Genomic DNA, 144,179 nt, shown 5'->3' with positions numbered 1-144,179 from the left:
GTGTTTGGTTTTTTGTGGTTTGTTTGTTTCTGTGCTGAAATTCTTCAGGGGACCTTGTCATTTTTGAGGGAGACTCCTGGAAGGTGTAACTTTGGGCTTGGAGTAAAGGGGGGGAGGGGTGTGCAAAAAATAAACTTGTTCACCCACATATGCCTTTATCTGGAGCAACTGAGACTCTGAATCAGTAGGTGTTTTGGTCAAGATCATGTAACAATTCATTGGCTATAATTATATGAAAATACAGACTCTGAAATGTAGGGGTATACTGGAGTAGCTGCTTTATTCAAGTACTCTTGTTTCCGTCAACATGATACCTATTTTGAGTGCAAATGGAAACAAACAGCCTATGTTCTTCTACTATTTGTATATTCAGGCTGCCTGCTGCGTACTACTAAATGTGAAGGCTGTGATTTGGGGCTGAGAGGGGCAGAAGTATGTGTTTAATACTTAAAGAGTGGATCCTTAGTACTCAACTGCTAAAGTTAGTGATATCATGCTAGTATCTAAGGTGGAATTCTTATTGGAGTACTTGAGGTACTGTTTCATTGGGAGATAGGAGAGTTATTTGGTTTGATATACACAGAATACTAAAAAGCCAGTATAGAAAGATTTCTTTTAATATTTTAGGTATTTTGAATTGCAATTTAAGAGGTATGCGATCAAAACCCCTAAAGAGTGATGTGATAGTGTATTTAAGACATTTTAAAGGCATGCACTTGTATGTATTTTTGGTGAAGTGTTCATTTTGAAGGCAAGCTAGTGTATTTAGAAGGGGATCAAACAGCATCTATTATTTATTTTATATATATTCTTTGTATTGTTCCCAGAAGGGAAAGGATTTTTCTTTCAGATTTTCATTCCCCCAACTTGCTCAATGTGATCTGTGAAAAATTAACCAACTTGGAACAGTGCAATGTAGCTTGTTTCCTTAACTCTCTGTCAATTTGGGAACATCACAATTAATTGACAAGAGATTGTTGCTCTGGCCTAGAGAAGACCTTACTAATACTTTTTTTTCCTTTTTATAACAAGGATAGACCCATAGCATACAGCTCTGTCGTTTTCGTTTGTCTATCAGTTGAGATGCCAAACTTGCCTAAGGCAACTATGTTTTTTCATTTGCATTAAACAAAGAAGCTTTTGAGGCACACTTGTGAGTCTGAGCCCTCACTTGCCTGACTGAGTAAACAATGTCATATGTGCACTTTGCCCCCCTGACAAAGGAGGGGAATATCCCATTGCTGTGTTACAACCTCTTTAGCTCCTTCCTGTGGGATGTAAGACTACACAATTTTTCCTCTTATGAAGGTCTCTTGTACCATATGGTCAGAGGTGCACTCTTCCCCACTCGCTTCATGCAGTAACCTTGGACATATCTTCCTGACCGAGCTTCAGCATTTACATGTTTGACCCCCAAGCTTTCACATTTGCTGTGTGTTTAATTTATTTCATTGAAATGAAAACTTTCATATTGTCTTCTCAAGTTGTAAACTTTTTAAAGGAGTGCCTTCTGTTTCTGCACAGGATGTCGCAGAACAGGATCTTAGTTCAAGATTGAAGATATTTTTGCTATTTTATTTCAATATAAACAGCTAAGCACCTCAGGAGAGGAAGGGCATAAAGACAAGATAATTGTGCTTACAATACTTTGAGACATGTGATTTGCATAGTTCAAATCCCATAGCCTGAAACCAGAGATTTCTATGCAGAGGAATGGCTAAATTGCAGTAAAAAAAAAAAAAGTAACTGTAGGTCTTTATGTAAAAAGGCAGCATTTCAGTTTAAACTGAGGAAAATCCTTTCCATTTGGCTCAGATTTCCAAGTGTGTATATTCTACGTCTCCCCTTCACATTTATTGTAGTGTCTAAATGTTTCTAGATAAAACCCATTTTCCACACTGTAGTGCATAGTTCAGATATGAATGCAGGCCTACCTGTGCAGTTCATCTCCATACAGTCTCTTCCTGACGACTGAAAATCAACAAACAATAAATACTTGCTATCTATAAAAAGAAAAATCGCTCTCAGGTTAGAGCCTGAACTGGTTAAAAAGGTGATTAGAAATCATCCAGAGAATTCTGGTTCACAGTAAATGCAAATTTGGCTGACTTCTTAATCTCTTCAGAAAACATTTTTGATTCAGTAATAACATCACTGGATTTCTTATATAATAAGTCCCGTGACCCCTCCTTATGAAAGTTATTTGAAGTCTTGCATTCAGGGCTATATGCTTAATGTCTATTCTTTTTTTCCTCTCTTTATTCTCCTTTTTTTCACTGCTAGAAGGTAGCTATTGATAATTCTGTATCCACATACATCCTGGAGCTTGCAGAAGTATAATGTATGACAGCTGCCTTTGTAAAGAAGTTGCAAAGTACCTTTTACAGTAGAATGCATTTCACCTGAAAAGTCTCCTGCAATGTGGTTACCCACGTAACTGCTTAATTTCTCCGTGGTTATAGCTCTTCCAGTTTTTCAATCTCTTCTATGAAAAGAGATGTGGTTGCTGTAGGAAGGCAACTACTACTTCAGGTTATTTCAAGATATGACATAATATTCAGGTGGTGGATATTGTTTAGTGACTGCACCTGTAGCAAAACTGAATTATTTCAGGGCTTGGGAGTCTCAGGTCAGCCCATGCAGTGTAATACAGAACTTGCAGTGTAGAAAGAAACAGATTTCCATTCCTCAACAAGCTTTAATGATTAATTATGCAATAAGTTTCCTTCGAAAAACCTTCCAGAATGGAAATGCTATGGTAAAAGAAAACTGTAAATGAGTGGAGTGTGTGTTTTTTGGGGGGGGGGTGGTTTTGTTTGCGCTTTTTTTTGTTTGTGTTTGGTGGATGATGTGGTATGTTTTTGTGGGGGGGTGTGTGGGGTTTGTGTGTTGTGGTTTTTGTTGTTGTTTCCCAGATACGGGCTAGCAGCTCAGTGCGCAGGTGTTTTTCTCACCTCAGGAATGGTACAGCAGCTAGAATGTGGTACTGTAGGGTGTTACCTCTAAAGTAAAGAAATAATCCTGAGGAAGACTCAACTCTTCAGTTTCCGTAGGCAGCACCTGCTGTTAGACTGGTTTAGCCCTAGTGAAAAAATCCATAGGATTTGATGTTTAAGCGGTATTAGATGGCCAACTTATCTAAACTGCTCATTTGTAGACACAATTAGTTTGGATCAATGCAAACTACTTTCTTGGGATAGAGAGGAAGAATGTCTTAAGCTAAATCTGCTGAACTGGGCATGGCAGGTGGCAGCCTTCCTGTGTAGGGGAAGGAAAGTTAAGGTCAGTCTTTGTTATTTTATCCCTTAGCATAGTTCATGTGGTAGCTCAGCATCAAACTGTGAAGCATCACAGAATAAAGGTGTGCGGGGTGTGCCCTAGTTCAGCTGGAGGATTTTGAGCTCAGGGTACAAACAGTTGAGTAGCTGCCAGGGGAATCTGGTTGTAATGGTCACTTACGACTTGTATTTCTGTTCACCCTGGCTTCGTCAGCTTTTCCTGACAGTGAGCCCCAGTGCAAAGGGAATCTGAGTCACATGCAAGCACCCTATCACATCTATATCAAATTACTCAGGGAGCAGAACATGGAGTTTATGCTGCCTTTTGCTTTTGAGCCAGCTTAGTGCCAGCTGCAGGAGGACAGAAGATACCTGACCCAGTGTAATGTTAGAGTAGCATGTAGAAGTAATTGATCCGGCAACTAATGCTGAGTTATGTCAACATTTTTAGAACAAATTTGAGCTGGCAAAGCATGCATAACAGACAAATGCATTGTGTGATGCAGGCTGTGGCTCTTTTTCTTTTTTTTTTTTTTTTTTTAAGTCTGAGATGAAGATTCCTAAAGACACAATTGCTTTATTGTCAGATATTGGTCTGAGGGCTGTGGGTAGATAGATGGACCATGCCTTGATTACATAGTTACCACCTGGAAAACTCCCGTGAATTCTCATCTACCAGGCTTTTCCTGGTCACCAGTGTTCACGTCCCAGCCCAAATTCCTTGTATCTTATTCTTGACCTATTTACTCATGTTTCAGGAAGCACAAGTTCTACCATGCTTGGGTCTTGGTGGTTCACAACTGAGATTTACACTGGAGTAGATACAGATATCTGAGCATCCCCCAGTGTGTGTGCAAATCCATAGATCTGTCTCTTCTGGCAGATTCTACTGGCAAGACCAGAAATGGAAAATCGCCTTTCCCCTTTAAAGAAGGTGGCTTCACAGGGAATTTAGACTCAATTTGTTTTTTTTCTCTAGGATCTTTTGAGTTTTGCTAGTGAAGAACCTCATAGACTATATTGGGTAATAATTCCTTCCTCAACATTTATCCAGAGCTATTGTAAGTTGAATTATATTCTTATGCAAGACTTATCACAGCAATTTTTTTCAAGGTTTGTTTTCAGGAGGTTAGTTTCCAGTTGATAAAGTAAGAACTATAAGTTTGCAAATCAAAATTAATCTGGTGTTGGTACTATTGTAGAAGTCTTTTCCCATAATTTCAAACACAAGTATATTGAACTGGCATATCAATGGTGGGTCTTTGGTCCACAGTTTACAAACAGCAAATGAAGCAAAGTCCTTCACCTTCCTCTTTAGTATGATAGTAGAAGCATTATTTGGTGGAAATGACAGACACATCTTAATCATCCTGGCACTGGGAAGTGTTTTAATAGGAAACAAATACGTTTTCTTTTTAATAAATAGTTCTCCCTTGCCACCCACTAGGTTTCCAGTACTGCATGTGCAGCACACGTAAACAGTCCTCAAGGAAACAGGAAGGGTTTTTTTATGGACGAGAATTCAGGTTTTCAAGGACTTGGACCCATGTACTTTTCAGATGTGCTCAGCAATTCTTGCAACGCTCCAAATTCTGTTTTTTAAATGGCACTTGAAACTGAATTTGTTGTTAGTAGCCACAGAGTTATTAGATTTTTTTTTCAGATTTTTGACAAACAAGTGCCCATTTTTCTGGTAAGAAGCTTTCTGAAACTGAGTCCTTTAAACTCCACAGTATGCAGGGTTTTTATGATAACTCTTCCTCATTAGAATATTCTAAAATAAAAAGGAACGAAGAACATTTCTTCTAGTCATAAGAGTAATGACTGGGCTTTAAAAATCAAAGCTAGAAGTTGGCACCAACAACTCATAGTATTTTGGGATTATTTCCTGAATACATTCTAATAAATTTATTTAGTTTTGCTTTTCTCTCAAACTTTGTCCTCTTTTTTGCTTATTGTTGGAGGAAAAACCACTAAAAGTTAAAGGAAAAGGAGCATGCCAAATAGTAAAAACAACTCTGAGCAGAACCTCTATGACTCCTTTTGTGCCAAAAAGTCCATTACAGCTCTGGAGCTGGTGGTGAAATAACTCTTTATGTTGCACTATTCTCGTGCAGCTGCTAAAATTCTGGTTCATTTTAAGAGCTTAACACCTGCTCCACCTTCTGTGAGCTTCCAAGATGGTTTGGCAGGCACATATGCTCAAGCATAGGCAAGGATATACTGAACTGACTGGAGAGCCATACATTGGCTGCATAACAATAGCAGTCAGATCAATGTGAAGTTCAAAGTCCTCATGAAATACCTTATTTTCTGTCTTTCTCCCCTGTAAAAATTGCTTGTCAAACAACTTAATGTTTGTGGTAACTTTTGCGTTGTTTGTACGGCTGGATGTATCATGACATGAAAGAGGGGTTTTCTTTTGGAGATAGGAAGGACTGAAGGAGATTCAAAGATAATAAAGATCAATAATTTTGAACTTGGATATCTCAATTTTGGTTACTATGCTTTACATCAGATTTGGTGAACACCTGCTGAATTTATCAAGTGGTGTCATTATTTAGTATATCTGAAAAATATACTTTGCATATGCTTTGGTTTTGATATCTTGCTACCATGACCTTGCTTTATATGCTAGGCCTTTTCTATGAGGTGTCAGCATTGAAAACAAAAACTCAAGCTGCTAGGACTGAAACAAGCTCTAAAGCTCATTGGGAACAGTGCTGTTTTTGAACACAGGAATATATGTACACAGGGTGGATAAGAGCCATAGGAATTATCCTAAGTAGCAATGTTGTAGCATGGAGGGTGTTTGTTTCTTCTCCTGAGTAGCAAGTGCCAGGACAAGAGGAAATCGCCTCAAGTTGCACCAGCGGAGGTTTAGATTGGATATCAGGAAAAAATTCTTCATGGAAAGAAAGGGTTGTCAGGCCTTGGAACAGGCTGCCCAGAGAAGTGGTGGAGTCACCATCCCTGGAGGGGTTTAAAAGGTGTTTAGATGAGGTTCGTAGGGACATGGTTTAGTGCCAGAGTTAGGTTAGGTTATGGCTGGACTCAATGGTCTTGACTGTCTCTTCCAACCAAAATGATTCTATGATTCTATGTTGCTGAACTTCTGCAAGCATCTGAATGTCCTTACTCTCATCTGCAGTTGGGATGTCACTTGCTTAGAAAGACAACTTGTCAGGTGCACTGCTGACACCTGTAGCAAACACCCCCTTTACTCTATTGGTAAAGGCAGAGTGGAGGCAAATAACAGCCTTGCCTTCTGCAGGGCATTGGAATAGCCCCTCTGTAAACTACTTGTGAGGCAGGGAAGAAGTGAGCAAGGTGAGTAGGAGCTGTGTAGCTGGTCTTTGCTCCTTACCCTGCCACCACCACCAGGAGCCATGATCTGATGTCCGTTCCAGGTTTTGGACAACATGTTGTGGGAAGATAATACCTCCTGTAGTGCTAAGGAAGACACATTCCTTATCTTTACTAGAGGAAGATGTTGATACTGCAGAGGACCTGTCCATCCCAGGAGCCAGGCAAGTCCTATTCTTAAGAGTGACAGGAAGCTCCTTGCTCCAAAGGCCTTGCTTCAGCTGAGGATGCAGAGGACATCTGGTAGGCATAGACCCATAAAGATACACCCATGAAGGTGTTAAGGAGATTCAAGGGCTTAATAGATGGCAGTATGGATAACAATGGGAAACCAAATTATGGGCACATTATGAAGATAGGGTAGATAGAGAACTGGACAGTAGACATTAATAGGAGTCTCCTGTTCGATCGTGTGTGTATCTGAGGTGAATGATTGTGAAGGGGTGTCTTAAACGTCAATAGCAGAACATTGCTGTCACTGGCTGCGTTTGATATCCTGTCTGGAGCTATGTGAAACAAAATGGCAGTGGAACTTTTTGCAGCTGACAGCAAAGAGGTGACATGCCACAGAAGCAGTTCTGTGACAGTGGATGTGGATAGCTTGGTGTATGGCGTTGACATTTGATGCTAGTATGAGCTCACATTTTGCTTGACAACTGTCAACCAGCTTCATAACTTGTCTTGACATTGATTTCTTGAAGAAAAAAAGAATGTAAATATAGATGACTGAAAGTAGAGGAACTTCACCGGCTAAAACACAGAATAAGCTAATGAGTCATACCAGTGATTTCAACAATGTGCCAGCACTCCTGGAAAAAGTACAGAAGGCCTTAAATAGTCATTGGAAAAGCTGAGGTTGAAAAATACCCAGTAGTATAAACAGGCTGCCCCTATGAATCTGAAGATATGCAACTTTTCAAACCTGGTAGCTCAAGGTGGACGATGAACTAAGCCTTGGATTACTTGGTTTAAGAATCAGAACCGCTGATAAATGCAAGAGGGTAAAAAGGCTGCTATTAAAAAAATTCAGTGTCACTGTTTAAGGCTAGGCTGGCAATTAAACAGATGACAGATGCTCTCTACTAACCCCTTCCCTCCCCAGAAGGGAAAGGAGAAAAGGGAGACATAACTATGGGTTAGAAAACTAAAACAGCTTTAATAAAACAATAACAATGAAAAAGAGTAAAATATTAGAAATAATGAAAAAATATATACAACCAATATTGAGCTCCACCAATGATCATGGAATTGCGTGCTGTGGTAATTGAGTGCCACGGATGCTGCAGGGCAGGCACTGGGAAGTCCTGGACTGAACTCAGCAGCAGATGGGAACCAGATTTGGGAATGCACAGATTGGTATCAGAGGCAGGAGAACAGGCAGAGTCCTTCATGGATGCTCGCCATAAAAGAAGAGGGCAACCCCTGTAATCCTTCAGCTTTAAGCTGAGTATGATGTGGTTGGGTTGGAATACTTCACTAGTCAACTGTTTGGTCACCTGTCCTGTTTGCTCCTCCCTGAAGGTGTGACCCTTCTACTCCCCTTCACTTGTGGAACACAAGAGATTGAGCAGTGACTTTGGTTTCTATAGGTATAAGTACAAGCATGGGCCTTCTTGCATAACATTCCTACTGTTACCTTGGTAATAACTGTAAACATCAAGCACTATCAATTCTAGGAGCAGATATAGACTGAAAAATGCAGTTAGCTTCAGAAAGTGTAGTTACATAGAAGAAACTTAACTGAGAGGAAAAACTACTGAAAGTAGAATTGGTTCTGTCCTAGCCAAAACCAAGACAGTTCATGATTATTATATTTTTTTTATAAGCAGATGTTGGTAGAAGGGGATGTACAAAAGTTCTGTTAACTGTTTCTGATGGGTATTCCTTGAAATAGATTGTAGGTGGCAACCAGGTAATGCAAGCTAAGGGCTGGTGGCATAGTGACTTGTTTGGGATACTGTGAAGTGCCAGTGAATTGAGCTTAAAGATTGGGATCTCCAGTTTGTTAAAAGAATAAATGAATCCATATCTAGATGATGCAACTCCGTTCAGAATCTTCTGAAGAAACCTTAAACAAGGATAGGTGATCGCATTTGTTCAGGTATCTTCTCACTCTGCTCAAAGAACAAAACTCTGCTGATGCTGAAGTTGAAAATGGACACCACAAATTATGCACATGACCTACTTCATGGTGAAGTATTTATTACAAGGGGCTAAAATAAGCGACCCTCCATTCACATTTTGTGAAGTGGATGGTGTCTTGGCCAGGTAAGAGAAGACTCTTGGGGTTGAGCTGTCATGAAGTGAGTATGAACAGTTTGAGAACTGTACAGAGTTCACTAGGTATTTGAATAATTATAGAAATGATCTAGCAGAATTATGGAGTCTTTTTTTTTTCTATGCTGACACTCATTTCAGAACAGTCCCATCTTAAAGATTCCCAGTAAAATGGACAGTTAAAAGCTTTTATTCATGATATTGAATTAATAATTGCTGTACTTCACCATGTGTGCTGTAATTCTTTTTAATAGCTTCATTCCATTATCAACTATTTATTAAAAAAGATTTCATCACAGATACAGGCTTTATGGAGATTACTCTGCACTATACTTAATTACCAGATGTTCAGTATGTTTACAGTATATCTGGTATTCAAGTAAACTTTTCTGTGTGAAAACCACCTAAAATGAACAGTTAAAATACCACTGTAAAGACTTTTATAATAACCTCAAACGGAAATTCCAGCTGGGTAGTGTTACAAAACTAAAACTAAAGGAATTTCAGCCTTACTCCAAAACAACACTATTAAACTCCAGTGAAAATGTTTTGCTGTCTGAATGTACCTTGTATGTTCAGTCCATCAGATAAACAATCATCCATGTGCTTTTCATATTCTTTTAGTTAGTTTATTGCCATTTTTGCAAAACTATATAAACTCAATCATATGCCTAAATTTGTACCCAAACTCAGAGTTTTATGGCTAGGGGGTTTCAAACTGAGAGGTGCCAAAGCCAAGGGCAAGTGCATTATGCTATGTCAGTTCCATTATGTATTATCATTAAAATACTGTTTTCAATGCATTTTTTTAAATACTTGTTAACTCGGATCTTTTTAAGTTTACACCTGTTGAAAATATGTGACTAGCAATGATCTCCAAGCCTAAGGACAGTCTGTAAGACCACCTCACTACCTTAAAAGTAAAGAGATTTTGGTCTCCATGTCTCAAGAAGCTGGCTGATCCAGAATCTTTCTTTTTCTAATTTTGAGCCTAGTTTTATTTCCATTTTATATCACTTTGTACTGGGCTGACATTGTTTTTCATTTAAATTATCCTACTCCTTTCCTATTATTGATCTCGAGCAATTGTAGTCTTGTAGACTCCCATTTGAGTCTTATTTAATCCTAGGCTAAGCAAGTCAAGCTGTTTTCCAGTTTACTTTCCATTCCTCTGCTAACACGTTTTTCTGTTTTTCATCTTCGTATGACCAGAACAGCACATAGATATTCTGCATGAAGTCTCATGAGTGCTCTTGTAATAAATTTCATAATTCTTTTTTTGGGAAACATTAATGAATTCCAATATATCTTTCCATAGCTGCATCATATCAGCAATTCATAGTCAACTCGTGGTCAATTAAAATAACCGGATGACTGTTCTCTGTATTTCTACCTTAAGAGCACCTAGCTTGAATCCAAAATACTTGTCCCTACAGTCTCTCTATATGATATCGCACTCTGTATTTCACCTCCTTTCTCCAACGCCACCAAATGTTACCTTGGAGTGTGCTCTGATTTCTCCCCTCCCAAATGTGCAGCTATGTGTCAAACTGCCATTAACGTTAAATTTATCTTTCTGCAATTATATCTTTTGCACTTGCGCTATCTGCCAAAGTCGGATCTGAAGTTTCGATGATTCCTTGGCAAATATATTCGTTATTCATGTGCTGGAAAAACTGAATCCTACATGCAGTACTGGGATTTTCCACTTAGTTTTATCTGCTGCAAAAGGGGCAAAAATGGCCCAATTATTATTAGAACCCAATTCTGTAATAACGCAGCATGTATTTCTGCCTGTACTCAGCTCCATGTTTGTCTATGCTTGATTCTGGCAGCAGCAGATCCAACCCACTGCTTCAGCAAAACTTTTACAGATCTCTTCCAGCCTGAACCTCGGCTGGTTCATGTTAATGTTGCCACTTCTCACTTGTTTCAAGCCCAACAAATAAGAGTAACAAACAGTCCTATCTAGCCTTTTTTTACCTTCATTTCTCTTTTCTGTGAACTTAAGGGGCCTGGATCTGCTGTCAGTGGCACCCAGGTAAGTTTTACTGTTGACTTCAAAGAGAACTGAACCAAGGTGCAGGTGAGCAGTGCCCCATGGCTGATACCCACACGGCAGTACCTTCAGCCCAGGTGGGATTATTCCTTCACGACTTCCATAATAAGGACATGAGGGAGAAAGTTGGGGCAGTGCATTTCATCATTTTCCTGTAGGCTTCTCATTCACATAATGGGTTTCTTCCCTTGTCAAGGCTTTATTAAAAAGCATATAACCATAGATATAGCAACTAAAGAGATTATCCCATAGTAAATGGAATTACATATTTCTCAGCATGTTGCCAGTATTTGGCAGTGAAACATAATAGATTTGATCCTTGTTGTGAGTATCTTCCAATGTGACTACTACAAGTCTCACAAGTATCAAATTACCTGCAATAAAATTATAAAGAAATCAATGTATAGAAGTACAGCTAAATTCTTACTAGCTTGTGTTTCAAACAATTTAGCTTAAGGCCTTGTATTTGCTTTGCAATGGATGTGGAAGCAGTGTAAACACACTTCGGAGGCATGATTTGTCTGTATCCCAGTAGGATAACTCTTGCTTGCATAGGATTTGTGCCAGAATAATTTTTTTAGTAGTGTAGCAATAAAGATGACCGACAATACTATGCATCCCCATCTAAGCTGTTTTCTCCAGTTCTTGCCACTAATTAGTTCTTCAGATTAATTTACTACTTTTGGTCTTTTGAAGTAGCATAATCAAAAATGTTCTCTGCTTTTTCTTATCATGAAAATAGCTGAAGCTATAGTCACAGCATTGTTACTCTGAACTTCGAGACACAATTTAACGCACACTGCAAGCAATTAAAGTCAAGTGACAGTGTTGTGGCTGCTAGCATTTGTTGGTAGGACTCAGGTGCTATCCCAACAGAACAAAAAGGCAATTTCTATTCCTGAAAGGTCGAGGAGTTGTAACATTTTTGATTATTTTTCGTATTAATATTGGGAAACTCCAATTATGGCACTCTCTGAACAAAATAATTACATTTTTAATTAAAAAGTAAAAGCATTTTAACGTTTATGTGTTTTGGAGGAAGTCTGAAAAAACCCAAAGGCTCAAAAAACCCAGAAAAAAAAATAGAATTATTCTACAGTGGCTTTTTGTTTGTTTTCTGGAAAATCTCTGCAGTCCAAGCTACTATAAGCATTGCTTAACGTCTCGGATTGGCAAGTCTATGTTGTTTCTAACAGGATGCAGGTGAGCTGCTGCTGAGAAATGAGGTAGCATGCTATTTGTGACAGGAAGCCGGGCAGGGTGGTGGGGACACAGAGTTATTAGGGTACTGGCAGGAGCAGTAAGGAGAAGTAGGGTTTCGAGAAGTTAGCCAGATTATTATAAGAAACTTGGAAATGCAGTTGGAGGGGAGGAATGTGTATACCCACATACATGCTGGAGGATGTGAAGAGGAAGCGAGCTGAAGAATGTGACAAGGGACAAAAGGAAAATGTGATGTGTAGGTACCTGAAGAGAGAAAAATGTGAAAGGGGGGCTGTCAGGGGACAAATGATTAGGGGAGAGCATGAGAGGGAAGTAAACTGGGCAGATCTAGGCTTGATTAGAAGATTAGACTATCTAGACTTGCCAGGGCAGGGGACAGCAAACATGGTGATACCCAACTCTGTACTCTGCGAGGGTGAAGTTCAGGAGAGTTATACTAACCCGAGTTACGGCAGCCAGCTGTGTGAAGTGATATGTATCGCGGAAATGACCCTCTCAAAGCTTTGTGAAGCCCCTCTTTGCAGCACTCTCGGTCGCACACTGTGTCAAGTCTGGCACACATTTGGGGTGAGGTGGGAGAAAGTAAGCTTTTCAGAGCAAGAATGGCTGTAATTAGTCCATTTGGAAAAAAGACCCCTCTGGGAGGCAACGTCCCCCCTGCCTCACTAAGAAGGAGCATGAGACTTGCTCATTTCTGCATAAACTGGGAGTGACGCAGCGACTCATGCTGTATGTGACGCCCAGGCCAAGCAGCCTGTGTCATAAATGACAAGCAGAACAGCACTCATAGCGCTTCAGGTTTCACGGGCTGCGAGAGCCTGACAGCGCTCTGAGGCTAATTCAGCCGTCTGCTTCCAAACTGTCAAGTCTAGGTTTGTACCTAGAACTCTCCGTTACCAAGGCCGTGAAGGGGTATTTTAGGTGTCTGTAGGAAGCTGCATGGAATAGAAATTATTTTGCATTAGTGGTTCCTAGTGGCTAGATTTTTTTCCCCCTACCTTTCTCTTTTTCTTTCACGTTTAGAGTGCTCTAGTCACCACTATTCAGACCCAAGACTTCAGCTGTAATGCCGCCTCTAACTGGAATCATGAAGCTTTTGATTTAGATTTGTCAGCATGTGTTTAACTAAATTGATGTGCTGGACATGTACTAGACTGCTACCATTTCATAATTTACTATCCTCAACCCCTCACTCAAAACTGGAGTGTCTTGAAACAAGGCTACCTGCTTCCACACTGCTCTATTTCAGTCTTTTTGGTGTGACATCAGGACAAACAAGCCTGGGAGATATTTATCTCATCTTGTTTGTCTTTTGCAATGGGAGAAGAATGCAATCAGTGCTGCTGGAGATGAAGAGGTAGGATACCAGCCTTCTCCTAGCCTTTTTTCCATTGGCTTTCCACAACAGAAAGATTATTTTTTCATAACTTCTTTACTACTTCAGGAAAAAAAAAAAAAAAAACAACAAACCCGACATTTAGAATAGGGGCCACTCTGGATTTTACCGACTGATAGTTTGGTGCGTTTTTTTGTGGACCTTTTGTCATCTTCATGTGTTTCAATGCACTAGCTTTCCAGGATTTAGGAATATTGTATTCAAAGCCTTACCTCTTTAATGCAACTTCTGCTTGCCTGTTAGTCAGGGTGACAGGGGTATTTCTGTTCTGTGTTCAGTGTAATGGGTCTCAGCTGAGTAAAGCTACCTTTGCAAAGTTAGAGAATTGGGTGTTTTGTGCAAAGTTTCCCTGGAAATGTCTACAGTTGAAGCCCTGCCTTACATTTGCACACTACAAAGGACCACTGAAAAAGTCATGTCTTGCTTCTATTTGCTACCACTTGTTTATATTTCTTGTCAAACACCTCACATAGTAACTATTAAAAAAAAACCCTCAAGCATTTGAGAGTACAGGTGACAAGCATGAAGCCCTGATCTCATCGAAATCAATGTGAAAACTTCCCTTGACTTTTGCAGTTAGGATCTTGCATCAAAAATGTGGTAGCAATTAGAAAAAACTGTGTCCCCTCTACCACCTTACAGTTCTTCTTATATTACATCTCAACTCAGTGTCTAATGCAATTGAATTTGATGCTAACCTGAATTAAACTATCATATCAAATTATATCAGATTAAAAAAAAAATCTAGATCCAATACTTGGAATTACAACAAACTGTTCACTTTTTTGTGTGTGTAGCCTGGAAAGAAGAAAGCTTCTGGTTACCCTGATATGCCTGCATATTGAATAGTTCAGTTTTTTACATAAAGAAGTTTCTCCAAAAGGAAATTGCATGAGTGCTCTGGAGCTACTTTTCCACATGGTGTTGCAATAAATCTTTCAACTATTCAGTAACTTCAAGGTGTCACTCCTATAGGAATATAAAATGTGTATGTTCTAAGAAAAAGTCTAGCAAAATAAATCTGATTAATCCAGTGACACTGTAGTTCTCTAAATATTTTCCATCTTGCTTTATAATATAGAGCCATATGAAGTTTATACAGCAAGATGAAAGAAAACTATTCCACAAGGTGCTCCCTAGACATAATTGTTCATGAACATAGTTTAAATGCCTCAAATCCATGCACACATTCAACACATCAGTCAAATGTCAAAACAGATTAATTGGTTTTTTCCACACCTTTGATCATACTTGTGTTTTAGTGGACTGTTCCCATTTTTCTATTATAATGACTTGTTATCTTTCCATACAGTTCTAACAAGTACCATCTTCATCAAGATTTTTATCATTCAACTTCCCTGTTTCATTTTTAATCTACTACATGAACATTTCCTTCCTTTAGAAAAACAAATAAATCAAAAGGGTCAACTTGCTTTTGTGTCCTGAAACAAAGCCCTTTTTGTTTTATTACTGTCCTGTCATTCGTTATCCACAGAATGTTCGATATTTGTGATAACGATTTTTACATGGAATAAATTACATGCGCATCCTGATGAATAAAGGCCCTATTATTGTGCAGTTAATGATGTTGGTTGCAAACTTTGTTAATGTCTTGCGAATATTTTTCAGTAATAACACATCATGCTTTATTTATATTTCCTCAGGGGCTAGAGAGAAAGCTGTCCTTTAAGGACTCAGCAGTATATAAGGGCACACGATTGGTGTTATCCAAAGAAATTTTAAGCTTACATCTTCCTGCTCTCAATTAAAAGGTATGACATAATTCTTTGTTCAGCTTGCCTCCTATTTGTGGTATTTACATGAAACATAGCACATTGTTTAAAGCAAACACTGTAATTATGTATGCTTCATTAAGTCAGAGCACAATAATGTATGTGCAGCACTCAAGACACAATTTGCTCTTTAGATGCAGTATAACCTATTTGACATGTTTTTGGTTTTGGTTGGTTTTTTTTCCCCCCAGTCTATATATTAATGGCCAATAATGGCCCTGACCCAGGAAAGCTTTTAGACACACACCTAACTTTAAGCAGGTGATCAGATCCCTGAAACTGGCTGGTTTTTGCTGGTTTGTGCTTTAAACAAACACTTGACTGTTCACTGCCCCAAACCTTCTCTTTCCTGACCTGGTCATCCTTGTTTGCAAGGATCGGGTCTAGCGGAGCACTTCTCTGTGTTGGGTCCTCAGTCCCCTGTGCCGGGGAGCTGTTGTTGATGCACTCCAGAAACCTCTTGGATTGCTGTGTCCTGCTGAAGACAACAGCCTTTCAGCAGATACTGGGGTGGTTCAAGCCTCTCATAAGGACCAGGACATGTGAATGTGAGGTTCCTTCTTCTAGCAGTCTGATAATGGTGGCTTCCTGACCAGGCAGACCGTAGCAGTTACCCACCACCACATCCATATTCATCTGCCCTCCAATCTTGACCGTCAGGTTCTCAGCTGGCTCATAGTCTGTCCCAGGCAAAGCTCCACATCCTCCTGCTGCTTTCTCATATACTGAACAACACCCCCTCCTCATCTTCCTGGCCTGTTCTTCCTAAAAAGCCTGTACCCAGCCATTGCCACACTCCTGTTTGAGCTACCCCATCACATCTTTGTGATGCCAATGAGACCGTAGCCCTGAAATGGCACGCAGTCCTTCGATTCCTCCTGTTCCTTCCTAGTGCCACGTGTGTTAGTACACAGGCAGTAGCCATGGACTATCAACAGAACTTGCTCTTAACACGCTTGCAGATGTAAATATACACATATGTAAAGATATGTATTTATACATATAAAAAGATCAATGGGTTGATTTAATAGGTGACTTTTCTGTTACATTCCTGTATCAGCTACCTTACTGCTAGCTGAAAATGACACCTGATAGGGTCTAGAGCCTAAACTAGAAATTTAAACTAGAGATTTGAGTGTCATTTGAGAATAACCAGTTAATAGCAGGGTTCCAAGATGGGAGGTGGATCACTTAGTAAAATTAATCTGAGACACAATGTCTCAGTTAAGGTGATACCAGAGTTGCTTGCATTTGCAGTATTTTCTTATATTCTAGTTAAGCAAAGAAAACTGTCAATTAAAAAAAGGGTCCTCAGCAAGTACTGGTATCATGCTCCTTTCATATGAATGTACTCTGATTTCGCTCTTTTACAAATACGATATACTCAATTCTGAAAACCTTTTTTAGGCCTGAGGTTATATTTTCAGGATGTCAAAATCAATGACCCTTGTGTGTTCCTTCCCATTTGAGAAATTCTGAGATACCCCTCAGTGTTTTGTGTGTACTGTATAGTCTATCTGTTCAGTGCTTTACAATTTTCTAAATCCTAACAGGCCTGATGATTTTTGCCGTCCTTATTTACTTTTTCTTCTCAACTGAGTGGAAAATGGAGGTTTAATACTTGCATCGTATGATGGTCATGACCTGCTGCTTGCCCCTGGCTATAGCTGACAAGGACCACTGATTAGGTGCTTAGTTGACTCTTCCCACTCTTTTTCTATTTGCTCAAAGTTCAGAGGCCACAGCATTTTTAGGGGAAGCTTTTCTCTTATTTGTAATTGTCTCTGTGTTTCTCTGTGACTGAAATGCCCTGCGGATGAATGAGAGTATGAGTCTGTTTTGTGCTGTATATTACTTGGCTAGGTAGTGAGCCGGATAAGCTGTTCAATGCGAGAGAAATTATAGAAGGAGAAGACAAAAGAGAATAGCTGAAGTCGGGAAAGCTCAGATGCAAAGTCCTCATTTCGCAGGTGTATCTTTGCTTCATCAGATAATTTTGCGTTGAAACTTAAGTTGTTCAGGTACTCAGTGCAGGAATTCAGCTGGTTAGATACGAGAGATTTGTAACCTTGGTGTGATCTCAGGCTCAGTTCACTGTCAATCAAATGAGTTATGAAATAAAATAATGAAATATTCCATGCTTTTAAGCCCATGATAAATACAGTTTTAAACATGATGCTTTAACATGATCAAATCCTACAGTTGGATGTTCATAGCGGTACTGAAGACCATCTTTTGATTTTAATAAAACTAAATGCCCATTTCAAGACCCAGATGTGGGATATAAACATGCACCTAAGGCCTTACACTTGAAAACTGTCCATGTGATGAGTGAGGGTAGTCCATTGTTTGCTGGGGTGGTAGTTTGTTTGTTTGTTTGTTTTTCTGTGAGTTCCCAGCAGAAAGAAAAGTTAGTTTTATAGGATATTTTTCTTTTACATTTGCTTGTTTTCATAATGGCAGGATGCCTCAATCCCCACCAAATATTAGAAATCTACTACTTGGATTCCTTCAGCTCCTGGGTCTACAGGAAACAAGATGGCTATTCTCTTTCAGATCCTCTTTGTTAGTATTCCGCATCTGTCTGGAAGTTGTGCGTGTGTTTACGCAGTACAAACCTAGGGTACTTGTGGTCTAAAAGTCTGAATTACTGCAAATAACAACTTCTATCCTGAGAAACACCATTATAAACAAAATGTTCCTTAGTGCAATGGCTGCTTTATTTATTTATTTATTTTTAATCAATCCTCTCTGAAAACACCTACAGCACTGTGTAATTTGACAAGTTAGAGAAGTGGAAGAGTGAAGAATGGCTACAGGGCATTTACCTGGGAGTTGCATGAAGTATATGGGATTTCACAGAATGGGAACTACACATTACTTTTGGCTCTCTTGCCACAGTATGAAACAAACAGGCCAGCTAAAACAAATGTGGAGATTTTGTCTGGTTTGGGGTTTTTTTTGTTTGCTTTTTTGTTTTAGGATTGAAGTGCATATAGTGGTATCCACGTCACAATGATATAAATGATAGTATAAGGATATGACTGAGGCAAGCTTAATGAATCCAAATAATCTCTTCTATTAAATCTCAATTAATGCAGTTGAAAAAAAAAACCCCACCCAGATACACTTTCAGACATACAAGTGGTTTTCCAGGTCTGAGGATGTATAACAGCTGATATACCTTAAGTAAATAAAAGCATCAAATCTGTGACATTGGAAAGAAGTTACTGTGCTCTGGTTCAAAAGAAAAAAAAAAAAAAGCTGTACTCTAGTTAACCATACTGCAGCTATCCTAGGAATTCCTGTATTCAGAGGTGTGCAGTCTGTGCGATGCACAGAGCAGGGTCCCTACACAAGGGCATTTTTCCCAGTGGGACAAAGCATGGAGTAAGATGCTTGATCCTGGAAATAGAGGCCCTGAGATAAGGAATAATTTCTGAAATGCAAACTGCACATTTGTAACTGTTGTAGAGTGGATTTTTGGAAAGGCTGTCTTAATATTGCTAAATTTCTTTGACTTGCAGGCTTGGAAGTGGAGGCCTCTACATCCAGTCTATATGGGAAAGCAGTACCAGTGCAGTTACTATTGCAGTATTGTACTTTTCACAATACTGCTAATGCTAATTCAGCTTGCAAGGTTACACAACCTCTTTGCAGATGAAGACAAGCCCCTACTTTGGAAAAAAACCTCCCTTTCTCTTTCTGCTTAGGCAGCCACTTGGAGGCATCAGTGAAAATTGCTGCTGACATGTAAATACCCAGCTATAAAAGCAAGTGTTAGGAGCAGTGTGCCTTTAGGTACAGCCCTCGCTGAGGTCCTGGCAGCTCCTCTGAAGCAAAGGCAGTGGCAACAGAATTATCCAGTGTATGAGATGTTGAAGTCAGTGCAACTAACCTATTGCAGTCTAATTATTATTTTTAGCTGTCCATATGGCAAAATCATCTAGTATCAAAAACATGGATAAAGGCAGAACAATAATTAGTTGAACTTTACCTGCTTTTAAATACTTCCTTTAAATAAGTAACACTGTTTCTTTTTATAGTCAGCAATTGAGCAAATTAAGCATAAGTCGATACATAGACCATATAAAATATTAGGATGCAGAAGCAAGAAGTCAGAGCACAGACTAAATCTGGGTTCACAACAGTCTTTGTTCCAGACATGCTGGGGAAAAAAAAATCTACATCATGAGAATATTTGTAATACCTAAAACAAAGGCAAAGAGCTAAAAATAGACTTGTAGTTTTAATTTTGCCCTCCTTGGCTTTTGCCTGTTGCAGGCATATCATTTATATTGGCATAAAATTGTTTTGTTCTGTTTTTTAAAAATTGAACATAGTTAAAGTGACTAGAAGTGATTTATAGTGTCAGTCCAGAAGATTTGTTGGTTGTTTTTTGTTTATCCACCTGTTTTCTGACTCCTTGAATAATTTCTCTTTCTTTTCTTAAAAAAAAAAAAAAAAAAAAAAAAGCAGCCTGCTGTTACTGAAACAAATAGGTACTGTAGAGCACTTGAGTCCCAGTCTTTGTTTTGCTGCCTGCATTAGGTGGGTTTAGGGGCCAGATGCACTGAACTTTGCAACAGACAGTCCTGGGACCATCTGTGCAGAGTTGGGGGGTGTCAAAGAAAGGCTGTTTGTGTAAGTCGTGGGAAACGTAGTGGCCTGCCTGCCAGTGTGCTACATGAATTGAACTAATTGAAGATTATACTCTAGAGCTTGCCGTAGCTGAGTGAGAGGATAATCCTTCATCAGCTGCAGTCGCAGCCAGTAATTGGAGTTTATTACAGGGAGGAGTTCCCCTGCAGTGCTGCAGAAACTGAGAGGCTTTAGTGTTTAATTAGTATCTTTCAATAGAGATGGGAGGAAGGGGGGGAAATATTAAAAAAAAAAAAAAAAAAAGGAAGGCCAGGGTAAGAAAGTCCGGGAATAAGGGGAGGGGCAGCAAGTGTAATGCAATTTCTGATAGTCTAGGCTAGACATTTAACAAGTGCGAGTGCCTTTTGTGTGAGAGGACAACATTCTGGAATGTATAATGAGCCTCTGTTGTTTGTAATTAACCTCCGAGTCACCACAAAGTCTTTGTTTGGGATATTGTCTTAAATGGATTGTTTTCCACACCTCTAGTGCAGCTGAAAAGACTACAAAGGTCTGATGACTTGCCACATTCATGCCAATCTCACTTTCAAAAAGTTGTGGTGGTGGGTTTTTTTGTGTGTGTTTGGGTTTGTTTTTTGATTTTATTTTTTTTTTAGTTTATTACAGCCCTGACTGGAGGTCACACCCCCATTTTTTCTCCAACTTCATATTCACATTGAAACTGATGAAGAGGAGTCCGAGCCCACACTCATATACATCTTTGTAAAGTCAGTTGAGTGATTCTGGACTTTTAGAAGAGAAAATGTTGTTTATTTAGTTAAACAGAGATGCTACTAGAGTTCTGTTATTGGGGTTTGGACTTTCAGACTTTTATATCAGACTTTCCTGATATAAAAGTCTCCTTTAGGTTAAAATCAGTGTGATGTGATACACCTGAAGTTCTCACATTTGCAACTTCTTCCATTCCACACATGGTTTTCCCTTACCCAAACTCCTTCGATATTGATGTTAAATGAGTCTTGTTCAGGGAACTAAGATTAGCCACTTTGTTCTGTAATCATCTGGATTACGGTTTGTGTAATAGTTTCCCAATGTTATTGATATTGAAAAACAAGTTAAAGAAGCAACTTCGGCAAAGCAATCTGGATCTCTTTCATCAGTTTGAGAGCTGGGGACCTAATGGTCAGATCTGTCCGTCTCACTGGCTTGTGCGTGTTGATGTGTCTCATTTCTTGTCACTGTACTTTTTTTTGAGAAAAAGTTTTCCTGCTTAATATATAAATAGAACTGTCTGACATCATTCCTGAAAACCACTAGCTCTAGGAATGATACCGTCTCTGCCTGGCTGTATTTGCAAAGCAGATTATACAAGCACTGTTATGTGAATTAACTGGTAGGTCATGCTGTTCACACCACTTATGGTGCTGAATGAATAAATGATGTACAACAGACATCTATCAGGGATTTACAGCATAGCTGATCTTTAATTAACACAGATTCTTACTGGTCATTTTGGTTTGTAGGATATTTCTGAGATCCTACCCTTCCCTTCCTCCCCCAACAACATGGACACTTGAGTCCATACCTATGATGCTGGTCTGCCTGGTGGTGCTGGAAAGCCCACACTGCATCACAGATAGGGCACAAACTCATCATGATAATGGCCCAGAGATGTAAATCCTCACCAAAGAAGGGTGGCAACTCTGTTTGGTCCTTCTAGGTCAGCCTTCCACCAAGGTTGAGGGCTATCTGCCCATACAGGTAGCATAAAAAGACACATGCTAGCAGCTTTGGGCAGCTTGCCTTCTAAGGAGGGCAAGCAGGACCCAAGCAGGCATGTAGGAACACTGAACTTTGGACATGGAAGGCATTACTGAGGAGAAACCAAGGCCATCTTATCTATGGTATGAAATGTTTCTGATATAGTTATAGCTCTGAATACCCGATGCAGGAGCAAAACAGCTTTCTGAGGGTCATATAGGGCTGTGCTTTACCTTGCCCCTCAGCTACAAGCCACAGAAAGGCAAGGTGGGGCAAACCCAACAACAGGTTGAAGCAGAGAAGTGGGTTAGAGTCCAGACTGCACTGCATATCAAAGAAGATTGCTTGTTTTCAGGTTTTTTCAACCATATTTTTCTGCATGTTGACCACCTAAAGGCAGATCCCTTGGCTGGCTGGTGACAGAAAGCAAAGGGGAGCACGTCCCAGTAGACACAGCTGTGTACTGCACTGTACTGCTATATTCGCTGTAACACCCCTGGAATAGGAGTAGTACTGCTTATTTGTTTTAACACCAGTGCAAGATTTTAGAACTAGTTCTATTTGCCTTTTGTTTTGTGCAAATCGTATAAATGGAAGTTTGTTTCTTTAACATGTCTGCTAGAAAAAATATAATAGACCAGTATTGCTGTGTTACAGAAGCTACAAAGAATGCCTGCTGCTAGAAGAGTATTGCAAACCTTATTATATCTGTTTCTGTCAAAAGCTTACTCCCTTTCCACACATACATAGAAAGGGGTGGCGAAGAAGGCATGTTGGTGGTTCTCTAATAACTATTAAGCAAGGACAACATCCCTGGAAAAATATATACATCTTTCCAGAGATTACTTCTGAAAACAAGTATTGTAAATATATTTCAGTTTTAAGCCTGCCTTTTGTGTGTGTGTGTATTTTCCTTAACTTAGACACACAGTCAAGCACTCAACTCTCTGCTTAAGACCTATTGACTTCATTAGAATGTAGGTACACATTCAAATTCGTTAGATTTCTAGACTATACATTAATTATTTTCCTTGTGGCAACAGATAACTAGCAAATAGCTGGCAGAAATCACTATCCCATGAAACACCCCTCCACCACCTTTTTTTTATAAATAGCTGTCGGGAGGTATGAAAGCTGTCAAAATAATGAAACAGATTAAGAATTCACAGTACGAATTTTGTATCAGAAGTAGAAATGCTATTAGTGACCTTTCTGAAAAGAAAGAGGCTCTTTATTTGTCTCTTGTTACTGAGCACAGGCAATGATAATGACTGAAATGAGACCTACTGAGTGCAAAAAGAAAACAAATGCATGGCGGGTTTCTAGCAACTGCCACTCTCTGCTTAATTGGAAATAGTTAAATGCAGAAAGTTACCAATTGATCTTAACAAAATAGCATTCACAGATTCTTACTCATTTCAACCTTGGCACCTGTTGAGTAGCTCTTACCGTGAAACTAATTTGGCATCAACACTGACAGAGTAAACATCAGGCAACAACTTTTTTATTAACTGCAAATATCCAAATACATCAGTGTTTGGTATGCATATAGACTATCTGGTGTATCTGGGAGATACTTTTCCTTTGGTATAATGAGGTGGAAGGAAGGGAAAAGAATCCAGTCTACCAGGATCTGTTCACCTCAGGTACCTTCTACCCAAAGCCATAAGACAAACATTGTAATAGCTGCAATTGCTAGCTGTCCAAAAGACTGACGGCCCTAGCCTCTGTAGTGGTAATAAGCATATGGAAAGAAAGGTAATCAGAAATGTGACTTAAAATTGATGCCCTAAGTAGCACAAAAAAGTCCCTGAGTGGTCTGGATTAATCCAGTCTTGGAAAAGCAATCATGCAGCAAAACCATAACATGGCAAAATTGGCTAGAAAGAATTAGTCAAAAGGAATCTGAGCCATGCTCAAACCAAACAGGCTGGAATAAGGCTGAGCAGAAACTTTCCTGGGTTTGCTAGGGGGGCTGGCTGAGTAGCTGATGGCTCAGGTAACTTCTCACTACAGGTAATCATTTTGCCAGTCCATCCTTTTTCCCATGCCAGCCAAGAGAATCTTGAAATATGTATAGATATATGCCTGTGTGTGTATGTGATGTTTACATCTATAATACATATAATTTGAATAACTTAAATTTAATCTGATTATAGCAATAATAAAGGATGGAAAAATTATTCTCATATCTAAAACGCATAAAAGGTCCTTCAAAAGTATATACAGATAGATAAAATAAGTGCCTCTACAAGCTATTAAGAAAGAATTAGCTTTTCCGCAAATAACTTTTTTTTCAAATGTATTTATCCCATTTAACATATCATTTGCTTTGCAATTTTTAAATATGTAAATGTTTTTGTTAAAAATCCAGGAAACTTGTAATAAGTAGGTATTTTATAACTTGCAATGCTTTATTAGATTTCAATAGCTTTTAGGAATTACAAGTTGCTAGGTGAAAAGAAGTAATATTCTAGCTATGAATTATAAGTATAATAAAAAGTAGATTCTTCTCTTGCCTCTGGTAGACCTGGGACTGGTCTTGTTCAAGCAGTAGCGATTTCTTAGATATATGGCAATTGCACTATTAAGCTGAGTTACACTCCGGCAACAGCAACCATTAAATGAAGGGCACAATTACAGTTTGTTCCAGTAAAACTAACTGATACAGGAAGAAGTTAGGCAGATTAGCTCATAGGCATGGAAGCGGCACATTTGTTCCAGCCCTTACACTTATGTGATGGAAGACAGAAATGTCTTTTTTCTAATGTATATTTTTAATTATGATTTCTAGTTTTTATGGTTGTGGAGAAAGAAGTTGAACCCAATTTTGACTTGTTTCTGAACATACAGATAGGAATCAAAGAACATAAGATATTTATTTTTACCAGTCTTCTTACTTTTAGGTCATCATGTTTTAAAGACTGACTGGCACTTTTGAGTACTTATAGTTGGTAACACCAGAAAACTGAGGCCACGTGGAGCCACTTCAGTAAGTCTAAAACATGTGTACTATTATAAAATAATGTCTCATCCAGGATGCTGCATCTTATGTTAGTGGCCTCCTTGTCTTCCTCCCTCATTGCCGGCCTTCCATGTGGCTCCAGTACCAGATTCTCTTCTCTGGACACTATTTTGTTTGTTCGTTCATTTTCTTCAGAGCTCTCTGGCTGAGAATTGCCTTAAACAGGGCAAATATTACAAGGCTTTCACTCATCTCTTTTTTTTTTTTTTTCCCCTCTCTCCTTTTAAGGCCTCAAAATGTTCTACTGCACCTTCTTTCAGTACCACAGAAACTGTGTGGTACCTCCTGTTTTTTCATCCATTGTCTGTTTCCCTGCATTATGTCACATCAAACATCTGAACCAGGTTTTACAACATCTAGCTGTGAGCTGCTCATGCTTAAGTTGCTTTCATAGCAAACAAAAATAAACAAAAAAAAAGCCTCAAACCTGGTTTAGTAGTCCATAAGAAAAACTAACTGCTCTTCAGTAATGTCTTCTGATTAATTTCAAAGCTGAAAAAACGCAGTTTAACCATTCATTGGCAATAATAGCCCCATAGTTTTTCTGAGACGTTATTATATCCTACAAATTTAGGGCCTTGGTACATAGAGCCCTTCTATATCTAGGAGCCAGTAGGATTCTAACCCATGAGTAGTGGCTAAAATTTACTTCCTTTTTATAAGGTTCTCTTAGTGACCATAAACCAGTTTTTGCGATAATTCAGAAAACATATAAACATAGAATTGCTACTAATGAAATACTGATGTATGTAGGGGATATATTTTTCTATCTGTAAGACTTAAAAGCAGCAGTGTGTAGGATTAGGATGCTCAAATTTGTTAGGTGGTTTTAAAAGCTCCTTTCCTCCTGAAATAATTATTACAATTGCAAGAAAGTCACTACTCTCTAATAAATGTGTATTTTCTCAGCTGTATCACTGTGACATAATATTTTAAATGAATCTGACTACTTTAATTCTATAAATTTTCCTGGAACTTTGTCTCAATCCTCACAATCCCTTTGACTTGCTGACTGCACAGTCAGAGGCTTCTGTTTATAGTGACTGCCCATTAAAGGATGTTAAACTGAGTTTTTGGCCTGACAGTATTTAACCAGGAAGGGCCAGTAAATTAATTTTACTAGTATGAACTACCATAAGGAAAAAAAAAACAAAACAAAACAGTGCATTTTAATAATAGCATACTGAGGGGAGGGCCGGAGATGGACACAGATAGTTTGATTATAAATGCATGGTTTAAATGGTAGTTACAACACTCCACTATGTAAGACATAGGAACTTCATCTTGGCCTTTCAATATACAGCTCACTAACATACCTGGAGCACTCTTTTTTAAAACAATTACTAACTGCTTGCTGCATTTTTCTACACACTTATGCTTTTGCCTAGGAAGTACTATAATGTCTTGTGTTTTCTCAAGAGATAATTGCATTTTATTTTAAAAGATTTCAACCATACAATGGATACATCTTCTATATCTTCCTGTAGACTTCCTGGTTCACAGGATATGTCACTAGTTGAGCACCAGGTTGGGAACTAAAAGACTGGCAGGCAGCTCAGTGCTTGATCGCAGGTTTTTTGCTCAACTCTAAATAAATACTTCTAGTGTGTACCACAGAAGGCTTGGGGCAGGATTTGGATAACATTTCAGTTAACCAGTATTTAAATCTTGGGGCAGGATTCAGGTATTATTTCAGGTAACCAGTATTTAGGACTGAGCTCTAAGTTCAAATTCCTCCCAATAGCAAAGAGATATAGTATTATTTCAGAGCAGGCTAAGCTCACTGCCCGCTGCAGATCTACTTGAGTATGGATTACAGACTTTGGTTGCAGACTTTGGCCCAGTGATACAAAAGAAAATTACACTGAACTTCAGAGGCTTACAGTTTTGACCCACTGATTGTTTTGACTGGATAAAAAAACCCAAGAATTTGGAATTATAGCACTTAGCTCTTTTAAGATTTGTTAAGAATTATGGCTTATTAAACAAACAAGATTTCTTTAAGCTCTTACAGTGCCCTAGCATGGCTGGGCTACTCTAAACTCCTAAGGAGACCTAAGTGTTTATAGTGTCTTAGCATAGTTAAGATTTCTTCCCTCATTAAAAAGACTTAACTGTGCTAAGGTTTCTTAAATATTTACCAAAGCTTATATGCACTGTAGGTGTTCCTGATTTCCTTCTTAATTTCTAAACAAGGAAAATCAACGCAAAGAATTGTGCAAAGTGAATTTGAGTGATGAAGCCCTTACTTGAGAAATTCAAGAGGTGACATCAGCCTCAAAGTGATGATGACTGCATATAAGACTTTCTTTCTTTCTGCATATAAGACTGCATATAAGATTTTCTTTGTGGAACAGAAACCTTTATCAAGTGGTTCAGGGTATGCTGTAAGAGGCAAGTCTTCTGCATTGATAAAGCACCATTGCATTGAATGACTTAATTTTTTTGAAAGCCCTGGCAATACAGCCCCTCATTTTTAACTTTGAATTCCACTGTTTTGTTTTTCTTGTGTTTATGCATGTGCTTAAATTACTAAATTATTCATTAGTTTATGAACACGTTAATTCTTTACAGTCAAGTACATGATAACTTTTACACAGGTCAATAACTACAAAGCCTTTGGATGAAAGAGACCTAAGTTAGGACAGACTGCTCAATGGCAGTGAGTCCTTTCCCCTTTAGTTTAGGGTATCTTGTTAAGTTAACAATAAAAGTTTATTTCAAATCATCCATATACAAAAACAAAGACTATGCGATGCTTAAAGTGTGTAGATCTTTCTTGTGTTTATGAGAGGAGTGAAACAAGAAAATAATAAAATCAAGATATCATTTGCCCCTAGGAGAGCAGGATCTGGAATTCCTATACTGTTCTGATCTGATTTCTCTTCAAATGTTCTCTGGTTTCAATGCAGATTGCAGCTGGTAGCAGGTTCACCAAAAAAAGGAAGGTCCTTATCCTACAACTGTTCTTCTGTGAATGAAGCAGTGTTAAGAGTTTCTAGGTGTCCAGTACAGGTAAGAATGGAGCAAAATAGGATCCAAATGAAAGTGGACTTGGTGGGGAGAGCAGCAAAGCCTGTGATGAAGTCTCTTACCCTTTCCATCCTAAATGGAACACCTCAAGTCTTATAGTAAAATCACACTAATAATTTAATAAATATATAAATCATATTGATATATGGTAGCAGCCACAGCATAGATTAATTACGAGAATGTTAGTTACAAGTGTTCATAGCAGAATGGCTTTGTGGTAACGGTGGTGTAATTTAATGTTGAATTAGTGCCCATTCAGACCTCCCACTTTGTCCATCTAAAAGAATGTATGAAGGGACTACATTTTTATGAACTTTAAAGATTTTCTTCTCAAGTTGAAGTTTCATAAGAATGTCTGCTTGTGCATTTTTGAGCTAGCTGAGCAAGGAAGAAAGCCACTTTAAAATATTGTTGAGACTGCTGCTGTCCCTTACCTTATGCTTGACTTTTTCTTTAAAGCATCAAAATTGACATGACTGAGAATTGCGGTTTTTCAATTAAAAAATTCTGATCCTGCTCCTAATGGACAAAACAGAAGTGCAGTTACCAGTATGATTCACTGACAGTTCTTTTGGGTCTTCCAGATGAGAAGAACTATCTATCCCATAATGCAAAGTAACATTGGGATGATTTTTAAAGATGCTTCAATATATGCAAGCACCACTACAGTTGCTACAAAATAACAAGCCTGCATTCTTTCCTTTTTATGCAAGATAGCATTTGAGGGAAGGGAGGACAAAATATTATTTATAAAGCAGCATTTTGTGGATGATGTAGTAAAATGGATTTTCTTCTTTCTTCAATTAATTAATATTATGTCAGGCTTTTTTTGGTCATATATGGTATTACTTCGAGAAGATAATTTGTAATGTGTTTTTACCCATATGGCCCAAAAGTTTAGTCTAAATACAAATACACATACCCATACACAACTGAGTAACACGGGATGACAGTCATAGGTAACAAAGGGTATCCCTCCTAAACAAAGTCATCCTTCCATGGTCCTTCTTAAAATGCTAGGCCTGCCAGATAACTTTCTTGTCTTTCATATAAATTATCTGAGGCTAAAAGCATTCGCAAATGTCAGAAGCTAAATTCAAGGTTCCTGTGTTTCAAGGGTTCATACCTTTATTATGGCACTTGATATGCCTAAACTGCATTACTCAATCACTTTAGCTCCAAATGTAACAGCTCTGCATTTCCTCAGATCATGTTCTTGAATGTTCAGTCAGAAAAGAAGCACCACATGATTAGGTGTCTAGCTGTAGAAAAGATTATTTTATTTTCACCATATAGGACCTCTACAGCAGAAGCAGATCTAGTTCTTTATCCTCTAATTTCCATGACTTCTACAGCACTTTTCCACAGCAAGTAAGCTCTGTGGCTCTGCCGTGAACCACAAGGCCTACAAACTACACCTCTCCATTCACAGTTGTCTGTTACCACAATATACCAGACATCTTCACTTTCTGAATACTCGTGGGTGATGCTAAAGCACGCAGGGATATGTCCCAGCTGTCCTAATGCCATCCAAAGTTGAATGTGAATAAGCACTGATATGTGGTATACTGTCTGCCTTCAATGGCTCAGCAGGATGCTCATTTTTATCTATTTGTGACAGAAAGAAACAGCTGTGAATCCATCAGAGGAGCATTTTGTGCTTGCACCACAAATGTTCATGATGGGCAGTCACTCAGAGCAGTGCTGTGAAGCTTTGAATTTGGAGAAAACAAGCATGCGGCTGATGTGATTCATAGCATCTCTTTAAATGCATGTGGCATATCTGTAGGATGCATATGAGGAGAAGACATAATGGTTTTATATAATTTTTGAGTTTGACCAGCACTGTTTCCAGAATTTCTACACGCAAAAATAAGTTTTCATTAACTTATGTAGAAACTCACCCAAAACCTCTTGAATCACAGCATTTATTGCAATACCGCAGCTGGTACAGAAATGAGCCATGATCGCTACTTAGAAGTTGGTTCTTACAGTCTCCACCAGATCTGCTACTAGTTCATTTGTTGCTTGCAAGTCAAACACTGAGCTAATGGCAGCTAGATATTTATGACACCCTGACAACACAAGCTTTTCATTTGCATCAGGTGCCTTTGTAAAATAACAAAATAATGCTCAGTTGGAGTGATTGTGTCTATGTGTTGCCCCTCTGAAGAAACCAGAGGTTGTTAACCACAAAAGGTACTAAAAAGCAAAAGGATTGTGCCAGGGGTTTGTGAAACATAGGAGACAAAACAGCTAAGAATACCAAAATAGGATGTGATTTCAAGTTATACAATTAAAAAAAAATCAGGTAAGCTGAAATTTTGTTCATTCTTGATGACAGCCCCTTGTAAGGACTTTGTTTCCCATCATGATTCTAGGGATCCTGCCTGGGTTTTCTGCCATGGCTTATGAAGCCAAATATCGCAGGGAAGTCAGTCTTGGCAAATTGCTTTTTTTCTGGCTGCAGAAAAGTGGTGGGTTGTACATGTAAAGGCTGGTGGCAGGACAGCCTTGCCTCCTGAAATAATTTGGCTATCAAAGTTGAAAATGCCCTCTGTGTGCCATATGTGGCTTGTTGAACAGCGCAGTCTTTTCCTCGCCCCTATGGACTCAACCAGAATCAGTCCAACCCAGGTTTCTCTTCCTTGTTGACTCCCTTAGTCTGCAGGCATTGCTGCTGCTGCAGGGCTGGGTCTTGTTCCCCCAATTTCTGAGTTAATCAGCTTCTTCCTTTGTGTCAGCAGCAGAGGGTCACTAAAAGTACTGGAGAGACAGATAAGGTGTTTTCTGTTCACAGATATGCCCAAGCTAGAGATTAAAATCTTGCCAGTGTGGATGTAATTGCCAGTGACAGTTGCTGCTGGAACTCAAGTCCAGATTTGGGATCAAGAGGAATCTTTCCCCTGCCCCCACCAAATTGCAAAAGACCATTGACTTCCCCTGTAGCTTGCAGTTCACCCAGCAGTCTGGTCCTTAGGTCACCTGGAAATTTTATTCAACGACTGCATTAGCAGTTCCTTCCCACCTCTTTCTCCAGCTTCTCCTGCTTTCTTCAGGTACCCAGCTGGCGAAATAGCTTTAATGTCACGCTTTGTGTTTTCAGTGTGTTGTAATAGAGCATTGTAGTAGAGTGTTTGGGGGCCAAGGGCTTGCAAGAGCACATGTCCAGATTGTGGAGCACCTGGACATCTACTGTACATTTGCCATGATTGCATGGGACTGAATTCAGTCCAATCCCATGTTGTAGTAAATTCACATGGGCTACAACTTTTCAAAGGCGTATAAGTAGCCCATACTGGGTTGATTTTCTTGTGGAAAGTAGGAAAAAAAAAAAGGCGTAATTCCTAACAAAATGACTTCTTCCTGCCAATTTCAGGGCAGTGTATGAGAGCAAGTGAGCTTTGCAGTGAAAATGTCTCCGATTTCTTCCTTTTTTTTTTCTTCCCTCTCTCTTCTTTTCTTTCTTTTCCCATGAGTGAAACAGAATGTTTTTCCCCTACCCTCATTCTTGGAAATAGTTGTATTTTTTTAGCTGAAATTTTCCAACACATCTCAGCTTGACGCACAGACATTGCACGGAAAATTTCAGCCCGAGCATTTAATGTTTGGCAAAGTTATAGGGAACTGGGACTTAAAATGGGAAGAGTCTGGCAATCTAGGAAGTGCTAACAGCCTTCTAATGAACATGCTTATACAAAGGCTATTAATATACTCAAAAGCTAGTTTGAAAGTCAGAATAGTCCGAAAACAATGCCGGTGTCCTGTCTGAACTTTCTAGTCTTTATGGAAAAGTACTTTGAAAAATCATTGGAAAGCAAATTCGTATGACTAAAACAGATATAAATCTAACTATAATTTTCTGGTAGGCTTAATAGTTGAAATATTGTCTTCAGCTTCAACAGTGATATTACCAAAATGCAGTGTAGCGCTAGAAAAGCTACAGAAAAGGAAATTGAGAATGATCCCTGGAGATAAAAGAATGTGCAAGATGAAGTAATTTGCATAAAAATTGTTAGATTGGTATTTAATTGAATTATATTGGATCTTACACTTTTAGATAATATCAGTTTGAGTTACTATTGTAGGTTATTATAGACTAATGTATTATTAAAAACAAATATATTATTGAAACAAGTTTTGACAATGTGCTTACCTGGTAAAGTCATCTTTTTAAAGCACTCATGCTTTCTAGTGCAGTGAAATCTGATAGCACTAAATAAAATCTGTTAAATTTGTGGTTTCCATCGTTCTCATTATAGATCTCTCCCACAGGTGCCTAGAATGTTTGCAGCTGATTCAGTTCTGTGCAGCAGGCCAAGTCATGTTAAAATTTGGTGGATATTTTTGATCGATGCTATATAATTATAGTACAGTCAGTCCTTTCCTCCCCCTCCCCTGCCTTGTTGTTCAGCCATTAAGCTGATGCTGCCAGGTTAAAAATACCATGTTTTTAAAGCTTCTTGCATGTATGTTAGCAGCACTGTTCTGGCATGTTAAAATGGAAGAATGCTAAATAATTTAATACGTATCCCTGTATTTATGCTATTTCTGTTTGTGGAGCTGATTAATTAGAAAACTGAAAGTGTAGTGTTTGCCACAACATGATACAGATTTGGCCTCCCAAATTAAAAATACTGCCTTATGGGACAAGCTTTTACTCTATCACATCTAACCAATTGTACAATGCTCTATTCTGGGTTGACTTAACTCCTGTGATATTAAAGTGATGGTGTAGATTAAAAAAATTAACTCTTATTTTAATAGGTAGAACTGTATGTTATTTGATGAAAAGTTAAGCAATTTTTTTTTACCTAGCTGCAGGTTTTTACATTCTGTTCTCTGAGTAGTGATTTTTAGCATTTTCCTATTCATTGGTAGTATCCTCAAGAGCTGAAGTTGTGCTTAAGTTGGGCCTGTAAGATACTAAATTAATACAGACACTTCAATATTCGTGTTTGCCATAGGATTCTTAGGCAGTGGTCACTATATTACTGCCCTCTTTCATTAAAAATAAACCAGCAATGTCTGTGCCTACATATTTTTAATCATACTCATGCTTGGTTTTAATCTTCTGGCTCCCTTTAATTCCACGTCAGCACTGACAAAAATAATGCAGATCTTTACTTAATGGAGCAGTTAGAAAATCTGATGCTTTTGGCATATTCTTAATCTCAGCACTCCCAAACAATGATCTTCCCATGGGTCGCAATATTCTAGTCCCTCTTGTGACATACTAAATGTTGAAGTGGATCTAGTTACAATCAGTTTAGCAGTGTGCTGACTGTTGTGAATCACGCCGAATGCATAATAGCTAATGACTGTAGCAGCCACAGAACACTACTGCTTCTGATTTTTGTGGAAATTTAGTTTTTGGTAATTTCTTTTTAGCATTTCTATTTGCTCATTTGTAACTGTAGGTGGTTTTTAAACAAAAGTTTTTCAGCTCTGATTTTATCTCCAAGAATCTTGATAGATTGTGAGTTCTATCAGGATATTTTGCTGTGCGGTTTATCTACACAGCCAATTTGGAGGGAGGATTAAGAGGCTAAGCATGGGGTTTATTATAAACCTATCAAGATCTCAGATGGAGATTTTACCATTATTTGCATCAGTAGGTTTCAAAGTGATGCAGCCCTTCAAGGCTGAATGAAAGCAGTGCTGGAGAAGTCTAGAGAGAATCATAGAATAGTTTGGGTTGGAAGGGACCTTCAAAGGTCATCTAGTCCAACCCCCTGCCATGAGCAGGGACATCTTCAACTAGATCAGGTTGCTCAGAGCCCCGTCCAGCCCGGCCTTGAATGTCTCCAGGGATGGGGCATGTAGTCAGGCTGGACCTATGACCCCAAGTGTGCAATCAGATCTCCTCATGTGGACCTCCACAGACTGCCAAAGCCCCTTGATATCTGTGGTTTTTCACAGCGGTGTAGAAATCCACCTGTTTGGCTTAGCTTGCCAACGGTCCTAAGAGAGTAGCAAAGTACACACATGTCCATATGCATGCAGAAACTCTTATGAAAGCTAGGAAATGGTATAAACAGACTGTGCTCTGTTCTGCTTCATCATTTTGGGGATTAAGAACTGATCCTTTCCAAAAATGCATGGATGAGGATTCTCTTACTCCTCCTGAAACAGACAGCAAGCCAGGAAATTTTTTTTGAAAAAAAGGCTGAAATCAAAAGAGTTTTCTGGGCCATTTTGCACAGTGTCAGGTGACATCAGGTCAAGTTCAAAAAAAATGTAGAACATGCCCTGATTGCTGCTTCAGAAATGAGCAGTATTTCACTTGCTTAGTCTTCCTGGAAACACTGGCAAGCACATGGGGAATTAGGGGCTCCCTGGGCCAGAGATGGAAAAACCAAGACTAAGAATGACCTCATAACGTGGTGTTTAAGGCACTGAGGGGGAGGTCTGTGTTCTGTGGTCAGAGAACAGCTTACGTTTTATTTCAAAAGACCCTATGATGAAATACTCTATCTGCAGGACTGGGGGTTAAAAGGTGTGAAAGCCTCTTTCTCATTTGGCTTTTGGTGGTTTGGTTTTTTTTTTTTTTTAAGGTATGATCTACCACACCTTTTGTTTGTCTATTTTGTTTTTTGGAAGAAAACATCAATGCCCTTGCTCAAGAAACAGTCTGGGACTTTTCTATTGCAATCTGTAAAGTGTCTAAGTCCTCAGTATATATATATTTCCAGTTAGTATTTCTAATATTAGCTAGTTTACCTAGTTCTTATTCTGAACCTGATTATTGGTCCTATTCCAAGTTGGCCTGAACTGCATACAGCGCTTAGTTGCTCAACTACAGTCAGAGACTCTTGTGTAGCCAGGTGTCAAAGAAAGTAAAAATGTAATCCAGAATTACAATACATTAATTTTTGTTGCCAGCTACCAATTCCAAGGTGTGGTGTTGAAGTCTGTTTATACACATTTGCTTTTAATCAACAAAATCTATTCGTATGTGATAAGAAGTTAATCCTGTGTGATGTGGGGTATCAGATCTCACTGACATCTATTTTAACTTTAGATCTGTTGCTGGGGTTTACAGTTAAAAAACCCCCCACAAAAACAAAAAAACCCAAACAAACAAACAAACCAAAACAAACTTTGAAGGAAAAGAATTAATGAAAAATGATGATAACCTAATGCATTCACCTATGTATTCTTACCTAAATTACTGCTTTTTAATAGCAAGTTCTCTTTAAATATGGCAATGGGGTTTTGGCATGACACAATGCATAATTCTTATGTTTCTCTTTGTAAAATTCCACTATGTTCATCATTTCCAGCTGATCCTCCAAAGAAATTTTGCTCTTGGCTCCCATTTCATAAGTACAACAAAGCTAGTGCCAATAGGTTGTGATTATCTAGCTTGGTACAATAGTTATGGTCTGGTTTTCTGACTTGAGGACATAACTGAAACAATATTGATTTGCCTAAGTGCAGCCAATTTAACAGGCACCATAGCCAAGATTCTAGTAGCTTTCTAAGTTCCTCCCCCCAGTTTATCTGCTAGGTATGTAACTTTATTAAAAATAAGGGAAAGGACAATACGCTGCTTTAAGATCTCTTTTACATGTGATTTCATAACGGAAAATTTGAAGCTTTTAGTGTTATGAACTATTTCAAATAATTTTTTTTAGAAATATTGCTGTTATCGCCTGTTGCCTGAGATGGTGGCTTCGCCAGATATACCAGGTAAACAGCTGTTTTTCTCTATTAGTGAATTTCATTTCTATACAATACAGAGTCCCGTGACTAGGTTTGATTCGGAAGCGACCTGTAGCAAGTGAAGAAAAATGAGGTGCAAGTTACTAAAAGAAGTTTGAGAGAACTGCCTGCTGTGTGGCATGACCCCCACACGGCTTGCTTTGACTTCTGATCAGGAGGTCGATGATCTAGAATGGCAATACGGCTCTTTAAGGCAGCCTCAACAGCTCAGTCAGACTTGAGCTGCCTCAGGATGGCTCAGCTCTTAAGGACTTGCATCAGCAAAAACAACTTAGCACTGAGAAGAATCACTGCTACCCCAAATTCACATCCGCTTGAGCTGTCATATAATCTATTGATGGAAACATGAATACTCCAACATTGGTTATAAAGTTTACTTTATATGAGTAAACTTAAAGTTTACTCAAAAAATTATCTCCTAACTTAGAGGCAGCATTTTCTTCCTTACTACAGATTAAAAACACATAATGTACATTAGATCTAACTTTGCTGGTTTGCATTTCTGTATCTCAATGTGCATCATTTAACTAAAGCTATACTGAACCTATGCTTATATTTGAAAAAACATTCACAAACTCAAAACAAAATCCTTCATATGGGATATAAATACAGAAAAGGTCAGGCCTGAAGAAACTCTAGTGAGTAAAATGATAAATAGAACTGAAATTTGATTCTAACAGTCTAATTTTCTATTTGCTCTAATACATGGATAAATACATAGAACAGGTATCAAAAAGTAGGGTGATATGTGTGCTCATAGCCTAATATATTGCTACGAAATTCCAACTATGCGCTTTGTGTATAAATAAATAATGATTCAGCTAAACCAAGATTAAAAGATCAACATAACTTTTTCTGAAATAGATTGTACCTCACTATTTGAATGCTGTTAGCAGAATTTTGTTATTTACCATATTAATTTCTTCAAACAAATGATTAACGTCACATTTCTGCAATCATGAAGTCTTCTAGAGGCTTTATGTACATATTACTTTCAATAGGCAAAAAAAGGCGGAGACAAATTTAGTTTGAATGAATGAAGACAGTTAAAAATGATGATGAACATGACTTTCAAAGTATTAGTCCTTTCTGCACCACGTGGTAGAGCTAAACACTATTGATATCCAAGTTAAGAAACGGCAGTGTGGAAAACATACTGATTCAACATCTCTAATGCTTTCAATTTTCTTCTTTGGTAAGATAAGAGAATTCTAGAATATAACAATGAGTATCTCAGGTTTTCAGATTGGTGTACAAGTGGTGACTAATTTTTGCCTTTTATCTATACAGACAACATGCACGCAAGCATCTAATCAACAAAAAGTAAAGGTTAGTATATTTAACACAAAACATTGCCAAATTATTTATAAGTCTATAAGATCTCAATTATACCTATGCTTTTTTTTTTTTAGTGTATCAATATTTGCTAGTCAGAAGTGAAAGCTTCATTTCTACAGTTCTTCCCATGTGTAGACACCCAAACCCACTTGAATGTTTTTACCTTGTGAACTGGGAATTAACTTTTCCCTGTACACAGAAAGGTTTTATTCCTAGCATTTGATCACTGCAAATTAGATATTGAGAGAGAAGTTGCATAAATTATGTATTTAATAAATAATATGGGAAATAATGTGATTGAAAACAGAGACCAAAGTGTGATTAGAGAAGGCAAGAGCTACATTTCACCCGACCATCATAGTTTGGAAGACTGCAGAGTATTTAATGATTCCATACAAGTAAGCTACAACTGTCACCCAATTTATGAACTAGAACATCCACATTTAAGTTGTGTGGTGTGGTTTTTTTTTTCCTTCACTTCACGTTGACTGATTTCAGATAAGTTCTCATGGAAGTTTAGCATATATTAAAAGCCACTGTAAAAAAAACCCTATTGCTGTCTTTTTTTCTTTTATTATTAGTCTAAAATTGATGTTTTGAAAAATACTTTTTTCTTTTCCCAGTCATTGCTATATGGGTTTCATTCCAAGTACAAAGGCCCTGACCTAAGTTTTTGCAGATTTAGTGGAGAAACTCTACTGATGGATGCATTGAGTTGAAAGGACAACCACTTCATCTCTTTGAGACTGGATGCAAAAGGTGAATGACGTACACAGGAAAATACCATTCCTTGACATCTTTGTGGAGCTTTGAATAAAGTAATTTAATTAATTACTTAATATAATGCATTCAGAACTGAGGCAACAAATGTGGTTGTGGGTTTGTTTGGTTGTTTTTTTTTTTTTTTTTTTTTTAATTCTCTTTAATTCTGCCTTTCCAAGTTAAATCAGGAAGAGTTACACATTTTATTTTTGCATGTACATTCTACTCCTTTGCATGAACAGCAGTCTGCTCGCTGCCTTACCCCAAGTCCCTTCCAGGGGCATTTTTCTGACGGCTGCATTAGGCTCCCTGACCAGCAAAGCCTCCCCTATCGTAGGGTGCGCTTGTCCCTGTTGGGCTGCCATGGTTCATCCTCAAGTGGCTGTATTTTGGAGGGGACACAGTCCCAGATAAACCCAGACCCTGTAAATACCTGGAGACTGTTAGGGAATTGCACTGGGTTACTCAATACCCCAAAGTTGGGGCCTTGTCTTGTAAACTGATCTAGGAATAAGGGTGCTGTATACATTTAAGAAGACTGTTTTTTTCAGGTTAATTTCTTTGAGAGGAAATACATTAAAGAGCCTTCCATAATCTCTGTAGTGTGCAGCAAAATAAGAAACCCCACCAACTAGCCTTTAAGTGGGGGAAAAAAACAATAACAACAGAAACAAAACAACACATAAATGGGTATTCTGTGGCGGTGGCTGACTTTCTAAGTCACGAACGTTTTAAGTCACCTCCCCAACTACCTGGCGGGACAGCGCGGCACCGCTCCTGCCGCCCGCCCTGCGCTGCCTGGGGCGGCGAGGGGCGCCCCGCTCCCCCGGGAGGAAAGCGCCGCCGCCGCTACAAGTTTCTTGTCGCGGCGCTCGGGATTAGGCTAAAGCGCTGCATTAACCCCCCGCGGATTTCACGCCGCTTTCCCCGGCTGGCTCATCCCGCTCGCTCTCTTCCCCCCCGCCACCCCGCCCTGCGCCGCCACAACCGTGCCGGCCCTCACGCAGGGGCCGCCGGCCCGCCCGCGGCAGGTGCACGGCGGCGGCGCTGCCCCTCGGGCTGTGCCGGCGGGCAGAGGCGGCTGCCGTGACGGACGGCGACGCAGAGGTGGGTGAGGCGCGGGCAGGGTCAGCCCCTGCGTTCGGGCCGGGGGGCGGCCGTCCCCGGCGGCGCTGTGAGGGTGAGCGCCGCTCGTCTCGCCCGATCCCGCCGGGGGAGGCGGGGGTCGGGCACGGGGATCCGTCCGCCTGTGCGGTGGCGGGCTCCGCCAAAACCATGGCCGTTCCTAGGCGTGGGGAGGAGGGTGGCGAGGTCGGTAGTGCAAGTGACTTGTAACGAGTGTGAGGAAAACCCGGCTTTTTTTTTTTTTTTTGGGGGTGGGGGGTGGCGGGAGGGCTGCGAGTGCTTGCTCGGGGCGCTGGCAGAGCGGCGGGGGCTGAGGGGTCCGGGTGCTGGGGGTGGAGGGACTTGCCAGCCCTCGGCGGCGGGGGCGGCGGGAAGCCGGGGCCGGGAGGGGGTGACGGCAGCTCCACAGCCGCCCGGTGCTGGCGGGGGGCGGCGGGGGCCGAACGGGCCGCGCTGAGGTGCGGAAGGGCCGTCGCGTCCCGCTGGAGCTGCCTGTGCAGGCGGCTCGTCAGCGGGCACAAGGGTTGGAAGGACCTCGGGGAGGCGTGTCCTGCCCCCCCCCCCCCCCCGGCGAACCCCCTAAAAAATAAAGGCATAAGAGGAAAGTGTCTTTTGGCCGGAGTGGAGCTGAAGCTCAGGCTGGGCTGTGGGGGAGGCCTGTTGGAGAGAAGGGGCAGGTGGTCAGGGGGCAGAGAACAGCTGCAGCACAGCCCTCATGGCTGGGGAGGGAGCCTGTGCCCTCAGGTGTCCTCCGTCACCAGGTGGACCGGGTAACAGGACTGGGAAGAAGAGTGGAGAGAGACTGAGAGAGCTGGGTCTGTTCAGCCTGGAGAAGAGAAGGCTGAGAGGGGATCTCATCAATGTTTATAAATATCTCAAGGGTGGGTGTCGAGAGGATGGGGTCAGACCCCTTTCAGTGGTGCCCAACAATAGGATCAGAGGCAACGGGCACAGACTGAACCACAGGAGGTTCCATCTGAACATGAGGAGAAACTTCTTTACTCTGAGGGTGCCAGAGCACTGGGACAGGCTGCCCAGAGAGGTTGTGGAGTCTCCTTCTCTGGAGACATTCAAAACCCGCCTGGACACATTCCTGTGTGATCTGCTCTGGGTGAACCTGCTTTAGCAGGTGGGTTGGACTAGATGATCCCCAGAGGTCCCTTCCAACCCCAACCAGTCTGTGATTCTGTGAGAGACTTGAGGCAGGGTCTTTGCTGGTGGCAGGGGAAAGGATGATAGAAGAGGGCTGCGTGGTGATGAGGGGTGCGAAGGAGCTGTTTGTGATAGGGGGTACATGCAGGAGAGCAGGCTGACCCAGCCAGGTGATACACAGAGGTGTGTGGCATCCTTTGCCAGAGAAACCAGGGAGTGACACGGTTGATAGCCAGTAGTCATTTTTTCTGTTCTGGATGGCCTGGTTACTGCTTTGGCTAAGTTAAGGTTGTCATAAACCAGTTGATCAGACTTTATGAGCTGTAATGTGGTCAGGTGGGGTGAAAGAGGGAAAAGGGAGAAGAAGAAATTGTCAATGACGTTTAACTTTCACTTTTTTTTCTTAATCTCTTCCTCTTTGGGCAGCCCTTTGAATTAATAAATCAGAATACATTTGTAACTCCCAAGTAGCTGCCAGCAGTGTAGGAGTAATTACTTCTTGATTCATTCATTCTTTCTTTCTATTTTTTTATTTTCTATTTTCTTTCTTTCCTTTTTTTTTATGGGACTTCACTTTGGATTTTGAAGGCTGGTTTTGATCTGTTTTTCCTTCACACAGAATAGGTTCAGTAATGAAAAACACTCATTCAGTTCTGTTGTGCCCATTAGTGATGTTTCTCCTATGCTATTGTTAACACCTGTTGTGGAACCAGCCTGAGTATGGACAGTATACGGCTTCTATCTGTCTCTGTTTGACCAGTCTTTATTTAGTCATATGTAATGAAATGAATGTAAAGTAATGACAACTTACCAGTTTGTAAAACCTTATGATCTTCTCAATATTTGATCCCTTATGTGGTGTATAATGCTGGTGATCCTATGTTCGTATGCATTACAATAGTAGTAGTGAAGTACATGTTACGTACGTTCAACTTTAAAATGTTTTTGCTTTAGTGCTAGATTTCTATTGCCTTATATGTGACTCAGAAGTAATCTCAGACTGCCTTGCAGATGTTTTCTAAATCTCCTGATAAAACATCCCTAGTTCAGTTAACTAGAATTTTAATTTGCATGTTGTCTCTGACTTGATCACAGATAAGCATGTTATTCTCTATAATGCCTTTAATTTGAATTGACTGGCTCCTGTAACCTTTAAGTCACAGCTGCTTCAACAAAGTACCTGTTGTAATAGCTATCCTTTCACAAAACACTGGACATAAGACAGTTTTAGGGCTTACTCTCTACCTGCTGGCAGGTCATTTAATGAAACCTTGCCTCTGTGTAGGATTTCATGACAAAATGACTCTTAAAAAACATAACCACATGTCGGTGAAGGCAAAGGTTGGTGCTTGGGGCTGGGAGAGCTGCATGATTAAGAGGGTGCAGCCGTGGGGTGCCTCTCTGTCCCATGTCAGTGGGGAGGACAGGGCTGCCTGTGCAGAATGTGGGGTTACAGCCTCCGCTGCATCAGCGTCCCCTCTGCAGTAGTTCTGTTCTGTCCGCTGGAAACTACAATAACCATACACTGTGTTATGATGTAAAAAGACTAACAAAGCGCATACTTCAGTTGTGAAATGAACTAGTTCAAATAAAAAAAAATAGAAGAAACCTTAGATTATAAGATTATTTTTTTCTTGTTAGTTTTATTTCTAGCACAGATGCACATTCGTAGCTGAATATAATTGCAAGTACATAAAAACTGGGAGATGTGCTGTTGTGTGTGTTTCAAAATCTGTATGTTTTCCAAAAACAATAGGTGAAGTTGTAAAATTAAATGACCTGAAAATAACTGGTGGTTTTTAAAAATAAAACCACCCTGCCATTATTCTTTTGACTAGACTTTCTGGATTTTAATATTGAGACCATACATGGGTGGTGCTTTCTTTTAAATGCTCTGTTTTACATTATATAAATAATGTACAATTTAGAGAAGAACTGGAAATTGTCAGACTAATGCTATGTTTCCCCATTCATAGGAAAAACCCCAAGTCCAGAACTGTAGGATAATGCTATACACCTTTGCCTACTGTGTGATTAAGAGATACTCTGGAAAATGTCTCTTTTTTTCAGCTAAAAGAATGCATGAGAAGAACAGGATTGGGAGAAAATTGCTTGTAGAACAGTTGGGTAGGAAAAAAAAAGTTCTGATTTGATGTTCTGAAGTCAATTATGATTAATATATATCTGTTGTGAAGGGTTGGGGTTTTTTTCCATCTTGCACATTGTGTAGTGTGTTTGAGGCTTATCAGAGGGTATAGTTAACATCATATTCTGTATCAGAAATATATATTTTTAAAATAAATGTCAGTTTTAAGGAAGATACATAACTTCATGGTGAGTGTTCTGGTGGGCAGAGAGGAGGAAGAATCTACATTTACATAGAGTGATACCTTGATAAATTCATAACATAAAAATAGGCCATACAGCATTGCCAGACAAGAGTAAAACTGCCCACTCCACCAGCAGTGCCTTACTGCTGCACATACATTTTTTTGTATTAAGGTAGGGATGTTATCATTTACAAATGGGAAGGATTACCTCTTGCATAACTGCACCATCTGAAAATTTACCACTCTATGTGGTAAAGCTGGCAGCAGCCAGCACAAAATGTTTCTCCATTTCAATAAGCTAAGCCAAATTTGAGTGTGGATGGAGAGCACCTTTTTAGAGCTGAATGATTATTTTTCTAATCCCGTGACCTGTGCACCTGTAGGGAAGTCTTCCAGGAACACCCCAGGTACCTACTGTGAGGCTATAATATACCACCTTTGTGGTTCGGATGGTTTCTTGGAAGCATTGATAGCTTGAGGATAGAGACATGAGGTTTTTATAACACTAGATCAGATGGTCAGGTAGAAGGAAGTAAAGCAGTATGAAATCGAAGTCTTCTGTAGTTAGTCTTTGAATATCTATGTGATTTCTAGCCCTGAATTACTGTATACCTCTGTTATATCTAGATGGAAAAGGTTTTTTTAATAAAGCTTGAAAAATAGCATAGTCTTACTTTCAGGCATATTTAATTGCATTGATCAACATAGATTTTCTTCACTGATGAAGTAGTGAATAGGGTAGATGAGTGTTTCCCAAACTCCTTGCAAATGTGAATGCTGTTTGGGCTCATCTGCTTTTATGCAATCCCCAAGGAAAAATTTGCTACTGTACTACTTTAATTGCTGGCAGCAGCCAAGTTCCTCAGGGTGCTGGGGGGAAAAAGGCACGAAAATCAGCTGTAATTATCTGCTGCAGGTGTAAATACTCTTTATATTGCCTGGGAGGAACTGAGCTGCTGCCAGCATTTTCAGGGAGCTGGTAGTTCCCTAGCTAGTGTAAATACGTGCAGCTGATAATTATAGCAGCTTCTGACTCCCCTGGAGGAAACGAGCTGCTTCCAGCTGTAAATCAGGGTAATTTGGTTTTATTGTTTTTCTTGTTAGTTTTTAATAGCTTAATTTTTTAATTAAGTTTTCCCCTACCTATTTATGACTCCCACCCTTTGAATGTTCGTCTTACTTCATTGAGAGTTGCAGTTCAGGTATGAGAAATGCTGGTCTAGGTCATTACTTCAGTTCAAAAAAAAAAACCAAAGTAACTTGTGGTCAGATGGCAGCATTGCCAAAACCTCCATTGTGGCTTGTTACATTATTCTACTAAGTAATGGTTTGTCTTGCATAAAACAACTGATTCTTAATTCCATTTTTTTGGCACAGTAGTAAAAGAAGTGTACGTTGATGAGTGCATGGCTACTAGCATGAGTTATTTCTCTTGTTATGTACAGCTGAACAAGATTGGAGTATGTGCAATTCTTTTTGTAAATAATTCTTCATGTCTGCTAATACTTCCTGATATTTCCAGTAAAATCTTAAAACTTTCATCCGAGATAATTTAGAGTACAGTGATGAGGGAATGCTAAAAGTTCTAACTTTTACATTAAATTTCAAAATGCAAACAACTAAGCTTGTTGTCATGGCTGATTCTCCTTTCGTCTCTTAATATCATTTGCAGCTATATTAACACAGTATGCAGAAGCTTAGGAGAAAAAAAAATCCAATACTCAATATTGGTTGGCTTGTTAATAAGAAGAATTTGCCAAGCTACAGTGTATCGATGGTCACTGCAAACCAGCAGTCTAACTGCTGTCAATGCCACCTGTATTTACAGGCAGTTCTTCATCATCCTGCCTATGATAAAAACACAGGTTTTGAGTAGATGAATACAATGGAATATGCATTAAAGATCTAGCTGCTTGTTTGCTATACTTTTTATTGCTCACTTACCTCCTTCTGTGTAGTTCCTAAAGAAAATGTGTGTATCCATTTTAAGAATGGAACTGAGCATTTTCTAATAAAGGAGGAAAAATCAGACAGCCTGGTGTTGCTTTTCCTGCTGGGATTTGTCGTTGTCTTTCCTTCAGAAGGTAGCCAAATGGCAGTTTCTGAAGTGGGACAAATGTGAAGGGGGGAAGCTTTGTTCACCAACCTTCTTTTACCATCTAAATGGTTCCCACTAAAACATTTTCAGTAGTGGAGAAAAAGGAAGGATCTCTCACTAGAGTTCATCTAAGTGATGTAAGGTATGGTCAAGGAAGCTCTTGGCTGTAGCTGTTTGGAGTTCAGGGATGACGAGCTTACCTTGCTGCCAGTTAGTTGCCCCATTTTGTTCCATTTTGTTTTGTTTTTATTATAACTTTGCCAAAGGCTGCCCACCCTTCAGTTCTGCTAGCGCAACTCCAGGTGCAGCGGCTCCAGCTTGGCTGAGTCAAAATTGTCTTGGCTAGCTTAATTGGTTTTAGTAAGACTTTTTAAAAAACAGGTACCTATAGTTGGTTTGCTGTCTTAACCGTTATCAAGGCTCAGACAATGTCTTTCTTTTACAATACTTTGACAGTTAATGGTATTTTACCTCATATTCTTAAGCCTGAATCCCATCATTTTTTTCTGAGACCAGATGGGTTAATTTATTGCTGCTTTGCTTGTGCAAGAACAAAATTATCCTTGAAGTTTATTTTAAATATGGGTAGAAATGCACTGATATTTTTCATGAGCTGGTTCAGCAAGCATGCTTTGGCTGCACATGTTGGTTATTTGAAGCCCATATGTGGAAATGGTGCCACATTATTGGCGAAGCCACTGTATGTGTAGAAACAAGCAACCAATACTGCTTGGTTTCCACACAGTACACTAGGAAAAGTTGTTCTTACATTCCAGGGTTAAGTTATGAAAAGTTCTTTTAAACTTTTCAGAATCGTCACCCTAATGAGCTTAAAATAGTTGCTTTCATTGTAGATGGCGGCTCAGTTACTGGTCATTGCCCATCCGTCCCAGTGGAGGTCAGTGTTGATAATTTCAGTGTTTTGACTCCGGTTTTCTCTATGTATCCTTAAAATAAACTAAAAACCCCTTTCAGTAGGAATATCATGCCTAGCGATGACTGACTACCTAACAATATATACTGACAAAGTTCTGCTGTAATCCAGCACTTGCTTGTCTTATTTATATAACATTTTTCACTTTCAAGAAGCCTGCCAGGTAAGGGAGGTTATAAAAACACTGTGTCTGAATAATGTGTCAAGAGTGAAGGCTGTCCTCTGCTTCGATAACTTGGACAGAAACTGAGTTATCTCTACCCTACTAGTAGTAGTGGGAAGGAGCACACAGAGAGATAAAGTGGGTACACCTATGCTCCATTCAAAGGCTCTGGTTTCGCTTTGCAACAACGAAAGTGTTGAAGTGTTGAAATGGTTTAGAGAAGCTGAGCGTGTGCTGGCTCCTTAGGAATACGTTGTGAATACAGAAATATAGCTTCTATATTTTTGCCATCATCCTGTAACCTTTCAGAAGTGTTAAAATAACTTTAAGATGCTGAAATAGCAGATAGCACTATTATTTATTTTGCTGGTACATAAAGGAAGTTAGAACTGTATTTCCTTTAACTGGTCTCAACCCACAAGTCTGCAGAATAATGAATGAAATAGATACGCAAAAATCCCTGGGGGGTGGCAGAACCTCTTTCAGGAGCATGTCCTGGGCATGAAATGCTGCCTCCAAACTTGTCCTACAGCTGTGCGGTATAATGTCTCTGGGTAAACTTGTTTGTGCACTTCTATATGATAATGAAGTTTGAAATACAAAAGCAGCAAAATGCGAGATACTTTGGCACCTAATAAATATGGCACACGTTTTCATCACAAGCCATATCGAATGCAATTCTAACAGTGGGCTATATGTTTTGTAAATGTCTTCTATGATACATTTTTCAGTGTTTGGGAAAGGAAGGGAGAGTTGACAGAAGGTTTTTTTTCTCTTTAGCTGAAAACATGCTGAAATCCTATACTTTCTCTTTAATTCCAGACACATGATTCTTGTAAGCTGGATTTAATGGCTTTGCCTTTTGAGCTATGTTTATTGGTCATCCCCTCACATCCACCTCTTTCCCTAGAAAATCTTTGTATGTTAGTCCTAATTTTTTGCTTCTGCAAGAGTGACGTTTGCAATGTATTGTACTTCTATTAAAATAGATGAAGGGAAAACAATATAGATGTTTTTCCAATTTGAATGGCATCATCTATTATAAAATTGAATGTTTTGCTCTCATTTGACCTATGCATTGTTCAAACTTAAATTTATTTTCTTGTTGCCTATGATCAGTGCTTTTCATAAAATGCTGGATGTTGAGAAGACAGAAAAAGGAATACTTTTTTTTATATGAGAACTTTGGTTTGGGTTTTTTTGTTTCTTTTTTGCTAGATCATTTGATAGTTTTATAAGATTATGAAATATGACATTAAGCTACTTAGAAACGGTTGCTACCTGGTCTTCAAATTCTCCGATTTCTGCACAGTTCTAGTTGCATTTATGTTGTATGACCTGCAAGTGATGTATTAAGGAATCCTCCAGTATGCAGGAAGGCATTCAACTCTATCAGTAGGTATATAGTTAAGATGATGCTTAATTCTTTTTCCTTCATTAGGAAGAAATATATAAATCCCATGGCTAAATAAAGCCCATGAAAAGCAAAACCACTGGTGTGCAGGAACAAAAGAAGACCGAAGCCGTTAAGCATGGTAGGAGTTGTATGGATTGGTGCTGAGGGGAGCTGAGAGTGAGGCAACTGGGCTGTGAGATACAACTGGAGAACTGAATTCTGTAGTTTTTCTGTGCCTGCAGTAATGGCTTGTGCTGTCCCAGAGAGATGCTGTGGGGTAGCAGAGCCTTGGTTTGTATGTTCTAAGGTGTAATCTCTATTCCCACTTCAGTTGTGGATTTCCTATGACATTTTTGGCAATCCGTTTCTATTTTCAGTTTGGGCAAACCCTAATTCTCTGTCACCTTTCTCTGTAGTGCTTATTGACATTGCGACCTGTTCTGATGCCTTTTTGTATTTTGTATTATTGTTTTTATTTATACTCCTAACCATTTTCTCCTTGTAGTTAACCAAACTTTAAGTGTGTGTCAGCACAAAAAGGAAAAAGGAACAGTAAAGAAAAGCATCAAGGAGTGGAAGAGAGGGAGAACACTAGAAACCTTGTAGGGTGTAGAATTTGAGGGAGGAGGGTGTTTTTGTAGGCAGGAAGAAGCGGTGTATTTCTTAAGACAAAAAGATAACTACATGAGTGGGATGAAAGTCCTGAGGTAACAGACAAGCTACTGGTATTACTGGGTAAAGAAGCTGTAGATGAGATTCTTAGGGACATGGTTTAGAGGTGGACTTGGCAGTGCTAGGTTGACAGTTGGACTCCGTGATCTTAAAGTTCTTTTCCAACCAAAACGATTCTATGATTCTGTGATTATATGGATGGTTTAGAAGGTCTGGAATATCATTATCTGGAACCAGTTATTCTAAAACTCTTTGGATTGTGACACCATGCTTGAAACTACTTTGAGAGCCACCAATTTCTCATGTCACAAAACGGAGTGAGTTACTTGTGGGTCCCCTTTAGGAGTCAGCTGCAAGTTTGTGAATGCACAGATTGGCTTTACGGGACATAAAAGGCAGTTTTAAAAGTTTTATTGGTGTCGACCCAATGTGGTTATCCATTTTTAATTATATATAATGCATGTTAAACTGAGTAGATAGCACCTAGAGTTCTGACAAGTACTAACTTCTGTATCACAGCCAAATAAATCTGATCATATAAGAAGTCCTTTTGAAATTAATTAGTGCTGTCTCATAGTACAAGGTTACAATCTTAAAAATCCAGTCGAGACATTGCAACTGTATAAAATAGCACAAAACTGTTGACTAAATGTAAAAAACATCTCTAAAGAGCACATTGCTGTAGCTAACTTGCAGAATTAATGCTCTGACCTAAATTTCATAGTAGGCACAATTTCAGTTGCTGTTTTGCAGTTGTTACTGTGAAGAGACCTACTGATTTGTAACTTTGGGGAGGGGAGAAAGAAAAATATTTATATTCCATGTATTTATTTTTCATATAAGAAGAGATTGTGTATAACAGATAAAAAGGGCTTATGATGAATGTAGTCCTTAACTTAATCTTAGGAATCTGTTGATCAGTGTCTTGAAAGTATTCTCCAAGGGAGAAAATTAATCTAAATATCTCTGGAATTGATTAAATCCAGAATGTCTAGCATATAAGGGCTGCTTATTTCATTAAAATGAAGAAAAATAGAAAATCATTGCTTTAAAAAGTCAGTTGTTAAATTTAACATGGCCTGCTTCTTATTTAGCATTGAATCTTGCTGTATTTATGTAAAAGGTTTAAAAGAAAATTTATTTATTAGATGCACATTTTTTTTTCTTCCCCAAGCTAAAGCAATTTGCTTGGTTCTAAGTTATTTTATTCATTTTCCTACAAAGCACTTTGTGGCAGCACTTCAGTTATCGGCCAATTCTTTTCGGGGATTTATCGCTTTTTCCATAAACACGTAGCTCTGGTTGCAGATTGGTACTGTGGTTTCTGTCTAGGAGCACTTGTTTCCTGCTGAAGTAGTGAAAAGTAGGTTTTTGAAATTACACAGAAACACTTTGTAGGTTAAAAGACCTTAATGTAAGATTTCCTTGATTTTAAAAGTGGAGAGAATAATCAGTATTAACATGTGTTTTTTATTTTAAATATAATCTGTTTTTAATTGGCAGGGAATTAAACCTTAATGAGTCTCTGATACACTTATTCCAAACATTAGGATCTGAAATCCTTGTCCAATTTCCATTACAGTCAGCTGGAGCAAGTTGTTGTAGAATTACGGAAAACATGGCTGAGGAATCGCATGAAGTGTCATTTAAGTGTCACCCAGGGCAGGATCAGCTTCAGTAGTGAGTTTGTCAGCATTTTTCTTGAAACATCTAGTGGTAAAAAGTCTAAGGCCTTCCCTGCAAGCAATTGCACTGTTCAACTGTGTTTACAGTTAAAAATATTAAACTAATGTATCAATTAAAGCTCTTTTTCTGCAGGTTTTCACTGGTTCACAGAAGTTCAGTGAAGTGAAGCCGATTGTGAGGGGATGATCGAGTGGTCCTGTATTCAGAAACCACAGCATTCCAAGCTGTCACTGAGCTCCTCCTGAGCAGGAAGGCCACTGACTGATGCTGCAAGTTCACAAGTTCTGAGTGTACTTAGCTCTGAACATGGTCAGAATAGACCCTGATCTGATGTGATCAGTATTTTTCTGCAAGTTCTACTTAATGGAAGTCGAAAACTGGAAAAAGAGATGGTTTACATCTGTAAAATCCAAATCTAAGTGCTAAAATGTACCAGTATTCTGGAATTCTGAAGAGATTCCCTGCGTGGAAGTGCCCCCAAAAGATGTCTCACCAGGAAAGGGCTCCCACCGAAGAGAAGTGCAACTTTAACATGAAAAACTGAAAACTTCAGGTTTTCATTATAAGTTTACTTGCTCTAGGGTCCTGGTTTCCTAGCTGGATTATATCTCAGGAAAGCATCCAAAAGCAGATAGTTTTCACGAAAAGAAAAGAAAAATATCAAAAACCTGTTTCACTGCTGAGGAACAGCTTCCATGGAAAAATTTTGACTAGGTCTATCTCAAACATAAGAAAAAGGAAACTTACTCATGTTTATTCCTGAGGCACCTAGAGCTAGGCATTTTGATCTTTCTGAAATCATCAATATACATAACTGGAGAGCAGTCAGTATAATAGCTTTCCTGTACAGAATCCAATCTCTGTATGTTAATCTTGGATCTGTTGGATAACGCAGTGTGTTTAATAATAAAGCCTGCCAGTTCTCTTCCCGTCTACTCTTCCCCTCTCGGCAGATTACCAGATCTGTGTTTGATTTCTTGGATCTTTTTGGTACCTTTTTTTGCCAGAGAATTTGCTCTGACTGAACTCGCTGGAAAGAAGAAAAAGCTGAGGAATGAGTCTCATGCTTCTCTTTGCCATTAACAGTTGCCGTGTTCTCTGCCGAAGGCGATAACCCCTGCGTGCTATTGCACGACTTGTACCGAACACCGACTGTTCCAGAGGGGGATGCCATGTTCCACAGACAGTCCTGGCGTGGATGACATGGGACATCAGGCAGTAGCAGGTTCCAGCTGCAGCAATACCTTCTCTCTGTCTGCTTTTCTCAGTTAATTCTGTCTGAAGAGAATGTGTTGTGCACTTTTTTTGGGTAAAGGGTGAGACATCTCAGTGATAGAGGGAGCGACAAATTATGGCGCAAGTGTCAGAGCCAGAGCTGACGGTGTGCTTACCATCCAAATTTGAAGGCTGCTCAAAGCTTCCAAATGTAAATGAAATTTTACATATAATTTTAAAAAAACTTTTTGTTTAAAAAAGTTCGAGAGGAATAATACCTTGCAGTAGACCTGCTAACGAGACTGGAAAAAGCAAGCAAGATTTTGGACACACCAGCTTTTCTTCATGTCTGAAATAAAAGTGGTTGCGTGCCTGAAATGTTGTTTCCCTTTCTCAATTATATCTGTTTGCATAATAAGAGTTGTTACTGATCTCTGCGAATTTGTCTCCCCTGTGTTCTTAGACCAGAGCGGTTCCAGTTCATGCTCTTGCTGCAACAGGTGCGGCGTTGGGCTGGAGCTGGTCTGGCCCACATCGAAATTCTACAGGAGGTTCCCCCCTCTCCCTCCGTTCTTTGCCTCATTGAATAGAAACATTTTCTTGTAAACTTAACAACAACAACAACAAAAAACACAGACAAAAGCGAGCTTTAGAGGCAGCCAGCAGGCCTGGACGCTTTGCAGCCTTCCAGGAGGGGCACCGCCAGCTGAGAGTTGCTCCTTTGTGTTGCTTCTCCAGCTGGGTACACATGCGTTGCTTCACCAGGCTCCAGGTTGGGAAGCCAAAGGATGGTTTGTGTCACTGCCTGCCCCAACAAGAGCTTCCCTGTCTGTCTTCCTTGCTATAAATAGGAATGGACGAACATGTTTTACCTAATTACAAATCCACTTAAAGTTCATGGGTGTGAAATTAAAACCAGCACAAATCTTAGGAGGTTTGTGTTCTTTCTACAGCTGGCCTTTTGCCAGTCCAAGTCAATTCATCCCTGGAATCAAATACATATCAGTTTGCCATACTAGGTCATTTGTGTTTATTTATATTATCTTTCTTACCTTTTTTACATCTGTTCCATTGGCATGAATTTATAGTTATTAGAAAGTTGCTAGCATGGGTGTTTGCTCTCTCAAGACCGTAAGACTTTTGCTTTGCCTCTTCATTTTGTATTTCGCTGTTTTTCCTTGTTCACAATGCAACCCTGACACAGAAGATAATAGCCTGAAAATTGACCGAAAATAATCTGCAGTATTGTGTTTTATAGGTTACCTTAGTAGTAGTCTATGGGTTCCATATATATTTACTTGCTGGGTTTTTTTCTTTTAATATTTTCACCTGTTAAATTAAACCAGGGAGGTTCGTGTGTATATACAAATAACATATATATTATTATTTGTTGTTATTGGCATATTGTAGTTATGTGTTAGCAGGCGTTTTTAAGAGGTAATGTACTGAGTTAATAAATTACATCCATGCATTCCTTTGGTGAGCAGAAAAGTGTTTATTTTTCAGTATTTTACACTGTGAGGTGATTATGGGAACCTGCTGTGATCATAGCAGTTCACTTAAATATAATCTCTTTGATCAAGATTATCTGTGAACCAGATGCAATTTTCTTAAGTGTATTCGGGTTTTTTTTTCAGACATCTGATGAAAAGCCTATAAATAGCTCCTGGTCCATCACTTCTGATACTATGTGAAATAGAGATTATTTGAACTGCAGTGTGAATTTCATGATACATGTATGTTCTCTAACTGCAAGAGATAGGATTTTTAACATCAATGCTTGTGATTGTGAACTTTGAATTTGTTTTCAGTGTGTATTCTTTAATAGTAACTTAGCTGTTTGAATAAATAAGCTTGCTATAACTCACAGGAGTTTCTCGGAAAATATTTCCCAGCACATACATGCGAGTACATTTTTTACATGGGTGTGTTAATTATAAATATATTTTAGTAATATTTTTCTAAATTTAAAAAAACAACAAACACTCTGATGCCATTAACTTTTTATGCTGTATCCTCGCATTGGCTAAGGAGTTTGTTGTTGGTACCATTCTCTGTTTTTAAAAAAGGATCATAATACACTATTTTAGTTCAACATGAGAAGCTAATGAAAGGCAATTCTGCTTTTTCTCTTTAAAAAAGTTTTATAAAGGGTGCCGTTACTTTTACAGGGTTGACAACTCCAGCATTAAGTGTTTCACTTGGATAATTTTTTTATAGATTTGAGCAAAACTTCAGCACTTCTGTATACAGTTACTTAAGAGATATTTTTACTGCTGCAAGCAGCACCATCAAAGTATATAAAGACCTGAAGTTTTAAACAACAGAATTGGTCAATATTTAAACGTTCATTAAAATTTCCACCGGGATTTTCAGTGGTTGCTTTACAGATTAAAAATAGACAATTGGAGATAGTCTTACTGAGCCATCTGGATTTTTCTCAAATTTCAATACTTTAAGACAAAGAAATGATGGTGGGAGAGGCAACTTAAAAAATTACATTAACAGTCCATTTTGGGATCGATAGTTTTCTGCTTCAGCTGTAACTGTTACTAGTATCCCGTTTTTTGCCTGTTTTCCTTCCCACAGGGCAATGTATTGCATGAGGTCTGGAATCACAAATTCCACCTTAAATTTTAGAGAAGGGTTAAACTGAGTGTTAAGAGTTTTAGACATCTGTACCACCAAAGGCAGATTCCCCCCCTGCCTCCCCCCCCAAAAAAAAAGTATTTTAGAAATTCACAGTGTTTCCTCTAAGGCCTTTGGATCAAAATTTGGATCTAGTTACTGAGTTTAAATAGGAGCTCTCTAAGAAGAACTATTCTTCACTATCCTGCCAGCTGTTCTGCACTGCCATCTGTGCAACCGATTGTAGTCCCTAGATGTTATAAATCATGTTATTTGTCCTTTGCCAACTTTGCCCCCTTCTCAAGAAAGAAGCTGCCAGTCTGAATCTTAAAAGACCTTCTGTGGAGAGCAGAGAACTTATGGTAGCCTGAGAAAGGGCTTCTTTTTTAGGGCTGAGTGAGGGGTTTGGCAAAATAATCTGTAAAGATAGGGAGAGCGCAGAGCCGCTGCTGAAGCTGGAGGCTTTCGACAGCTGCTGTTTATTTTGAAGATGGCTCTTGGTTTGATGCGCAAGTATGAGAATGATGGATATGGAACTGGGATGAAGTTCATCTCTTTTTAAATTACAATTAACCAAGCCGTTTCAATCACAAATTCTGTGTCACCCTGGCTATAGTCTACCCATTCGCTTTACAAAATAAAGGGGGCAGCTGATTAAATTTAGCCAGTGTGGGGGTTTTTTTTGCCTGCTGTCTAGACAATTGGCTTGGTTCCCATTCCTCCGGTCTTAGCTTGATTTCTTGGTTGTAGGCCCACTAGGCCACTTAACCATTCTGCTGCCATCTGAACAGTGTATTCATGAGGTTGATAAAGAGTATGCGGGGATGGGCTTTTTTTCCTCTTAGGTCCTTAACAGAAAATGTGGTACTAGTAAATGAGCCCACGGAGAGTTTCCGCTAATGCTGAATGAGTCCTGTTAAGAGTGAAAATTTAGCAGCTCTAGAATCAGCTCTCTTTCTGCTTTGGTGCTCCTAGAACTTTGATGAGCATTTTCACCTTATATTACTGCAGAAGTGGTGTATTTATTCTCATATTGTCTCTTTCCAGCTGTACTTTGTATGTGCGTTAGAAGTCAGCAAAAGAAAGAAAAAACCCCCCTGAAAATAAAACCAAAACCAAACACTTCCCCCTCCAACACCAAACCCAAACTAAAGATAGAGGCCTCACTTTGAGCACCTGTCTCCAGGTTCTTTGGATGTGATTGTCCTTTGCATTTACAGATCCTATGGATACAGACATTTCTTATCAGAGCATATTGCAGCAATAGCCTCCCACTATAAAGTACAGGGTGTTTCAAAAAGATGGACCCAATTTCAAAGCAGTATTATTAAGAAATTGGGTCCAACTTTTTGAAACACCCTGTAGTGTATATACCACAGCCTTACTACTGCACAGGGTTTGTAGTATCCTGAAGATTCAAGGTATTTCTGTTTTACTTGTTATTGTTATTTCTTGTGTATTATTTCCAGGTTAGAGCTGAGGAGTAATGTATTTAGCCATGAAGTAAACCAGAGTTTAGTTTTCAGTAACATTTGGGATGTAAGCTGAGAACTTAACAAAAAAAGCACTTGAAAAGTTTGAACGGTCCTATATACAGTCTTTTTTGTATCTGGGTTTAGCCTTGTGGGTGGAAACAACTGAGTGCAAAACCGTGGCGAGATTTCCCTCAACGCGGGTACACCTTTGTCAGTCCAGCGCTGAACCTGAGCTGCGTTCAGGCTTTCCTTGCAGAGCAGGCAGAGCCCGCATGCGTTTGCTTGCAGAGAACTCTGTTGATACACGTACAACAACATCTCAGAACTCCAGTGTTCACGGCAAAGTCAGTAATTGTGCTGCTTGGTGCCTTTTCATAACACACCACTAGAACTCGGCTACAGTTCATTTAAAGGAAATTACAAGGGAAGCAGGACTTCCTTTGGAGAATGGATATGTGAGACTTGAATTTTCCCGAGATGCTATGATGATTCAGATGAAGAAAGCTTTGTGTCCAGCCCATCCATAATCAAAAACCTGATTTTTTTGCTGGAAATATATGCATCGTAGTGGGTATCTTTTTACCGGCTGTATTTTCGGCCTCTACTGTGGGGTTTTTGTGTTTTGGTGTGTGTGTGTTTGTGGTGGTGGTGGTGGTTTTTTTTTTTTTAATATAACTTATTGTGGTTTTTGACATGACACCAGCAAGGTGCATCTCTTGCGCAAATACTCACACATTGAGCATCCAACTAGACAATCTATCATTCATCTTTTTAATATTACAGGAATTTGTTAAATAATCTGTAGCAGCCAATCGTTTCCTCCATTCAGGGTCTGCTTTCCTTTTTGTCTGCATGTTGTGTGAAGGTTGTTTTGCTGTTGTTGTTGTTTTGGTTGGCTTTTGTTTTGCTTTGTTTTATTTGCGTGATCAGCACAAGGCTGGGCAGATGCCATCTGTTTTGTATTTAAATTTACTGTACCTGCTACATTATCTTTTCTGAACCTGGCAAGCTGAAACGTCAACGTCAGAATGTCAACTTTTCTCAGAATTTATTCTTCCCTTTTTACCCCACTAGGCTCTTACTAATCGTGTATTTTCTTGAGCTCAGACTAGCGTGCCATTTTGCCTCACCTGTTTTGAAGTGAGTTCATGCTGCTGTTCCTCTGAAAACCAGGTGTTGAAATCCTCAGTGATGTGTTGGTCTTTTCTGTGTTTTTCCTTACAGTTACACAGAATTCTAGTGTCTGGCCTCACAAATGCTTTGCAAAAATATTTTGCAACCTCCCAAAAAGTCTACCTTTTTTTCTTCAGTTAGCATTTTAATTGTTTTTAATGCAAGTGTCATAGTTATTCTTTATTTTCTTTCTTCAGAGCAAAGGTTAGTTAATATTTTTCAGGTGCATTTTGCACTTCTTACATAAGGGAGATAGCCTCTCTTTTGCCAGTTTTTGGTTTCTGAGTTGGACATGTGCTTCTGCAGAGGTAGTTCTTCGACTCTTGTTAATAAATAGAAGGCATTGTGTGGCTTCTGAACGTTTTCTGCAAATTATATAGGTTCAATTTTATATGATGGAAAGGAAACACTGAATAGCTAGCTTCTAATTCCAAACGAGGATTAATGCAGTAAAGAAGACAATATCCTCTTTAAAATCTATTTTTGTCTTTCCCTCCACTTTTGCTATACAGCTTCCAGACCTTCGCCCAGACCCATCCTGCCTGGCTTCCTGTTGCAAATCTGAGGAAACATTTGCACGTATCCTCCCAGAGAAGCTTTACTTATTTTTTTGGTCATTGCACGTAATTTTCATAGCATTATTTGCAGGTTAGACCCTCTTAAAAATTAGTTTTAAAATTAGTTTTGCTGCCACAAAATGAGAGTTTTAAATTAATTGGGACTTTTTTGGCTTAGAGACTAGTGCAGGCTTACTGCCAGTGAGAATAATGTTTAAAACTGTGTATCATGAGGGAGGAAGAAAAAAAAGGCTCCTCTTGAACCAAATTTCATATTGTGTTGTGTGAGAGATTCCACATGTTGTTACTTTATACAAATGTTTTCTCCCAAGAAGCAGAACAAAGTATGATATTCAAAAGAACATAACAATAAAACATATGGATTAAAAAAACCTAAAACTGTCAGCTTAAATAAACAGTATCATTCTTTAGCTCGCCTCCAGTGGGTCTGAGATGTTCGTAGGCTGTTTTAAAATATGAGGAGTTCACTCTAGGACAAAGAGAGTTTTCTGGTTTTTACGTTTTCCTGTGTAAATCATTGCGGGGGGAGGGACAGAAAAAAGGGTGGAATTATGCTCTGGATGCTGATGCCTTTGCATTTTTGGCATTATGCCTTCTTACTGTTTTATTGTCTATTTTGGCTGAACTTGAAGTTCCAACCATGCTCCCTGCCAAAAAGACAAAAAAAAAGAAAAAGTTAGGTCCTTTAAGGATACTGAAAAATGAAGCCAGTTTTTGAATCCGCCACGTCCTGTGAGCAAATAAAAATGAATCTCTATGGAGCTCAGACGTTACTTCCTCTTCTCCTTTGGATTCCAAGCAGGAATGGAGCAATTTTTCTCTGCATCCAAAAAAAGGAAGGGAGGGGGTGTGGGACGGAGAAGGAAATAGAGGGCTTCAAAGGAACACAGGAGAAATCTTCGAGAGGCTTCTATGCAGCTAACGTTTAAAATGTGTAAAATATCTTGCACTTATATTACTTAAAGTCTGTACTTGGAAAAGTGTGCAGCAACCCCGCTGCATTCTCTCTCCCCACCCTCCTGCAGGCACTCATATTTTGTAAGACAGTAGACATATTTAAAATACATGACTTCGTTGTATTGTTCCCTTTGCTGTTGGTTTTGTAACCATTACTTACTAAGCTTGAAAATGGTTTGGTATTGATAGCATACACTAATTTCTTAAGGCATGTGAAAGTGGTCGAGAAGATCCTACTTGAGGTTTCCTGAGGAGACCAAAATGAGAGGAGTAGGGAAAGAGAGAGATGCTCTTTCCAGATAAGCTAACTAGGATTTTGGTATAGTAATCTGTATATTGTCATAACTGGTTCCATGGGTGAAGATTTCAGTTTTTAGGTGCTGCTACTTTCCTAACTTTTGAATGAATGAATAAAAATCTTCTGACATAAAAGACAAACTGCTAATACAAAGTAGACTTCTGGATTTTTGCCATTGTAAAATGAGGAGTAACTGTAACCCGAGCAGACTAGCCAAGCTTGAAATTCACTGTGGACAAATGTTCTTTGTGCATAATTCTAGAGGAAACTATTTTTGGTAGTGAATGAATATATGTAATCATTAACACATGACGGGGCCGCTGTAAAGGCATAAGGCTGAAGCATGAATGCTTCCAGCACCCAAGAGGTGCTTTTGTATTGTATTTAATAAACTGTCTGGAATGTGCTATTAGCTTTACTTTTTTGTTTCTTTATTTCTTAAGTTTACATTAATCAAGCAACTTTAAAATTATTTTTATGAGAAAAGACTTGATTTCTTTTACTCAAAAGAGGCAAAATAGTATAGCTCAAAAAAAGTCAGTTATTTTGTTGTAAGGAAATAGAGGAAAGAACACACTGAGATCCCTGAACATCCTTTTATAGGCAGTTTTTAGTATGTACATTTACTTGGGCTTCTCTGGGAAAGGTAAATTATATGAGAGGGACTTTGGATTTCTGGATAATAGTAGTTATGATTGTTTTTGCAGAGAGTTAAGTCTTAGAGATCCCATCATGCTTCTTGCCAGTGTTTAAAGGCTCCATTTGATTTCTTATCTTGGAGTACAAAGGGGCACAGAAGACCTGTCAGCACTGTAGACCTGATTACAGCAGTTTTCTGAATGTAGCTGCCCTGCCCATTATCTCACTGAGTTTCTGGCCTGAGTTTCAAGGAAGGTTTAGAAGTAATGGAAAAAAAAAACCCAAAACAAACAAACCAACCAACCTGACATGATGCCCAAAAGATTGCTAGATGGCGTGGAAAGCAATCGCCTGTATTGTACACAGCTGAAGGCCAGCCCCACTTGTTGGCCAGTGAAAGAATGCTGTCGGTAGCCTAAGTGGTCTCCTTTTTCTGTTGCATGGACAACTGGCTAAAAGCTTTATTCTGTTCCTTTAAAATGTCTTGTGGGCTATTTACTGTACGTATGATAGGATGGCACGGTGGCATAGATTAAGCATGTGCCATTTCTGTGGAGCAGTGGAAAGGTTTAGGAGATTGTCACTATCCCACACTCCCCTCCTCAGTTGTTCCTGAATCAGATTGTCAGTAACCTGGGTGAGATCCCAAGTTCCATAGAAGTCAGTGGGAATTTTATCTTGCTAAAATGGATGATCTGCAATACCTTGATGGATGGCTGAGGCCTGTGTTCCTTTATCTCTGACAGGGAATAAGGAAGTTAATAACTTTCTAATGGATATGCGCTTTGTTTTTTACTTTTTTTTTAAAAGACTGAACTCAGAAGGGTTATACAAACAGTAACTAGTGGGAATAAGATTTACTTCTAGGTGGAGTATTAAATATGAGCTTTACATCTGGAAACATTTACTGGATCAGACCCTATCTGGGATTGCAAATCAACCAAGGAGCACAACGGGAAACAAAATGGCACTAGTAACTCGGGATATTTTCTTTAGAAAATGAGTAGTTCCAAATTTCATTCATGCATGTTCGTTTTTATGATTTTGCATAAAACGCGTAATTTCCCATGTTAGAGTTGGTGTAACATTTTCACCTGTAATATTCTTTCTAGGCATTCTGTTGTCTTTAGACTTGTCTTTAATCTTTAGAACTGTTTTGGCCAATGATTCTTGAGTGCTTTCATTAATGCATAAACCCAGAGTTTTAACATGTCCCATCTTCCATGCACCACAGAAATTTTTGTGGTAGTTCTCTCTCTCATTTTAAAACTCAGGCTTTCAGACTACCAGTTGCAGTGCTGTTGTATTGGACTTCTAACTTAGTTTTGTAATTTCAGAGAAAAAAAGAGTCTTTGAAACAACCCCCAAACTTCTGTTTTAACCTGATTTCCTTAAGAGATGAGATTTACCCAACTGTGCCATGTCTGTCTTTCATGTCCCTGTTAACAACCTCTGAACTGACTGATGGTTCTAACGGGGTTTGACAGGGAGGTGGCCATTTCGATGCTGCACTTCCACACAAGGCCTGCTCAGTATACCTCCTGAAAGGCCTCGCGCAGCCCTGAAGCATCAGAAATGCAAACCCCAGATTTTGGCCTCCTGTTCAGAGCAGGTACAGCTGTGTCAGCCACTCTGCCTCTGCGGCATTACCAGCTGGTTAGCGCGAGGTGGGTGTTGGTCTCTCCTCCCGAGTAACAAGAGACAGGGTAAGACGCAGCGGCCTCAAATTGCACCAGGGGAGGTGTAGACTGGATATCAGGAAAAATTTCTTCATGGAAGGGGTTGTCAGGCACTGGAAGAGGCTGCCCAGGGAAGTGGTGGAGTCACCATCCCTCGAAGTGTTTAGAAGATGCGGAGATGAGGTTCTGAGGGACATGGTTTAGAGGTGGACTTGGCAGTGTTAGGTTAATGGTTTGACTCAACGAACCTAAAGTTCTTTTCCAACCAAAATGATTCAATGATTCTATGTTACAGCTACAACACAGGCCAGTCCTTGCCCAAACAGTAGGCAAGACAAAAATAATTCATGGTGGTAGGAAGCACAGGGATTATTGGAAGGCTTTGGGGAATATTGTACTGGGGGGAAAGAGAAGCATGCTCCATCACTGATAAACTGAAATTGTTAGAGTATTATCCATACAATTAGTTAGGTGAGCTTTTAATACAAGTTTTGAAAAATAGAAAGTGTCTGAATAAAAGTGGGGACTTGCATTGTTATCCTCATCATGGGTGAGCTCAGCCCTTCTCTGACACCAACAAAATCTTTTTCATAGATGTACTGTCTCTCGTGGAGGTTCTTTGCTGTCTGTAAATGCTTTGTCCATGCTGCAGCCTTACTATGCATCGGTCAAAAAAGTCCACCTGCAAACACAGGTAGAAATGGAATGTCTTCATTCTAAAGTAGCTTTTTTTTGGTTTTATAGCTCTGTAGCCTACACACTGCTAAACTAAATTTTCTGAGTGTATCTTTCAACGGTAAAATGCTCCTAGCTAAAATATCTTTGTGCCAAGTTCCATTCCAGATCACATGCTTATGGCCTGGTTCCGTGACCAGTGTCGTTAAAGGGACAAATTTTACTGGAATTTCTTAACACCAACTGATAGTTACAGATTTTGTAAGGGTATTTTTGAGTAATATTAACTAACTAAAAAAAAAAAAAAGAAGAAGAAAAGGCAAATTCTGCTTTCTTGAAAATATAGGATATTCTTAACATTTTATATGCTGCCACGCATCATCTGTCTGATTTTGTAATTCTTTATATCAGAAAAACTAGCAATTAATAGCCACACAAAACTGTTTTGCATGACAGCTCACTGACAGTGTTTGCCCTGACCCTACTGTAGTTACAGAATTAATTCTGTTCTAACCTCTGCTATTCATTTCTCTCATCTCTCTCTCAAATTCCATATTTTAACCCAAAGTGTTAAAGTCATACTAGGAATGGAGGTTATCGTAGCCTCTTCAGGGATGATACAGTTGAAACTGAATGAACTTTCCTTGTAGGAAGTGTAGATGGTCACTTGAAGAACAAGGTACATCTGGCATGTCAAAAGGTGCATCCTGTATGGGCCTAAGCAGCCATCTTCCTAGAGGCAAGTACAGTCCTCCCCAAAAAAGGTTTTACGTTGTCCCACTCACATGTCCAGTGAGGTGATTAAATCCTGTTTTACAGAGTGAGATGTCATGTAATTGTAGTGCTGTTGTGGGGTGTTGAGCCTGGAGAGAAGACAAAAGAAAATCAGTGAAGTAAAGGGAAAGGAGAAAATGATACAGGATCCAGGGACAGCCCTAAATCACTGTAGCAGATCCTGTGGAAAAAGATATTTTAGAAGTATCCGTTGGAAGAACTGTGTGCTTTGGCCCTGCTGAGGATGGATGTTTGATGGCAAGCCGAGGGAAAGCGAAGCATGCTTTTGAGTTTGGCGTTCAGAAAAACCAATGATTTATGGCTTCAGCTATGTCCTACACCTTTCAACAAAATGATTGTATTTCATTACTGGTGTCACCAGTAAGAACTCCCTGCTTTCAATTAAGGAGGTGTATTACTTAACCAAACCAGTCCAGCAGCAGCCAGACACCCCGCTCATCTGTACTGCTGGTTCTGACTCACATCTGAAAAGATAAAATCTGTACTTAAAATCGTCTAAATCTTTCAGGAAGTAAGTGTTTAATGCAATCCAAGGAATAAGTGTTGCATAAGATCACCAGGCTTCACTTAGATCTAACAGAGTGAGTGGCTGGAATTCCAGTCCTCGCAGTTGGGACACCTGAATGCTCACCTATTTCTGTTTTCGTCTCTTGGGTGTAAAGGGACTATAGTAGCGTTGAAACAGTGTTGGTACACAGAGAGCTTATGTGGTGACTTTAGTAAGCGTATTTTTTTCTGTGTTTTAGGTATGAGTAGAGATACTGTGTTTCATCTTTCTGTGCTGGACATCCTGATTCTGAACAAACTAAAATGATTTTTTCCTATAGCGTCTTGCACTTGAGATTTCATTTAAAACTCGTCTGATACAGTTTTCCTTCTGCCGCATGCCTACTGAAACAATAGTGCAGTGGTTCGCTGGAATTTTTATTGTGCTTAGACACCACATTTGCTTTGGTAGCTGTTCTACTGAGGCAGAAAATGAGGGAAGAAAATTTTATTTATTTACTTAGAAGCTACAGCCAGTGGTAGAAGCTTCTGTGGAAGAATACTTGAAAATACAGGATACAGCGATAGAGGAGGCAACAGTTTGCGATAACTACAGGAAATTGCACCAGTCGCTCTGAAGGAATTTAAGTTTAGGTTCCTACTCCAAGAGCAATTTGTACGAGTTGGCTGCAATTGACACAATGGAAGTTTGATTCCATCCTGAAGTCTCCAGCGTTCCTTGTTTTGCAGAATTATTAACATTATTTGTAACGTAATTAATGCAATCTGTTAATAATGGGTGATCTTCCTAATATTCAATTCTCATATCTTGTGTTACACAGATGGTGACAAAGTGAAACAAGGAATCGATTTGTATGGGAGAGCTGTAGCTCTAATATTAGAAGCGTTTTGTTGAAACAGTGAGTGAATATGTTCGTGTGTGAAGCTTTTTTTAATGGCTGGGATTTTGGCTTATTACATCTTAAGATCTTCAATGAAATCTTTGATGGTGCCTTTGGGAAGGGTGTCAGCTGTGATATTTAGTATTCTGTTTCTCTCGTACCCAAGTGGGAATATGATACTCTTATAAATCAAGGTTAACTACATCAAGAGGTTTGGAATTAACTATGATGTCATAATGTCTAAAAAGTGCTAAACTGGAACAAATTATTCACAAATCCTTATCGCAAATCCTACTTAATCCTTTTTATATTGCTTGTTATAAACAGACATGTATCACCATACACACAGATTACACATAATATATTAGATATATTCCTCTATAGCAGGGGTGTCAAACTCATTTTCACTGGGGCCACATCAGCCTCGCGGTTGCCTTCACTATAAAGTCTTAACTTGTGTGTTAAATTGCTTTACTTTACAATTGAAATTCAGCATAAAATCAGAAAATACAGAATATTGTGAATCTGAGGTGACCGAACATCACAACAGTGTATAAACATAATCAAGACCGATAGTTAATGAAATTCAAACCCCAGAAACCCAAGAAGAAACAAGAGAAAAAAACCATCACCTTTTGTTTTTAGGAGACAAGATCTTTAGTCATTTCGGATTGATAGACAAAAATTGTCAACATATCCTTTGGAGATTTTGCCTTCCATTTCTCTACAAACCTATCTACAATCTCTTAGCACATCATCACTGTTTATGGGATGCCTTTCTGACTGGCAAGTGTCTAATTGACCTTTCTGAGACAAGTGAGTTGTGAAGAATAGAGTTCCCACCAATATCCTGGAATCTTTCAAGTCCATGTTTCACTACTTTGTAAGGTTTCTTAGGGGAAAAATTACAAAATAATTATGAAATGGCTCCTGATATGCCATATACGAGCAAAACAGAAAAAACTCAGTCCATGCAATATGTATTTGGGGCTTAACTTATTTGCAGCTTGTGTGTGTTTTCTCTCAGACTGTGGACTGTACTGAAGTTCAAAACCACGCATAGTCTCCAAAATACTGGGTTTATTTTATATAGCAACGATGTTGGAATCTGCTGGAAATGACTGCATAGTTTGTAACATTTTTTTTAATTTTTAAATGGTAATTTTTACTTTTGCAAAATTGACCAAAGTACTCAATAATGGTCTTATTATTTATGTTAATATTTATCGTGTGATGTGTTGCACTCTAACTAAGTGACTAATGTTATCTCATTTACTATCTCCTACGTCCTTTGCTCCTGTCCTGCGCTTGGTAATGTAATTGCATATGGCAGGTGCCTCCTTTTCAGCTGAGCCATAGAGAGGAAGAGTATTCATGTGACCACTCAAAAATGCTAATACTGGCCCAAAGAAGTTGCACTCTTGTTAGATCATCAATTTGATGTTCTTCCATTATATATACAGGCATTACTAAGCTAGCAGTATTAACATTTGCTGCTAATTTTGAAATTGAAGTCCATTAAGAATTGATGAAACCAGTGATTTGTTTCTTTCTTTAGTTAAAAGCAGAGTTGTGCTCTGCAACCCTGCCAGTTCAAGATCAGAGAGTAGTGTTTTGACAGATGCTCTTTTGTGTTTTATATGTCAGTAGCAGGTTTTCATGCCCCTCTTGTCCGAGAAAGCAGAAAATCAGCATGGAATTCCAGTGGCTAAATTGCTTCTTGTAGTTGCAGCCAAATGGTTTATTTGCTTCACATTTTGTTCAGTTGCAATCATGTCGATGTAAGTGCTGTCTTCCCCCATCTCCCGGTATGTTATTTTAATGATGTTGAAAATCCGTCCTTTCAAAATGCCTTTATTTAAATGATACGGCATGTCGTAGACTGCCAGAAGTGGAAGCAGTTGATCATTTAATGTTACTCTGAAATAAAAAAATCGGGTAAGAATTTTCTCAGTTTTCCTAAAAATAATCTCTAAATCTTGCATACCAGGCAGCAAGCAACATCAAGGCATATATATCTCATCCTAAATAAAAATCTGCCGTAGGACCTCTGCTTACCTGATGTAATTTCCTGAATACCTTTCCTGCATCCTTTGCCTGTTTTTCCCTTGTACGTGTGATAAGATGTCTCTTTCTCTTTGCGTTGCATGATTGTTCTCTCTGTGCCTTTATGTTTTTTGCCTTGCTCTTTAATTGCTTGTTCCTTGTGCTCTCTGGCTTTCCTCCTTAGAAGATTCTCAGCAACTATATCTAGTATGCTGTTTACTCTCCGCCTCAGACTGTAATTATTCTCTGTACTTCTCAACAGTCTATTGTACCATAAAGCTGGGGTTTTTTTCGGTATAATGGTAAAGAACTTTAATACCTCTACTCATATCTTGAAGGCAAAGTTCTTTTCTTCCAGGAGTACAAAGAGAGACTCGCTTCCTTTAGCAGAATCATCATTTTAGAGAGTTGTAGGTAAAGGCAGACTTTGTGCTTGTAGGCAAACACAGATTTTGTTTGAAAATTACAGAAATAACAGGCAAAATAAATGCATGTAATCACTGCTGCAGTAAAAGTTATTAAAGCAGCTATGAAGCATAAGACTGTTACCCTCACCCGTATCTGAATCTGTATGGAACCCAAAGGACTTGTACCAGCAAAATTAATTCTTCTTCTCTCCACCCTCTCCTTTTTTTTTTTCTTTTTTTAAGAAGCAGACTTACTAAAACTCATTAAAAGAGTTGGTAAATTGCATTTACATCCTGAATTTACCATGACTGAAGCAATAAGGGTAGTAAATGGAGGCAGATAGGCAGGAAAATTGGAAAAAATGTAATGGTTTTCAGATCCTGCTGAGCGTGTAGCTGACTGAGAACATGAGTCTCTATGAAGCCCTGCTGAAGAGGAGAGGAGAAGGCTTCTAAATTGCCTTCTTGCTTCTGGCAGTGAAGTGTCCCATTATGCTTTTTGAAATCAGAGCAGTATCACAAAAACTTAAGCCAGACTTCTATGGTGGAAAGTATTCTTACTAAGGTAAGTTAAAATATGTGTTCGCTGATGTCAGATTGTACTGATGGGTACACTCTCTGCAATTTATACATGGACACTCAAAGCAAAGTTCTTTAAATACTTGTACTCTGTGCATACCATTGGACTTTTGTTTTGTTTTTCAACTGAGCAACTGCATTTTTTAAAAGCACATTTGATCTAATTGTTGTCAAGCTATGTGTATAACAGCGATTACCTTCACCGCCTTAAGTGCATCTGAAAAAAATAAGATTCTTTGGGTTTATTATGTTATTAAATTACACGAAATTTGCTTCAGACTGTCCAGTTTTCTCCCTTTTTCATAACTAGTAGGTCTGTTCTTCATACTGCAGAGCAGAGAAGGTTCCGTGTTTGTAGTTGATGTCATCCCAACTCAGGGCCCTCTATGACAGGAGACTCCTGTATAGCCCACAGATGGACTTCAAAATTGTCTGTCCAAGTCACTGGAGCTGTAGGAACCACAAAGTATCTCTCAGTTGCACTGGATGGGGTGTCTGAGCTGTGGGGAGCTGGAGCTGTCAGTCACTTTGAGCCTGGGGGCCCCCTAGAGCAGCAATTAAGTGATGATACTGAATTCTTCCTGTTGTAGCTGCACATATATAAGGCCTGCATTGTTACACCTCCTTGAATATAACAGGACCGCAGTTTGTTTTGTTAGATCGTTGTGAGCTTAGTGTCCTCTATCAGTTAACTCGCAATCTGTGAGCAAGACCTGGGAGAACCGTGTCTAAGTTTTTGCAGCACGTAGGTTTTCTCTTAATGGAACAGCTTTAAAACAAAGTAATGATAATGGGGAGTTCAGTATTTCTGGGTTTGTCACAGGTTTGAGGTTAAACCATGATCACGTCATTTAACTTTGTTGAACGTTTCCATTTTCCATGGCTAAAAATGGAGTCAAAGATGTACTGGATGTTGAGGATTTACATTCATATAGGGGGCTATGTATGGTGTATTTATTATGTGATGACTTTTAAGCCTCAATTAAAAAACACACTGTAACTGGGAAGCTTACTTAATATTGGAGAACAGTGATTCTTATTTTGACTTTAATATGTTCAATATTTTTAATAAAGGTATTTTCAAAGAGGTTACTTGTTCTCTTCTGGTTTGGTCAAACTCAGGTCTGAAGTGGGCGAGCGCAGCACCATTGCATTGTCTGTATATGGCCTCCCCCGTTTGAATAGTTGTCACTCATTTTGGAATGGAGTTACTTTCTTTCCCCCTTACATGTATGAAAGAATGGTATTGAAATAGCACTTAAGGAGTCATATTATGTAAATAGTAGTTGAAAGGCATAGTAACGCTGTATTTTACTACGGCAGAGGAAAGCCAAGAATATTATTTTACTCCCAAAGCAATTATGTGCGCGAACATGCTGCAGGGAATTAACAATTCTTCCTAAACACACATAGACCATACTTAGGAAAAGAACATCTTTATAGCTAATAGGAAGTTAGCTGGACTCCGTTCTACCTTGGTCTTTCTCTGTTTTGCTGCCACTGACTTTCCTGCTTAATAGGAAGGGCACGATTTGCCGTTCCCTTTGTTCTTGCCCTCTGCTTGGTGATTGTGTTCTGGCCATGTCTGTCTGGCCTTCTCCAATATGATCCTTGCCTTATGTCTGTAAACCTAGAGTTCTCCTGCCAAAGAGGGCTAACAAAACAGATGTGCATATGTTGCAGGTGTTTTCTGATACAAGATAAATCCAGGTTAACAGTGGAAATCTGTGCAAATTGTCAAGAGCAATTGCCGCTGTAATTAATTTTGTGATTTGGGTTAGTTTAGACCATCCGTTTATACGTGGGTGGGTATTTCTTAGCGGTCTTTAAGATTCATTAAAAAAGTCAAGTAAAGAAACAAATGCTGGTATCTGATTCTTTGCAATTAATACAAAAAGCAAATGTGTGGGATAAGTTGTTATTTTATGATGGAAGAAAGGTTTTTTGGTTTTTTTTGTGTTGTTTGTTTGTTTGTTTTGGCTTGCTTTGTTTGTTTGTTTTTCTGTAGATACCTGTAGATTCCTGTCCCTGCTGGGACAGGAATTAGCAGGACTCATTTGGAGAGCTTTAAACTAGATTTGAAGGGGGATGGGGTTGTAGCTGGGCTTGAATCAGTGGGGCAGCACTCTAGAACTGATGAAGACCGGGAGGCCCCCCATACCCCTAGGGTGAAATTGGTGTGCTCAGCTCGCTCCCTGACGTGCCTGTACACCAATGCACACAGCATGGGGAATAAGCAGGAGGAGTTAGAAACCTGTGTTCGGTCAGGAGATTATGATCTGGTGGCATTAACAGAGACATGGTGGGACAGCTCACATGACTGGAATGTGGTCATGGATGGCTATGTCCTTCTCAGGAAAGACAGGCCAGCCAAGCGTGGTGGTGGAGTTGCTCTTTACGTGAGAGAGCAACTACAGTGTATAGAGTACTGTCCAGGGGCAGTTGAGGAGCCAGTTGAGAGTCTGTGGGTGAGAATTAAGGGGCAGGCTGGCAGGGGTGACACTGTTGTGAGTGTCCATTACAGGCCACCAGACCAGAGTGAGGATGTTGATGAGGCCTTCTGCGGGCAGCTGAGCGTGGCGTCACAGTCACAGGCTCTGGTTGTTATGGGGGATTTTAACTACCCTGATGTTTGCTGGAAGGACTACTCAGCCAGCCAGCCTCAGTCCAGGAGGTTCCTCCAGTGCATTGACGATAACTTTCTGATGCAAATGGTGGAGGAGCCGACTAGGAGAGGTGCGCTGCTGGATCTCGTCCTCGCTAACAAGGAGGGTCTGGTTGAAGCAGTAAAAGTTGAGGGCTGCCTGGGTTGCAGTGACCATGAAATGGTGGAGTTCAGGATCTCATGTGGTGGAAGCAGAATACCGAGCAGAATTGCAACCCTGGACTTCAGCAGGGCAAACTTTGGCCTCTTCAAACAATTGCTGGGGGAAATCCCATGGGCAAGGCTGCTTGAAGGTAAAGGGGCCCAAGATAGTTGGTTAGCATTCAGGGACTGCCTCTACCAAGCTCAAGATCAGAGCATCCCGACACGTAGGAAGTCAAGGAAGGGAGCCAGGAGACCTGCGTGGTTAAACAGGGAACTGCTGGGCAAACTCAGGTGGAAGAGGAGGGTTTACAAATCATGGAAGGAGGGGCTGGCCACTTGGGAAGAATATAAGGCTGTTGTCAGAGGATGTAGGGAGGCAACTAGGAAAGCTAAGGCCTCCTTAGAGTTAAACCTGGCGAGAGGGGTCAAGGACAATAGAAAGAGCTTCTTCAAATACATGGCAGATAAAACTAACACCAGAGGCAATGTAGGCCCACTGATGAATGAGATGGGTGCCCCGGTGACAGAAGATACAGAGAAGGCAGAATTACTGAATGCCTTCTTTGTCTACTCTGCCGGAGGCTGTCCTGAGGAGCCCCGTACCCCTGAGGCCCCAGAGGAAGGCAGGGCAATGGAGGAGTTTGCCTCAGTTGATGAGGACTGGGTTAGGGACCAGTTAAGCAACCTGGACATCCATAAATCCATGGGTCCAGATGGGATGCACCCGCGGGTGCTGAGGGAGCTGGCTGAGGTCATTGCTGGACCGCTCTCCATCATCTTTGTCAAGTCTTGGGAAACGGGAGAGGTGCCTGAGGACTGGAGGAAAGCAAATGTCACTCCAGTCTTCAGAAAAGGCGAGGAGGAGGACCCGGGTAACTATAGACCAGTCAGCCTCACGTCCATCCCTGGGAAAGTGATGGAACACCTCATTTTGTGCCATCTCAAGGCATATCAAGGATAAGAGGGTCATTAGGGGCAGTCAACATGGCTTCACCAAGGGGAAGTTGTGCTTGACCAACCTCATAGCCTTTTATGAGGACATAACGAGGTGGATAGATGATGGCAGAGCGGTGGATGTGGTCTACCTTGACTTCAGCAAAGCATTTGACACAGTTTCCCGCAGCATCCTCACAGCTAAACTGAGGAACTGTGGTCTGGACGATCGGGTAGTGAGGTGGACCGCAAACTGGCTGAAGAAAAGAAGCCAGAGAGTCGTGGTCAATGGGGCAGAGTTTAGTTGGAGGCCTGTATCCACTGGAGTCCCTCAAGGGTCAGTACTGGGGCCAGTATTGTTCAATATATTAATCGATGACTTGGATGAGGGAATTGAGTGTACTATCAGCAAGTTTGCGGATGACACGAAGCTGGGAGGAGTGGCTGACACGCCAGAAGGCTGTGCTGCCATCCAGCGAGATCTGGACAGGCTGGAGAGTTGGGCGGGGAAAAATTTAATGAAATATAACAAGGGCAGGTGTAGAGTCTTGCATCTGGGCAGGAACAACCCCAGGTTCCAGTATAGGTTGGGGAATGACCTATTAGAGAGCAGTGTAGGGGAAAGGGACCTGGGGGTCCTGGTGGACAGCAGGATGACCATGAGCCAGCACTGTGCCCTTGTGGCCAAGAAGGCCAAAGGCATCCTGGGGTGTATTAGAAGGGGGGTGGTTAGTAGGTCGAGAGAAGTTCTCCTTCCCCTCTACTCTGCCCTGGTGAGACCTCATCTGGAATATTGTGTCCAGTTCTGGGCCCCTCAGTTCAAGAAGGACAGGGAACTGCTGGAGAGAGTCCAGTGCAGGGCAACAAAGATGATGAAGGGAGTGGAGCATCTCCCTTATGAGGAAAGGCTGAGGGAGCTGGGTCTCTTTAGCTTGGAGAAGAGGAGACTGAGGGGTGACCTCATTCATGTTTATAAATATGTAAAGGGTGAGTATCAGGAGGATGGAGCCAAGCTCTTCTCAGTGACAACCAATGATAGGACAAGGGATAATGGGTACAAACTGGAACACAGGAGGTTCCACTTAAATTTGAGAAGAAACTTCTTCTCAGTGAGGGTGCCAGAGCACTGGAACAGGCTGCCCAGGGGGGTTGTGGAGTCTCCTTCTCTGGAGACATTCAAAACCCGCCTGGACACATTCCTGTGTAACCTCATCTGGGTGTTCCTGCTCCGGCAGTGGGATTGGACTAGATGATCTTTTGAGGTCTCTTCCAATCCTTAACGTTCTGTGATTCTGTGATACTATATTGATTAATGACATAATTCCGAATCTTTAGATTAAGATCACAGGAGTGAAGGCTTGTCACAAAATTTGAATATAGAGGCTTGCAGCAAAGAACACCAAAGAAACTTAATTTCCTCATCTGCAGCATCACAATGATAGTGACACTTTTGGTGGGTAAACATCTTATAGCTACATATGTACTTCTGGGACAGTTATTTAGTTGTGCCGAGATGCCTGATGTTCTGGAGAGCTCCATGTAGAAAGAACTGTGCTAATTGTTGGGACCTGAGGGAGAAAGGGGAATAGAGGGTTGGAACATCTTAAAAAAAAAAAAATATTGCACTTATTAGTTTGGTTCTCTGCATACTGAGAAACAATCCCATTACACATGCTGTTTTTTGTGAAGTTAATTTTCCTGTCACTTCCATAATAGACCTGTTTACATTTTTGGAGTCTCCTTCACTTTTGTCTATAGTAGGTCCTGGAATTGACTCTGTATTTCCTGCTGTTGCTGGGGAAAAACTTTGATTCTCATTGAGGTATTTGTTGGCTTGTTGCAGCTGGTCACTATGTGGGTTTGGGGGTTTTTGGGCGGGGGGGGGGGTTTATTTTGTTTTGTTTTTTCCTTCCTCTCTCTGTAATTTTGTGCAGTTTTACAGCATGTCTGGCACCCAGATTTTGGATCCACACTTTCTTTTGTCCTCAACAGACAATATTTTTCCATGTGTGAAAGAACACTTCTGGTGCTTATGATGCATGTATGTAATTTGTTGCAGCCTGCTTGCATATACAACAAAGATTCCCAATTTCAAAGTTTGTCCTTAATCAAAGTCTGGCACAGCAGCACTTCTTGTTTCTGAGTGGTTATTAGGCATGTTAGCATGATCTTGCAGACTCACTCTCAGAATTTTACCTGGCAGTATCCCTGAAGGCGTTTTCCAAGCCTTCATTAGAGATATTTTAGTAACCACAGAATCTGGAAGTGCATATGTCTGTGTATCATGTTTATACTTCCCCTTAATGTTACATTAAACGATGTTTGCCAGATGGTGCTGTGAAAAGCATTGATTTGCAATATTGATAGAATCTCAGTCCTCCTCTCTGTTGCTGTGTACTGTTCACATCCATCCAAATTTACTAATGTATTTATTTCCTCTTTCTTTCCTCTGAGTGAATAGCAAAAATTGCCACGTGCAATCTTAAACCCTGGTCATCTATCGTGTAGTTTTGCAGTCGCGTGGTTGAGAAATGTATGTCCGTTTCAGAGCTCCTTTTGCAACAACTTTATCGAAGACATGCACTCTGACTTCAGCAGATTTGGAGGGAAGGACAGCATGAAAGTAAGCCTGTGTAAAGGCTTGACCTAATAATAAGTTTATGGTAATGAACTTGATTGAACTGGATTGACCTCAAGGGCACAGATTTTACCGTGCCAGTTTGACAGCGTGCTTTTTCTGGTGGGCTTCACATGAGACTCGCCACAGTTGTGGTTTTTTATGTGCTTCTATTTTTAGTCTTTAAATTACTCTGAATCTGTTTGTCGCCTTCATTCCACATTAGGAAAGAACCCTATACAAAAGTCAAAAGACTCTCAGGTCCAAGGATGGTATTCATCACTCTTAAAAGTAATTGGTATAGTTAGCTACTCTAAGGCTCATCTAACATCAGGATAAGTTTTCCTGTAACTTAATGTTTCTCTGCTTTGTATTTTAAGGTGAAGTTTTTTTGGTGGTGTTTTTATTTTTTTAATAGTTCAGTCCATGGAATTGCTTTTCTGTAATTTCCATGGAATTTCTGCTTTTCTGAGGTATTTCTTTACTGTATATCGTCTTACTGTCATGAACTGCAGTAGCGGTAGCTAACTTAAAATAACTGCATTTGAAGAAAATAGTACTGTTCATGTGCAGTCCTCTGAAGGGAGTGGGAGCTGGGAATAGGATTTCATCTATTTTTGATAGATGAAAAGAGATGAAATTAGATTTTTTTTTTTCATCTATTTTTCATCTTTCCTTGGTTTTGGTCAGTATGTTAAGATATCACTTAATACAGAGAAGAGTTTTCAGAAATCCCAGGTCCCCAAGAAAAAGTATGAAGCAACAAAGACTCACTTCTTGGTGTAGGAAGATCAGGTTCCTGCTTAACAAACTTAGTTTATTTCTACGACAAGGTTACCCACCTAGCTGACCAAGGGAAGCCTGTCAATGTGATCTTTTTGGGTTTCAGTAAAGCCTTTGATACTGTCTCTCACAGTATCCTCCTGGACAAGATGTCCAGCACACAGACGATGAACATACAGTGCAGTGGGTGAGCAATTGGCTGACAGGCTGGGCTCAAAGGGTTCTGGTAAATCGGGTCACGTTGGGCTGGTGACCAGTCACTAGCGGGGTTCCGCAGGGATCCATCTTGCGGCCAGCGCTCTTCAATGTCTTCCTAAATGGCTTAGACTTGGGACTTGAGGGAATACCGAGGTTCGCTGATGACACTAAATTGGCATGAGCTGTTGACGCTCTCAAGAGCAGAGAGGCCCTGCAGAGGGATCTGGATAAATTGGAGAACTGGGCAATCACCAACCGCATGAAGCTCAACATGGGCAGGTGCTGAATTTTGCACCTGGTACACAGCAACCCTGGCTGTACATACAGACTGGGGGACAAGATGCTGGAAAGCAGCTCCATGGAGAAGGATCTGGGGGTTCTGGTCAATGGCAAGTTGAACATGAGCCAACAGTGCCCTGGCAGCCAAAAGGGCCAAACGTGTCCTGGGTGCACCCAGCCCAGCATGGCCAGCCGGGCAGGGAGGTGACTGTCCCGCTCTGCTCTGCACTGGTGCGGCCTCACCTGGAGCACTCTGTGCAGTTCTGGGCAACACAGGATAAAAAGGATATAAAGCTGCTGGAGAGTGTCCAGAGGAGGCCACAAAGTTGGTGAAGGGTTTGGAGAGGAAGCTGTATGAGGAGTGGCTGAAGTCACTGGGCTTCTTCAGCCTGGAGGAGACTGAGGGGAGACCCCATGGCGGCTACAGCTGCCTCACAAGAGGAGGAAGAAGGGCAGGCACCGAACTCTTCTCTTTAGTGACCAGTGACAGAACCTGAGGGAATGTCAGGAAGATGTGCCAGGGGAGGTTTAGGTTGGACAGTAGGAAAAGGTTCTTCCCCCAGAGGGTGGTGGAGCCCTGGAACAGGCTCCCCAGGGAGATGTCACGGCCCCAGGCCTGACAGTGTTCAAGAAGATATTGGACAACGCCCTCAGACACATGGTGAGAACTGTGGGGTTGTCCTGTGCAGGGACAGGAATTGGACTCGATGCAAATGGTATCCTGGGGTGTATTAGAAGGGGGGTGGTTAGTAGGTCAAGAGAGGTTCTCCTTCCCCTCTACTCTGCCCTGGTGAGACCTCATCTGGAATATTGTGTCCAGTTCTGGGCCCCTCAGTTCCAGAAGGACAGGGAACTGCTGGAGAGAGTCCAGCGCAGGGCAACAAAGATGAAGAAGGGAGTGGAGCATCTCCCTTATGAGGAAAGGCTGAGGGAGCTGGGTCTCTTTAGCTTGGAGAAGAGGAGACTGAGGGGTGACCTCATTCATGTTTATAAATATATAAAGGGTGGGTGTCACAAGGATGGAGCCAGGCTCTTCTCGGTGACAACCAACAGTAAGACAAGGGGTAATGGGTTCAAGCTGGAACACAGGAGGTTCCACTTAAATTTGAGAAGAAACTTCTTCTCAGTGAGGGTGACGGAACACTGGAACAGGCTGCCCAGGGGGGTTGTGGAGTCTTCTTCTCTGGCTATACTCAAAACCCGCCTGGACGCCTTCCTGTGTAACCTCATCTGGGTGTTCCTGCTCCAGTGGGGGGATTGGACTGGATGATCTTTTGAGGTCCCTTCCAATCCCTGACATTCTGTGATTCTGTGATCCTTGTGGGTCCCATCCAACTCAGGGCATTCTATGATTCTATGAGGTTAGAAAACACTTGAATAAACTGGACACCTGTAAGTTCATGGGGCCTAACAGATTGCACCCGTGACTGCTGTGGGATCTGGCTGATGTCATTGCAAGGCAGCTCTTGATTACCTTTCAAAGGTTGTGCTGATCGGGGTACATTTCTGAAGACTTTAATAAAGAAAAAGGAACCCCTGTCTGCAAGAAAGAGAACTATGGCTGGGCAGTCTAACCACAGGAAGTGAGAAGATGTTGGAACAAGTAATCCTGGAAATGTGAAGGATAAGAAGGTTATTTGAAGTATTCATCATGGCTTTATAAGGGGAAATCATGCTTAACCAACCCGATAGCCTTCTGTAATGAGTTGACTAGTTTGATGGAGGAGAGGAGAGCAATGGATGCTGTTTACCTTGACTTCAGTAAGGCTTTTGACACTATTTCTCGTTCTTCGTATGCCTTAAGAAGAAAACACTCACTCTTGAACTGGCCCTTGTTTTGGACTTGCCTTACAGCACACGCAAATACACAGTATGACATGACATCCACAGAATAGCATTGCTTAGCCACTTAGATTGTCTTTGCCTTCCTCTCCCGTGTCTGTTAGCATTGCAACGCTTTTGGTCAGAATTTTCGTGTCAACTTCCAGTGCCCTTTGGTATAATAATTTCACTACTTTTCCAAGTATTTCTAACCGTGTTACCGACCAATTCCAAATCGTGATTTTAGGAATTATAGAAAAGTAGTATAAAGTGTGATCTTACCAGAGACATAATTTTGTGTTATTTCAGTGACTCGGGAGGAGTAAATCTCGTTTTTAGCAGGTAGCCAAGTAAATGAGTTGAAACAGAGAGATTTCTTTGAGAGCTTGAGATCTTTTTCTGAGGAAGGCGGTGGCATCTTTGATGTGCAGAGAATAAATACGCTTTTCTATAGCAAAATATATATTGGGCTGATTTGTTTCCTAGATCAAAACTATAAAAGGGCATATTCAGTAACTTCCTTTTTGTTTTCCTGCATTTATGATAAACTTAGCATAGTCTCAAAGTTGTGTGTTTTCTTAACAATAAGTGTGAAGGAAAAGAAAGTAAGTACGTTAATTTGGTCTTTTGGGATTTTTCGTTTTCTTTTTTTAATAATATCATAAAGAATAGTGTTTTCTGGTTTGGTTAATGAACTGTGTATCAGATTTGTTCTGTTAGTGTCTCAGGTCACTTTCATCATAGACCTGCACCAAGTGGGTTTAAGGAAGTGTTAAATAGGAATGGTAAATAAAGCGTAAATTTGGGTCAAAATTCATCGTTGCAGATACCTGTTATTTCACTACCAATGCAACCTTGTTACTGGAATCCATTGGGAACACATTCCTGTCTAACACAAATAAATCTGCTTTCTTTTAGCAGCATTTTGTTAACTGATGTAGCCCAGAGACTGAACTTTGGAGATTGTGTATCGGAATTGAGATGTTTCAGCTAAATTCAATAAATGTTAACAGCAGTTAACTAATTTAACAAAAAATATATCCCTAAATTGTGAGGAAATAAAGTTAGCATGTATGGTTCCGCTTTTTTGTCTTTTTCAGCCTGGAGCGTCTTGAGCTTGTTGATATTTTGCAAGGGAAAGTGCAGCCATTTGACTTTAATTTTAGTTATTCACATCCGTGGTTCTAAATCTTGCTATAGATCATCACAAAAAAAGGCATTTGAAAGGAGAAATTGTTGTCAAACAGACCCACATGATAACTTTATATTTTCAGAATAACCGTATTTTTCCAAAACTGTAGTGTTTGAAAAAACATTAAACAAACAGGTTGAAAAAATTGAAAATTCATGTTAATATTGCTCCTGGCTGATGTAAATTATATGTCCAGCACTTAAGCACTTACTCTGTTCTCATTGACCTTGACAGCAATTACAGAGGTCGTATTTCTCTATAGGGACCTGGAGTCTGAACAATTTATCGTCTATACTAGAAGCAAAGAGACTTCACTTGTTAAGTAAATGCACACAACCAGAAGCCTTCCTCTGTAAAGTAAAACTTTCTGTGACCATTGTGAATAAAACCACTTTTCGTTTCTATTGAGTTCTCCCAAGTCTCAGGACAGAAAATGCCTATGCCAGGATATACTTTCTGTTGTTCTTGCTGTTTGTGTTTGTTGGGTGGTTGTTTTTTGTTTTGTTTTGTTTTGTTGGGTTTTTTTAACTCCATGAACATGAATCTTGTTGAGGGCTGCCAGTTTAACTCTCGTAGAGATTACCGAGAATCCCCCCGCTTTTTTTCATCATTTTTCTTTTTTTCCTTTTTTTTTTTTTTTAAATTTTTTTTAAGTTAGCATGTAGCAAGAAAAATATTCTGTCCTGTGTCGCGGGCGCTACTTTTCAGTGTGCTAAGGAAAGATAAACAGCTACAGAGGTAATTTGTCCTCCTGGAGAATGGGCAGCAAGTATTCCTAGAACAAAAACAACGCTGAGTATTTAATAGCAGCTTTGAGGCAAGTACAGTTGTTATCCAGGAAATGTTTCTTTAATATAGGATAATTAATGATTAAATATGGTAAAGCAAATGTAGGACCAGCTAGGATTTATGTTTTTCATATTTTAACTATGTATCCAGTTGGTGTTGCTGAACATGCATTTTTATATACAGATTGATTTAAAATAATAAACTGTTACCGATGCCTCAAACTCAGTAATTAAACAGGCTATGTAAACTGCCTTTTATTAAGCTTAGACACTATCTTTCAGTACTGTGTTTTTTATAATACTGATTCTCTTTTCCTCTGTTGCTCTTTCACTTTTCCCTATTTCATTTTTTAATTGAAGTAACTTACTTTATTCTGTCCTTTTCACACCAAAAATAACACGTGAAGAAAGGGTGACGTTTTACAGAGGCCTCTTCCAACTCATTTTTTTGGAAGTACAGTGATGGATTGTTTTCAGTGCTGAAGTAAGAATTTTCATTAGGTCAGGTGAAAACAAATAGAATTTAACTTTTTCTTCAACTGTTGTAATCAGACCATCCTTATTGCCAAAGGGGAATAGTTACCCAGTACAGTTTCCATAGCAGCAAGTTGAACCGGTAATGATTTTTTCAGTGTAGTGTGTCTAATTGTAGAAGGTGAAACTCAAAATGCATGAAGAGGACTTCCTTCCCTTTCTGTAGGGCCCTTTGTATAGTTTATTTCTTGAGAAATGTCCAGACTTCCAAATAGGTTGAAGGCTGTAGACACGTCTCTCACTTACTCTCAGGGCATTTTTAAATATTCTATAAAGAGTTTAAGGTAGTACTGAACATCTTTCACTAGTCCTCTGCATGGAGGAGGATTTCTTCTAGAGAATATATGTATATTTTTTTCAACAATTTATTTGCACTTCGTTTTTAATAAAATCATGAATAAGAGAAATGAGAGTATTTTTGGAGGGGAGATTGTATCACTTGCAGTTCAGATAAGATGAGCCTAATGCATTCAGAAAACACATTATTCAATTATTTATTGTTATTATTTTTTAATTTAATTTTTCCTTCTTCGAGATGGTAACCTGTAGGAAATACAGGACATCAACAGTTAATTCCCACACATATGTAGTTCAGATCCTCTTTCTTTTCTGAGATTTTTCATGAAGATGCCAATTGCGGTGATTAGTTTCAGAGAGGTATCTGATGACAGCAAGGATTCAGGTAGCAGCTCCATGAAAGTTTTCCATTCAATTTTATACAGTTTGTGTAGCGCTAGCAACTCGGAATGAATTTCTGCAGATACCCTGGAGACATGTGGATACTAGTTCCATTAGCATTCGCATGGTTTATTCATGATATATAGATGTCTTAGTTTGTCAAGGAGTATCAGATGGATATCAGAAGGGGGGTTTTGCCATTACAAAGTAATTTTAGTTGGCAGGTTAAACTATAATAGCTAATAACTTTAGGGTTTTAATTTCATTTATGTTGACCTGCCTAGGAAAAACATTTATTTTCTTTAATTAAAAGGAAGTGAAATGCAAGCTAGTACTTTCTAATTAGCTTTGTGCTGGATGTGACAAGGAGAGATTCTTAGAATTGTTTAGGATGGTAGAAATGTATTCCACAACTCATGTTACGTATGGTATAGCATTCAAAAGAGGTAATTTGAAGTCTGCTGCATTTTAGTGGTTTATACTGAAAAGAGCTCATTATACTGTAAATATTTCAGTAGTTTGTACAAAGTTAATATAGGGCATGCATTTTTTATGACTTATAATAATATAAATATTTACCCAGGGTTTCATTCAGATGTAGTATCATTTTAGTATAGACTGTTAAGCCGTTATTATATAAGATCAATATTTAAGAATTGGATTTAGATATTTAATTTTACAAGACACATAGCTTTACTCAATATAAAAATATTGTTTTGGTATATATTTTTCACCTCTAAATTGAGTATAAGTTCATTGTCTCTTGGAAGAAAACGTAACGTCTTTATTTGCACTCAGAGTACTTTTCATAGGTTACAACTAACTGCTTTTTTGACAACTCAAGGATGTCTTCTGTAACCAAAACACATTGTTTTAGAGCTTGAGTTCAGTAAAATATCAAAACTGTGCGTGAACACAGACGTCCTATGTGTTCGCCCTATAAAATGAATTTCAGTAGTCTTCCATTATTTTTAATTATTGGTGGAGTATTGTTTAAATTTCTAGAAGTATGAGGTCCAAGTTAAAAATGAACAGTTGCCAACAGGTTCACTGGAGGAAGGAAGCAGTCTGTAGCAAATTGGTTCTGTCGCTGTCATGACCAGAGTGGCCAGTCCCTAAATGTTGCCTTTTGTTCTACTCCATTGGCTGTCAACAACTCTAACTTCGGTTCTGAAGATCTATTGCCACAGATAAATTTTGTGGCAATAGCCTTTTGATCTCCTGGATCAAGATTGAATTAGAATGCATACCAGACTGTTTTAAGTTTTCAGCTTTAAAGCTGTTTTTCTTTTTAAACAACTACTTTCAAGGTATCTTTATTTTCAAATACCTTAAATTTTGTATAATTTGCGCTATTCTTGAAGTAGACTTAAAATACGATTTTGTACAACCAACTGCTCATTAAATATTTACTCTTAATTGATAATGCATAACAAAGCTATTTTTAGGTTAGGCATCATAAAACTTCAAATGTGCATAGCTACAGAACCCCAAATTTATTGTAGCTTTGCAAGCATATTTTCCTTGTTTTATTTGTATGGGATTATTTTCTCTTGCATGACAGATGGGTATATTGGCTAGAAATTCTTCATCAAGTAGTATACAAAAATATGTGGCAATGTACAGTGCCAGGATGATAGATAGTGTTTGGCAAAATGCTTATGACAGTGTGTTTCCATCATACGCACACTTCATTCTTCTCTTCAGATCTCACCGTCTAACTGGATAGGCCTAAATGAGGCCTGCATGGGTTTTGCCCTTTCTGTCATGGACCAAACTCAATGATAAATAGCACACAAGCGCAAGGTGATTGAAAGCATGATGTGGAAGGCATCTTTGTTTTCAAGCATTGCAAATGTGGATGCTGATGGAATTTTTTTCTTTTTGCTTCTGTTTCTTAGGCCTTGCATTAGGACTGGTCAAGTGCGTGACTGGATCGCTGTCTGGAACAGAAACAAGCTGTGCCCAGATTTCGCCATGATGACAAGTATGTGGCGTGTCCTATGTGCCTATGAGAGCCTCTTTTTAGTCCTCTACTGGGTTTTTTTAGATTAGATGCACCATGTCACCACAGTTCCTGCCATAAAGGTAGTTTTCAGTTCTGCCTTGATCTGGTATTCTCAGGGCAGTGCTTCTTCCTGAGCAGACCTCTGCAATTTTACCCAGAGGTTTTCACTGTGGTTGGATTGAACAGCTTTTCCTAGAGTTGATGGGTTTACCTGGTTGTATTCAGAACATTTCTTGCTAAAACAGTATAATTTGTCTTCAGAAGGATGTATTTAATTACTTAGAAATTCAGGAGAGAATCTAGATTTTTTTTTAAAAAGTAATCTATTACAATTTAATTCAACTGATACAGGAAATAAAAAGGAGAGAAAGCTGACTCAAACACCTGTTTTATTTGTAGAGGAAAAGGAGTCAGTGCAAACTTGAGTAAAGAGTAAATACAAATTTGAGCTAGCTGAAGGAATGGTCTGACATTCACACACATGCTTACAGATTTTTTTTCATTGCATTATTTTTTTCTTTTGCATATATTTTGAAATTCATGGCTTGTTGTGCCTTTTCACCTAATTATGCATCAGCTTTTGATGGAATGGCAATGAAGTATGAGGAGGAACTCTTTTTAATGCCTCATTTAACAGGAATACTTCTTGTGCAGCCTAATATAAAATTTAATGTAATATAAAAATTCTGTCTGTCTTGCGGTTCGGTTCATTTGCCTTGTAAAGAAGACATAAAACATCTTTTTCACAAACTACATTTTTCTCAGACATTTTTAGTCATGTTCTTCTCCAAGTTGATTTTTTCCATGAATATCCCTTTCTAAAATTATGTGCCTGAACAACAAACCAAACAAATTTGATTATCATCCTAAAATATGTGCAGAGGTTTGGTTTTTTTTTTTCCAGATTCTCGTGTACCTTTTTGTTCTTCATTTTTGTACTTGATGAAAAAGATTACTCATCTTTTGTTACAAAAAGTGGTCAGTGTTCATACTTCTAGAACAATATTGATAAACATTTGGTTTCCTTTTTTTTTAAATGTAAGATGTTTCAGGAAAGGCTGGGCTTGGTGTTCAGAAAGTTGTATTTCAGAATTCAGCCACCTCAGATTGCATGTAGGTTTTTGCTGTGTCTTTGCATTTTTCTAGGGAAATTAGGGTAGTGATAAGCTGTAATTCTAACAGGAAACTTCAGATTTCTGTCCTGTGGTTTTAGATATCTGAAAGTTTGATGCCTCCATGTGAAGACGGGGGGAAATGGTGACCCATGTCATCCTAAAGCAGCATGAGTTTGCCTGTGGAATGGCTTACCACAGAAAGAGGTGGAATGACTGGCTTGGAATAGATGCCTAACTATAAAGCAGAATTTATATGCCAAACTTTTTGAGTGACGCGGGTAATGAGGTGAATCCCACTTTGCCTATTTTTAGGATCAGGCTCTCCGTTATGGTTTCACTTTGTTGTTTTAATAAGATGTTAATATCAATGAAATTGTTTGTATTTACATCATGTAATCTGAAAACAATATTTTTTCCTATTTTTCCTCTTTATTATCATATTTTTCCTGATCCCTTGGTTTATACATATTCATTTTCCCCAGCTGAAAGAATAGCAGCAATACAAAATGCAGATTTACTTGTACTTGAAATCTACATATGTATGCTTATAAGATAAAGTAAATGTTTGGACATGTTTCACACATCAAGAGTGCATAGTTTCCTTGACGATGTAATTCATATTGGTTGTGTATTCAGCTTAGTGGTACGTATTCAACCTTGAAGCGTAGACATCTTTGTATTTAAAACTACTGCAAGCCTTAACTGGTTTCAAAGTTACGCTTATACTATGGTGTTGCATTTATACTATCGATTGCTGACTGGTATGAAGCGTTTCTTAAAGCGGTTAAATGAACATCCACTGATTCCATCATCAAGAATGAGTTATTCTTTTTATCCCAAGAGAAGATGAAACCTGTTTATAGAAGTAGGGCGAGTGCCGTCTTGATGCATAAGTGATATAATGGATAATGAAGTTGATAGTTGAGAGTTCCTGTTACTGCAACTGAGTAAATCAGGGAGCATTGTGACCCCCTGAGTTCATGTTTTTTGTGCTGTTTGGGATTCTAGCTCAGTAACCAGGATCTTGACAAGGGTTTAAAATACACCACACATCTGTTTGCAATTGCCTAATTTTGATGGTGGATTTCCTGAAGAGTTATGGTAATATAAAGAATTGAGAGAGGATTAAAAGATTGTTGAAATTTCCAGCTAGCCTTCTCTTACTGTGTTTTCTTTTGGATTCATGCAGTCATTTGCATTAAGGTCAGCTGCTTTTAAAGTACTTACAGGAACAGATTTTTTGAGTTACAAGAGTCTTTTGTGATGACTCTAAATGTCAATAACTCACTTGTTTAGCATTAAATGATCAACATATACAAAGATTCCCAGGCTAGCTAACTAGCCAGAACACAGAAATGGATTAGCTTTTGTCACTGCAGAACAAATAATGTAACAAAAACACACAATTAATTACACATTTCAGCACTCTAAGTTTGAAGAGACATAACTAATAGATTGCAGGACTGCTTGTTGACTTAATGAACTTATCAGTAGTGTTGACACTTAGGGACCAGTGAACTGATAAATTGAAGATTATCTGCTTTATCTCAGTCTCTGGTCATTTACTCAGAAACCCAGATATTACTGGTCTGCTGCTGCTGTTAACTGGATTATGCCTTTCTAGGACAGGTGGTGGGTTTTTTTGTTGTTGTTGTTTGGTGTTTTGGTTTGGCTTAAACAAGACAAGAGAAAAACTGGGAAATGCTGCTGATGGCCTTTCTTCAGGCTGTTGATTAAATCCAATTGTAAGCTACTAGGATAGTAGCTATGATGTTGATCCTGTGAATTTATGGAGGGATTCTCTCTCCTATCTACTGTATGTCATACTAGCAGCCTCAAAGAACTTGGAGAATTCTTTACAGCCAATGACAAAATATTAAAAAATTAATAGTAGAGGAAATAAAATGTTCATATAAGCAGGAAAGCTGTAAACTTCCCTGAATTTTCCTTTGCTGTGCTTTTTCAGATATCTTTTTCCAGTGTTTTTTTGCTGGTGTGTTCTCTTGCTTCCTCCCCCTGTCCTCACTCTTGTATAACCTTCTGCTTCCTGCAGAGCTTTGTATTTACTTTTTCAGAACATTCATAATCATTTCCTTGTCTCATTCCTGTCTCCTTGCTTACATTTGTTCCCTGCTCCTGAGACCTTTAAACTCATTGTCTTATCAAAATTAGCTGCTTATTTTTCCCCCCCTCTTTCAAATGAACTCCAAGCCGTTTGTTCTGTCCATCAGCCTGAAACCCACAGTGGTCCACTGGCTGATGGCCAGTGGTGGTAAGAGTTTGGGACGAGCAGGAAGGGTCGGGTTCTTGGGCTAGTCAAGGGAATTAGCAAAGTTCAAAAGCTGCAGCTTCTTTGCTTGGGGAGAATGAATGTGAGAGAAGCCTCCTTATTGTTCTTTGTTTACTCAGGTGGTAAGAGCTTTGTATTTTGGCATCTTTCTCTGTCTCACTTGTGAAAAAGGTTATCATGGACTGTATTCTCGAGGGGCTAGGTAAACACATATATAATAAAAGAATTCAGCAGTTAACAAAACTGCTGTATCCTGTCTTGAGATGTAAATGCATGTAATAAAAGGATGTTCCTAGTTAAACGATAGAGATCTGTGACCATGCTCTTGCAACATGTATTGTATAAATCAGTAGAGATACTTGACCAGAAAAAAAAAGAGATGTGTGTGATAACATCTTGCCAGCCGTGCTGCTGCAAAGCATATCAGAAAGTAAGCCTAGTATGAGACTGCCTCCTGGAAAAGCAGGAGTAGATTTTGAAGCTGGAAATCTAAGGGATTATTTCGTGTAATGGCAGAAGATTCATTAAAATCTGCTGTAGCATGAATCTATACATTTAACATGAATGAAATGGTAGACTCAGATTAAAGGTGTGTGTAATGTGATGCATATTCTTGTCACAAAAAATGTACCTGTGTTGAAATAATTGATGGCTAAAACAAAGGTCGTGTTCATGATTCCAGCAAGTGAATTACTTACCTTGCCTTGTAATTGTTGAAACTTCCTAAAGGTCCTGCCTCAACTGAAGCATAAATGAGGTCACCGAAATCTTTCTCAAAGAGCACTAGGAAACACCAGTGTTGGCTTCCTTTACCCTTTAGTACAATCTTTTAGATGACCAGATTTTTTAAAATGAAGGATTCTTATTTTTGTGTGTGAGAGTATGACATTATACGTGCCATTTTGAAAACCTTGTCCCTGGTTCCAGATAATTGCATTTTTTGCCACCAGTATTTGGCTTTAACCTTCGATAAAATACTGTGTGTGATTGCCAGCAGACAGAGTGCACCTTTCCAACAATGTGTCCCATCACTGTAAGGATAATGCCTTATTGTAGCTTGTCAGTCATGTTTTATGTCTAGTTTTACCTGCTCTTTAACATCATTCTGCACTAACTGAATGGCTTCCATTGGCGTCTTTGAGACTTTGGTTAAAGGGTTTTTTCAGTGGGACCCGTTTGGTATACATCGTAGCCCTCAATTACATGTTTGGAGGAAGTCCATTTCTTATATGGGGCTTTAGAGAGAGTTTACCAAGAGCTGCATTCTGATCAACCCAGGGAAGTAAGGAGAAGGAAAGTTCAGTAGGGTTTCATACAACATTACAGGTTCATGAGGGCTGAGGAGAAAAGTCTGTTTACTGTTTTGAAGAAGGCTTATCACAGGGACAGTAGACTGGTTCCTGTACTTAATTTTCACTATAACTTTCTCTCTAAGAAAAGAAATTACACTAAGATCTTGTGAATTGAATGACTCTTTCGAGTCTATTAGGATGGCTTTCACAGTGAACAAAGAAATGAGACACAGTCTTGGCATTTTCAGAAAACAAAAATCAGGTTATTGATACCTCAGAGTGAATACTGATAATACAGCTGGCTCCAGTCTAGAGTCTTGGAGAACACTGCTGTGTACGTTAGCATTCGTAACTCTGCTATTTCATGCTCTACTGAGTTTTTTCTCTTCCATAAAACACTCTCACTGTGTGAGAGAAAGGTGGACGCTGGAGAAGTGATGAGGAGCGATGACGTCTGCAACAAAGGTCTGTTTTATTTTTTTGTAGGATTCCTCTTGAGTGCTGGGCCCAGGCTGATGTCACCACAGTAGAAGCTGCAGCCTCTCTCCTGTTCCTACCATCTGTGTTTCGCATGTGCATTTAGGGAATACTAAGAGTACATAGCATTGTGGTCACTTGATGTCTAGGTTTAATGGCAGAGAAGAGCTGGCTGAAAGCCATTTGGAAGTGTCTTATGCTCAGTGAGGAAGATGTGATTATTTTATAACTCAGAGTGGAATTTCAGTTTTCTCAGTTCATCAGATCTGCTATCTTGTCTTTCTGACTGGCTTTACTTACTCACAGTTCTTCTTTTCGGAAATCTGTGCTTTATTGTGTATTGTGTTTGAAGAAAGCATGTTTAACACAAAGTATCTTGTAAGACAGCAGCTGTGGAAGGAGTGAACTAGAAAACATATTTGTGTAAATAATATTACTCAAGAATTACTTTCTCCTATTAGTAACTAAACCACAGTTTTGGAGCATGAGGGTTTTTTTTATTAGTGTTGATCTTCATTCTTACATTCTTCAGTATTTGCATGCTTTGCCTGTTCAGGTCAGAGCTGGTTTTATGGGTTGGTTGGAAAAGAAACCAAAACTACCTCTTTTGGCACTGGCTTTTAACTCAAAGAAGTGGCATGTATTTTGCCATGCTTTTCCTTCCTGCCTGCTTTTCCAGACAGACTGTGACTGAATTAAATCACCGTAGCTGTAGGAGAAAAACCCCCCAGCATTCTAATGGCAAAGTTAATGCATGGTATTCCTAAATAACTACAGAGCAGCTCCGAATCTGCCACATGCCCCGAAGAAAAAGAAGTTTAGGATGGAGCCCACAATGTCTGACATCCAGCCTGCCTCTCTGGTAATAATTTTGTGTCTGCACTTGCCCAGTTGCTGTCTACCACCAGCTGTCGTATCTGAGAGTCGGTCTCACAGGTTTATACGTTTGGTTTTAGGCTCGTCTCAGCCACCAGAGAGTCAGAATTGGACATGAGAAAAACTTGAAGCTTGTTCACTGTTGTGAAGCTTCTTGTCTGTCTCTGGAAGTATGGCATTAGAAAGCAAAATCTCCTTTTTGGTGGTTCATTTTCTGTCTTTGACGTGAGAGCTGTAGAAAGACCAGATCAGAAGGCTTAGTGAATTTTTTTTCCCATCCCTTCTGGCCCTGCTGCCCCCCATGTGGGACAATCCAGACTGGCAAAATTACACTTGTTTTCATATTTAGCTGTAGTTATCTGATATAAACAATTTGCTTAGTCAGTGGCCAAGAATAATCAATTATTAGGTTGGTGCAAAAGTAATTGCAGTTTTGGACCATGGATTTTAAGTCACTATAACTAGGCTCAAACACATCTTTATTAATCAAAATAGGAACCATTACAATCAGCACAGTTTTGCCAATGAGAAATAAGTTTGTTCCTGTAAAAATCCGTGCTTCGCGATTTGATGTACTCTTGGAAAGCATTTTCTGCATCCTGCTGCATATGGAAACATTTTCCCTGCAAAAAGTTGTTGAGATGCTTGAAGAAGTGGCAGTCGGTTGACGAGAGGTCAGGGGAATATGGCGAATGAGGCAAAACTTCGTAGCCCAATTCATGCAAATTTTGAAGCGACTTGTGGTCAGGTGTTGTCATGGAGAAGAATTGGGCCCTTTCTGTTGACCAATGCCGGCTGCAGGCATTGCACTTTTTGGTGCATCTCATCAGTTTGCTGAGCATCCTTCTCACATGTAATGGTTTAGCTGGGATTAGGAAAGCCGGAATGGATCAGAGCAGCAGCAGACTGCCAAACAGTGACCATGACTTTTTTTGGTGCAAGTTTGGCTTTGGGAAGTGCTTTGAAGGTTCTTTTTGGTCCAAGCACTGAGCTGGTCATAGCTGTTTGCTGTATACAATCCACTTTCCTTCGCACATCACAGTCCAATCAAAAATGGTTTGATGTTTTTGCATAGAATGAGAGAAGATAACACTTTAAACTTTTTTTTTTTTTTTTCAGTCAGCTCATGAGGCACCCACTTATCGAGCTTATTCACATGGCCAATTTGCTTCAAATGCCAAACAACCGTAGAATGGTAGACATCGAGTTCTTTGGCAGCTTTGATGATTGCTCTCAATTGGCCACTGTCAACTTCCCATGGCCAGCTGTTACACTCCTCATCTTCAAGGCTCTCGTCCCCTTTGTGAAACTTCTTGACCTACCACTGCACTGTACGTTCATCAGCAGTTCCTGGGCCAAATGTGGTGATGATGTTGCAAGTTATCTCCGCTGCCTTACGACCAATTTTGAACTCGAATAAGAAAATGGCTCGAATTAGCTTTTTGTCTAACATCATTTCCATAGTCTAAAATAAGTATAAAATAAACAGCAAGTAATAAGGCAGTAGCAAAAAACCCCCATAACATAAAGTGAGAAAAGCACTTTAAAGTGGTATGTAACATAACCAATATCAATCAACAAATTTCAACAATGCAAAAACTGCCATTCCTTTTGCACCAACCTAATATTCTCTCAGAAATGTCTCTGAAACACTGAGAGTGGGACTCAGGTGCCTACACATAAACACTTGATGACCTTTTCTTATGGCCTTGTGTATGTGAGGCATCTGCAGAGGGCTGATGTACAAAACAGACTTACAGAAGGTCTGGCAGGGCATAGTGGGTTTTTAAAAATGGCAATAGACACCCTTATTTCAGCACCTGAATCAGGCTTCTGTTTTTGCTCTGTCAGGTCCACATTCTGCTTTCAGACACTTTAAAATGTTGACCCACAAATCTTTGCAAACATTTGCAGAGCTGCCCACAAAACCCCTCTTAGCCCAGGGCACGCTTGAGTTCCCTGAATGAGTAACAGCCCAAACCAGACACACAGTCTAACATAGACCCCGTGTAAGTTTGGTAGCCAGACGTCCAGGTCAAGCCTTCAGCACAGTTGCTATCCCTTTTTACTTAACGTTGTTATTGTGGTCACAGAGAACAGCAAGTGACTTTTTTTTTGGTATAAAATGGATGGCAACCGTAGTGGAACCCGGAGCCGGGTCAATGCTCCCAGCCTTCTCCACTGATCCAGCAGTTCTGATGGATGGAGTAATGCAGCTGGCACAGGGCAGATGGGCATCGGTGTCCCAGGCTTGGCCCACAGGCCAGCCCTCTCCCCTGTGGCTGTACCAGGCTGCCAGCGGAGCAGCGAGGCCTTCATCGTTCCCCTGGAGCAGCACCGAGGGACTGGCCGCCATTTTCCTTGGAGGAAACATAGGGGAAAACCTCTTGTCAGCCAGGGCTTTGAAGCATATCTTCCTGCATCTTTCTTTTAAAATGCGCTCATAGAGAAGTCAGAGCAGCTTACAAATTGTATAGTGAGTCCGGTGTTATTTGGAGACTAACTGGAACAGGAAAAATGCAAAACCACTGAGGTCTCCTGGTTGAGATTGGATTAAAAATAAATGGTTTGGAAACAAATCTCCGCTTTGTTCAGTGTGTCACTAAAGGGCAAATCACTTGTTCTTCATCCAGCAACTTTCAATGGCTTTTTGGGTTGCAATGATTTTTGACACTGACTGTGCTGGTTCCTCAGAGAAAAGTCAGACTTTCTTATCCGAGCCCTGGATATCTTCCTGTTTCTCTTTATGCTGCAGGCTACGTGCACGCTATGTTTCTCATATTCCCTTCTATTTCACCTGCATGCTGCTGCCTTTCAGCAGTTGAACAGTGTGTGGAACTCTCAGAAAAGGAGATGTTCCTGCAGCTTCCACCTTTCCCCAGAGGTATCCACCTAGCCCAAATTGCAGTACCTGGCACAAAGCAAGCAGGCATTTTTATCTCTGCCAGCTGCACCCCAGCAAAATGTAATAGTCAGTACCAAACAATATATTGTGAACAAATGAAGCAGATACCTCTACCATTGTCCGTTGATTTGAGGCACTCAGGTGGGGTTTTTTTTTAGTTTATAGTAAGTAGGTAACTGCTGTCATCAAATGCAGTGCACTTAAATTCCTGCCAGAAGTCAAAAGCTTACTGAGTGTAAGACTTCTTTCCTGTTCTCAAAAATCTGTGAGGAAAAATATTTTACTCCATACACCACTACTAAAAAACAATATTTCAAGGCCTCTGTGGTCATTTCATGTCTGCCCGAGACTCTTCAGAAAGGTTCTATGTCTTGGCCCATCTTGAAATAAGTTTAGGTGGTTACACACCAAAACTTAATGACAGAAAAGCAAATGCAGGAGAAAGTTCTCCAGCTCTTAACAGTCAAAAAACGTTCCCATCCCTTTCCCTGCACTGTAGGGGCTGTGGTAGAAGTGTTTCACTGGAATATATTGTTAACAAGGCTGGACACTGAGAGCCCGGCCACTACTCTCCTGCTTTAAACAGTGCATTCAGGCTGATTTCTGGAGATTCTGGGGGAGGGAGAAGTGCTGTATGACAGACATACATGGCCTTTTCAGTACTAGGGAAGATATGGGGAGTTGGAAAAATGGTTTAACATCAAACTTTGCGGTTATTATGTCTGCTGCACAATTTGTGATGTTGTAAATCATGAAACAGAAAGAAAAAAGATGACAACTCTATGAGATTGCATAGTCTGGCCCTTGTTTTATTCTTTAGAGATGATGCTCTGCCACAATCTGGTTGCTACTATTAAAGATAATGTTTTAAGTTTGTGGTTTTGTTTTGGTTTGTTTTTTTGACATTTTCAGTACCATCAGTTCAAAAGCTACCAGTAAATCGAGCTGCTCTATATATGAGCGCTCTGCTTTCTTAAAGAAAGCCAGGAAGACTTCTGTCTGTTCATAATGTAACTTGATCCTATGAAGAACATCACTGGTATTACTGGCGTGGCTCCAGTAAAAGGGAGCAGCATCATCTTTATACAGACTGACTTTGGCCAGGACTGTTGCCTGTTCATAAAATAGAGGTGCCCACCATGCTGAGCTCTGTTGATTTGTAGGTGATGGGAGGAGGAACATGCCACGCAGATAACTAGCACAGCTGGATATTTTTACTTCCAGGAAACAAAATATGGTCAGAGAAATGCATGTAAAGCGGCCTTATACAGCACATGAGGCTGTTTTTTTCTTGTTCTGAGCTCAAGGGTAGGTGATAGACAAACATTTATGTTGTGTGACTGTACTGGATTCTGTGTTCAGCCAGCAGTTTTGAGGCAAGAAGGGCAATGTAGTTGTTTCCCTGAGAAAGAGGAGGTCGTGTGTATGTGTGTACATGTACACATGTGAGAGAGCACAAGTGCAGCAACTACACACTTTGTTAACCCCTCTTCTAATAGGAAGAATGAGGCATGCTCTAGTGCCGCTTGTCGCATTTGCCATATTTCTTTCCCTAGTATCTTATGGGATTTCTCTCTTGTATGTGGTATTTTCCTCTGGTAGTGTTAAGTGGTCCAGTAAATAAGAGGACTGGATGTCTTGCCTGTACGGTGGTGTTCTTGAAGAGACGCAGAGGTTATGGGTTGCTGAGATGAGGCTTGAAGGACGTGATTATACGGGTTGTGTCTGATGAGAACTGTAGGAGTGGGCATAGGTAGCTCTTGGGAAAGGTGTTTCTGGCTTTGAGGTCATCTGAAAGGTCTTGGCAATTAAGCTAATCCTCTGACATCCTCCTAAAGCCCAGTCCAACAATTGGCACTGACAGCCCTGCAGGGGGTAGCTAGTAATCTATTTGTAAGGCTGAACTAGTATCTAAGTTGTAGGGGGAAGAGCTGGGTAAATTAAGGGCAGTTGGTTGAGTGTCCGCAGGCTGCAAAGCTCAAAAAAAAGATAGGAGACAATGGGTCATACAGTGAGAAGTAATGAAAGTACCCCCAGGACAATAGTAGATTTGCGTCTTGTCTTAGAGGAGAATCCGTTTTACTAGGTCTTATGTACAACAGCCATTGAGCTTAACTTTTGGATAATATATTTGTTTTGAAAAGCTGCCATACACATCCATAAGACTTAAAAGATGCAAGAAATAAAAATGAAGTCTTAATATATCATGATAATATGGGCTTGCTTATCCAAAGGTGCACATTAAAAAGTGTTATAGTATGACAATAGAAACTTGTAATGGCTTTTCTCTATGATAGTATTGTTTTCTTTTTCTTACCAGTGTTATTTTAATTGATTAGACTGTGATTGTGAATTTCAAAGGTATGATACCTGCCTGTTTTTAAATGGCTGTTGAGATTGACCAGCAGCTGGCCTACCTAAATTTAAACTAAATTTAGAAATCCTTTTTCATTATTAGTAGGTACTGTTAAATACTTACCTTCAGTAAAACCAGCATTGCATTTTCTGGTGTATTTCAATGACTGATCTATCATCAATGAAATTGCAGTGTGGTTCTGCATATATGCCTCCACAAAAATAAGATTTTGAAGTATAGTGGCAGTAGCTAGAGATCTTCTGAACTGTGAGGTTATCTTGCAGAAGAGAAAATGGTGACAGGTCTGGCAGGTATGTGGCACCAAGGAGAACTGCAAACTGATGCCAGTTTATTTCCTGTCACGTCACCTGATATAGCAGAATTATAGTTAATAGTTCAGTCCCAAAAAAGGCACAATGGTCATTTAGTTCAAGGGATACTAGTTTGGTTGCATTGAACAATTAAATTTTATAGAAACTATGAAGCAAACCAAGGTGGAAAACATTTGCTGTGCATTTTTTATTTTTGAAGTGACATAAATATAGATCTGATACAATTTGTGAACTGTGCTATAAAAATAGAAGGATAAATGTTGGCCTTCCAATATTTCATTTTGATTTGAGAAGTTTGAATTATTAGTGTTTCTAGGTTCGTTTAAGGTACCTATTTGTGAATTCCAACCCATGTTGCCAACCCCTCCATGCAGTATTTGGACTGGGAGTTGTTTTGCAGATATTTTTAACCCATGTAATGCTAAATAGTAGCCAAGTTAACAGAGAAGTTCTTAGCTGTATAAACATACTATTTGTTGTGTGTAACCTGATACACTTAAGATTTTTTTTTTTTTCTACTTCAGGTGAAGACACAGTATACAAAGATTAAATATCTAAGCATTAAAGCTGAGAGCAAAATAAATGTAGAGATTTACTTGGCCTAGAATGGAGCATTATGAACTAGAATTTCAGAACAAAAGGAGAAACTGTAATGTGACAGAAGTAGTATGTGGTTAATACATCTAAGGAGGTCATGCAACTAAACTCACTAAATTAGGGTATTTAATATCCTGTCTTGGCATGATTCCAATGCCTGTTATGTATTTTGGTGCAAATTTTTCATGTATATTCACTTTCAGTCTATTCCCCTCTGTTTTGGAATATTCTCCTTTTCCCATTTAACTGAAGTTACATGTAAACACTAAACATGAAACTCAGAAAGACAGCTGTAATGATGTTCCCAGTGATTTAATAGACAGCACAGCTATCAAACACGGATGCCCAAGGCTAGAATTTGCAACTAAATCTGCTAATTAGGTTAAGAGCTGAAATACCAGTAGGTGCCTATCTGCATCTTTAGGCACCTAAGTACCTTTAAAATATAGCCCCTTAGTCTCCCTTTCATTTGTAGAACGGCAATTATAATTCCTCACTTTGCAATTATACTTTAAAGACAAAGATTGTGAGGTACCTAAATGCCACTATAAAAAGGGGCCAGCAAACACAAGGATCCTTCCTAAGTCTCAATCTCTTTTATTCTCAGTTAAGCCAGCCTATCTTGCTAACGTGATGTATTCGTACTAACATCTGCATTACTGGTAAAGGACCACTTTATGTTTTTCAAAGCATAATCCATATAGCAAGAAAAAGTGTCGAGATTCAGAGAAGGCTTATGGAAGGAGCACGCTGTATTTTGCATTGCATGTTCTTACATGGTCAGTGTTTCTTAATGTCTTGTAAGCCACCATTTTTGCATGAAAAAGTGTGAATCTAATAATTGCTCTTAAACTGCTGTCGATAGAAGTGGTTTTGTCCTGTGCTGGTTGTCTAAGCGTGATTTTGTAGGGACAGTCACGATGCTATTACTAATTCCATGATACCAACTGTTGCTAGCATTGTGGTTTTCCTGTCTGTCACATTACTTTTTCACTGTCAAGAGATATAGGTTAAATATATTTAATAACTGTTTGCATGGAGGAAGCTGTAAGGAATATCTGCTTTACATTTGACTCTCCTTCTGCAATGGCGGGATCTTTTCCACAGCAGCTCACAAGCCTGTATGAAAAAAGTATGGTTTAAAACTAAAATAAATGAATAACTTCACATAAGTGCAGTAACAAGCAAAAAATGAGAGTAATCTGAAAAGATGTCCTGAAGGATTTATAAATGTTTACCTGTCTGTGGCTCATATGGGAGGATTGTCTTAATAAAAGAAATACACTTAGACTGCAGATTTTTATAATGACTGTATGAAATTAATGGTTTATTTTAAGGAGAAATTAAAGCAGATTCTCCTTGTTACACTGTTACAGATCTAGAATGATAAACCTAGAGGTAATGTTTTTAAAACGGTATTTACCCCAGATTAAATCTAGCATAATTAATCCGTATCTGGAAGCAGAAAATGGACAGTTGTTTTCGCTAGGAAGTAATCTTTTTCCTCTCCAGTCGTGGGACCTTTTCTCAAAGAAATAAGTTATTTTGGTGATGCTACATTGCTTTCTACATTTAATCAAACCATTTGAAGGTGGTCATTAGGTCACTGGCCATTTTATATACAGAAGGAGCCAGCACAGATTCAGATAACTCCATGGAAGAACTAGTAATTACTTTAATTACAGCAGCTACATTATAAGTTACAATAAAGAGTTAGTGCGTATTCCCTTACAGATTTCATGCCCACATCTGCATTTATAACATACTTCTGCACATGAATAATTTGGTTATTAATGGGAATAAAAAAATATATTCAAGATTTTTAAAAGCTGATTTTAAACTTCAAAGTAGGCATTATTTTTTTTAAAAGTTTGCCAGCAGCAGCTCTATCATTGAAAGAAATACGAAGTCTTTTAGTTTTGCAAAGTCCAGATGAAACTCTTAGGTAGAAAAAGAATACTATGTGAAAAAAAGTCGCTGACTATTGCCTCCTAATGTGCCCAGATAGAAAACTGTTTCTCAGAGGTTTGCAGATTTGAAAACTATTCGCATTTGATGTGTTCAGCGTACATGGTGAACATAAAAGTAGGATGGATTCCTGCATGACAGGCTCTACCTTTGAAATATGAGACGACAAATCATTTAATTAAACCAATTAGTTGATACAGCCTGGGAAATAAATAAAAAAGTGCATGTGAAGAAAATGCAATCTCGAAGTTATCCAAGTAGGTTAATGGGGAGCTTTGGTAGAGAGGGAGGTTGGCTAAGTAGAACTTGAAGGGAAATGATGAGATTATTCCCAAAAACTGAAACAGGAGGCAGCAATAGAGAGTTGGGGCTGAGGTTTTTTTTCATAGGGATTTTGACGAAATATTCTAAGGTTCTGTATATCATTTAATTCCTCTAATTCATGATACTCTGTTATAATAGGTACTTTTTCAGAAAAGTTACCTATAAACAAAATAAACGTTCATTTTCCAAACATAAAAACTTAAAACACAAAACTTATATGAGAGAGGACATAAATAATGTTAGGGGATAGAGAATTCTCAAACAATTAGGACAGAAATAAATCAGTGGCGAACAAAAGGTGGACGGGGAGGTTTTTTCCTCTATCTTCAGTCTAAGAGTTTAGCAATATTCCTAACACAATAAAATGTTTCAAAGAAAATATTGTTTTCCTTTGAATTTGAGTGTGCAGAGAACATTGTTGAAACACAGAATGAAGTTATGATAATGTCAATGGCCAGTAGTTCACTGGTGTGCAATGCCGTACCTCCGCTTTCTTCAGCTGAGGATATTCAGGGTGCTTAAACATGTAGTTACTTAAGAAAACAAAGGAAACTATATGGGATGCGTGCAGTATAAAAGCTCTCCACTGCAGGTCTAAATCAGATTTAAAATCTCAAAAAGTCTACTAATGGTAATAGATTGTACCCTGGTAAGGCCGCTTCTGGAGTACTGTGTCCAGTTCTGGGCTTCTCAGTTTAAGAAGGACGAGGAGTTACTGGAGAGAGTCCAGCAGTGGGCTACGAAGATGGTCAGGGGTCTGGAACATCTTTCTTATGAGGAAGGACTGAGAGATCTGGGTCTGTTCAGCCTGGAAAAGACTGAGAGGGAATCTCATCAGTGTTTAAAAACATCTCAAGGGTGGGCGTCAAGAGGATGGACCAGACTTCTTTCAGTGGTGCCCAACGATGCAATGAGGGGCAACAGGTACAGACTGAACCACAGGAGGTTCCATCTGAGTATGAGGAGAAACTTCTTTACTCTGAGGGTGCCAGAGCACTGGGACAGGCTGCCCAGAGAGGTTGTGGAGTCTCCTTCCCTGGAGACATTCAAAACCCGCCTGGACACGTTCCTGTGTGATCTGCTCTGGGTGAACCTGCTTTAGCAGGTGGGTTGGACTAGGTGATCCCCAGAGGTCCCTTCCAACCCCAGCCACTCTGTGATTCTGTAATACTTTTTGCTGCACAACCAGGCGTGAGGAGCGTGGGAGATGGCGCGGGCAGCGTGAGGCAGCCGTACCCTGCTGTGCCCTGTGTGCTGCGGCCTGTGACAGGTCCCTGCTTCAGGCTGCCAAGTGCCAGGTCCTGGCCAGGTCCCAGGGCTGGTCTGGCCGGGGCACAGGCCTGCACCAGCCCCAGGGGGTGACACGGAGCCCTGGGGGTGATTGGGGAGATGGGGGGCAGCGGCTCACGTCTGTTGCTCTGCCTGCAGCCCCGAAACAGCAGCTGCCGCTGAACCCGAGCCAGTTCCTACGGGCCGGGGGGAGCTGGTGAATGCGTTTGTCTCATCGCGCAGGCCATTTACTTGGGCTGTGAGCTTCTTCCCAGCTTGGGATTCTGAGAGAAGTTTTGCCCTTTTGTTTTCACGTTTGCAGCCAATTCAGCTTTGGCTACTTCAAGGCCTCTTAAAAAAAAATCACTTGAGTCTAACAATGGCCCTGGCAGGAACCTCTCACAGTCCGCTTTTTCCCTTCTGGTTTATGCAGTGTGAAGCTGACCTATTACACCCACCTCTAAGTCTGTATTTGAGTTGGTTTTTTGTGCTCACCGAACAGAGGGAAATGGGGCTTAAAATAAAAATTTCAAGCAAGATATGTCAAAATCAAGATCAGAGTCAGCCCTCATCTAAATGATTACAACTCTATTCATTTCAGTAAGGGCCTCTGCTTGGTTGATCCCCTCTCTTCTTTGCTATGATGTTAGGCATATTTGCTATAATCTCTTTCTCCCCAGAGAGGATTTTCCCATACATATACACGTGTGTATGTACATAAATAAAATTAGGATTGATATCTTAAATATCAAGTGACAGTGTATATCCACCCAGGTCAGGATGTAACTACTTACAGCAGTGATTAAAGATCAGTGTTTATAGAGAGTATTACCTGACTGTAACAAAATTGTTCTGGGAGATTTACAAGGTGATGTCTGATGGGTGACAGGTCAGTGCAGGCTTGATACAGTATTTTGAAATATGTGTTTGTCTCCGTGTATGTGTCCTTAAAGAGAATAAAGGAGTTTCTTTTGCAGGAAAAAATAAAAATAAAAGAAACAAAAGAAAAATATTGTAGCTTCCAGATAATTCAAAATAGGACGAATTTTAAATCTGTCAGCAGTGGTCATGTTTGGAAATTTAACAAGCAATCCATGAAATAATGTCCATTAAGCTAGAGAGCAGCAGTATCTGGTAAAGAATGTCCAGCTTGAGCCTTTAGAGCTTTCACTGCCCTGCTTTTCTTTTCAAAGCATGCTTCTTAACACTATGGCAAAACTTGAATATTGTTTAAAAAATATTTTTCTTTTCTCCGTTTGCAGAGTGTAGCACCATAGAAAGCAGGATTGAAAGAGACCCCCAGATGTTATGTTGGCCACTCGTTTGCCTGGAGAGAGGATAAACTGTACTTGCTTCATTCCCAACAGATGTCTGTCTAACCTGTTTGTAAAAACTTCTAATAGTGATATCCCACAATCTCCCTGGAAAATCCATGGCAATGCTTCACTCTATTCATCTTCCCCCCCTCCTCCTCCCTAGAGTAGCCCGAATCTCCCTACATCATTCATTTTATGCGATGATCTGGAATGCGGTGCTATTTGCTTTCAGAAAACTGTATGAGCAACTTGGCTGCTAGATAATTGTTCAGTTACTTTGGCAGGCTCATACTTCTATCCTGCAATAGGAAATTCTTGCCAGTTCTTTGTGATTTTCATGTCTGTCTCATGATACTTGGTGTTTTTCCTGAAGCTACAGTTACTGAGTCACAGATCTTCACTTTTATTTCAGAAGGAAAAAAAAAGTCAAGTGCCCTGTTGGCCCCCTAAGGAAAATGCTTGCAAAGGCTTTAAAAAATTATACAAACTAAGGAATTTGAGCCAATTTTTTCAAGTTTTATAAATTTTTAGGCTTTTAAAAATGCTTGAGCTGCTCTATATTAGAGGTCTTGATCCCACGCTTATGTGAAGGTCTGCTAACTTGCCTGGCTTCCGTGCAAGGACAGAAATCAGCCCAGAGAAATGAATCCTAAACTCTTGTAATTTATAACTGCAAAAATATCTTTCTGCTGCTTGCAGAATCAGCATTGAGTTGAACAGTATGCTGTCCTGTAGAGCCTAAGATTAGCAGTTAATAAACTGTATTTTATGAAACCATGGGAAATGCTGCTCGTAATCATGGCATCATGACAATATCAAATCGTGATAAGGAGTGTGATGTTTACTTTAAAAGAATTGAAGGTTGAAGTGGTTCAGAAAGTTTGGTAAACTGGGAACTGTACTACAAAAAGGAAAATACTGAGACAGTGTTCAGATGTGGCAGATCATTTAAATATTTCAAGCTTATTTTCAGGAGGAATATGGAAGGCGTTTTCATGTTTTGTCACATTTGCACACTTATTTTTAAATATGAGTGTTATTTCATTTTCAGACATTTTTCATGTAAATGTTGCTTTTTATGACAAATAAAATAATCACATATACATGTAATAAATACTAAGTTATAAGGATCTGTGACTTAAAAATATTTAGGACTTTGTAGTTCTGTGTTAAACTGAAGTTGCTTGTTTCAGAAGAGTTTTGCAAAGTTCTTCAGAAAATAATATTAAAGAAGGGGTTGAGGGGAGAGAAATTCCAACTGTCCCTCAGTTTGCGTATTATTAACACGTACCAGATGTGTCTTTTATAGGATAGATTATGAGTTGTGACTGAATGAATTTTAGTACAAAACTGGAACTTTTCAAGTTAGTGAAATATTAAATGCTTTATGCATTTTGTCTGTGTATCACTTGTAAATTATGATACTCAAAATAGTTGCATTTTTTTGTGTGGTGGTTTTTTTTGTTTTGTTTTTTCCCACCTCCTGCCCCAAACCAAAATACATCTGGTGTTTGTTGGCTTTCAGCAAATGATGACTGGCTTTGACCCTGTTTCATTGTGATTAAGGTTGTTAAGATTTTATGTTTTTAGTATCTGTTTTACAACATTTTCATTACTGTGTATTTTATTAAGGTTCAAGTGGTTTGTATTTTTATGGTTGCATCTGGTCTGTATAAACCCTGTTCCAGTTTAAAAAGCTACTTGTCTTGGTACTGGACATGAGGGAATTTTGAAGTGTAGTGGAATGTATATGTGTCAATCGTATGTTCATACCTAGAAAACTTGCTCCTGGACTAGCTGATAATAATCTTACTACTAAAGTATGGAAAAGGGTGTGTGTCCACGTTCATGTCTTTGTGTTTGTTCATGCTTGCATGTATGTGCTTCGTATTTCCACATTTAACTATTTAACGATGTTTGTCTTGAAAGGTGGTTCAGAATACCATCGGGGTAAGCTATATAATCTGAAAATGCTATTGGTTAATATATTATTTTAGTACATGTTTAAGAAGAAATACTGTCTGTATCAAACAATCTTGAGTTTAGTTTCTCATGAAGATGATACAATGTTTCTCTGTCAATAATCATATAAGTTACTGATTTGCTTTGGTGTTCAACTGGCCATGTATTGTATAAGCTTCTCCTACATATACTGTTTGATTTGATGTATGTTTAAACAGGAAAAAGAAAAAAGATGCTGTCTTATTTTAGTCCCACAGATTATTATATTTCTAAAAAGTAAAATAAGAGAACTACAAATGCAAATTAAAATAATGCTATATTAATTAACTAGTCTCCGAGACTGTAAATGCACTGAAAAGAACATTTCCCAAGTCTTACTTGTTTTCATTATCACATCGCTTTTCAAGTGTTTGTTCTAGAGCCCTGAGAATTTGATGGCAGTCCTTTACCTTAACCAAGACCTGACTTTCTTTAGGAGTATCTGTTCTGTAAAGCATTTCCTGAAGTATTGAAATACATCTAATGCGCCAGAGCGACGGTTTGCAGGAGTGCGCCAACATTGAACACGATGAAACATTCAGCATTCCTTCTTTAAATTCTTTTCTCTAAAATCTGATAACATGCCTGAGGATGCAATCAAGACTTTGCTATGGGTTCTGATGTAGACTTCTCATTAACTGCAGTATCTGAACTTTGCATCCTTTGGCTGGCACAGCCCATGCTCCTGTGCATGAAAAATAGCTGCTCTGTGTCAGCTTTTCAAAGAGCAGGTTGATCAAATCGTGTTGCTGTTGAAGCACTCTAGAAAATTGTAACTCTTGCTCTTAAGGTACACCACAACACCACAATTCTTAGTTTAATGTTTCATCGTTCTTTCCTTTTCCTCCTCCAGCACTGACTACCTGTCCATACCATTAGTTCGTCTCACTTTCTCCTATAAGACAAATGACTCGAAAGTATTCCAATATGCCCTGTGTATATAAACACATATACATGATCATATACATTTTTGTGCACACACATGAGCACACAAAGTTTTCACAGACTCTGAGATGAGAGTAAATTGGTGCTGATGAAGAAATTGGACTGATAGGGCTCTCGTGGTTTTTCATTTCCACTTTATTTGGTTCTTCAGGTCAGTCAGTTCCCTCAGAATGTGGAGGGTGGTCTGTGTCAGCAAAGTATATAATAATATATTATATCTGCCAGGCTCCCAGCTCAGGGGAGGCCCTTTGCCTTCGGGAGGCCCCGCTCTGAGGAGCCTCCTGACCTTTGGGTGGAGCCGTGTTTCCATTGCCAAGTCAGCAGAAGCGCTTCTGTGGAGCCATGCTGGTGTCGTTCAGCACGGACCGGGGAATGGAAGGAGCTGATGGAACGGCTGAGTTGGAAGATGTCACAGAATGTGCATTTTGTTTTGAATGTGGAGCTGTACAGATGCTCTGTTTGTGTGAAGATCTGCTCGCTTTTGGATCGTTTCAGTTCTTTTGTGTGAGAGAGTGAAATGTGCTTTTGTGGATTTTAGCTGGGCGAAATTACAGCTGAATTACCTGATGCCTCACGGTTGTCTGTGGAGTATGAGAGAACCCAATTTCTCCTGCTTAGCCAAATCAGTGAGACTAAGAAAGGGCTACTTTGATGCCTTGAAACTGCCCAGATTATTTTCACAGTACTGGGAACTCATTTATGTGCACCTGTAGTTTGGGAAGAACATGTTTATGTCTGTAAAGTCTAAATCTTGTTGCTACAGGACAGACCTGACACTGAAAAAGCAAAGTCAAGGCTAAATAAACACATGCAGGCTCCTTGGAGAACTCTGTCAGTGTAATCTTTGGGACAGATCTGCATATACTGAACTTTAGCTAGTGGTTATTGAAAATAATGTCTTCTATAGAAAAAATTAATACCTACCTCTCCAGGCAAGGGGACAAAACATAGGTTGAAGATAGGTTTTAGAATTTGTTTTGGTTTGTGGTTGTCCCTGGAACTTATAGGAAAACCAGTCACATCATCCCCTACCACTAGCGAGCTATGTACAACTGTAATCCAGAGGCTAGCCAGCAGAACTTTTCAGTTTAACATCACTTATATTTTCTTCTTAGAAAGTGCTTCTGTTATTTTTAGAATACGGGTGCTATTTCAAAGGGTTTGCCTACATAAAACTATTTTCCATTTTTTGCATTGCTATTGTATAAGCACGATATTTTTTATATTTTAGTAGACCGTGATGAAATAATTTATTACTACTTTCTTAATGTTGAATGTTAGTTAAAAACTAGTTAGCGTAAAAATACTGCACACTTCACAACTTACTAAGCTTACTTTCTTGAAATTATATTAGGTTGCATTTTCTTTATTATCCTCTTAGGTCATTAGATAATATTTTACTGCTCTTGTGAATTTTATCAGAAAATGCACAAAAACCTCAAGAGGAAGTGGTTGCGTATAAACTTCAAGATACAGTATTGTACTTTGATGAGAACAAGTAAGAGATTCAGAAAGTTTCATTAGTGCTTGAAAATATTTTTACAGTCTCAATACTTAATAAGATACAAATATTAAATTTTATATTGTTATGGACAGCATTTTTGAAGGCACAATTTTTCTGAACCAACAAGAGTCACGTTGATTCCTAAATACAGGCCGTCGATGCTGAAAATTTTTGACTTGGAAGTGTAACAGCACCTGATTGGTTGGCCAAGAAATGTGGAAAATAAGGTTCATTATTGTGAGAGTGGTAAGTGATACAACAGGAGACTATCAAATGTGGAATAAATTTGCTGCCAGCAGATGGCAGCAGAATGGAAAAAAAAAAAAAGGCACATAAATCTGAGGTAGTGGACAAAAGTACTCAGATTTCTAACAGCCTAGTTTCACTTGCTGATTTTGACTATGAAAGGTAAGTTAAGGTTTAATTGGAAAGGGGAAATGTCTAGGGCATACTGATTTTTTATAGATAACCTTGAACTGCAAAGAATTCTACTGTACTTATGTAAACACTGATTTCTGGTGGAAGTTTTAGGAAAAGGTTGTATCTGAATATATTTACACTGATGTTTGTCTATAAAACTTCCAATGTTTCACTAGTCATATAATGTGAAGAATAAGTAATTCTAATGTCCTGTTGAAAAAAAAAACAACCCACAACTCATTATAGCGAAGTGGAGAAGTATTAATTTTAATTGGGGCTGTCAACTTATGTCCAGTTCAGAAAAGAAATAAAGCCTTTAAGCTGGTTCTCTCTGCACATATCTTAGTTAACATTTGCTCATCCAGTGCAAGAAATTGCAAATAATTTCTGTGCTGTAAATATGTTCAGTATTTCTTTTTCTTTGGTGATACGTGGGGAGGTGTGTGTGTCTTCCCAGAAGAGGAACAAGGAGGAGTGAATGAGGTTTAATTTTCATCTTTATCTCAAAATCTGCTTTAGTACCATCTTCACTTTAGGGAGAATATGCAGCACTGTTATTGCTCGGAATGCTTTATGGTGTTCTCTATTAAGAACTTTTATTCTTATGAAGGAAGACACAGGATTGAAGCCATAAGTATGTGCCTTTTCATGGTGCATGTATATGCAGATATTTGTATGATATTTGTGATTTATAGTGTTGCCAAGCATGCCATTCTAAAGTTACATTTAAAAAATAGTTTGCAAACAGGCTTTGAAACATAGACAAAAAATTACCAGTGACCCACCAAAGATGAAGAAGGTAAGGAGGAATGTTATTACTTCTATTTTATTTTTTAATTTGTCGTTTTTTGAATTTTACATGGGGTTTTTTTAGAAACAAGTTGCATGCATTTAAAATTAAGAGAACTCTGCCAGAGGTGAACTGTAGACTCAGGAATTGTTTTAAACCTCAAGTCTGCATGGTGTAGCCTTCTCTAGTTAGCTGGTGATTTTTCTGTATTGCTTTGTGCAAAGAAAACAGAGCAGGAAACTTATCTCTACCTATATATCTGTAAGTATATATAGATCTGTGCAAGTTGCTTATGAATAGGTTGATTAATATAGCACAAGCTTATACCTTGTTGAATTTTTGCTTACTGAAAGTTAAGTTTGCTGAGGTTTTAGAAGTATGGCATGATGTATTTGTGGGGTAAATAGCTTGAGACAGATAGCAAACCCCCTCTGTTTTACTTAACACGTTCTCATTTTTGCAGGTATTATGTTAGCACTTGCATTGATTGTGCCACTATGATTCTAGGGATTTTAAAATGCAAGATTTTCTTTTTGACAGGTCAAATCATACAGAACATATTTTTTCACAACTCCATTCAGTTCTCAAGGCATGCAGTTGAAGTTGCTTGCTTTTAATTGAGCCCAGAGTCACTTTAAACAAGTTATCATCCTGTGCTTCAGACAGATTCTATCGTTTAAAGCACTTTTAGAAAGGAATATCTTTTGGTAATTAGAAACACAGCTTGCAGTTGGGTGGCTGTGTTACTGATGTGGTGAGGCAGCCAGGGCCTGCCCATCCCATAGCACAGCCAGCAAGGAGCATCACCCGGCGCTTTCCAGCCACGGTGGAGATGAGCAGCACAAATCTGCATTTCTTGTAGTTGTTGGATGGTTTTGTAGGGTTAATTTGAAATACTGTCCGTTAGTTTATTACCCGTATAGAACCGGCACTCTTTAAATCGAGGAGAGAAACAAGTAGTGCAAGCTGAGAAATTCCATTGACCCAGTTAAATATAATTATGAGGTTAGAACTGAGGCCAGGATATTTGAGTTCTGTACGTAACGTTTCGCTGCTCAGCCCCTTTTGAATGGCATTACCTCATCTCGCATCCATTCAGGAAAAGAGTTGCAAATCCCACAAGAACAGATCTAAGTTATCCAAGGTCATTGTACGAACAGAATGCGGACAATGCTTCTCACGTTTTCAGTTACAAGGGGATGCTTAAAAATACATGTGATGCAGCATTTTTTCTATTAATGTCAGTTGGGTTTGGGCAAAATGGGTTTTGTCAGACTCGTTTCTTTTGCAGTGTCTTTTCCACATGTTTCACGTGTCAGGTGCAAGTGAGTCTGATCGGAGTGTTATGGGGAAGGAAAGTATAAATATGCTAAGGTGCTTTGTAAAATAATGGCTTTATGTGAGCAAATGACATCAATTGGAACAAATTACATACTGCTTCCAATGATGTAATCCAGAAAGTTTGAATTGCTTTTAATGCTTTCAGTCTGAATAAATTCCTTTTCTTTTGAGTTCTTCCCAGTAAGCAGCTTTTATATTGCAAGCAGCAGGGTTGATCTCTGTTTATTCCTTCATTTTGAAAATTTTGTCATAGAAAAGGCGGATAGAAAAAAAAAAACACCACAACCCACATTGTATGGAATTATTAGTCATTCAGGAATATTTGAAGGTTTAGATTTCTTTAAAACATTGATGAGTGAGCTGGTGCAGTAGTCTTTTTACATGTGTGTGTTTTTATAATGCCCGTAAAGAGTGACAGAGATAATAGGCTGAATATACAATTGAAAAACTCAAGCCAGGAGTTTATGTATGTGTTGGTGGGTTTTGGGTTTTTCTTGGTGTTAGGTTTTTTTTGGTGTTAGGGTTTTTTTAGTTGTTATTTTTTTTTAAATCCATATTCATTTTTCTGTATATAGATATCAATATCAATGTAATGAAATGAGGCAGTGAAATAACATCTTGTTCTAAAATACAAGTGAATGTACAAATACAGATTTTTAGTATATGTAACAGGTGACAATGTGATTAGAAATACCAATCATGGCATTTTAAAGTGCTTGCGAAAAATTAAATGGGAGCTTTGATCTTTTTGGATATTTTTTAGATCTTGAAATAATACTCACTGCCATTAACAAAATTTCATAGTTGTGAGATCAGCATTTAGAAGAATCTTTGCTTCATATAAGACTTTTCTGAAAATTATGGTACATTCTGTGGTTTTATTTTATAAGTTTATCCCTGTAAAATACATCTACAGCTGAGGCATTGTATCAGTTTCTGGCACAACAGCTGTGCCTTTTGAACTGTGTTTGTCCAGTGAGGGCATTGATTGTAAGAGTGATTAACGTTTTTAATTTCTTGATATACACAATAGAAAAGTATTCCTGAATTGCATCCAGTTGTTTAGATGGAAACTACAAATAAAATTTCCTATAAAGGCTGCCATTAATACTGCAAGGGCTTTTCTCCCACCTCCAGAGGATCAGGTAATTTACATGTACCTATCGTGACTAGCATCACCCCTCAGAAGGCATGACATTGACTGCACTGGAATATTTTGTGACGATAATATCTGATCACATATATGTGAAGGCAGCAGGATACAGCTGGCAAAGTATTTACTACTTCAGAGATAGTATGTATTTATTTTTTAGAGCTCAAAAGGCAAAGCTGTCACAACTCTTATTTAATCTTAATTAGTATGGGTTTTTTTTTAATTGAACCCTATAATTTTTAAGGGCTCAATTATTTTATTATTTATTATTTTTTGTGTGGAATACTCTGTGAGCTTTTCCTAAGACTTGCTGATATTTTTACAAGTGTAGCTGCTTGCTGAAATATAGAAGGATTAAGAAAAGTTTGAACTATACTTTTTATATCACATATACATCTGTTGAATTTTCTCAATGGTTTCATCTTTCCTTGAGTAAGCTGAAGTTACATTTTCATTATTTTTATCAAAGTAGAATGAGAAAGAAAGTTGCTTATTTATTGGTATTTATATTGAAGGTAATCAATAATGAAAAAAACATAAGCAATACAAAAAATGCCTATAGTTCTGCAGGTGTTATGAAATGTATTTCTGAAATTACTCTAGTAGAAAATATTTTTTTGAATACTTTCTATTGGTATGACTTACGAAGAAATTTATCTCAAACTTCTTTTTTTTTTTTTCCAGACTATAGAAAAGCCTTCCAGTTTTCATTTTTGTCAATATTTAGACAACCAGACTAATGGAAAAAGACAGGACTGATAGCTTAGACATATCATATAATGCCATTTAGATTTCCAATACAATACATTTTTTGGTACAAGAGATAAAGCGATGTGCTAGAAGGCAAAATATGGGAAAACTTTCATTCTTATCAGAAAAAAAAAAGAGTCTGCCCGTATATGCTAAAGGATTATGCTGAGATTGAAAAGAGAGAGCATTATCTTTAAAAGAAAATCAGTCCAAGGGACAAATCCTGAAACTGAATCCTTGCTGGCAGACCCTTTTTCCTGAATGGATATTTTTGCAGGACGCGAATTTCTCAGGTATTTTTGCAGGGCACAAATCGGGATGCTCGGATACTTCAGCTGCCAATGTCCCGAGGAGGGCAGACACCAAAAGGTCCTGCTTGACGCGCTGGCAGAGCTGAAGTTGTGTGGAGTTGTCTGCACGCGTGCACGTATTAATACACGGGTAAAATCAGGCTGATAAAAGGTGTGTCTCACCTTCTCCTTTTTTTGTCAGTTACAATGCAACACCTTAACATTTACTTTAAGATTTCAACTGCGTGAGTGTCAAACAGCTGCCACTGCAGGAAGGGGTGGAGAGAAAGGGGAAAAAAACAATACTAACATGTTTTATCCTCCCTCAGTGGAATATGGAATTTCCTGCATTGTTCTCTGAGTGTCCAGGGTCTGGGATAGGCAAGACTCGCATATGGTTCAATAACATGTTTGGGATAAATATTCGTGTCAGAATTTTAAAACCTCATTTTTTTTTCTCTTGTTTCATTGCTAGAAACGAATAAGAGCTTCGTACCACTGAAAAAACATTGCTCAGTTCCCTTTGGTTTCAAATCCCACTACATTATATTTTTAAGTGAGGAGTTTTTCAGCATAAAGCATCACACTGTGTGTCTCTCTATAACTTCTTTTACATGTTATCAGTTTCGGTGTTTCTTCCCCTCTGATCTGTGCTTGATCAAATCAATTGTCCAAATTGCTCTGCCGGTGTCAGCAGAATACATTGGCATCTAGTATAACACATGTGGCTTGATGAACGAAATGGTGAATTCAAGTGAACTATAGGGTTTGTTGCTTTAAACATTGTAAGAATTGGCACACTTAAAATGAGTTATGCCATTTTAACTGCTTGTGTTGGGGTGCTAGGTCCGCAAACCAAACTTTGCCTGATTGGTAATAGAAGTGGGGCGGAGGGGACAACATCAATTTTGCTGTGTCAGTAACATGCTCTGGTTTGTGTGCAGTTCCGGGCGTTAAGTGTTATAATTACCATCTCTGCACTGAGTTGAAAATGTCTCTCTCAAATAGATTAAGTCTACAAGGACCGATTGTTTCCATTCTTCTGGTTTTCTGCACCACTTCTGCTTTATTTTGTCTTTCTCCTTCTAGGGAGTTGTAGGGGAAACAGGCCATGAAGGAAGTTGGTTATAGCTGGTTGGTAACTTCTTGCTGCCCAAATCTCAGTGACTCAGACAATTGCTAATAACTGTTAGCTATAAAAAAAAAAATATTTTAAAAAGGCTTTTAAAGCTATGTGGGCAAGATGATTTTGCAGAAAGAAGCTGGGCATCCTTTAATTGATTTTAGACCATGTTGCTATTCCAAGGTTTAGATTTTGGATCAAAACAAGACCAGATTTAAAAAAAAAATTGGAAAAATTTTCAGGCTTTTTCTGCCCCTTATTGCTCCCTGAGCAGTGTTTTCCTCTTTCCTCAAGTCTCTTCCACATATCAAGTAATATTGATCTCCTCTCAGCCTTTTCCTTCTGCTTTGTTTCAGACAGGCTCAGATACTTGGGCAATATTTTCCAAAGCCAGTAGCTTCATATATAGTATTTGGGATTTAAGGCGACCGAATTCTTAGGTAGAATTCTTCTCCTCTCCGTCAGTTGCCTAAGAGGTGCTACAGAAGGATCCCTTATTCCGAAATAATAAACACACACAAATGCACTTGGCACTTCTATAAAACCAATAAACCCTTACTTCTATGAAACTACTGCGACGTGTCAGATTAGCTTGTCACGTAAAGTGACCATGTAGCTTTTGAGTGGTGAAATCAAGCTTTTTTTTTCATACATAGGAGGTGCTTTGGTTTTATATCCCTGCATATAGAGACATTTAGGCATAAAAGAATTCTCCTTGACTCTGGTATGTCTGTGCTCTTCCTAAACCTCCAGTTAGCTGATTTGTTACTGTAGTAAGACTGTATCTTCATTTCTGGTCCTTTTCAATTTCCACACCTGGCAGGCAGTGAGGGATAGTCAGCAAAGCAGATGACCTGGTTCTGTTCCTGGCATTGTCGCTGCCTTGCTGGGGAAACATTCAGTCACTTCTCTATGCTTCCTTTTCCCCTTCCTTATACTGGGCATAATGATAACGACCTTCCTATACCAAGTCTGTGGATGAAATACCTGTATACAAAGATTTCTTTATTGAGCACTTTGTAGTCTTTGAAAACAAAATTTGCAAAACACAAGAAGTCAAAACATAGAAAAAACACTCCTTGTAAAACCTTATTTAAGGACACGCATCTGGTCTCCTGGCAGCCTGCTTCATTTACCTACCAAATAAGACTGTCTACTGTGTATCATTTTGGGTGATGGACCCCAGTTTCAGACAGAATTTTTTTGCCTGGAGCTTTTCAGTCTACAGATGTTCACAGTGCACTTCTGCCTCAGTGTCTCTAGTCTGGATGTAATCAGTGATCTCATTCACACTTCAAGTCTCCAGAGAAGGGATAAACTGTACATCGTGTCCTCGTCCATCTGTGTCCTCAGTGATGTAATCAAATTATTGGTCGAGTGCAGTCCAGTTCCACTGGTTGACTTGCATGGCATCAACATCAGTGCTTAATACACTTCATTGCCACCGCTGCATTGGCATACCCCTGTGGAAGTGTTTTGCAATGTGCTCTGCATTTTGTCAAGGGACATGTGGGTTGCACTTACTTCAGCCGTCAAGCTGATAGACATAGCCTCTGTTTTCCTTTACTTCCTGGAGATGATGGTTCTGTTTCCTGAGCCATCTAATGTCTCCGAATGTTACTGGCAATATGGGTTTTGATGTGCTGGAGTGCAGCTCTTAGTTGTCAGTGTCTTGAGTAACTAGTAACTTCAATAACTAGTGACTCGAGTAACTAGTAAATGCAAAGTTAACAAAAGGCACATCTGTTTCCCAAAAACATTCTTTTCAATGGCCGAATAGTCAGCATTGGTGTCAGTCAACAGCCTTGTACAGTTTTTGACACAGAACTCCACAATAGAAACAGCACACCTGCAGCTTCATAGTCTAGTCATTTGAAGACAATTTTTCATAATTGCTCACTTGTACTATGGGGGAAAATTAAACGCTATAGAAGATCCATAACAGTGCAACATAGTACAATATACCATTTTTGAAGAGTTGCGAAATGGGAGATAATTGGAATAGAGAATTGCCAAGAATGCACCTGTGCCCTGTTTGCCTTATTCAGGATTTACCGTAAGATCATACATATTTCAAGGTTAAGTATCTGATCTTGTTGTAGGACAGCTAATAGATAACACTCCTACGGTCTTCTGTTCTCCCCTATTCAGATAATGATTTATGACCTGGAATTTGCTGTTCTAGAAACACTTTTAAACTTGGGAGCAGATGTATTAAAGTCACCGCAGACAGCACGACCAGGAAAGAAGGCATGGGATAAACATGCTGGCAAGTGTCCCTTTTCTCTTAAATTCGCTCTACCCCCAGAAATGATCATTTCAGTCTGGTGCAAAGCAAATGGGAAAGATTGAAACAGTTTGAGTATACTGGAAAATAATAGATTACAGTTATAGGCCATTAGTGAAACACATTCTCTAGTGAGTATGTATTTCAACAAGATGTCAGTGTAAAAGGACACTGAAATGAAGCATTAAGGTAGGGATTAGTGTTCTGTTGCTCATTAGATCTTGGTAGAACTCAAAAAGGTAGACATGGGATGTGGACTTTCAGAATTTACAAAAAAAAAAAATACAAAAATGTATGCAAAAGCATAAATATTAACTTCACACTTATATTGCTTAAGTGCCTGTGGACGTGACTCCTAAACATCAACCTGAAATCTTGCTGAAATCTGGGAGGTGTCTCGATGTAATATTCAGCCAGTTCTTTCATGCTTTAATAGCAACATTGCAAAATCTACTCAACTTTCTCATGGATTCATCAGGGTTGCAAAGATCAGCCAGGTGTGGGACGCTACAAAACTGTGTTACGTTCTGTACTTGTGTAAAGCAGGCACGGTAAAATTTGCAGCTGTGTTAACTGTCTCAAGGTAGCAGTAGTTTAAAGACCCTCATCCTAGTCTCTCACCATATTGTCAGGACCTTGTTGTAGTCATATACAGGCAGATAATTCTCAGTTCACTTGACTAATTCATATTAGCATGTAAGATCTATAGTGTTCTAATGAAAAAGCTGGCAAGCTATCATCTCTAGTCAAAACAAACAAGTAATACAGACAAAGTTTCCATGCAAATAATGCAATAAATTACCTACTTTACAGAAGTATTGCGGACATGATACTAAGGTTGATACCTTCCACCCCTTCTTTAGTGAAAATTGTGGAGTTTTTTTAGCACCTACAGAGTTGAATAATTCATTAACTAATTTAAAAGTACTTCAAAAAGTATTAAACAGTTGGATTTTGTGTATTGTTGAGGGGGAATCGATGTGGACTGTTTGTGGGGGGGAGTTGGTGAAAGTTTGCCTATGCAAAGACAAAGGTAACTACTGCCTTCTCCTTATGGAAGAAGGACAGAAATTAGAGTTGTATCAAACGTTGAGTGAAGGGACTACCAAAGGCAAGAATAGTAATTTTGAGATGGGGAATGTACCTTCTGTTTTATGGTACAGTCCTGGTTCAGAGAGACATGATGGTACATCAAGATTTTATCAACAGTGGTTTGAAATAACCTGCATGACTACCTATGATTTTGTCACTCGTGGATAATATGGAAAGTCTCTTCTCATGGCAGGAGAGCTCATGTGGCACCACACAATGTGTTTTCTTCCTAATGCCTCGTTCCTAGAGAAGCAATATGTAGTGATGTACTGTGACTCAGCTGGATGACCTGAGATAGTGAGTCTGTAATGATAATGCTCTGTTTTCCTCCAAATACGGCAATCTGTGAAAATCTGATGAAGCCAAAAGTTCCTAACTTATTCCCAGGAAAACAACAGCTTCCTTAGGAAATAGAAAAGTTTTCTTAGGGTGTTTTTTGTTTGTTTTTTTCTCTCTTATCCTTAGCTTTTGTGTGTAAATGCACACGAGCTCATTAGAAGTGTAGCTGGGGAGAGGAAGGAACGATTCTGTGGAGTATATATTCACATGGACATGCCAGTTAGCACATTTTCAAATTCTAGTCTAGATGAGGCCTGTTGTTATTTAAGTATGTATAGTTGGTGAAGATGCAATTGATTTAGAAGGTTAGGTAGAAGGTAGGATACATCTTACCTGGCTTGAGGCACCTAAGCTACAACTCACTCATACCATCAGTGAAGACGAGTGAGCGCTACCAGCAGGTTATTCAGCAATTAGAAACGTGTCTCTTGACTGTAGGGAATTATAGGAAATCCGTTGGGAAGTATGCTCTTAGTTCAGAAGCCTTTTTTTAGGTGGGATGATTGTGGTGTCTAAGATTTGTCTTCTGCCCATTACCACTTCCTAGAATGCTGGATTCTAATGCACTGGCTAACACATTGTTAAAAAGCATCTCTGTTTTCTAGTATAGGTATGTTATTAAAAATGCACCAGTTTGTTTCTGCAGGCTCTTCCCCTCATATTGAACGCAGAAAATAAACTAACAGAAGTTTGTAATATGTCCTCGTGGAAACATGAATTTTTTTTTCTGTTTTAATTTTGTGCTGGTCCATAGAGACAATATATGATGGTTTAACGGACAATATCAGCAATTTTAGGACTATGCTTGCTTTTAAATAAAGTGAGCTGATCCAATCTGTGTCTGTCTCAGGCAGTAAACTACTTTCTGCTTTCTTGGTATGGATTAAATACAAACTAATGTCATTAAATTCATTGGAGTGGAGCAGAGGAGAAAAATTAACTGTGTCATACTCCCTTTTTTTCTCAGTCTTCATGACTTGCATAAATTCTGTAATCTTCTGAACACCTAAATATATGATTGTCTGCTCTATACCACAAAATACTGGTGGGATGTGGTTCAACAGCTGTGAGTTTGAAAATTTGCAAAGCAATTTTTGGTTTGGCAAAGTTTTCTAGGATCTAGCAGGATTACGGTATGTTTGAGATGCGCTGCTTACTTGTGCAGAGTTATAATCCAGAAATCAAATCAGTCTTTTCTAACAGGCTTTTATAACTTAGCTCAGTAAAGTTGAGCAGAAGTAGAGTATTTAATAGGAAAAGTGTTGCTTGATTTTCTTCTTTAAATTGTATATTGGCTACATACCATTGACACTGGGATTCCTGTAGTACAGTATAGGACTCTGAGAACACCTTTTCAGAAATTTCCAAGTGGCTACGTGACTCTGCGCAGTATTCCTATGCTTACTTCAAACTCGTGGCAAGGATATTGTAAGGATATAGAACATGCAATATTAATAAGGAATTACTTTTACAGTACCTTTTTTTTCTCTCGGCTCACAAAATTCTCAGAATACTTTAAAAACCTCTTGTCAGTGTCTTCAGAAGCTACAGGATATTTTGCGCCAGTGCTTGGCCGGAGCACCACACTGACTCACGCACATGCAGAATCAAAGAGGATTGGAGTATTCCACATTATCCAGCATCTGAGTTTTCTAAATAGAAGAGCTATAGTCTGATACCATCTTTTGGGGCTTCTCCGAGAGTGAAAACAGTTGATCCAGTGTTATATCCTTACTAGTCTGTAGCCACGACAGCTTGCACCTTGTGATTACCTGAGGCCAAACGCTGCGTTTTAAGAAGTAACTTCCCCTGAAGTGATTTGTTTAAGAGTTTTCTAATATGCTAGCATATATTCTTGGCAAAATCTGCATTAAAAGAGAATTAAAGTTGAGAATAGATATAATTACTCCAGGCCTCAAAACATTACAGAGCTATTTTAAGTGCCCCGATGAGCAGGATTTATACAGCTGAGGGATTTTAGAATTGCAGTGAAACTCTTAAGAAATCTGAGCAAAACAAAAGATAGATAATAGCCTGAGAGATCGCCTTCTCTGTCTCATACTGTCCTGTGCGTGTTCTTCTGAACACTGCACACAAGTTTCACGGAGGGCATACTTTCAGGGCTTTTGTCCTCCCACTTCTCTTCACATATCTCTCAATGTTCTTTCATCTGTAGTGTGGATTATTGTTCCACCTGTTGCCCATATCCTCTTCTGTTTTATTTTTGTTCAGTACTAGGTGATCATATATTTGAAGAATTGTTTTTTCTCATTAAAGACTTCAGAATCAGTTATGTTGTCTTGATGAGGATAAATTTTGCTTATTTTTTCTCTTAACTTGGATTTTTTCAAGAAGCTTTGTCCACTGCATTTTCTTCATAGGAAGTGCCTCTTTCAGAGGGTTTTCCATTTTTCTCCATGGCAACAATTCTGGAGTTTGCCTTGGTTTAGGACGAAGTCCTTGAAATAACCAATCTCTGACTTTTTTCATACAGATATTGACTCAAAAATGTTGTCTGTATAGGTCGACTTGTCGTGAGGTGGCAAGGGACACAGGGAGGGAAAAGAGATTGTGCTTGTTTATAGTCAGTTTGTGCCCCATTTTTGTTGTGACTAAGGAACATGGGTTTTTAGAAAAATAATTTAATTGAAGCTAGTGTCTTGATATCCTGGAAGTCCATAGAAGCAACAGCCATTTCAATAGCTGACAGTTTTAAAGGCAACTCTCTAGGGAAGAACAGTTCATCTGAATGAGAAAAAAAGGCAGTTATTTTCAAAGAGCAGTATCAAAACCCACGAAGCCTACACATACAATCTGAGTAAAGCTGGTATATAAGATTTCAGTGAGTTTTAATTTCACAATAGTTCTAATGAGCCTGCTTTGTTCTGCCAAGGGTCTTAGGAATAAAAGTGTTGGATTTCTTCAAGGACCAATTTTACATTTACTTTAGTTTGTAGACAAATTAATTTACTTCTGAGAGGGGAAAAATAAATGGCCTGCAGACATGCGTATTACTTTCCCTCTCTAAGAGGGAAATTTAATTTAGCCACAGTCGGTATTTTTAAATTCCTGAACTGTAAAAAAAAAAAAAAAAAAAAAAGCAGGTGCAGCAGGGAAACAAAAAAAACCCCCACCTTTAGAAGGAAGTAAAATACCTGGAAACATTAACAGCCACACCTGATCATCTTGACTCCTGCCTTCTGCTCTGACTGGACATGAGGTACACAACACATCGCTTTATTCCTGAGAGGTGCGTATTTACCCTTTGTCTTAAAAAAATCCAATAATGTGAATTCCACAGCCTTATTAGGGAACCTGTTTTAGTGCATACCTCTCTTTATGCTTAGCAAGCTTTTGTAAGACCTAACCAACCTTTCCCTTTCTGTAAATTAATCCCATTAATCCCATGGGGTAGAACCCTACCGTGTCCTGCCACGTGGATGCGGCAAAATCGGACAACTACCATCTTAATACCCATCTTCAGATGTATACGCAGTTGTGAAAATGTCTCCTCAATCTTTCCTTCTTAAAATAAAGATGCCCAGTTTGCTGAACTTCACTTCATAAATCCTGTTTTGTCAAGCCTTTATCGTTCTTTTCATCTTCTGGATTCTCTCATTTGTCTAAATCTGTCTGTCGCTGTGTGCGTTACCAGACGCAGCTTTTCCGTTGAACTTTGCCGGCTTGGTTGAAGGATCCGTCTCGGTTTGGTAAGGACAAAGTCAACTCAAGTTAACTTTGTGCTTTAAGAAACAGAACAGCAGCTTTCAATATGGTTCCTTAATTGCATCCATGTTCTGTGTGATGAATAACGTTTCCCATGTACAGAGCAAAATTAGTAGACAAATGCCCTTCTTCCTCCCAGTGCAGGGACGGGGGAGAACCTATAAAGATGTTATATCTGTAGAAACAGACGTGTTAGTTATATAAACGGCGCAAGCTAAACAAGGAACAATTAAGGTTAACTTGCTGCCATTTGCGTTCTTAAAACCACATATGAGAACAATGTCCTAGACAGAAGGAACTGATTTAAATTCAATTGTTACTTGGCTAAACTTGCCAGACTTGATGGAAAATAACTTGGTTGGTAGTTCTTTAAGGTGGTAGGTTTAAATAGATATCATATCTTTTCTATTCCATCTTGTTTCTGTTTTCAGTGCAGTTCTTTTAAAATACGGATTCTTATCTGTATGAATACTGGAACATTCTACTGGAATTGTGAGTGATCAAATCCTCTGAAAACTAGGCACCATATGTAACAGCCTTGTCTAGAAGAATCTCATCTAGTTGCAAGTCTTAATCCTAAGTTTTCTTCCTGTAAGTTACAGTATTTTAGTATCAAAGGTGGTTCTAGAAAGTGAACTCTTTGTGAATGTAGTATACTCTTAAATGTTAGAACTAGAGTTTCTGAAGTTGTTCTTTCATTGGGGCAAAAATGACTGACGAGTATGACAAGCAATCTGTAAATTGATATTGATCTGAAAATCTTATTCTTGATTTTAAAGAAGTTAATGAGAGCTGGATGTCTTAGTGAAAATGCATTTTATGTACGTTATTGTCCATTAAAAGTCATATGCCTCAGATGAATTAAATTGATTGGAGTTGCGTGAGAAATGGAATATAAATACTCCTTTAACCTGAGTGGGATGTGGCACTTCATTCATCAAAGAGTGGAAATGCTTTTTGTTGCTACGTTATGCAGGGCTCTTCTGATGATGTGAATATCTATTTTCGTGGTATACTTCTGCCAAACTAAGCAGCAAGAGGACCGTGGAGGTAGAAGCTTGTTCTACACAGAAAGGTGGGTTGGGGCGTGTGTTTGTGGGTGGTTGTTTTGTTTGTGGTTTTTTTTTTTGTTTTGTTTTTGTTTTGTTTTTGGTTTTTTTCTTCTGCTGAGAGATCCATTCCATTCCGCCGTTAGACTAAAATAATGGATGTTGTGCAAGACGTCTCCTTTGAAGGGAGGAAGCATTTAGTAAAATCACTGATGAGATAAAGAAAATGCACTAGCAACAAAGTATTCAGTAAGATCACTTATCTCTTAATCGAAACTGCATAACTGAAATCAGGGTTATGTTGTCAATGATGTGTCTTCCTGTCTCTGACCATACATGAATCCTGAAGGTTTGGTTAACATTAAGGCGGGTGGGCTGGACTTCATTCAAGATGCAAAAAAACCCCCCACAACAGGTATTTTTCATCTCCGCTTTCGTGTACATTGATGTAATGCCACATCGTGTCAATGTGTGTTCTGCAAACTGAAACCTTTTCTTCAGAAGTAGTCTCTCAATACGAGGAAAAGGCAGTTAATAATAAATACTAGTCTGTGTGTAATTCATGTAAAATGACATCAGTCTTTCAGCGGCAGGGAGAATACTAATTTAAAACTTGATATGATAAAGATTGGACCGCCAACTTCAGGTTTATGGAACGCTCTAGGTTTGAAGTGAACAGTGAGTCATTAGGTTAGCTTGCAGGTGAAACGAGCTTCAACTTGTTTCACCTTCTTCCCTTGTTTTTTTAAAGGGAATCTAAGGTGTCAGTGACTCACATTTGTCAGACTAAGTGAGGGATTGATGTATTCTACAGTATCACTGCACTACCTGGAGGTCACGATTGCTTCTTTCGTCTCCTGCATATATAAACATGTTGGTTATTGTGAACTGTTGCCAGAAATTATTTGGAATACACTAAAAAAGATCAAGTGGAAGTGATCTGGCAAGTCCTCCTTGAATTGAATGAGATTATTTTCTACTTCATGTTCTAGATTTGTTCCTGGAAGAATTTTGGTGTTTCTAATGTATAAATTGGAGAGGAGGAATCTGTATGTAAAGACTTTGATCATCCCAGTAGAGTAAGGCGAAATCTGTCCTGGGAATACAGGGAAGTCACTGTTACTCTTTCATCAGAGTATCCAAAGTGCTGGGCCTTTTGGGTGCTGTGAAAATGAGAAACTGAATCAGTCTCTGTTTATGGCAATGGGTCTGCAAGGAACGCTGCGGGTGTGAACGGACAGGTTTCTTGGATAGCTTTTGTGTAAACTCAGGTGACATTTTGCACGGTTCTGTGTGGAGCCAGGCTTAAACATTTGATTTAATATCTATGAGGTCACCTAACTTCTTGGCTAATTGAACTGAGCTGTACCAGGAAGAACAATATTGACTTGAAGGCAGACACCACATAGATCGTTCCCATTAGTGCTGGATGCTCTGGCTGATGAGCTGAAGTTACGAAACACAGGGAAAGCTGAAAAAAACGGGTAGCAACTCAGTGGCGACTCTCCACAGGCCGTGCAGTTTTCAGTGAGAAGAAATGGTGTGATTTGTGTTTTAAAACATTTGGCTATGCACTCCAAGAATACCTACGTTCAACAGTACTTAAGTTATCTCACAGAAAATAGAGGTAAAGTCTCTCCCTATAGAAGGTTTTGTTTTTAGTCAATGTGTTTCCCACTTAAGGATAGCAACAACGGTAAAGGCCATGGAGGAGTCCAGACCTGAATGTCAGGTCAGATTTGCTGCATAATCGTGGCCCTGGACTCAAACTGGAAATGTCTCAGGCACCTAGGAAAAACAAACAAATGCAACCCCCCTCCCAACAAAACTCTTCCCGGTTGTAACAAAATAACTAGGGAAGGAAAAGACAAAAGACTATACATACATGCAATATCATATATTGTTAATTACAGCTACTACCAGAAGTTCAGATTGTGGAGAATCACATAAAGGCTAAGAAATGTTGGTATGTGGCTGTTGTAACAATATTTTAGTTTCACAAAAAATGTGATTCTTCAGTTAGATATTGTTCCCTTTGTATCTACTGTGTTTCCTTCTATGAACACATACTGCCACTCTCAGTGTCGAAATATAAAAGGCTACTTTGAAGTTGGATGTCAGTCAGCCAACATTAAAATCACTGATAACGCTGAATCCAGTTACGTGAAATGTGGGATGATTAGTGGAGTAATGGTAACAGGACAGTAGAAATAAGGAAGAAGGAGGACGTTTGGTGAATGCTCACATGCGTTCATGGATTCACTTGGTAAAACAGATTCACTTCTGCTTTTAACGGATGATATTTCTGGATTTCCAACTAGCTTTTGTTTTGTAACTGTAATCTTACTATATACTACTATAAACTATAAGACTAAAAATGAGTCTAAGGCTGCAGGTCGATACACTGTGCCAACGCTGGTTATCACAGATTCGTTAGGTGTTTCCTTCTCCTTTGCGGGCCTTCGGAGTGTTACATCTGGGTATTAGGCGCCAGATGCACTTCTCCGATGAAACATATAATGCATTTTCTTTCTTTTCATCCCAGCAGCAGCTGATATCCCTTCAACCCTGTTTATTGCCAGCCAAGGAAAGAGGGGGAGTACTTACCTAATTTTTCAGGGTAAGAGCCAAAGCTGAAATACCTAACAATCAACCAGTCAACTCAAACTCTCTTCTTCCATCCTCCTGCCCGAGAAGACAAGAGGAAAAAGAAAACGGAAATGAAAATCAGAAAATTGGAAATAGCTTTCAGTAGCTTGCAACGACTGGTTTTGCTCTTAGAACTGCATGTTGGTGAAGAACAGAGGCTATGTTCTTTAACTGATACTGACTTTGGCAGAAAGGAATGGTCAAGAAGAAAGAGGACAAAGAATCAGGGGAATTAAAACTGGAGAATTGCATGATAGTAGTGTGGAAAATGGCCGTTCATGTAGCTTGTCACATTTATATCTTGAAAATCCTGGTGTACTTTCCCCTGGTTTAAGAAAGAGGCATTATAAGTCTGAATGTGCATTACCTGATTAAACATTCATCAAAGGTTTCGTCAGAACTAATTCACTTATGTGCTCCCTCCCAAAATAACAGGTAATTCCAAGTCTTCTGTAATTGTTGTCCTTAAAAAATACTCCACACGTAATTATTTTCATTATTAAATATATGTATGTATCACAAATAAATACTTTACTGGATTCATTTTCTGTCAGCTTATATCATGTGAAAACAAAAGCTGTTATTACTGGGAGGTCATTGTGAAAGAGAGGTTATGAGTGCACAAAACTAGACATCAGCATCACATGGTATATCTAATGCTACTTGGTAGACAGAGGGCCTATTTATATGACAAGGAAAGGATGGGAGAAAGTGAAGGCATTCAGTTATTCTGATGGCAAAATAGATCACCAGACCACTAAATAGCTAAACTGTCTAACTACTGAACAATCACAGTAATTCAGTAAGTTTGTGAGTTTTTGCATTTGCTTTGTAGAAAGCAGAAGTCAGGAGAGGACAAACAGATTTGTTTTCTTGACTCAAGAGGAAAAAGTATCTGCCTAAAAATTTTTTTTCATGTTCCTGAAAATAATTCATGGGTTTTCATTACTGATAACTAATATCAAAGTGATCTGCTTACAAATCCGTAAATAACAAGCATACCAGCATTAGAAGAGAAATAGCGATAGAACTGTGTGTGCCTTAATCCAGTGCCTATTATTTTACATTTTTTATTTAGGTTTAAAATTTCGTTTCAGCGAACTTACTCCTTGTACTTTTACAGAGGGAGTGAGGGATAGCAAGAAGCCAAATGATATTTGAATAGATACCAACACTCTGAGGAAGAATTTCCAAAGCATTTAGGCTCTTAAATCTTGATTTTAGCTTACTCCATATGACAACTTTTCAGAATATTGATCATGGTTTTCAAGAGTGCAGAGTGAAGTCCTGGGTCTTGATTAAATATGTATGTATATGTACAAGCATAGAAAAAGCCCCCAAACCATAAAGCATTTCTGCAGAAAGATGAAGTTTTTGCCCTTTTTGAATATTAAGCTTGAGAAGACATAAGCTTTGTAAATACATTATTGGCTTCTGTTCATTTTGCACCTTGGTTTTCCTTTCAGAGGTATTACTGCGGTGAAACAGACACTTAAAAATACTGACTAAGTGCTCACATATTTAAGTCTTAGAGACCAGCAGCATTTCTTTTGAAATGTAATTGGTGTATTATACTCTTTCCATGATGAGAAGGATTTTTCCTTCCTGAAGACTGGAGGTGATTTCAAGGTACTTTCTTCCATTTCCATTCTTCTTCAGTGGGAACTTGCATGAGAATCAAATCCTTTGTACTAGAAATAGCAAAGTGCTGTGCTAGTGTTTGCTAATAATTGTTGCGGTCTTCGTTTTCAGACAGGTTCTAATTTGTTGAGTCATTATAGCTTTATAGTGTGGCTTTTTTGCAGTAACTGTTGGACTGACATAACTGAACTGGTTTGGTCAAGCTTCATATAGTGTTGGGGGACACTGCTCTTTCAGTTTCAGACCAGCCTCTTTTGGTTTGGTCTAAATATGATTCTAAGAGCTCGTCCGCCAAAAGGTATTTGCCAGAACTGCTATACCAGAATATAAACAAATATATATTATCATATACAATATGTATTATATAATGTAACATAATATATTTATATATATGTATTATATATAATGTAAACAAATAGTTTAATGCTCAGAGTGTTCACTCTCAGATTAGTGGGGACTTCTTTTTAGTACAGCTTAGTTCACTTACTTGTTATAATCTAAACTTAATAAACATAATTTTAACTAAAACAAGACTATCCAAACAGACATTTGGAGGAATTTTAATAACATTGTTCAAAACACACCATAAGTAATGGGTAGAACTAGGAGCATGGACAAGCCTGCTTGCTCTCATCCTTGTCCACGTGAATGGAAAAGCAAATAATTCTCTAACTTGGGCAGGAGCTGGGTTGGATTTTGCTTTATATTTACTGAGAGTAAAGGGGCATCCCATTTTGGTTAATGTTTCTGCTATTTAAATTGAACACTGAAGTAAGTCAATTTAAAACCCCATCATATCTAATTTTTTGAAGCTCTCTGATCTTTCTGTATGCTAATACTGTTTGTTGGGGGTTTTTGTTTGTTCTTCTGAATTTACTAAACATAGATTGTAATGTAACAGTGAAGAATATATACTCACAAAGAGAGTATGTGTATGTTGGGACACACTGTCACCTAGATTTAGGAGTTAGATCTCATGTCTGTGTTACATTCTGTTTTCCTGTGCTTGTATTTGCTGTATTTGCAACCTTGAACTGCAATGAAGACTTTGCTTCATATTGAAGAAATGAGTCCATTCTGAGGAGAACCACCTACGTCGACTGTCACTTTCCTTAACAAGACACAGGAACTTGTTGGTATCAGGCAGAGATTGTAAAAATGACATCATATAGTGTACTTGAATAATTTTATGACAACCTATCAGCAAATCGCTTCACTGTAGGTGAAATGATAGTCATCTGTGGTGAACCACCAAAAAGATAAAGAAGGGAAGTGGGTAAGAAGAACTGTCAGCATTCTTTGAAGTGTTTAGCTAAGTGAATAGGCAAACTAGAAAAGAGAGGACTTATAATAATTTTTATTCTTATGTCAGCTTGGATGTACATTCTTTTGATTTATATTTCTTTTTCTATCTCATACAATTATAATTCAGTAGCAAAAAATGAATTAGTTGTTTACGTAGCAGGGGAAATGGTAAGAAGTCAACATATTTGTTAGAGGCACCAACTATTGGATGAAAAGGAAAGGCTGGCACAGGTTGCAGGAGCAGGTAGTAGAGCTACAAGTTTTCATCTTAGAAGTTACTATGTTTAATTTTGTGTCTTGTTTTTAATATCTTTTTTGGGGTTCAGAATACCATTTTTTATTTAAGAGTTCAGTGAATGGACTGTATACATCCTGTTTCTCCTGCACAAGCATCTGGATTGCAAAAATCCTCACAATACCCAGTATGACGCAGTCCGTTTGCTGGCAGCCTAACAGCAGCTGAGCAGATATGGAGATCGTATAAACCTGTATAAACAACTTTGCAGTATTAAGCAATGAGTGCCATACATCTGGATGGGTTGAGAGATGCTTCCCGCAGGTCAGGTTTACTAGATGTAAAGCAAAAAGAAAACATTAATAGAATGGCAGATCTAATATTACGCTTTAAATGGTTTAAGACTAGAACTGAGGTTCCAGTTCTGCTGACTCAATTCAGTAGTAGAGTCTGTTGGGTCTTTTTTGTTTTTGAAAGAGAGGGAGAGAGAACTCCACCTGTTCAGATCCCTTTGAAAAGGGTGAAAAGGAAAAAAAAATCTCAACTAGTATGGATATTTTTATTTTCTGTAGGCAAATTTCTCTGTACTCAGAAGAGAGCAGTGAGAACCATGGCAAAGCCTCTCTCTCCACTAAGTTTAGAGTCCAGTGACTCTGTAGGTGCTGAAGACTGTAGTAACCTGTGATTACAAGTTCAGTCTTTTATACCCAGAGCTGCAAGGCTCTGATCCCTAGTTGTGGCTGCAAAGTACTACTACCAGAGAAATTGTAAACCACAACTTTCCCCCACAGTCTATAATTGATTTGTTTGTTTGTTTGTTTCCTGGGTAAAATTTCCAGTCAGGATATTCCTTGGCTTTAGAATGTCGCATTCTGAAGTCAGTATGGATATGTAGCATTTTACTTTAAACTTAGTCTTGGAGGCAACTTCTGTACCTCTTGGTAGACTCAGAAATCTGAAGTAAGATTCAGCAATGCAGTAATTCGGTTGTTATTACAGTGCAGTCCCTGTAATACTTCACAGCTTTTCTCAGGATTATTTTTTCTTTTAGTAAAGCATCAACTCAAGCATTGAGACCCATTCCTTTTTCTGTGAGACTCCAGTGAGGAGTTTGTTCTGCAGAAAGGCAGTAACTACAAGGCTATTTCTCTACCATGCATGAGAGTACTAATTCTTTCCGAAGTGTGTTAATAGTTGGAAGGATGACTAAACATGGCATCCTGGGAATTTTGTGTTTAATTCATTCCTTTCCCTGTGTCTATCTTTGTTTCTTTCTCTCAATGACTTACAGATCCACTTTCTTACAGGTCAGAGAAAGGTTCAATTTGAAAACCACTCTGTGCTTTCAGTGCTGTATTCACTAACCGTAAGATTCCCCAGTTGGAATTTAGCTGACTGCTTGTGGCTAATGCACACAGCAGAATGCGGTTCAAGTGCTTTCACAGTCCTACTGCTGATACTATGGTAACTAATGAAACTTCAGGACTTTTTTTTTTTAGTTACAAAATAAGCAGCCGTGACACAGAAATGCTTTAGGATCCTAAGTGCTGAATACAACAATACCAAATTTTATATACTCAGTGATCGCATCTGAACAGACATAGGTAGATACTTTCTAGGAAAATAGATAAGAGGTTCTTCAATAGTGCTCAGCTAGCCAGGAGTATCCGTGAGGCTTTTCTTGGACATGATAAATTCCAAAGTTCTCATCAAGCACCCAAACAACCTTTTTAATACAGATAGGAGGATATAAGTTTTCAATATTAGGTGGTATTTGGCTTAGTTTTTTGCTCAGGTGCCTTCTCCAAAGTTCTGGTTTTGCTTCAGTAACCTTCCTTACCTTCCTTCCATCCTCTTGGCTCTGAAGAGTGGTGGTGTTTGCCCTGTGCAAGGAGCTCGTACATCCTCTGTAAGCCTTTCACTTTCTGGACAAGAAAAACAAGCTCTTTTTTGCCCTGAGAAAAACTGTGGGATGTCTTGTGCATCTCAGAATATATAAGCCGGGCAAGAACAGGGTACCAGCCATACCCAAGAAGTCATTTTCTCTTGAAACGAAGTGTACAGACACAGATCATCCCTTGAATTGCCTTGGGATTCCCTAAAAAAATACTCTGCTTTTCTTTTTCCACTTCCCCTCTGAGACTTCATGGACCCTGTGGCCTCCAGCAGAGCTTAGTACAGATGACTGTACAATTTTCTGAGGTGCCTGCAAGTATTTCTGCTGGGCTGCTGACCCTGAGCTCCTACACTGCTGGTTCTCCAACACCAGGTTTGTCCCCTGTGCTGAGGAGCCAGGCACCAACATCTGGAAAACAACACTTACATCTGTTCTGGCAAACTAAATGAGGCCAAGATGTGGGTGACTCAGACACTGGATATTCATTCCACGTTTTTAAATTTTAAGTGTGCTCCCTGGCACAATTTTAGTCCATGCAATCTCTCTCCTAAACAATGCTTGAGAATATTTTTCCTTCCAAAGTTCAATCTGCGGGCTTTAAAGCAATCTAGCCTGTGTGTAGGAGCTCACTGGAGCTCTTCTACTGACTGTTTCACGGAGTTCAGATCTGAAGGGCAACCTGATTTCCCTCATCCTGCTGGAAAAGCTCTGAGTCTGCTTTTCTCTGAATTATAAAGACAGTGGAAGGTGGTGTTGGGAAGGGGCTGTCCCTCCCACCACTGGTATGTCATGTCAGTCTCATTGCTGCCTAATTTACTAATTGCAAAACTTCCGTTTGAGAAAAAAAATCAACACTCTTTAAGTATTTTGCATATAGTGCTACTTACTATCTTTGCAGTAACAAAAGAAAGGGGAGAAGTGTTGCCTACCTGCTTTTTATTCAGCTTTGCTTGTGCAGCGTGAATTACCAGTTTTAAGGTCGTTGTTTTTGTTCTTGTTGACTTTCTTTTGAGACCTTGGAAGGAATTCGGGTTATACTAAAATTGTCTGGTAAATGCTGAATTCTTCCTCAAGAATGAGCTGTATGCCCTAGTATTATCTCTGAGTTTCGATAACTCTGGATCTTTGATGCATGCTTGGCAAGTCTCCCAGTGGAGGTAGTTCAGCCAGCAAGTGGCAATGACACCTATCCCTAATAAGAAATCTCTAGCAGGTGTGTTATCTGGCAAAATAGAGGGATTTTGCTGTTCCCTGCCTCTTTTATTTTTGAAGTATTATAAAGTTTATAGGGAAGAAAATGAATGTTGCTTACTTTCATCCTCCAGGACTGTTGCTATACTAAATTCGGTGGATTTTTTCATTGTTTCCGTAAGCGAAGCATTTAGGTTTGCTCAAATCACTTATGGTGTATTGACATAGCCCATAAAATAAGAACAGGAATGATAAGCTCTCATACTGCCTTTCTGGTAGGTGATGTAACTTTAAAGGTCAGGGTGAATTTATTAAATTAGCATTTTTTTACATTTCTTGCAGTTTCATTGTTTCAGCCTGTATCAGAGCAGGTATGGTTAGGTGATTCGAGTCATGCTTCTATAAGGAGGTCATAATGTGGAAGAGCATCATAAATTGTCGAGCTAAGGACTAAGATTAGTCACTGAACCTTACATTGCTTTTGTACTACGTTCATACAAGATTTTGCTGGGTCAAACTGATTCCTTAGGCATGATTTTAGTCTCAGGTCTTTGGGGAAAAGAAAAAGTTTGCAGGAGCGTTAATTATATCTGTATTTTGGGCCCTCTGTTGTGCTGTTGGTATTTGCCTCTCTTAAAATTTAGAAATTTGTTCTTTATAGAGGGCTTGTAAGTTTTTCCGTATGTTTTCCTTTAATTTGCATTTAGTCTAGGACACTTCAGGAAAGTAAGTTGCTTTTTGTATTTGTAGAAACTTCAGAAGAAAAGAGCATTTTTGGTGAGGCAGCACACAGTTTCTGTGTGACTGCCTTCACAACTTAGCAGCCATAAGGCTTCAGTTTGTGTTTTCCTGTGCTACGACTGGATTTAAAAGGTATTAATGCAAATGGCAGCACAACAAATTATAACAGGTACTTCCCAGATGGCCTAGTCTTTATCCTCCTCTTCCTCTCTCTCCTACACCACACTGGGAACACTAAAAACAAACACGGAAAGAATCGTCCACAGGTTGGATTTGAGGAATCCCCTCAATGTTAAAAATGTTGAAATAAAGTTAAATCTGATAAAGGACAGGAGAGAGCCAATGAATTTCAGCAGTGTAAATGTAAATCAGTCAAATAAAGCTCTTACAAGATGCGCATCCCTATAGATACCCTGTTTCACCAAAAATAAGCCCTACCCCAAAAATAAGCCCTAGCATGATTTTTCAGGATTTTTGACGATGCTTGAAATATAAGCCTTACTCCAAAAATAAGCCCTAGTTGCAGTTCATTAAAAAAGTGAATTTAAATAGTGTCCAGGCAGCTGTACATGTAAAAAAGTAATGTTTTGGAGCAAAAATCAATATAAGACCCTGTCTTTTTTTTTGCGGGGAAACAGGGTAGATTAGTGAAATACAGCTTCCTACAGCGCTTTGCAGTGTTACTTTCCCATCTCTGGGAACTGCTTTCAAACTCCTGTCTAAACTGGAATATATGCTGTTAAAGAACCCAAACACAGTATTCCAGCCAGTGTGTGGAACGGTTGTAAAAGCTCTGCTAGAAACACAAATGAAATTAAAATTCAGATTATTATGGCCCAGTTCTTAGTTGGGGAAGGTGCAAGAAGCTATGACCAATTGACCAATCGCTACTAATCAGGTAATTTAGGAAGAAAACCCATATTGATATTTTGAAAGTTAAGGTGATAATTTTTCAGTATTCACATACATAGCATCTTTGTTTTGTGAACCCGTTAGATGGCACAAGATTGGCATGTTGTGATGGGGCCAATAATGGAATGGAGTTCTACATGTCTCAGACTGGTTTTCATTGTGTTGATGGGCATTTTGCTGTTTCTTTTAACCGTGTCGGTGGTGCTGTATCACATAAACATGGTGATGGGGCATCTTGTTTTATGTGGAACTCCTTGGTATTTCTGTAGTTTGATGGGAGGTAGATCAGCCAAGCCATAAAAGCAAGACAACTGCTACTGCAGTCACTATCATCTAACTTCTTTCTTTTTGTTACAGTTGAACTTGAGTGGTTTCTGTGACATAAACTGTCCAATGCCAAAGCAAGACTTATGTCCCACTTTAGAAGTTAACAGCATAAATGTGAGTCCAGAGATCCCAAACTCACACCTACGTACAACACAAATGATGTCAATAAAGAATATAGATACTCATGCAGCTGGGGTGGCTGTACGAGCATGTCTCACGTGCATGTGCGCTAACTTCTGAAAATTGGCATTTATTACTTCAGATCTCGTTTTAAAGTTTTCTTTTGATCTTAGCTGGACATTTGTTAGTGGTTTTCAATAGTCAGGGCAGATGTTTGAGTGAAACAGATTTGTAACACGGAGTCCGTGGTAAATGCGTCTTCAGTAAAGCTGAAACTGCTTGTCCGTATTTTCAAACCCAATCAAACCAGACACAGAGTCTGTCAAATTGTCTGTTTGAGCTCTGCTATATATACATGAAGATGTCTAGAGACAGAAAATCCCTGTGACTGCTTCCCCATACAGGCTATGTGGGTGACTCTTTCTGTATATATGTACAACACTTCTGAAGGTTTACATTCTTGGCTGACACTGGTAATGACTGCAGTGCCAATTCAGACAGGGAAGAGTGCTGGAAAAGTGGAAAAACAACGATACCCTGGGGTTGTAGAAAGATGAGATCACTCGTGGATATGTTGAATGCTAATATTATGTGACTGCCGATGACCACACCTTCCCAGGGGCAGAATCGCTCACTCAGCTTTCAGTGGCTAAAGGGAAAAGTTTCTGGATACAACCTCTAAAGTTGCAAGAATGATTTGTCCAGGGACAGGTTCATTCTTGCTTGACAGATTTTTTTTTTTCAGTGCTCAGCTTGAAGAGCAAGAGAATCTAGGAGGTTCAGTATTCAGAAAAACAAGAGAGTAAAAGTACATTAAAATAATTAAAACAAAACAAAAAAAACCCCAACCCCAAACCATAAAACTACAGAAGGATGAAAACAAAACCTAAGAGGCTTGAGAAAAAGTTGCTCCTCTTACCCTTTCCTTTTGCATTATGAGACATTTGCCTGTGCAGCATTTCTATTCTCCTCCAAAACTGTACGTTTATATACTGTTATGTGACCTGGAGGCTATTTGGGATTTGCTTTTCTTGAGGCATTGCAGGTGATGTTGTACAGAAGACTTCAGAACTTCTGTAGAACACTTCCCTGGTGATCGGTGGTAAAACATCTGAGCAAAAGGTGTTAGCTTGTATGAGCGCTCCTCAAATCTTTTTTTCCGTCATTTGCACATGTGCTTTCTTCCTTGAGGTTATTCACTGTGTACAGAGAGCTACACAATTGTTCAGTTCTGTTCTTCCTGGACGGCATTTTCCTCTTTTGTTTCCAGCACTAACTGTGTAACTAATAGCCCAGGACTTTGGATGATATAAAAGACTGACAGAATTGTTAGTCCACAGCTTTCTTTTGTGGATGACTTCTTAAGTAGTCTCTCTTTTCTCCTAGATACAATACTATTGATTTGATTAAACATGATGGTAAAATGCTAATAGATTAGAGTGGGTGACAATTTACCAGTCTGGGCAGAGATTATACAATATTTGCTTTTATTTATTTTTGAAAGTATATTTCTTTCTAGATAAACATTAATGGTCCTGTAGAGATGCAAATAACAATGTGTTTGTTAGAGTTGCAAGTAGAAATGCCAATAAGAAAACACCTTACATATGAATATAGTAACAGGAACATTTGCAGAAAAACATTTCACAGATTTTGTTTTGGTTTGTTGTTTGGTTGGTTTTCCATTTTACATGGATAACATAATGAAACACAAGCAAAAATGTCAAGGTAGTTTTATGAATTAAGACTTTGATTGAAGAGATGCCCTTTATTTTACCCTATGGTGAATTTATTCAGTGGCTTGAGCTCAAGAGTAAATGTACATTGGACCAGAAGACTGCACAGAAAGGACGAACCTGAGTTGAGAGAGGGAAAGGAAACAAAAAGCTTTTTGCTGCTATGTGCGAAGGGACTGCAAGCAGGAGGTGAGACGCTATGTCATGATTCCTTAAAGAGCAACTTGATAAAACACAAGCACACATTTCAGCTTGTAAGACAGAGATGTAAAACTGGAACATGGAAAAGCCCAGAAAAGAAGCCAAATTACTGAGATCCGTTATATGCAGGGAGAGGATAAAGAAGGAGTCAAATGCGCGATTGAAATGGCAGTTTGGTGGCGTCAGTGGAAGAGAAGAACATTGATGCAGGTGATCTCGCCACATTGAGTCATTTTTTTACCGTGTAGAGGTTGCATGAGCACCCAGGGTGATACGGTGGAAAGGCATCAAGGAATATAGAACTGAATGAAGACTGCAGGGGGAAGGTACGGACAGCTACACTTAGTGAACTAGGGACGTAAAGGTTAACAAAAATTGTGTCAGTAGATACAAATGCTGAGGTATAAAGAAAGAAGAATGAAGCTGAGGATGCTGTTTGATGACACCATTATGAGAAGAGACAGTTTGATGCAGAAATACAGGGAGAACAATCTCTTTAGACATTCAAATGAAAAATTTCTCAGGTACCAAATAAGTAGTTTTAAAATGATGGGAACAGATTTTTATTGGCTTTACTCTATTTAAAACCAAACTGCAATAGCAATTACATAGAACAGTGTAGGTTATATTTCATATAGATACTAGTTCATCGTATTACCCTTACCTTTCAGCTGAAGTGCAGAGACTGTCTTTGTTCCAACTAGTTTAGTTTTTAATGTCGTTTCTGAGGCATAAGCAGTAACGATTTCTCCCAAATGAATACATTCCTGCTTTTTACCAGTCCTTTAATATTCATTTAAAGCGCTATACGCAGTACTTTTCTTGCATTAACTACAATTTATTGACTAGCTTGAAGAAAAAGTACAACTTGGTCCATGAAAAGCGTTATTTGGCAGTTTCTGTCTCATTAAATACTCTGCCGGGTTTCTCGGTAACTTTTAGCTGCTGAACTTTTGAAAGAGAACATGGAACATAACAGGAAGCAAGAGGGTGTTTTTTCTCAGAAGTGGAGTTCATAGTTCTGTTGCTCTAGTAAAGCAGTTTTTATATGGGGAAACTTATGATTTAGCCAACACAAATGTCTGTCCAACTCCTTGTCCACATGCAGTCTATAGGACTTGAATAGTTACTCTGTTAAATACCATATTTAAGGACAAGACAAAAATGAGTTGTGATTTTGCAATACCTCATCAAGTGGGCTATGTTTTTAAAAACAAAATGTCTTTCATTTATTCCATTATTTTTTGTCAGCATGTAATGTATTTAGTGCAGGAAATTAAAAGGTAATCTTATGGGTCATGCTTGTCAAAGAGTTTTAGGACTCATTCATATTCTGCACATTCTGCAATCCCAAACCTGTTTCCTATTTCACTTTCATTTTCTCCAGTAAGTCCTTGAATGATAGAATTAAATGCTTATGCATGTGGTGAAGACTTAAGGTAAGGAAATGAGGACAAGAACTGCTAGAAGAGTTTCCTCTTGGACAATTTCTTATTCAGTGGGCAGCAATCTCATGTTTTCATAGTAACCTCTTCACGGAAAAGCTTGTCAGGCCTTGGAACAGGCTGCCCAGGGAAGTGGTGGAGTCACCATCCCTGGAGGGGTTTAAAAGGCGTTTAGACGAGGTTCTTAAGGACATGAGTTAGGTTATGGTTGGACTCGATGATCCTGAGGGTCTCTTCCAGCTGAAATGATTCTATGATTCTATGCTCTTCTCCGTGAATCCCACATCTCTTTCTGAATGGTAGGATGACTTCAACAACCTTGCTGGTGTCCTGGTATCCTCCTGGTGAAAGTTGCTGGTCTGGTGTCTGCAGTGTAGCCCAGTTCAAGCTGAGGAAAGGACAGAACGTGCTTTCCTGCTCTGTGTTCACAGAGTCAGGTGCTGACATGTTACGCAAAGATGTGTGGCACCCACAGATCGTGTTTATTAGTGTTAGTAAGTGAGGCTGTTGTGTTTTCTGCTGAACTCAATGTGTGCAGTGAACACGGCTGCGTGCATTGGCTACCTCATGGATTCCTACTTTAAACATGAAATAAAAGTTTAAAAAATCCAGACGCATAAATAACTAAACGAGCAGTAAAAAGGTGCTTATGGGATATCAGGATGTAGGCATAGGTTTTTGAAATTCTGCTCTTAGACTTGAACCTCTGAATAATACCAAAAAGGAGCTTTACATCCTGAGTGCTCTTTGTGGAATTGATTTTAGTTATTCATAAAGATGTGAGGAAAACATCATACTAAAGGTATGATAATAAAGGGTGAAGGAAAAAAAATGTTCAATTCTACTCTCACATTCTTGTAGGTACATATGAATCTGTAGTACTCACAGAAAATTAGGATGAATTTCTGAGGCAGAAAATCGCTTCCAATATGGGATAGCATTCAGAATACATACTGTAACTGAGGTTTTAGATGTAATATTTATGGCTGGAGTTTCTTATATTGGCTGCCTGACAATGTTTGAATAAATATAGCAATGTAGAATAAAAACACTCACCTCTGAAAAGACAAAGGTAAAGCCTTTCTTCACTTCTTACTCTTTGAGACAGCCTCTCGTGTTAATGAGGAACTGATGCTGAGAACTGAGCGTACAGAATCCTGGTGTAGAGTTAAAAGGTATTGTTAATGTCAGCTGAATGCATACTTTGCTGAAATACATAGGCCCTTCCTCCCAGATAATTGTATCCTGGCAGAGTAGAACACCATATCTTTTGGAAATATGCAAGTTGCTAGATACGTGCTGCCAAAACGTGCTAGTGAAAAGTTTCTGCAAAGGGCACTTAGAGTTTCCCTGCTCTCTTGGGACAAATCTCTGTGGTTAGCATTTCTCATTCTAAGAGATGTAGAAGACAGCTGGTGGGGGAAGACACGTGTTTAAGTATCTATTTATGTGGCATATATGGCATGTTGGAAACCAGCAATGGAAAGTTTAAGTTAAACTGAGAGCTAGTATATTTCCAACTACTCTGTACTTTAAAAAGCCGCAATTGTAAATATGCGTATTAGAATGTTCTGCGGTTTCATATCCAGATTTATGGTGTGTGTCATTAGCTGATACACGTTTACAGTGAGAGCAGGCCTGAATTCTGATCAGGGAGAAGTGAGCTGACCTGCACTCAGGCTGTCCTCTGTATCCTTGCACACTTTGTCTCCCAAATGCAAAATTTTAATTCCCGCTTTCAAAAATATCCCGTCAGTTCTTTGGTCATTTCCAGGTGAGAGGCACTAAGTGAAGCCACTGTTAGAGCTGTCTCGAAAGGGGAGAGGATTTTTTTAATAACTAGTTCCGATCCATTTGAACCTTGTCCCTAGAAGTAGAAGTTCTCAGGCAGTTCAGGATGAAGTTGCAGAATGACAGGACAGTGCTATGTCTGATTCTCTGTGTCTCGTTTTAATTCCTCATGAACAAAAAGGACTTTTGCTAGACCTGCACTCTCTTCAGCATTTACTCCAGTAATTGTTTCTAGGTATATGCAGGCATTTAGCAGGATTTTCAAATGAATTTATTATATTTACTATTTGTGAACTGTTTAATCCTGTATGTAATTTTAATCTGGAACCTGTGTCCACAGCATTTGTGCTAAAGTTTTATTAGCACTTGAGGAGAAACTGTGACAGTCATTGTTATGTTAGAAAATAAACCATATGAATTCACTTCAGGATACGATGTAGTTGGAAGAGTAGAAGATGGGCTATGAGGTCTTAGGATAAGATTTTTAAGCAGCACTGGTATAAAGACGCGAAGCAAGTTACTACTTGTGCAACATGTGAAAGGGTGTAGGATCTGCAATTGTGAGAATATTGCCTACATTCAGCTGAAGTAAACATGGCCTGGATGGTCCTCTTTTTACTGTAGGTGACTGACAAGAATAGGCCTTCTAATTAATAGGGACTATGAAGTTTACTTTAGGTTGTAAGCATCTTGCAGTTAAATGTGGTATCTTAAGGCTATATATAAATTGTGATTTGTCAGCCTCATTAACCTCTTGTGTGAGGCCAAAGCCAATTCTTAAGCCAAAATCACTGCCAATCTGAAACCAGAATCAATTCAATAGCCTTATACTGTTTTCTGAAAAAAAAGATGGTCTTGTCAGGACAAGCTGGGACTTCTGCAGTGTCCCAGGCATTAAACAGTATCTGGCCTTTGCTGATGTGTGAAAGAAATTCCATGGAGCCATGGGTAAAAGCTTTGCAAACCCACTTAAGTGTGTTTCTCACTGGTCCTGTTACGAATCTGGTGAGTAAGTGCATAGAATCATGGCCATGGAGTTGATGATGTTTCACAGGGAAGGGGCATAATTTTGGTTGTGAATAGAGTAGCTCTGTTTGACTGAAGAATTCTGCCGCATGCCAGTAAGTAGAAACAAAGATCAGTACAGCAGAAGGAGAAATTATGATACTGACAGACAGACAACGTATTTCTTAATTTGCAATATGTAATTGTAGTTACTTAATAGATATAGTTTTGATGCTGTTGTAGCTGCTTATAGTATTGTTTCCAGTCTTTTTTCTGCTCTTCCTACACACTGCTCTTCTGTGTCGTTGCCCATCTATTGCTAATCCTTCCTTCCAGCTCTTTGTGCTACTGGAATGAAGTTTATATTTTGCCTTTCACAGAATCACAGACTGGTTGGGGATGGAAGGCACCTCTGGAGATCATCTAGTCCAACCCACCTGCTAAAGCAGGTTCACCCAGAGCAGATCACACAGGAACGTGTCCAGGCAGGTTTTGAACGAACAAACCCAAACAGACAAAAATCAAACAACAAAAAAAAAGCCGCCACTACATCCCACCATTCTTTTCCCATCAGTTGTTTTTATTCCCTGTTTTCCTTTCCCATTTTGACGTTTCTCAAACATTAAATAAATGTTTTAAAAGCTTACAAACTGAAATACTTGATGTCATTTTTGAAAGAAAACTTTTTACTGGGCTCTGTTAACAATCAAACTTCCGAAAGGCATTCTTGTCAAATTTCAGTATTAAAAATTTTGCTTAAAGTTGAAGACAGAAAATACAACCTCCTATAGTTACTTCCAGATCTTCCTATCGCAAATTTCTGTGAAGTTAATGTAACTGTACCTACGCTACGCAGTAGAGGAGGGCTTTTGATCATACAACATGTTTAAATATTGCACGTTTTTCTAAATACAACTTTATCTGCAGTTGAGTTCCAAGTGATATAAGTGGAATTTAATAAGACTTTTAAAAAAATGCTTCCGGAAAAACTGAGCAAAACCAGTTTATACTGCTATATCTCATTCCGATTCTGTATTGACTCCTTCAATCACTTAATAAAAATGTTGTATAGCAGTGGGGGACTATTTTTTTTCTTTTGAGTGCAAAGACAGTCTAAAATTTGAAAATCAAACCATAGCCACCAATCAGGATGCAGCCAAAGTCACCAGTGTATTTTAAATAAGGTAGCACATCGTAGAAAAGGTAGATAAACTAGAAAGGTAGAATAAATTTCAGCTCAGTCTTTTCTAGTTTGCAGCATCAAAAGTACGTAATACTTATCTGTCAATCAATAATTGCATTACTATGACTGTAATTTAAAATGCGACTTCAAGAGAATTCACTCTCAGATATGTTTTCCTTCAAGTCAGTAGAGCAGAAACCGTGGTGAATGTCTCAAAAAGTTGTACTTCTAAGTTTCCCAATAATTAAGGGTGGAAAAATTGGGATTTTTCACCATTGTAATACAGTTATGAGAACGAATTGTCTTAATTATTTATCAATGTAACAGTGGTTTTAGAAATGTAAACTGAAAAAAGGCAACCCAGACCCTACTGATAGTGTCAGACATTTGGAAAAACTTTGAGTTTAGTAAGATCAGCTTTCTCTTGCTTTATATTACATTTCTCATAGTACGGTCAGTATATCACTTTTGGCAGCAATTCTTATCCTAGTCAGATGCTGTATAGGGTCCTATAGAGTTTTATGCTTCTGCCTAAGATTTCCATTCTGTTCATGCTGCTTCTAGGTACTTTGCTGTAATTCTAAGCACGGTTTTCAATTACCATCTTGATGCTGTGACATCCAGGTGCTGAGAATTTATTTCTGTTCATGTGGAAGAAGCAGTCTTGGAAAATGCTTATCAGATGGTCTGTATTACAAATTTATATAACACCCACCAGCAGGAACAAGAATGTAGTCTCAAGAGCATGCAGGTATGAGACTTGCTAAAAGAAGGTTGAGTGTGTTATTTTTCATCTCAGGCAATATCTCTCTGTGGAAAAGGGCTGTAGAAATTCATTTGGATGAAATAAATGTGTGCTTTTCTGTTCGAAAAGTATATACATTTCATTATCATGGGGTTTGTCTTAGAGATCTTTGATTGTCTATAATTCTATAGTAGGACCACTGCATTTAACTCTTGGTTGTTACCATCATATTAAATGCCATGGAATATTTTCATAAGAGTTGCAGTATGTATTGTAGTGTGTAGTATATATATGTTAGACTCAGTTATTTATTATTTTGGAAGCAATCCGAAATGGTTTATTTGTCTTACCGTTTCCAGTTAGATTTTGTAGTGCAGTCATATTTTTTAAATACCTCAGCTAATCAGAATTGACCAGCAATCTAAAAGGCACATAAGCGTATACTGAATTTTGACAACTCTTTAAGAAGAAAATGGAGGATGAAAAATAACTGACTGGTTTATCTTTATATATACATCTATAAATACATGCATATGAGCTTATACATATATACGTATGCATACATACTCTTCTTCATGTTGAAGTCGAATGCTGTAGCAAATTCTGTGCAGCGAAGCTTTATATGGTGCAAAGGAACGGGCTTTGTTCACAGCGTGTACAGGAGTGATAGTATTTCTTGAAGCAACTTCTGTGCTGCTAGTTTTCACGAAAAAGCCCGTGAGCGGGTGTCTTCTGCATACATAGAGCCTACAGATAGCACTCTGGGGCACTGAGTAAATAATAAACATAAAAACATCATTTGGAGGGAGAAGGTGGTGACTGGATGCGATCAGCGTGGCTTTACCAAGGTTATACTGATTGCCTTCCATGATAAAACAGCTGGATGAGGGAGAGCAGTAGATATCATTTATATTTATTTCAGCAAGACTTTTTGGACAATGCCTCCAAATATTCTTGTGTCCAATTTAGAATGCTATGATCTGGATGGGTGGACAAATAAACGCACAAAAAAAGGTTGGCTGATCTGGCTTAGGGGGTAGTACTTAATGGGTTGTACTTTAGCAGGAGGTCAGTGACAAGGGGAGCACCACTGGGGTCTCTCCTGGGAGTTGTCACTTTCAGCAGTGACCTAGAGGAGGTGGTAGAGCGTATGCTTATCAAGTTTGCAGATGACATCAAATTGTAGGGACCAGTCTTGAGAGCAGAAATGCCGTCCAGAATGACCTGGACACGCTGGAGGAGTGGGCCAACAGGAACCCTACAAAACTCAACAGGAATAAATGCAAAGTCCTGTACTTGGGAGGCAAGAATCTCCCCTGCGATGATACAGGTTAGGGAAGCAGCTCTGCTGGGATGGTCCTGGGGGTCATGGCAGAGAGCAAGCTGAGCATGAGCCAGTCCTGGCAGTGGTGGCCATTAATGGCATCCTTGGCTGTATTAGCCAAAGCAGAGTCAGTAGGTTGAGGGAAAATATTATCCCCCTTACATACTGTTCTTTAGACCTCGTCAAGAAAACTCCATCCTGTTTAGGGCTCTGCAGTGTGAGAAGGGCATTGATAAACTGTAGAGGGCCCAGTGAAGGACCACCACGATGGTCAGGGGGCTACAGCTTTGATCCCAGAAGGGGAGGCTGAGGAAACTGGATCTTTTAACCCCAGACAAGATAAAGCTTTGGGGGGCAAGGGGATCTAATAACAGCCTTCCAGTATCCACAAGGAGGTTATTGAGCTGATGAAGTCCCAACACTGAATGACGGGAGGATACAGAAACAGAGACATAACACAGAATGAAACAAGAGGTGCAGACTGGGTATAAGGAATCTTTTTTTCACCACGAGGTCAGTTAAGTAATGGAACAGGTTGCCCGGAGCTGTTGTGGAGTCCCCGCATTTGGAGGACTCCAAGACCCAGCTGGATGAAGCCCTGTGCAATCTGGTCTAACCTAATAGTTGTCCCTACATTGAGTAGGAGGTGGGACTTGAGAACTCCTGACGTCCCTTCCAAACACAATTATTCTTTGATTCCGTAATAACTGTTTGACATGTGCACGGCTGTACACAGCTGGAGAGGAAGTCTGCTTTATCATTCTTCCTCTCTTGTAGGGAGATATTGCTTTTGAAGCCTCCCGAGTTGTTGCGTAATAGATGAGCTTACTAAGAATGCCTTAAGAGGTTAAACATGGTAGAGGGTTAAAACCTGGAGCCCAGTTCTACACCACATTGCAAGTTCAATGCAAATCCATGCCTTGGGCACAAGGTTCAGCAGCTTTCTCACAGGGGAGAAAAACTGAGCCCATCTTGCCGTGAGGCCAAAGAGCATCATTCCTTCCAGTAAAGCTGCAGGGGCTGTGACCTTGTCTGTCCTCAGCTATTCCATCTGTCCTCAGGACACTGTAAAACGCCTGACATCGGCCCGAAGAGATAGGCTTTTTGAACAAGAGTCACAGACTGATGTGTTTGAGGGGCAGCTGACACTGTGACGAGCCCCAGCCAAGGCTGCACATCCATCTTGGGGTATGTGCTGCCATGCTGTGACATGATCTTCTGGTGCTGGGTCAAAGAGTATGTCGGCTTTTAAGGCATTTCCTGTCTCTGTTTTGATACCTGAATTGCTGTCCTGATTTGTATATTTCGAATGGTGATTCTTCTTCAAAATATACCTCTCTTAATAATGTTAAATATTTCTAAACTTAGAAATTCGGATAAATATATTGATGGCATTTTGCAAAAAAATGTCTTTTTGCCAGTATAGAATGGACAATGAGTATGTTTAGCATGTGAGAGTACTGTGATGATTCTAAAATCTAGTAATGTGTATAGATTTTTGTTTTAGTTCAAATGTAGTTTCTTTAATTTTAGGTGTACTTTTTTCTGTATCTGTTTAAAATGAAAGTTATACAGCTCTTCTGGGGTTCAGCTTCCATCTTTTTATTTGCTCAAGTGCATTTTTAAGTGGCTTTCTGTATCTAAAAGTTGTCAGTATGTTGTTTAACTCACAGCTTATCTTTTTTACAAGAAAAATAACACCTCATGTTTTTGGTTTGATATACCACTTTGCGAGGCCTTTAGTGCCTGACCCAAGCCTCACTGAAACCTCTGGAATTTTATTTTTTTCATTGACTTCAGTGAACACAAGCTCATCAATCCAGAATAAAGCACCTTCAATTTTTCTTCTGTGGGAAGAAACACAAAATATTTTTCAGGCATAAATCAGGATAGTCTTAATTTTTTCTATCCAAGAAAATGAAAGTAGCAGAAAGCAACTTGGTCAGATTACTCGGGCCAGTGTTGCCAAATTCTTAGCAGGCTTATGCAGGAGGATGGGAGTGGAACCACGTCCACATGACTCACCACAGGCTCATCTCAAACTCTGTAGATGGTTGTCCAAGAAAGAATCTGATCGAGTCTTTGGCAACACGAAGAGGTTGTTAAGCCCCATTTCGCATTTCTCTCTGTGTCTGTGATGCGGTTAGAAAAAGCAATGATCCCACCGCAGTATCTGTGTCATCTTTTCATCTCTCTGAGTCAAACATTTAGAAGAGAATGGAAAGTGTATAGAAATTGGTGGCAGTAAAAAAGGAGTTCTTTATTTTTTCCATATGTACAGAACTAGAGTACCTAAACATATGGCTATAGGGTCATGAGAGAATATGTGGTGTATTCTAACTTCCTAGGTAGTAGACGTGAAGCTGTTAATATTATGATTTGACTGATGGATTTTTTGTTGTTGTTGCTTTTACTGAATTTACAGTAAAGCTTACATTATGCCAGTTGCTTGTAGTTTGTTTTTGGTATGATTTCCTTTGCTTAAGAGTTTTTCTGAACAAGTCGGTACAGTGGCACATCTATCTGAAGTTGTAAAGAACAAGCAATTCTCACCTTTTTATTGAACCTCCTTTTCTGTGTTGAACAGCAACAGTGATTTCCTATCATAGGATTACTAGTTCTGTCCAAGCTTCTAGGTGACAGTGTTTACCTAATTGAAAACATACTATTACATGTTCTTGCCTATAATATATTTAATTCTTTGAGGCAGGAATGTTGAGTGTGAATTTCCAACATTGTACTAATTGTATCAAGAGTTTGCATTTTACAGTAGGAAGAGTGGTATTCTTAATATTACTTTTCATGCCATGTCTGTGGGCTACAACAGCAGAAATGCACCAAATCATACCTGAGGGTGCATTTTGAAGGAGTTACACACATTTAGATAAGGCCTAACACTGATCTTTGGGAGACTGTGATGACTGGAGGACCAGAGTTTGAGGTGGTAAGATGAAATTATTCTGTTCGCAGACTTTTTCACAGACCTCTGTGCGCATAACACTGATGAAACTACTTACCAGTAGATCAGTCCCCTCATCTGTAAAACATGTATGAATATGAAGCCCTTTGTAAGGCATGTAAGCATCCTGGTGCAGAACGAAAGCCCGTTCTGGAATCTGTCTGTGGAAAGCCCTGTGAACTGCCATACGCTGGTCAGAGTTCTGGAGCTTGGAGCACTCTCCATCAGCATTCCCCAGCGAGGTTTATGCAGTCCCATGCATCTTCTACTCAGAGTGGGGCTACATCTACTTTTGATAAAAAGGCCCAGAGTATTTACTTGCTTTGGTAAATAATTCCTCCAAAGGAAAACTTTGTGTCTTGGATTAGGAAGTGATGGTCTCTCCTGGGTGCACACGGTAAAGTAAAACCAGTTGTGTCACAAGATACTTATGCCTGTCTTGTGATTTGATTTCAGGTCAGTAGCTTGTTCTAAAAGGAGAACCATTTTCATGTTTAAAAAGAGACTGGATGGTATTTTGTTTTGTAACCAGGGTGTGATGTATCCTTTCTAGTAATTTGAAGCAGAAATGAAAGTAGCACGATTATTTAACACATTAAATGTTAAACATTAAAAAAAAAAACCCCAGCATTCAAGTTGGAAGTCTTTTCAATACTTCAAGACGATGACAACAACAAACATCCCTATCCCTCTTGAAATGGATTAGGATGGTGAGATTTCAACACGGAAAAGTCAAAACACCCATCTCAGCAGAGGGTGCTCAGGATGTCCAGGAAAGTGGGTGACAGGAAGAGTGAGGAGAAGGGAACTGGAAAGGAATTCTTCATTCTCATCAGCCAACCTCCTTCACTTACTCTCCCGGCAACCCAGCCCTGTGAGTCTGCGATAGGGGAAAGCTGAGGTCTGAGGAAGGATGCCTGACTTCTGCCGGCTCTCAGCCAGCCTATGCCAATTGTACCATTTCCCTTGGCCAGCAGATTTCCCCCAAGAAAGCCCTGCAGCACACACTTCCACGCCATGGGGTGGAAGAGAAAACTGCTCTGGGTCTGCATCAGTCCCTGAAAAAGAGACACTTGCTTTAAATGTGGGATCACGCTTGTGCAAGGATTTAAAAGCAAAATTGTAACATCCTGTATTACTGTAAGGTAGTGGATTGCCAAGAGAATTCTTAAAATGCCCTAGATATGTTTCACTGCCTGTGTGACCTGGATTGTGAGCATTTCTATGCAGTGGGTTGATCTGAAGAATCTCTAAAATGGGTGGGTCACCCTTGTGCAAAACTTCGAATACTTCACGTGACTAATTGCATTAGAGAGCTTTAAGGGGGACTGCTACCATTTTTGGATTGTATTTCCACCATTTGTATGGAAAATGTTTGAGTGAAACCAGGACAAAAGAACGAAGTACCAAAAAGTCTGGATTTTGAAAATAAGAATTTAGTAGCTCACCTTCTGATTTTTTTTTTTTTTTTAATTATTATTAAAAGCACACAGAGATCTGATTTGCAAGATCTACAAATCAGTTATATCTTCTGCTGGCAGGGCTAGCTATGTAACTCTGAAAATCGGTCCAAGAATCCCCTTTTATGTATCCTTACACAGCAATGCCCTGTACTTCAGCTGTGATTACAAATAACACGTACTGAGTGTATGCAGAGGCTGGTTCAGGGACTGCGGCAGAAATGGGGTATCTCCGAAGCCTGTCAGGCTCACATTGAAGTCAGCAGGAGCTCTGTATCTTTTGGCCTTTTCTACTTTATGAAAATGCTTTCTGTCTAGTTTTATGAACTTAGGAATTTGTGCTTTTAATCCTGCCCACTCACAGTTTAGGGGTGGGTTGTGTTGTAGTTGCAAAACTAAGCAGATGAAGTCATGAAGCAAAATCTTCAGAGAAGTAGAACTTTTGCAGTTTGATTCAGTTTCTTGCAAGAAAAATGTGCTTGTTATGAGTCTTAGGCTGAGTTTAAAAAAAGCGTTGCAACATGTACCCCTTGCACAAAGCTGTTTAGCGGAAGGAGGGGACAAGTGTGCTCCTTCCTTTTTAATGCTTCCTCTGGGAAGCAAAATGGGAAGGGAATCCTATATAAACTTTTCCGTTAGACCTGCTTATTGTAAAGCACGGCTTTGTCTCACAATTTAAATTTGGATTTGTCTATATTTTATCCTTTTTTTAGCATTTGTGGGGATTTATTCTGTGCTCTAATTTGCGTCTGCTTTCAGCTGGCAAAGGAGGAACTTACTACGGCATCTGGAGGTCCATTTGAAAAAGGCATGTCCTTACCAGTCTAATTATTGGTGTAGTATGTGGGACTGATCCCTTTTCCGTTGTTGTTTAGTCCCGATACTAATAATGCCTTTGTCATTGAACAGCTGAAGAGCCCACAGTTACTCAAGCAGTACGAGACTGTACATTTGGGTTCCACTGATGATTATAGTCCTGATGTGTGTGTGTCATCCCATGTTACTTTACATTAACTTTCAAGTTGCTGTCATAGGAATTCCAGGGAATTCCAGAATGGAGCTTTTGTACAGGGTGAAATGGGAGCTCCGGTAAATTATTTTCTTTCTTCCAGGGTTTATTGGCTCTTTCAGTGCTTATGTTGGCACTGTTTGGTTATAAAAGCTTCCAATTAGAAAATTTTGTCTTTTTTTTTTCCTGAAAAAGTGAAGTTCATTTTAAGGTTAATTAAAGTCCGTATATGGATTGCTAAGGAAGATATTTCACCTATTGTTACATGAAACTATGCTCGACTTTGTGTTTCGGCTGAGTACTGTGTACCAGGTTTCCTTTATATTAAGTAAGCTATACTACACTCTTGTGAGATATGTTTTTAAGACAAAGAAATATGTACGAAGGCTATTAAATATGGTAAAATCTCCAGTATGTACGCTAATTTTATCAAAGACTCAGAAACACTTTAAGGAGTCTAACCTAATGTAATTTTACTTTCTTGAAAAAAAGACTTTAATCTTGCTGTCAGCTGTTTTAAATGGCCACCTTTTGTCAATACAATAGTTAATACAATTAATGCCAATTTTTGTAATGTCTGACTTTATAATTCGTGACATTACAGATTGTATCACAGTCTTGAAGAAGAGTCTGGGTTTTTTGCTTCAGTAGTAAAATACTTTTGGTAAATAAGAACACTGTGTTCTGAAGAATTTTTTGCAAATGTGGATATAAAATGTTGCTTCCCTTATTTTCCAAATTGAAAAAAAAAAATCTACTAAGTATCTGGGGTTTTTCTTTGTCCCAGTAGTAAACTTAGGATTTCATTTTAGGGAGACAGCATTCTCTAACTGTTTTATTTTGTCTGGGAGTTTTCTGAAGCCTTTCAAGATTTTAAGAGGTATTTTTACACCATCTTTCTCTCCAGAAAGTCATAATTTTAGTCTTTAAACACTGGAAGCTGTGCCTGCCCCTTCCTCGTCACCCTCCCGATACACCTTTTAGTACTCCAATCTGTGGTAAATTTGTCGGAGAGGAGACATGGGGGCCTGTTTTGTGGAATTTGAAATGCTGACAAGTCTGTCGACACTGGAAGTGCGATTGTCCCTCGGAGCTTACATCCAAGTTTGTTGTACCAAGCAGAGAATAGAATGTGGGAGAAGTTATTCTGAGTGTGTGTGCATGTGATTGCAGTTTCCAAGGAGACCACCTTCTTTGTCTGAACATGTCCAAAATGATTGCCTAATTGATCTCATCATGTGGGACACTGTCTGTCTTTCTGTCTGCTTCTCTTGGGCTTTCTTTCCTCCACATTGTTAGTCGAAAAGTTAAAAAATGAAAAGTTACGTCCTCGAAAAGAGCCAAACAAAGCCATTAGCCTGCCTGAACAACTAGTTTGGACCATCCTTTAGTCAAAACCAATTGCTAGTGTGTCACCAGTATGGATGTGAAACATGTTGTTGCTGGTATTTCTTCCCAATCTGTGCTGTAACTTGTGCATAGATGATGCTAAGCGCTTCTTTGAAAGAGACCACTGTTAATGCCACTACTGAATTTCCACTAATTATACAATGAAAGGACCGGCTCTCTTTCCCTTCCCAAAGCTCAATAGTCTAGTTTCACCGATTTAAAAAAACCCACAACAACAACAACAAAAAATCCCCCAAAACACACAAAGCTCAGGCAAGGAGAAGATGTCAGTTAGCGACAGTGCTGAAAAGCATGCTGATGTGCTTTTTTTGGTTGCTTATGGTTTTGTTGGTACTGATTGTTTGCTAATGAAAGCCAAAGCTCTTTCAAATTGAGTCCCTCGACACTGGAACTGGAAATGAAGAGCTCAAGTTTAAAAACATTCTTGCTAAAGGGAGGAGGAGATTACAGAAGGCAGCAGGAATAAGGTGCAGAGGCAAAACTGGAGGTCACTATATATTGCTACTCATATCACCAGGAGCACAGGGGACTTTAGGCCAGACCTCCCTTTCTTGCTAAGGGAAGATTCCTCTTAACTTCAGGAGATATTTAACCTG

At 39.2% G+C, this 144,179-nt stretch overlaps 1 long non-coding RNA gene across 1 annotated transcript; it reads left to right on the top strand.

Moving 5' to 3' along the window:
* Positions 1–38,684: 38,684 nt before the first annotated feature.
* LOC135995455 (uncharacterized) lies at positions 38,685–98,059 on the top strand. The gene is made up of 3 exons (XR_010607118.1): positions 38,685–38,749; positions 80,264–80,349; positions 97,434–98,059. It is a non-coding gene; the product is annotated as an uncharacterized LOC135995455 (long non-coding RNA).
* Positions 98,060–144,179: the final 46,120 nt, after the last annotated feature.

This window comes from Caloenas nicobarica, chromosome 1, assembly GCF_036013445.1.
Source record: "Caloenas nicobarica isolate bCalNic1 chromosome 1, bCalNic1.hap1, whole genome shotgun sequence".
NCBI classification, from domain to species: Eukaryota; Metazoa; Chordata; class Aves; order Columbiformes; family Columbidae; genus Caloenas; species Caloenas nicobarica.
The sequence above is the reverse complement of the archived record's forward strand: the minus strand, read 5'-3'. Positions and strand labels throughout refer to the sequence as shown.